General features: G+C 39.9%; 5 protein-coding genes across 8 annotated transcripts; 2 read left to right on the top strand and 3 right to left on the bottom strand.

The window, feature by feature from the left end:
* The first annotated feature begins 5,487 nt into the window (after window positions 1-5,487).
* Window positions 5,488-44,672, top strand: enpp1 (ectonucleotide pyrophosphatase/phosphodiesterase 1). 2 transcript variants are annotated; one of them, XR_004571526.1, is made up of 24 exons: window positions 5,488-5,781; window positions 10,475-10,547; window positions 15,025-15,091; window positions 16,613-16,710; window positions 16,787-16,866; window positions 17,854-17,973; window positions 20,414-20,523; window positions 20,610-20,675; window positions 20,761-20,833; window positions 21,648-21,756; window positions 29,256-29,387; window positions 29,504-29,535; window positions 29,673-29,800; window positions 31,373-31,442; window positions 31,986-32,073; window positions 34,504-34,685; window positions 35,270-35,309; window positions 35,393-35,553; window positions 38,068-38,203; window positions 39,254-39,328; window positions 41,239-41,371; window positions 41,847-41,991; window positions 43,039-43,851; window positions 44,446-44,672. XR_004571526.1 is itself a non-coding variant. In XM_034240157.1 (23 exons), the coding sequence occupies exons 1-23, from the start codon at window positions 5,617-5,619 to the stop codon at window positions 43,189-43,191; spliced, it is 2,436 nt and encodes an 811-aa protein (XP_034096048.1). In that variant the 5' UTR covers window positions 5,488-5,616; the 3' UTR covers window positions 43,192-44,672. The 2 variants fall into 2 exon arrangements, 1 of the variants encoding a protein (XP_034096048.1); XM_034240157.1 differs by having other exon boundaries at window positions 43,039-44,672.
* A 225-nt stretch (window positions 44,673-44,897) lies between these two features.
* Window positions 44,898-60,496, top strand: sytl3 (synaptotagmin-like 3). The gene is made up of 13 exons (XM_034240142.1): window positions 44,898-44,925; window positions 48,800-49,061; window positions 49,741-49,950; window positions 54,599-54,666; window positions 54,785-54,836; window positions 54,952-55,024; window positions 55,116-55,188; window positions 56,070-56,191; window positions 56,886-57,008; window positions 57,683-57,852; window positions 58,440-58,536; window positions 58,626-58,796; window positions 60,090-60,496. Exons 2-13 carry the CDS (start codon window positions 48,937-48,939, stop codon window positions 60,231-60,233), a joined length of 1,428 nt encoding a protein of 475 aa, XP_034096033.1. The 5' UTR covers window positions 44,898-44,925; window positions 48,800-48,936; the 3' UTR covers window positions 60,234-60,496.
* Window positions 60,497-64,434: 3,938 nt separating this feature from the next.
* ezrb (ezrin b) lies at window positions 64,435-103,962 on the bottom strand. 3 transcript variants are annotated; one of them, XM_034240139.1, is made up of 14 exons: window positions 103,909-103,962; window positions 101,791-101,876; window positions 93,468-93,551; window positions 84,849-84,944; window positions 82,335-82,609; window positions 81,220-81,303; window positions 80,989-81,135; window positions 76,726-76,840; window positions 76,066-76,229; window positions 74,189-74,319; window positions 71,525-71,685; window positions 69,975-70,067; window positions 67,217-67,471; window positions 64,435-65,900 (listed from the first exon to the last, which is right to left on the bottom strand). In XM_034240139.1, exons 2-14 carry the CDS (start codon window positions 101,800-101,802, stop codon window positions 65,736-65,738), a joined length of 1,782 nt encoding a protein of 593 aa, XP_034096030.1. In that variant the 5' UTR covers window positions 101,803-101,876; window positions 103,909-103,962; the 3' UTR covers window positions 64,435-65,735. The 3 variants fall into 3 exon arrangements, with proteins under 3 accessions (XP_034096030.1, XP_034096031.1, XP_034096029.1); XM_034240140.1 differs by lacking the exon at window positions 103,909-103,962 and having other exon boundaries at window positions 76,744-76,840; window positions 101,791-101,983; XM_034240138.1 differs by lacking the exon at window positions 103,909-103,962 and having other exon boundaries at window positions 101,791-101,982.
* A 3,173-nt stretch (window positions 103,963-107,135) lies between these two features.
* On the bottom strand, window positions 107,136-112,613 carry rsph3 (radial spoke head 3). Its single transcript, XM_034240158.1, has 8 exons — window positions 112,424-112,613; window positions 111,010-111,091; window positions 110,765-110,906; window positions 110,525-110,670; window positions 110,057-110,260; window positions 108,201-108,363; window positions 107,923-108,009; window positions 107,136-107,254 (listed from the first exon to the last, which is right to left on the bottom strand). The coding sequence occupies exons 1-8, from the start codon at window positions 112,531-112,533 to the stop codon at window positions 107,199-107,201; spliced, it is 990 nt and encodes a 329-aa protein (XP_034096049.1). The 5' UTR covers window positions 112,534-112,613; the 3' UTR covers window positions 107,136-107,198.
* Window positions 112,614-117,250: 4,637 nt separating this feature from the next.
* Window positions 117,251-119,827, bottom strand: tagapb (T cell activation RhoGTPase activating protein b; the record flags this gene model as incomplete). Its single annotated transcript, XM_034240155.1, has 2 exons — window positions 117,251-119,080; window positions 119,734-119,827. Coding segments are annotated over 2 exons (1,191 nt in total), but the record flags the coding sequence as incomplete, so codon positions are not given.
* Between the last annotated feature and the right edge of the window lie 173 nt (window positions 119,828-120,000).

The following is a 120,000-nucleotide window of genomic DNA, read 5'->3' as shown; positions in this document are numbered from 1 at the left end:
AATTGATTGCACCTCTGTCCTGTTACCCCCTCATGGCAAACAAGTTCAACACGTTGCTTTTTTGAAAACCATCACCAAATGTGTGGAGGTCACACCACTTTATTTCAGCAATAAACGCTGTCAGGCTTGTTCCTTGTTCCTGGCAGTTAAATCCTCATGTGACCTGAAGGCCACTGCTGTTTTCACAAAAGCTGATTGCGTGGAAAAAGTTGCCCTTAACCCAGATGCAGGTTCACAAGAAAGAAACCTGAAGGAGCAGTACAAAGAAACATAACACTGAGTATGACTGCAAGGTGTAAAAAAAACAAAGGTTACATGCTACCCCTGATGAGGGTTGGCAGACCGCATGATTGAATTTAATCCTGAAAATGTTTGCAGCTGCAGCGGTGACCAGAACTCCTCCGCAGAGACATCCATGTGTGGAGAAATGTGTCATTGCACTGTAGGGAAGAGGTGTCCTGCTGTTCCCTCTGCACCGGGGTGCTTGTCCTGAAATAGAAAGATAAATAAATAAATATACTTATTTTCCCCAATGGACAAGAGTTTTATTTTAATTGGTTATAAAGCAGTGTATACTGTATGTAATATACTTACTATATGAAAAATACACACTACTGTATATGCAACACAAAAAACAGAAAATAGTTATAAAATTATGAATATTAATAGCAATAATAATACACTTTATTTGTTTATACCATTGTTTATACATGAAACGCAGCAATTGAACTGTCAATTATTTAATTTAGAACAAGGTAAAATAGACATAAAACAAACAGGATGGAATAACGAGGTTATGCGGAAAAAGATGGCACTACATTAATGAGGATTATAATAATAATAATAATACAAATTCTGAATAATAATAACAGAAATATAACTACACAGAATAGCAAGTAGGCAGAGTTATAGAGGACATCTGGTGAATTCTCAGTTATAAAAAGACCAACTTTGGCAACATCCACAGCCTGTCAAATGCCACCTCAGCATATTCACGGCATCGTTAGCAGGAAAAAAGTTTTATTGTGAAGCTGTAAACTGCACCAGATGTCACTCCCCCGTCATGTTCTTGAACAGACTGATGTAGGCGTGAAAAAGCTTTTTTGGGACTCTGTTTCCCATTATACAGAACAGAATCTGTGTGAAATATATTTATAAAACATACAGGTCAGAGAAGTGATTATCTTAAATATAACAGATCTAAAACAACTTTGCACATGTACTGTCACATGCTGTGAATAGATATATCAAGAGCTCACTAAGTGTCAAAAACAGTGAAAACAATTAATTTATATATATATCCAAAGTCAGTAGGTGGGCAGAGCTAGTTTATGTTCCAGTTGTGGGTGAGTGCATATCAAACTTTTTGAAAGGTGCTCATTATTTCTGGACAAAAACAACAGCAGACAGAGCAAAGACTTTCAGCTAAACCCTGGTTGACAGGTGACAGATATGTCTGAGAAAGACAGAAGCTTTCAATGTTCTGTGCTGAGGATTGTGTCATGATGAATGAATAATTCATGAGAAATGTGCAGGCGCCTACAGTAAATCTCATGGGGAAGATGTGCCTATAACTGTCAGCTGATGAATTCTTTAAGCATACCTGCTGCCCTTCCTCAATGTGTTATTCATAAAGCCTGGCTTAGTCTGTACTTCACTTCATGTGTTGAAGATGAGAATTGTTCCAACAGCGATGTCTAGTTGATTTTACATTACTTGTCTCAGACAGAAGACTATAAAACTGCTTTTAAAGCTACATCACTTGTTGCTGTGACTTGTTGCCGAGATATAAGAAATGTTCAACATTGTTATTCATCTCTCGTTGTATTGTTGTCTTCTTCCTAAATTATGTTCTTCTTTTGATCCCTTTATTTTATTGTTTTATTTATTGTTTTGAATCCTTAGTACAGGGGAGCTCAATGTGTGTCCTCTTGACCTCTCTGACACATTTCTTATTTTTTCTTGATTTATTATATAATATTATTGTGTGCAGATACATTACAAAAAATGATACAGCACAACCCTGTGAACCTTTATTGTTTTAAAATGTTCCAACATATAATCAATACAATAATCTCCAAGAACAAACATAATGTTTAGCTTAAAATTGTTCAATGCCATAGCTTAAACTACATTTAAGGTACTTTATGCAAGGACAAAATGTCTCCTTGCATACACATTTCAGCAAGGCTTTACACATTGTTTCACTAGCAGGAACCACGCCACAACAGTGTGATGTTTGTAAGTTTATTGAAGTAACATGTGAATGATATGAGGGGGGTGAAGGGATGATCTGGGAGGACGAGCTGTGGTCCGTGCAGTGGGAGACTCAGAGTGGGGGTTCCGTCTCCGGCATGATCTGCGTGGGCTGATTACGGGCCCCCAGACAATACCTGGAATTAAAATGTTAGTATATGCATTATATAAATATGCACAGTTTAAATATAAATGTTGACGGGCAGAGGATGTTGGGATGGAGGGATGAAGGGATGAGGGATGTAGGGATGAGGGATTTTGGGGATTTTGGGATGAGGGATGAAGGGATGAGGGATGGAGGGATGGAGGGATGTAGGGATGAGGGATGTAGAGATGAGGGATGTAGGGATGAGGGATGTAGGGATGAGGGATGAAGGGATGTAGGGATGAGGGATGTAGGGATGAGGGATGAAGGGATGTATGGATGAGGGATGTAGGGATGAGGGATGTAGGGATGAGGGATGTAGGGATGTAGGGATGAGGGATGTAGGGATGAGGGGATGAAGGGATGAGGGATGTAGGATGAGGGATGAAGGGATGTAGGGATGAGGGATGTAGGGATGAGGGATGAAGGGATGTAGGGATGTAGGGATGAGGGATGTAGGGATGAAGGGATGTAGGGATGAGGGATGTAGAGATGAGGGATGTAGGGATGAGGGATGAAGGGATGTAGGGATGAGGGATGTAAGACGTGGAGAAAGGATGGAGACAAGCAGTGGCCGGAAGTTTTGCCGGATATAAATAGGGGTGGTCGTGGTTCGAGGCGGAGTTTTAGGCGTGGCCATGCTCCTGAACCTATGTTAACAATTTAACCTCATTTAATGCAGAAATGCAACCATTAAAATTGCATTATTATAGGATATGCATGGGAGCATGATGTACTAGCTTACATGGAGTGGTGGAACAAGCAGATGCAGAATATGATGTATGTGTATGACACGGTTCCTTAAGGGGAAAATGTGTTGGGGCAACCAGAGGTCAAGGCAAATACAGCTGTATGTTGATTTGACTTGGAAACTAAAAAACCTGAAAACATGAAAATTGATTTTTTATTCTGTGTCAGGATTTTGACTACATTTTAATGTTAACTTCTCTAGGTCTGAAATATTTATGATTTTGAAGCTCAACATGCTTTTGGTGCATTTGGCAATGTTTCCAGGCCATGGATTAGTGACACACTCGTGTTTCCCAAGAAGACTTTAAGAAGTCAGGAGGACAGTAAGTGCTACATGTGTAAGGTCACCAATAAAGGTCATATTGTGAAGTCCAGCTGGGTTGGGAACAGCTGTAGGGAGACACTCTGCTGAGAGATATGCAGTTCACTGAGCAGGACACACACACACAAATACACACACATGCACTGTGTCCCGCAGTCACTGCATCCACAACCAGACACGAAAACACACGCACAGACATGCACAAATCCTTGATGATTGAAACACGAAACCAGGTTTATTTTCATATCCAGGCACGCACACAAACAGAGACAGTATGGTATACATACACACACAGACACACACACACACACACACACACACACCCTCGGCTGTTTATGAGTGCAGAGCAGAGGTCAGAGGTCAGGAGCTCCAGCCACATGTGATCTCCATTATCACACTACATGACACAACTGCATCCAAAGGGGACCTGGACCTCACAGACCTGAAATATGTCTGTGTTAAAGCTGTCAGGGATCAGGAGAAGTGTTATATAATGATTTCTACTACAGGGAAGGAACTCTAGTGTTACTTTAAAGGTGTTGCAGCACCATCTTGTGGAGGCTTTTAGACAGTATACTTTTATACTACTTTTATCACTACCAAATGAACAGATTTTAAATGTGTGAATTAACCGGTAGGCTATCTTTTACAATAATGCATTTTTTCTGATTGATGCAGATGATTGAATGGATACATACAAAATATAAGTATTCAGATACAATACTTAAATGCTCTATTACAAGTGAAGTTCCATTAGGCCTACTCAAAAATCATAGCAAAATCACAAAAGTAACATCAAAAAAGTAGTGCTAGACGAAAGATGACCAGTTACAGAATCACATGTATAGTTCTGAATTATTAGTGATAACGTGTTCATACCTAATATTTTTGTATTAATCTTATTCTTCAGAGTATGACTAGTGCAAAATAGTAAGGAGCCACCACAGCTACCATTACATGTAGTGAAGTAAAAAGCACGATATTCAATACAATAAGAGACGGTTTAGAATGTTATTATGTGGTAGTTATATAGCATTGTTGATAACATTTCCTAAATGTTTTGGGTTCTGGGGAAAGTTGGTCAGGCCAACAAAAGAAAAGGTGGCAAGCAGAGTTTCTGTTCCCCAGCATATGTGCTCGCCTGTCAGTGGTCATGTTTTATAACTGTTTTATACTAAGACTGATTTAAAATTGGACAGGCACTTAGGAGAAAACCTTTTAACCTTTTTGTCACATAGTTTGATAAGAAGATAGATACCACGTTGAGCTAAACTGGCTTCAACTTTAGCCCTAGCATTTGTTACATATAAATTAACTGTCACTGTGAAACCAGCCAAAACGCTTATTACTGTGAACATTCTCTGTTGAAGACTTATATGGTTAATTCTGTAAATTCCAACAGTTAAAATGTAAACATCAGAGCTATCTCAGATTGGGTTTTATTCGTATTTTCTTGACAAACTGTCAAACTGTAATGGTAGCACAACGCTCCGTTTCTGCCACAAGATGGCGGCAGCAGCGCTCATTCATTTCACAGGACGTTTTTAAAGGAGTTCCTCAACAGCTGTTTGACTCAGCCGCTGCTAAGAAATTAGACGTGAAATTTGAGTAGCGTATATAAACCTATATATCTTTAATGAGTTTATCTATGTTTTTGCATTTATAACAGTTATTTTCTAGAAGCTGCCAGGCATCAGCATAGCCGTGGAGACATGTTTCAAATGGGGGGTGCTGTGGGGATGACACCAGGACAGGTTCTGACCAATTTGCTGCCGTAGGCAATATTTTAGCTGGCAATGAAAAACCTCTACAATAGACCAATACACTACAAAAAGAGAAACTTATTGACATGGTGGACAGCTTATATAAAAAGGCTTCAAATGTATTTATCAGCTTTACCAGTGAACGGACCTCGCTGGAAAATGACACTTGAGCCAAAACAACCGTCTGCTGTGGTCAGCCCTGATTCCTTTAATCAGAACCACAGCCTCCAACCCTCTCTTAAGATCAATCACATGCTGCTTTGTAAACTTGGCAGACGTCAAGAAACAAGGCGGTGCTCGTGCTCCACTTCAGGAGAGAGGGGTCATATCCCACAAAACAGCAGCATTACCTCCTCCACCAGGGTGAAGCTCTGTCCGCCATGTACACTGCAGTTTGCGCGATCAGCAGCATGGAGGTAACCAAAAGAGAGGACCGCTTCGCCGAGCATGCTGTCTCTTTGACTGGGGCACCAGAGCTGGAGAGTCAAGGGAGAAACAATGAACGGAGAAGGGAGAGGAATTACCACTGTAAAGTTATTACTGGGGTACGTTCAAAAGAGTTAATACCTACCTGCCTACTTCCATGTCTGACTTACTCTTCTCGTACTCTACACTTCAAACAATAACTGAATGCAAATTTGATTTACTTTCACACTCTTTTCAAAAAGTGCTTAAAATAACATTGAAACCTTTTTTATTTCTACAATAGTACAGTGCATCTTTGTGCTACTTATTACACTTTGAATGTAATCTACTGTTTCATATGGCTCAATATAGGTACTTTAGGTCCCAAAAAGCTGTCTATAAAATGTAATTGTGTCCCAGGCTATGTGTTCATAGTAACTGACTGTAGTAACTTCTGGAATGATACGCTAAAGTTCCAAACGTATTTATGTTTCCAGCTTCTCAAATTTGAGAAATGTATGCTTTTCTTGGGATATTAGAATGTAAATGGCATACTTTGGGTTTTGGACTTTTGGTCAGACAAAATAAGTCGTTTGAAGACCTCACTGTGGTCTTGATGGGAGGCTTTTCCATAACTCTTTGACATTTAACAGACCAAGTGATTTATCAATGAATGATACATGTAAGGAGCAGATGAATTGATAATGAAAGTCAGTTGCAACTAAAGTGACTGTATCTGATTTAATCACAAGGTAAAGTCAATAATTCAGAGGAAATTAAAACACACAGACGTTAGGTCTATATTCACATTGTTTACTCTGTGTCATTAATCCACAGCTGTCAAACAGACAAGACTTGTCAGTGCTGCCAGTACGAATGTGTAAATGTTTACACTTCAGTGCAAAAGGACAGTGACCAGGAAAATCTCTGCAGGTGGAGAGTTGGCTATTGAGCAGGACCAGACGTTAAAGTCCATAGGGCTGATTGTGATCCAAAAGAGAAAATAAATCAATTACTGTAAGTTAGAGAAAGGAATGCAAGGAGCTTTTACAGATAGTCTGGATGTATAATAATTATTTGAATGGTCAACTAATCTATTGATTTATTGCTTTATCGTTTAGTTTATAAAAGGCCAACACAATGAAAAATGGCTTTCCATATTTTAGAGCACAAGGCTTTAGTCTCAAACCGCTTTTTGTGCAAGCATCAGTTCAAAACCCTCAAAATATTCAATTTGATATCATCCAAGATCAAGAAACTGCTATACCGATACACTGAAACTGCTGCTTTTATATTAAAATCAGCTGAAAGTCAAATCTTTATATATCTTATAACCAAGAATGGAATCTGCTTGGACATTAGTCTGACTATTTTGTTTGTCTTACCAATAATTGTATTCTTGTCAGAGAGGAAAAGCCTCAGAAACAACAGCAGCCTTTATCGTCCACAGCTCCTTAAGGCATTGAGACAAACCACACAAATTCTACAGAGAAACTAAATCTGGAATACATTTGGGGATTTACTTGAAGACTAAACCATAATTGAAGGAATTGCAAAGACTAACGTAACTTTATGTTTAAGATACTGCCTTTATGTAGCTTTGGTCTGGAAACAAAATGCTTTTACGCTAAAATAATAACATACTTTAATATAAAAAGGCCATATTTGAAGTTTATTGCTGTATGCTGCTTTATAATCTACCTCATCACTGAAATATAACCTACAGTCAATAATCATCTGACAGTAAACACACCTTTGAAACATTTTACTAGCAAAGCAACTAAACCCACAGTGTTTTTAGCTGCCGTCTGCCTGGTTTAATTAAATACACATGTGGCTGAGTTTAGACAATAATATACTCCGTCCTGTCATACATCCGCCTCTGTACAGCTGTGGGTAATTGTGATATAGTTACACTGAAGTGCCATTTAAGGTCTTGTTGCAGGATGATTGCAACATCTTGATATGAGCATTTCAAATTAGTTTTCAGACTTAAAGGGACATTTTTTAAACTTGTGTCCTAATGTGGACTTTTTGCAGTTTGATTTTGACTCCAAAAGTATTTTCAGGTATTTTACTGGGTAGACAAAAGTGAGGGTAGTTGTGTATTTCTGTGTCAGCCAAGTTTGTTTCCACCAGACAGACTGTTTACTTTTACAGCCCACAGAGACCACGTCTAATCCAGGTTCCTTCTCTTTCTCCCACTCCATTCACCTATAGCTGGAGAAAACAAGTGCACACCAGACATGGCAGCATATTTTCATACCCGTCTAGGAATGCTTGTGTGTGTGAATGACACAAAATGGATTACTCATGGGTGATGATTCCCCCAATCCTGCTTTTACTACGCACTACTACAGCTTTAAGAATGATTCAATTAAAGGGCATGAGTGCAGCATGAAAAAGTATTATGTAGTGTTGATTTAGAGGGTTTTACACATAGTGCACATATTGGTTTTAAATTTAAACCTTTGTCCTACAATTGAGCTTCTCTTCCATGTATGTTTTTTATTATAGCTTTATTTCAGTTTAAAACAGAACAGATCAAGTTTGGCTGCTTTAGAAATAAGGGGATTTATATTCCCCCCCTTCACATTTTTAAACGCTTTTCAAGTGAAAACAGATATATTTCGACAGAGGTGATAAGATAAGGACAGAAAAGATAAATACACTTAAAAACACTTGACTTGAATGATCCCTGTGACATTGAAATACAATTAGATAAGATTAACATGTTATTACTACCGTGAGAAAAGGTTCTCTAAGAAAATAAATAATGCAATCGTTTTTTTTGCCAAGTAAGTTCTTAGCTTTGTGAAGAGTGAGATGAGAGAAGGGCAATGTCATGTGACGCAGCAACATGTATTGTTCTGAGAGTAGCCCCCAGCTGTCCGGCCCCTAGATCAATCTGAGAGGTCACTAGATGGTTAAAGGGATAAAGACTCAGACCAAGGAAATGTTGTTATTTTTTTATATTGACATTTTAAGATATCACAACACAAGCCAAATCATTTAATCCACTGATTTACAGTACAGGATTAAAGAGATGTTTACAACTGGCAGGATACTTCTGTTAAAAACTTGCTTTTAGACACTAATTACACAACACTCACAACAGGCGTGTCGGGGGTGTTGCAGGGGCTTCAAAATAAGCAGCGTTGATAAGACTGGTGTAATTACCAACTATCTAAATCTACTATCTTAATAAACCGGTTTACACTACTTTGAAATGCCCCTCTTATTACAAACGCCTCTCCCTATCCAACTCTGGGCAGATATGAGCCGAGCAGCTGACACAAAAGCAGCTTTGCCTACACCCTCCTTTTGAGTTTTCAATTACAGACGGCCAAGACCAACATTTGGACAGTTGGAGATGGTGTATGAGGGAGGGCGGAGATGATAGAGTTACACTGGGCAGGGTTAAATAAATAAATAAGCCCACCTTCCTCAGCACTGCAAGACCTTTATCCCATTTTGTATAAAGATTGAAGAACCTCAAAGAAAAACTAATACAGCTATAAATGAGTCAAAGACTGGACAAATAAACTAAAGATAAGACTAAAGGTTTACAGCTTCAGTGGTGCTTTGAGCTAAATGCTAATGTCAGCATGCTAAGCTGCTCATAATGCCAATGCTAACATGGGGATGCTTAGCAATACAATGATTGGAATCACATTAGCTTTTTGGTATTTTGTCAAAAAGAAAATGAAATATGACTTGATGATGGATCTCGAGGACAAAAACATTTTTCTAAAAAAGATAAAAATCTAGCACAAAGACACAATAATATCTCGCATAAATCCCATGGCAATCTGTCCAATAGTTGTTTACACATTTAGCGTAGAATCCAAATTGTCTGGCTCATTGTGTCACGAGAGGAGGGTCAGCAGGAGTCATCCTATGGAGAAAATGAGTGTCAGTACACACATTTCATAGCAGTCTGTGCAACATGTGTTGAGATATTTCAGTCAGGACCACAGACAGTGGTGGACCCAACAAGCAACTTCCATTTCTAGAGCCAACACTGCTAGCGTGGATAACAAATCACTCTCTGTTTTTGTTTATAATTCTTCACAACGTCCTGATTTATGGCTTCCCTCACGGGGCCAGAAGATGGTTAAAGTGTGTTTTATATTATGGTCACAAGGCATGTAGCTGACACTAGAGCGTAGGGCTGCTCGATTATGGCAAAAATCATAATCTCGATTATTTGGGTCAATAATTGTAATTGCGATTATTAAATGCGATTATTCATTGACTTTGAAAACATCCATTTATTGGAAAAAAAAAATGTAACAGTATGTTTTTAACAGTTGATTACCCTGAACTCTACGTATAATTCAACTGGAAAAAATAAATAAAAATAATAATATTAATAATTTTAAAAAATGTCGTTTTATTTCGATTACGTTGTTTTCGTAATCGTTGCAAGCCATAATCGTAATCGCGATTTAAAATACGTTTAATTGAGCAGCCATACTAGAGCGTGTCTACGATTCCAGAAGCTTTTAACCAGGGCAATTCTAGCCACAGTATTATTCATAATAATGTGTTGTTTTCACCTACATTGAGTTTATTTGAGCCAAAAGCCATCAGGTAAAATGGTGGTCAGTCATCGCTGTAAAATAGCTAATAATTTGAAAAATATTGTTGATCATTATTCAATACAGAGTGTTTGAATTTGTTGTTTTTTACCTCTTTTACCTTCCACTCACCAAAACCAAGAGGAGGTCAATCTAAACATCCTCCGCCATGTTTGTTGTCATGTGATTTATGACCTGTAATCTTCAGTAAGGTCAACAAACATCCTGACATTTGTTCTCTGTATTTAAGGTTCTGCTGCTGTGCTTACTGGTGGTCATCCTGGCCGTGGCGTTGTCTCTGAGGAAGAGCAGTGATGCCAAAGGTAGGCGATGATGACCATTTCTCCGTGTTGTTGAATGCGGTTTCAGCAAAAGCTAAGTTGAGGAACTGCAAGCCATCGAGGTTTCCATAAACATGGAATGGTTAAGCAAATGTGCTTACAAGTTAAGAAACAATTCACCTTTTTTTTGGATCTCAAGGACACACAAAAATATGTTTGGTTGGAAATACTCATCATAAAGAGAGCTATTCTTTACTTCAACAAAACAAGAAAAAAACATTGCACCTTCTACATTTTAAAGGAAATTATCACATTAAGACACTATGTTTTGAAGTCAAGTTCTCTAAATGAATGTCCCCTGTATCATTTTGAAGGCATTGAGTAACTTACATGTAGTTGTGTTTAATCCCCAGTTGTTTTGGATACTATTGTGGAGCTCTGTGTTTTTAAAAGTCTGTTGTTGTGGTTGTATTTGCCACAGACAGAGAAGGAATTTCCGGAAGGGATGAAACTGGATCTGATCAGGGGGACACTAAAATACACTTTTCCATTGGGATAATCTTTTTTTTTCAAGACAAAAGCAAATGACATCAACATAATAGGAAACGGTCACTAAAAGCTACAAATATGGTTTTTGATTTTGAAAATATGTGCACTTTTTCGAGGAAATGGGAAACGCACAGTTGAACCAATGCCAATGTATGCCTTTTTTTAAAAATGCTACTCGATTTCAGACCAAAATGTCAGATCTGCTATACTTTCACTCTCATGTAAATATCCCTGATGTCATATTGTATTTTCTGAATGAGCTTACTGTGAACTATGGGCTGTACAACGCAGAGACGGGATGAAGATACGTTGGCTGCAAACAGACAGAAATAACCATCTCAAGCTATATTTTGAAGCACTGTTGGCTCCTCAGAAACTCTAAGGCTCAGGTTACGCACCAGTCAGATACAGACAGAGAAGGATATGTGTCTGTCAGGGTGGTGCGATCCAACACGTCGTAAACACACATTTAAGTGAGACAGGAATGTGCACTGGAGGTTGGCATGTTTTCTGACGCTGTAGATTCCCTCTGGTTAGACGTGGGCAGAGGCGTCAGTATGCTCTTTGTTGCAAACCACTGTGCCAAAACACTCCTCTTCCATTTCAGGGCAGCCGTGGTGACTGTGGGTCCCCAGCCCTGGGCGGGGTGCTCTCTCTGCTGTGGCATTTTCTTTTAACTTATATTTCCCACCCAGTTTACATGAAAGCCATATGGGAAGAATACATCTTTGCACTCACTTTATTTAATTTTTACATTCAATTCAATTCAAAACCTTTATTTATCCAGGTAAAATCCCATTGAGATCAATGATCTCTTTTTCAAGGGAGACCTGCAGCAGTAGGTTCCACAAGAAGACATAAAAACATAAACAACAGAACAACAAAAGGACATCATACAGAAAAATGTACAGGGATTACAATTTACATATTTAACCACAAGTACAGGTACCAACAGCATCTGATTTTGTAGCATCCAACCGAGCTTTAAAAACATGTAGTGGTACTAGCTTGGTAATTTTCCATTCTTTTTGCAGACTGTTCCATGTTAGTGGAGCTGCACATCTAAAAGCTTTCTTCCCTAAGACAGACCTAGCACTTGGCACATTTAATAAAACCACAGCATGTGATCTCAGGCAATAAGTACTTTCAATTCGCAGAGAGATCAGGGAGCAGATATAAGATGGTAGTTTATCCAACATGACTTTGTAAATGAAAAAGTACCAGTGACTGAGCCTCCGTACAGTAAGTGATGGCAAAACCGCCTTGGTATACAGGGTACAGTGATGCGTAAGTGCTTTACAATTTGTCAAAAATCTCAGTGCACTGTGATACGCAGCATCTAACTTGCTCAGGTAATTGGCAGGTGCATTCATAACAAATCACCATAATCCAGCACAGGTAAAAAGGTCACAGTGACTAGCCTTTTCCTGGCCTCAAGCGAGAAACAGGACTTATTTCTGAAAAAGAAACCTAGCCTAACCCTCAGCTTTTTAAGCAGGTTATTGACATGAAGTTTAAAAGTGAGACAGTCATCAAGCCAGATACCCAAGTATTTGTAACAGGTAACCACTTCAAGTTGTATTCCTTGCGTAGTTACAATATCCAAAGCAGTCTCTGGTGTATAAACATGCAGCTTTGTTGGATCCTTTACATCTTCCGTAACGCTGCTTGGTAAGGCCTTTGGAAACAGATTAAAATAAATAAAAATAACCCAGGACTCCACTTCTTCTGGGATGTAGTATGAAGTGCTGAGAGCCGGGTTTTCCCGTAGATTACAGACCGCAGAAACTTGTCTTCTGAGACAGAGCATCACGGTCCAAACCACAGCGCTGGCCTCGAGACTCATGAGGGGGGGGGGGGGGGGGGGGAGGCTTTCTCACCGACGTGCTAAGACTCCTCTGTCATGTGTCCAGTCAGCAGCAGCACACTTGACAGATTGTTTCGGGAGGACAGTTGCCTGAAAAGTGAACGAGTTGGCCAAAGGTTTCCTGCTTAGAGTCTCCATGTCCGTGGGAATGCCCTTCAGCAAGTTCAATTGTTTCCAAATGCTCTGGAGTAAACAAAAGAGGATACGTTAGATTTGTCCTAGGTTTGTTTTACAAGGGCTTGACAAACTCTTGAGGATTAACGTTACTTAAATCACATTGTATTGCAAAACCAAAATGAGACACACTTCTTCCGGCCTTGTATGTATGGGACTCTTAGGCTCAGCATTTTCCTCTGTAGTCATCACATCTTTTTGTAAACTTAACTGTACATTTTGTGGTTGCATGAGTTCCCTTGTTAAATGTTGTAAGATTGTCTATGGCTGAAATATCTATCGTTACATGAGCATGTATGACCTCAAATGTTATACATTTATTTTGGTCATTAATTGAATGAAAAAAAGTTGTGGAAAAAGTGTTTCCTCTCTGTTTTGTTTCCATGACAACAAAGTCCAGATGTGTTCTATGGTACATGAGAACATATCCTGTCCAGCACAACATCTGAGTCTCTGCTGTTCTCCATTTGTGCTTTATACAACATATTCATGTGGTTCACAAAGTGGTGCTCTCCGCTAGCTCCCAAAAACTTTGGAAAGACTGAAAGAAGAACAAAGGGCATTACGTTTCTTTCCATCTTCAGTCATGTCATGCAGATGTGAATGATAATGCAGCATTTCTGCACTTTCACTTCCTCTGGTTATGCTCACATGGCTTCTTAATCCAATTCAATTTCACATTAAAAGTCCTAAAATGATTTTTCTCAATTATCTTCTCATGACGGGATGCTTCACGTAGACAAGATCTCCTGCTAAAGTTGGTTATTTAGTTTCTCTGTTTTTGTATTTGCTTGATGCATTTGGCAGTGCTCTGTTTAAAAAGGGGATGCTGTGTACAGTATTTTTCACAGCTTCTTCTTGTTTGCTTCAGTTGGTTAAATGTCTCTCCAAATGACTTAAACCACACCCACGCATGGTGTCATGGTGGATGAGATTAAACTGATTAAATGATTGAATGAAGGGATGTTGGTTATCTTGAAAGAGGAACAACACACTAATGTTGTTGTTTTGTTTTGACCTGCACACATCACTAATATGTGGAGTTAATGCAGAAGCACATTATGGGTAAAAAAAACATATATACGATAACAACGGCTTTTTAACTAAGAAAATAGACGTAAGCCTCACACACACTGTGAACAAGCCATGCACAGTTCAAACCGGAGAGACGTGATGTAAGAATTACATATTTATTGTTTACACGTCATATGAATGAAATGATTGCCATGATAATACAACAGGAGAATGTAATGGTGTTTGGCGATTAGGCCCCGGTTTGCAGGATAATCATTCAGGAGGGAAAGAACCGCTCCGATGAAATCCCCGGGGTCTAGACACTGGTGGTGGTGATGAGTAGGTGAGACCGGACTGAAGGAGGAAGGTTTAGCTTTGTCCTGAAGGAGACAGGAGGCGAGAGGGGTGGAGGCGGGTTGCGTGTGATCATCTGCAATGACAACTGACAGGGAGGAAGAGCAGGCATTTAAGGAATTTAGCATGTGCAGCGATTGGCTGCTGAGGGGTGACGCCCTCGTATTTAATGAGGGGGGAAGGGTGCCATAGAGTGACGTGTAAGTGACTCGTGTTAGGTCTTCCTTATTGAACTTGCGCTAAAGCTTTCATTAAGCATCCGTAGAAAAATAACATTGTTCATGAAGAGATTGTTTTCCTTTGCAAAGGATTGTTATATAATATTGCCATATTCAGTCATGAATATTAAATGGTACAACTATATATTTAAGAAGTCAAACTAGTTTCCAGGTGCTTCCAAAATGGGTGTCTTTGCGCAGCTATCATTCAGTAGTTCTATATTCTTATTATTGGTGTGTGGTGATTATTGGAATAAGTGTTTTATTTTACTGTGTAGGACATAATATACTGTATGCATTTTGAAACATGCTTTCTTTTGCTGACATCATTCCTCTTTTCCAGCTGAAAATGAGTTCTGGCTGTCCACCCCCCTGGAACGAGACATCCAAGAGCCAAAGTGTCCCCCTGGGTAACGATACACTCTTGTTCTGTTGCTGTAATGAGAGAACTGATGTGAATTCAATAGAAAACAAAACCTCAAGTCTCAGATGGCCTAGTTTGAGTAACAGTGGCTCCTCCTCTCCTCTCTACGATATCTTTCTGCATGTTTTGGTGCTGAGAATGAAGTTTCTCAGCTGTAACTCCTACAGTTTTCCTGAAGGGAGTTTATTGTTCCCAGTTGGCAGTTCTGTAGTGGAAAATGAACTGTGGCCACAGAAAGATAGAAAGGCTTTTCAGTCACTGTCAGTTACAGTTTTTTTATGTGTTAATAACCCAAACACATCATTCTTGGTTTTTATGATTGTGTTGAATTTGCGGAAAAAAGTATCGGTCTCTATAGGAACTAATGTCTTTGAGTAATCAGGCGTGTGTTGATGAGTGGTGTTAGTGTGCGTATATGAGTGTGTGTGGTCACATGTGTGTGTGTTTCTGCTTTGGAAAGGGAGTAACCCCAGACAGAGCATGGAAAATTAAAAACCTGTGTCTCCAAATGAAGCTATTTTCGCTTTGGAAATAACTTCAATTCAATAACAAATTAATGTTGTCTGTATTTTTTAAATGAGAGTCCCTTATTCTCTTGGGTTTGTTTGTTTCTGTTGACAAACCACACTTTCATTTTAATGTGTGATTTAGAATTTACACGAAAGGAGGAAGCGCTTCTGGTAAGAGCTGATTGCATGACCATGTTTTTAAGTGGTCATGGTAAATGTTAAAGAAAATGATTTTGATTAAAACTTAAAACTTAAAACAATTAAATTATCATTTTATCACTACATTTTCAATTTTCAATTTAAATTCAATTATTTAAGTGTTTAATAATCTATATTTTTAAATTACGTATTTTTTCCATGTCATTTTTTGTGTTTTTCTTTTCTTCAGTTTCTCCAATTTATTTTCTTTATTTTTATTACAACATTTATTCATATATGCCATTAATTATTCCTTGTTTTTGAGAGAAACTCCCTCTGGAGGGATTATAGCCATTGCAGCCCATGTACATGCACAAAAACCTATATAACCCACTACAGGAAAGGGAAAACCAAAACAGCGTAGTAAGGCCCCTTTAATATCTGTAAACTAAACACAAGTAATGACGGAATAACCTGTAACTTATTCCAATAATAAAATGGTGTTAAGCTGTCTGTGGCTCTTTCCTGCTGTAACGATGCGAATGTCCCCTCTGCGGGACTAATAAAGGAATTCTGATTCTGACAAAGGAACAAAGGATACAGACCAACAGAAGTCGTTTAGTCTTTGATTTATCAACTCTTGAGTCACCTTTCTCTTCCTGTTCTGCTATTCACTCTGTGATTTCTCTCTTTTTTCTCCTCTTGCTCAGTCAAAGAGCTTCATTGTACTCCCTCCACACAGACCTACTGTACAGCATTGCTGCTGCCAAAGGATAAAGTTGTCTCCTGCTGAGTAATTATTCCATTTCCCCTTCACAAACCCATTTAGCATCTTACTTCCTCTCTGTCTTCCCACACAGCTTCTCCCGGCCTCCTCTCATCCTGGTATCCTTGGACGGGTTCAGGGCAGAGTACCTGAAAGATCACGGCAGCCACCTTCCTGTCATCAACAAGTTACGTAAGTCACCATCATGTTGAGTGCACAGCGCTTCATGGTTCACTCTGCATTGTGTGACTGAATCCTTCTGTTGCAGGAAACAGCGGGACAACACCTCCCTACATGAGGCCTGTTTATCCCACAAAGACCTTCCCCAACCACTACAGCATTGTGACTGTGAGTCCCTCCTGGTCCACAGGCTGATTTATTGGATAGATTGTTTTTTCAGTGGTAGTAGAAGAATTCATAAAAGTAATACATTCAAACAAGTGGTGAAAGAAGTAAAAACAAAGCAACAATACTACAGTGAGGAAATACGCTGATACAAGTCCGAGTCCTACATGTCATACTCGGGTAAAAGCACAAATATAGAAGCGTCAAAATACTCAAGTTAATTACAAGTGCCCTAAAATTGTACTTAAATAGGATACCAAAGTACATTTATTTATCCCATCTCTGTCCAAAACGGAAGCATGTTTAATTGTACTCAAAGCTAAGTATCAGAGATATCCTTTTTTAATTTATATGATTATATATTACATTATTAGATTGATATTTTGTATTTCTAATATCCAAAGGTCTTTGTACGGTCCAGCTCATTCAAAAACGTTATGAGTTTTATATTCTTGAATCTTAAACAATTATTTAAACGAAACCATCTGAGAAGTTTAGAGAAGTTTTGTAGTTAAACTAACAACTCATAGATAAGAGATCCAGAGTGAACACTGTTTATTTGTAAAGGGTCAAACTGTTTGGAAACCAATAGTAAAGAAAATATGAACCAAAGAAATTCCAACAAGTTTCCCTTTGAGAAATGCATCAAAGCAAATCTCCTAACTTACTTTCTATCACTGCTGTTGGTGTTCCAAAGTTTAACAAAAATATGGGTCTTTTCCTGCAATTTGAGAGCCAGTGTCTCTTCACAGACGTATAGAGTTACCATGGAGGCGTAATGTCTTACATGTGCTTGTTGAGAGGAGCAACAGCAGGAGAGCGGCTTACAGAGTGGCCTTCACCTCTTTTATTTACAGACCCTGTAATTAAAATAAACTGCTTTGGTGACCAGTAATATTTAAGTTAGAAAGAAAAACCATAAAAGGTCATGAAAACCCTTTCAGCCACATCATCCAAACAGCTCACCCTGACTGTATGTTTCACCTGCAGGGTCTTTATCCCGAGTCCCATGGGATAGTGGACAACAAGATGTACGATGTGAAACTAGATGCTTTCTTCAGCTTGAAAACTGACGAGAAACTCAACCCAAAATGGTACCAAGGAGAGCCAGTAAGTGAATCTCAGCAACCATGATATTTTGTACAAAGGTGTAAATTCATTTTTCAGTAAAGACTGGGATCTAAAAACAACCATGTGAGGAGATTTCGTTTTCCTTGAGTGCAGGACAGCTCTGAGCTTTTGTAATTTCCTTCTCACATTGTCTGAGTCAGACACTGTTCTGTAACATGTGAAAGTGAACACACCCTGACTTTTGGGAAACTCAGAAACAGTTCTAGCATCAGCACATGTCTTTTGAGAAGTATGAATCATTGTGTTCTGAACAGCCTGTAATTTGCTCAGAATCAGCTTCCCCTGTAATGAGCTCCTTGACGAGATACGAGATGACGTCTTATTTAAGGATGTGAGTTGAGCTTGTTTGTGGTTCCTGTTGAAAACGCAGGTCTCTTAAATCTCATTCCTTAACAGTGTGACAGGCTGCTCCTCGTGAAAATGCACCATGCAGCAGCCGTATCACTTTCCAGGAGCGAAGGGGAAATAAATTATCGATGACTCCTGGAATAAATAATATTGTAATGAGCCAATCTCATTTTAGAGCATCGGCCAGAACATGCTTACAAGCCTGCTGCACAACTATAACAGAATTTCCAGCTGCACATCAGTGTAATAGGTATTGATTTAACATGAAGAACATGCAGTTAGATGTCCATCAGTCGTCTGGGCTGTGAGGGATTACACTTTCACTCTAATGGACTAAACCCTGCTGCTGTGATATACTGATATTAATGAATGAGTCTAATATAGTTTAGGCCCCGGCCACACGAGGACGAAAACGGCTAAACGCATATGGGATTAACGCAAACGCAATCGCAAAAAAGCTTCCGTCCACATGCAATATTCACCGGATAGTGTCTGTCCAAACGAGACAGCTCCGTTTAGCTCCAACCGCTGGAGAAGCTGCAGTACATATACAGGAGCCTGTACGTGGCGCTGTAACTTCCTCCACAAAAGCAGCGAAGAAGCATGGTTGTCATGGTTGCCCTTCTGTTTATTCTCTGCGGTGGGGGCCGAGGGAACCGGGCAGAGTTTTTCGCCAGTCAACGTGTATTAAAGTTTAAATCTTCCGGACACAATTATAAAAGTGCCGGTCAAAGGTCTTCTTTGTTATTTATTGAGCTTTAAAACAAATGAATAACGAATCTATATAATATAATAATAAAATACATGGAGCCTCTCTTTTTCCTCCCTCTCTTCGGACAGCGCCAGTGTCTGTCTCATGCAGCAGCTGATCCAGTAATGAGTGACCCGGCCGACAGTAAAACTAGTTTAGGTAGTTTGAGAGGTGTCTCCGTCCTGTCAGATTAGACTTCACTCGCGTTTATGTCCATATCGAGATAAAGATAAATAATCTGAATTCAGTGTGCAGTTTACTTTGACGCGGGGGTGAGCAGCAGAGGTGGGGAGAGGCGGGGCTATTGCCTCATCATTATCAGAAAATGATCGTATAGGGCGTACACACGGAGCCGTTGGACCCCCCAGAGCGTTGCGTATGCCGTTCTATCCACCTTGGGACCCGTTATCGTTTCCGCAGTCGTTTAGTGCCGTATTCGGTCGTCCTCGTGTGGCCGAACGGTCTATATGACACTAAACAGTAACGCAAACGACCGTTTTCGTCCTCGTGTGGCCGGGGCCTCAGTGTGTCAAAATGAATCTAGATGACACTCTCATTTTGTCTCCTTTTCTCACCTTTCGCCTCCTTTCCTCTCCTTCTGTTTCCTCTTCTCCCCCCTCTCCTTTTCTCTCTCTCTCACGTCTCCTCTCCCCTAATTTCATTATTTTCTTTCCTTTCATCCTCTCTCATCTACTTACTTCTCTTAATTTCCTCTCATCTTTTTCCATGCCCTGATCTCCTCTTCTTTCAACTCCTCCACCTTTTATATTTTCCTTATCTCATGTGTTTTTGTATCTACTTTATTCTCATCTAATCCCCTTTTTTCATTCTTCTTTTTATGTACTTTTCTTTCTTCGTTTTTATCTTCTATTCTTCTTGTCTCCATTCCATTCCTTACCTCTTCTCACCTTTCCTATTTCCTCTCCTCTCCTCCCAAAAACTCTCCTTGCCTCCCTTCTCCTCCTCTCCTTGCCTCCCCTCTCCTCTCCTCCTTTCCCCCCTTCTCCTCCTCTCCTTGCCTCCCTTCTCCTCCTCTCCTTGCCCCCCTTCTCCTCCTCTCCTTGCCTCCCTTCTCCTCCTCTCCTTGCCTCCCTTCTCCTCCTCTCCTTGCCTCCCTTCTCCTCCTCTCCTTGCCTCCCCTCCCCTCTCCTCCTCTCCTTGCCTCCCTTCTCCTCCTCTCCTTGCCTCCCTTCTCCTCCTCTCCTTGCCCCCCTTCTCCTCCTCTCCTTGCCTCCCCTCTCCTCCTCTCCTTGCCTCCCCTCTCCTCCTCTCATTGCCTCCCTTCTCCTCCTCTCCTTGCCTCCCTTCTCCTCCACTCAGGTCTGGATCACTGCCATGCGTCAGAAGTTAAAAGCAGGAACCTTCTTCTGGCCTGGCTCAGATGTAAAAATAAATGGCACCTACCCAAACTTGTACAAGTCCTATGATAAGTAAGAGTTACATGATATTCTTTTGAATTAATGACAAGAACATTAATGGTATATTATGGGGCTGAATTAATGAATTTTCTTCACAGGAGAATTACATTCGAGCAGAGAGTGTCAACACTGTTTGAATGGCTCAGTTTACCTGAAGGGGACAGGTATTACTTTCTCTTTTATATCATTCAAAATATGTTGTGAGGGAACACAGAACATCACACTGACCTGTTGGCTTACTGATTTCAGACCTGACTTCTACACTTTGTATCTGGAGGAGCCTGACTCGGCTGGACATCGATACGGACCAGGGAGCAGCGAGGTTAGTCTGTCACTAAAAATAAACCTTAAAATATAAGCTGGTTGCTGATTACCTAAAAAAAGAACAGACCAGTGCAAATAATGAGGAACTTTGTTCTCGATCCTTGGGGGATCCTGGGTCATGTGATGGTCTTATTGTACATGTGAGGGAAGGGTGGTGGAAAGACTCCACCCACTGAAGAATATCATGAGATTGGTTGAAAGCTCTGAACAAAAATGCTTGTTAATATACATTTTTCAAAGGGTTTTGGAGCTTTTTGACTAGGGGTGCAATACATTATTGATTAGTCTAAAAAGAGTCAGAAAATGTTAAAATGGTTTGTTATATAATTTCTTATTCCTATTTTAGATCTTGCAATTTCGACAATTTGCTGGCATTTCTGCTTGAAACATTTGTTACATTTATTATCAGAATGATTGCTAATGAATGTTCTTCTTTTGAAATTAATAGATTAAGCTATTAAATAGTTCCACGTGCATATAACGTATAGTATCTAACAATTCAAACTAAAACTAAGTCTAACCTATTGTGTAATCTGTAAAAAATCATATGAATAATATATTGGGTTAAAAATTATAATTATTATCTAAAATGTAACCTTTAAATAAAAATAATTGAACACATTTTCCATGACAGATGTTTAACTAAACTCCATTTAATAAAGCCCATGCTGACAGCTTCATTTTACCCATTATATTTGTTAATCATTTCTTTGCTGAATCAAGTTGTCCTTGAAGTGTCCACACTCACAGTTTTCCTGAACGTTGTTTTGTGTTACACGTTAACTAAAGCTTTTTGTTTTGTTTCCCTTCAGGTTGTTCAGGCCTTGAAAAATGTGGACAGGATTGTGGGGCTGATGATGGACGGCCTGTTACAGAAAAACTTGCACCACTGTGCCAACATTATAATCGTATCAGACCACGGTGAGATTCTGTTAATGTTTGACTTGATCGAGTCACTATATCTGTTAAAGGAGAAAATCCAGCTCCATGTTTGGAAGAAATCTAAAGAAAAATGAGTCTGTAATCTGGGAGAAAACTGGGAAAAACTCTCAGCAGTATGTTTTATGGCGAGAATGTTCCTTTGCATCTGGAAACCATCTGTTAAGTCTTGTAATTAGGTATTGTAATGGAAACTTCTGTGTAGCTATGCAGTGGGAGTCACCGACTCAGGAAGGAGACACGGGAAGAGCAGTAGCTTTGATGTCAAACACATGATGGTTTATTTGGAGTTAACGGCCGGAGGATTCACATCACAAGTCCAAGAGTCAGAGGTTCTGACTTCACGGTAGAGTTGCCACGTCAATTCTGGAGAGCCTCTCTCTTGCCAGCCCATCTAACTGGTTTCGCAGAGAGTAAACAACATATTTGAGGAGATAGCCTAAACAGTGTGGGAACACAGAGCTACTTGCCTCGGACACTTATGACCTCGAAGATTTTACCTTGGAGTCCACAAATACAGAGAAGGAAGTGTCCCAGTGTACCCACAACACAGACCATCTGTATCCCAGTATTGACCGGTCACAGAATGGGAACAATAACATTATTGGCTAAGCCGCCTGTGTCCTTAAAGAAGGTAAACAGACATCAAGGTTTGTCCTGTATGTTACTAATTGGCGTCTTATGATAATTATTTCCACAACAGTCCTCTCTTTTTATCATTTATGATAACCTAAAAACATTAGTCTAATAATAATTTGGTCAATAATTAACTCAATAGGCGTCTCCAGGTTCGAGTGTGGTCTCACCTTCCATCAATTATATCACAAAGTGGAATAAGATTGAAACATTCAATCACAATGATTGATACAGCCAATCATAATAGGAAAAATCATCTCTCATCAGTGTTTGATCATCTTTTGTCAAAAGCATAATAATGAACACACATAAAACACAGGTGCACAATGGCTAAATATTTGTTTTTAAACTAATATATTTGATCATTTACCATTAGTTAATTTCATTCATCAAACTATAAAATCAAAACCAGCTTGCCGCTTTAAAGATTTACTTCAAGGCAATCACTAGTCAAAAGCTTTTTAAAACTCAGGATCGTAAGAGATCCAGATAAACATTCACAGTTAGAGTATAGAATTCACACTGGTGATTTGATCAATCTGTAATCTGCAAAAGTGCAGTGTCCTCAATTTTAGGATTACTTTTACCGTTTACTCAAATACGCTTTAGTCAAGAGTAAGGCACTTAGTGAAATCAATACATTCATTTTAGTCAAGTACATTGTTCAAAATCTGAAAAGGAAAAGTTAGGCAAATATTCAAAGACTTTTGTAAAAACCTGGAAAGGAAGGATTAAACATTTTTAAACCTTGAATTATTACATTTGTAAATGCTACCACTGATCTGTACCAAATTAAGTCTATCAAGTATTCCTATTAGCCATACTTACCTGAGCATCTACTTATGGTACTTGGAAAGGATTCTTCTGTGTTTATCTAATGTTGAGAATATCAATTTCTTTAAATTATACTTCTCTAATTTGAGGATCAAATATGCTACATAATTGTTATATGAAATATTATAAATATTTGTTTTGGGCCAAAACTGAAATTAATCCAGTACTTGAAACATCATTGTAGGTCTTTCTATGCATGGATAATGTTACATTAAAGAGTAGTGTTGTTAAGCCTGATTGCTGGATTCAAATCCACTAGAGTGCATGTACCTATCCAGAGGGGAGCCAGAACTTGATAGAGCTTGTCGCCGCACAACCAAACGTAATCTTGTGGCGAGCTAAACCCCACATCACTGGGCCAGGCCAGTTGTATTGCTCACGGTTGCGTTGTCGTTTTCCCAGGCGAGCCGTCATCACGAGGTGGGAATGCTCCATGGGGTGTGTGTGTGTATTCCTTCGGTCGATTTTGTGACACGGACAGTCAGACTCCGCACACCGGTAACACAAACGAGGAACCAGAGAGCATTTGGAACCGCTCAGCTGGCACTCGCTCGTGATACCTTGTGTGTAGTGTGTTTTGGTGCATGTAGTGCAAGTGTGGTGCAAGTTGGTGATTAGGACACATCACTTGTTGTCATCTACTTTTGTTGGTGATTAGGACACATCACTTGTTGTCATCTACTTCTGTTGGTGATTAGGACACATCACTTGTTGTCATCTACTTTTGTTGGTGACTAGGACACATCACTTGTTGTCATCTACTTTTGTTGGTGACTAGGACCTTGCAGTGGCTGGCGTGGACCCACGTAGCTCTCTCTCTGACCCTTGGCCTTCAGAGCTGTCCTACTGTAGTTATTGGGTTAACACTTGATAGGGATGTTTTCCTGAGTGCAGACAACTCAAGGTAATGGATTAGCACATTATCATTTAAATACAAAAATAGGATCGGCCCCTCAGAATTATTTGGGAGCCTTCCTGAGACATGCACATGCATAAATGTAAGGTTTGTGTTAGTCATTTAACATGCAAGAATCATATACTCATCAGTCCAAAGTAGAGAAATGTTATTGTAATTTAAAGGTGAGCTAGTCCCTGCGGATATCACCCCTTCTCAATGATTCTAAATGTTATATTAATTCACCATTTACCGTTTGATAACATATTAGTTTATCAGAAATATTTTCCTCTTCCATAAAACAGGTTTGAGAAATAAATGTTCCAATATAAAATCAATTACTCAATATAATTGACTCTTCCCTCCCTTTTCTTACATATGTCTCATATGAAATAATAACTTAGGAGTCTATTTAAGCATGGTGTAGTTTATAATCTATTACTCGAGAAGACTCAGTCTCACCTGTGTGCAGCTTACAAAAAAACAAACAATTGTGAGAAACATATATTATGCAGGAACTGTATACCTTTGTTGAAAAACAACAAAGCATATCTGATTTGGGAGGAAAAGCTTCATCCCCCTTAACATCTGAGTCACTACTGATGGCATAGCATGAATGATAGTGGGTGTCTGAGGGTGTTTTTACTGAGAAATGTCAAACACATTCAAAACCTTACATTTGAAAACAGGTTTGCATTCCTTCTCTTAAAATGACGTTATCATTGGAAACAATAAAAGCTAATTGTTTTGATGTAGAATCTATCAATTGAATTGTTAGAGCAGAACAGAATGGTCGTATTGTAGCCTGAGTACCGTGCAGCCTTCAGTTTCACCAGGTGGAAACATTGTCCATATAATGTGAATACATGTAGAACTAGACATTCAGAGGCCCCTGACATTTAGGCCTATTTTAAAAAATAGTAGGGGCTTTTAACAGCTTGCCAACCTACAGGCATCCTCTGCATAGCAGTATGAATAGCCTTAAAAAAACAACCCACTCTGCGGTAACGAGAGTCATATTTCTGAACCAAATGCCCTAAGTTAAGCCGTTAGTCCCATCTGACTGACCCAAGGGTTGGTGCTGGTGTGACCGGGAGGCTTCCAGGTGTTCTTTCAGTTCATGGCTTGGTGGGGGGAGTGGCCCACGTTAGACAGTATTGTTCAGTCTGAGGAGCTGCATTGTCTCTGGAAGCAGGTAATGGTGTCCATTCTCAGACCAGACCATTAATGTCATTTCATGTAGAGCAGCCATAGCATCTCTGTGACTGCACTCAGAACTGTCAGAACTGGGTGATTCTTAGTGAAGCCGTCCAAGGCCATAGACAGAATGGAACCACGTACCAACAAAAGGGACACAAGGTCATCAATGTCTCTCTTTACCATTGGCCTAATTGCACAACAAATTAGTGGGAAAAATGTGGAGCACTAATCCATCATCATGTGAAATGTTGAGTTCATCTAAATAATTCCTTATGGGTTGAAATCAAATTAACATTAGAACTAAAGTCAGTCAAAATTGGACTTTGCACGGGTCAGAATCTAAGCAATACACCATTTCCCCAGCTCTGTAATGAAAAGGATAAGAAGATTAGGTTCTAGTAGAGATTAGAGGACAAGGTCTAATGTTGTGAACAAAATGATCAAGTCAAAGTTATTTTGTTTATTGTTATGTACCTAATTTAATTTAATAATTAATCTTGAATTACTAATAACTTTAAAGAAGGCAACAATTTACAATTTGGATAAAGTGATTACTCATCCAAAGTGTGTGTGTGTGTTTATCTGCCCAAGGTTTAAAACATTTGGGACAGTACAGCAGTGAGAATGTTATGAGAACCAATCTGTTGTTTATATTAAACTCGAAGGAAGCTAGACTGGAACATTTTAAATAAATCAAAACACTTGCACATTAATTAAATACATTTGACATTTAGCTCGAGCTGGGTTCAATACTTTTCTTTATGGTATTTAAAATTGGGCTCGAGTAGAACCCCTGGATTTGGCTTGCAACATAAAGTGATACTGATCTCTGTAGGACTTGGAAGTGTTATGATTCAAAGTGCCTGTGAAAGAGAGGCCCTTGAAAACAACACCTATTTTGTAACTGTAATTACTTATTTTAAAGAAATTGCAACATTATACTTTTAAAGAATTGCTCAATTAATTTAACACATTTATTATGCACACAATAAAAACTTCAACAAATATATTGATCCTGGCTTAACCAGCAACCTTTACTCTGTTGTTCATAAGCTCGGTTTCAGAAAACTTGTCAGTAGTTTAACAACTATTTTAATTTTAGCATCCTCTATGGAGACCAATTGGTTGATACTAGAAATATTTTCAAGCAGTTTAATAAAGAATGGTTAAACTATTTTTAAAACTGTAATTGAACTTCAACTTATATTAATTACCTGATTCCAGTGGCCAGTTGGAACAGAATAATTAACACAGTTTCCATTTTGCTGCAACAGCGCAAAAGGTTTCAACAACAATTAGTATTATGTCTGAGTCTAGTTCTGTCTTATCTGCTTTGTTTCGGAATGTGTTCAATACATTACGTTTTTATTCATTATTACTATACAATACATAGATTAAGAATAAATGAAACAAATAATACAACATTGACCTAAAACCAGATTTTGCAACCCTGATCTCCTCAGGCAAGTCTCTGAGGGTCTCGGGGCGCAGGACGGGCATAGGGTTTATACAAGGTCACAAAGATATCTTAACATACCAGCAATACCATTTAAGAATGGATTCTTAAAGCAATATAATCTTATTTTCTTCTTACACCTACAGCGCACACCCTGCACAGTGGGCTTCTTGTTTACATTTTCCCCTGCACACTCAGAGGCGGGACATAAAAACACTTTTTATTTTTCTCAGGTCATTTACTTTTGGTGAGACAATTAAAGTTTAGTTCATTTTACCCTGTCTATGGACTGATTCATTATTGTTACAAAACATACACAAGACGGCGGGACAAACCAATATAGACCCCCATACAAACAATCAGACAAACAAAACATGAACTCTTAATAAACACCAGCGCGACAGCAAAGCTCTTCAGCTCAATTTAGTCCGGATTTTAGAGATCTTAGAGGAGGTGGGGAATTATCTCCAGTGCGGCGTCTTCTCACGCCTCACCCTTGCATACAAGTGATTTATCGGTGCCTGAAAGCCGTCCAAGAACGATAACTAGCTTATCCTCTTGCGACAACCACTAGGCTATTTGTTTCTAGTGGCGCTGTGCCCCCCCGATCGGAGCCCACAGACTTTTTCCCTGCCCTTTCTCTCCAAACAACAGCTCAGTTGACTGTAGTCCGTACGACCAGCCTATATCTACTTGCTATCGAGTTCACCTCAAGGTGAAACACAGTTTGCCTATGCTTGCTTGCCACTACACACCTCTGATCAATTAGCCTACAATTTTATGTATGCACTCCTGACCGCCACCTGCTCCAGAGAGCCGTAGCGCATCGGGTGATGCACGCACTTCGCGCTGGCCCGTCTAACCATGAGAAAAGCGGTCCTAAACAACGAGTGCTTTTAGACCGTCCCGTTTGAAGGACGGCGGTGCCGTGAGTTAAAGCCTATACGCAATAAGCTGTGACTTTCTCCCTCTCAGCCTGCACTGCTCCAGCCCCACACACACGCAGTGAGGTTTCTTTTACACACACACACGCAAGGCTGCAGCTGGAGCCGTGTTTTTACAGAGAGGTGATAGCAGCAAATATCTTTGGCTGCTTATTTTCAACTGCTGTGCTTAGCCACTAAGACCCCCAAAATCCGGCGATTTGTCCAATACAAATCTTTTACATTGCTTTCAATTCACACAGAAGCTCCACTTCACTGATGCTCTTTCTTTAAGGTATCTCTAAACATGAGCTGTGTATGCCTGTATGGCACTTCCGTCCCGAGCAGCACACACAGAGGAAATAAGCCAGGACTGAGTCCCCAGACACTGATTCCCTGGGTTTATCATCCCCAAATGTTCATTAACCAAAAGGAAACGCAGCCGATCAGTTTCACAGGTAATTTTAGGATACCGTCAATCACAGATTCTGATAAGGCAATGTCCAAAGTAGATTTGAAAATCACACTTACCACAATCTGAAGATCTGTTGGCATCCTGCCGACAACGCCAATTTGTAGAGATAACTTCTGTGTAGCTATGCAGTGGGAGTCACCGACTCAGGAAGGAGACACGGGAAGAGCAGTAGCTTTGATGTCAAACACATGATGGTTTATTTGGAGTTAACGGCCGGAGGATTCACATCACAAGTCCAAGAGTCAGAGGTTCTGACTTCACGGTAGAGTTGCCACGTCAATTCTGGAGAGCCTCTCTCTTGCCAGCCCATCTAACTGGTTTCGCAGAGAGTAAACAACATATTTGAGGAGATAGCCTAAACAGTGTGGGAACACAGAGCTACTTGCCTCGGACACTTATGACCTCGAAGATTTTACCTTGGAGTCCACAAATACAGAGAAGGAAGTGTCCCAGTGTACCCACAACACAGACCATCTGTATCCCAGTATTGACCGGTCACAGAATGGGAACAATAACATTATTGGCTAAGCCGCCTGTGTCCTTAAAGAAGGTAAACAGACATCAAGGTTTGTCCTGTATGTTACTAATTGGCGTCTTATGATAATTATTTCCACAACAGGTATATTAGAGATCAATGTGTGGGAGTCACTGTGGCTGCCCAGCTATCCTCATCAAAGACACCATTTCAAAGAGAAGATCTTCATGTTAGCGAGCTGAGCTAGTGATTCTTCTGCAGGGATCCGTCAAGGACCAGAGAGAAATTGTTGTTCATATGTCACACAAACAAAAATCTTCAAATGTGTTTGGAATTTAAAGGGCTGTTAAACCGTGGAAATGACCAAGAAAGTGCATTTTAAACAAGATCAACCTTTGTGCCCATACAGCAGAATAACATTTCAATGTTTTTACAAAAAATCATACAGGGGTGGATTTTTGTTCTAACAGTGCACAAACCTGGCAACTTCCATGCAATCATAGCTACATTCATCAATAATTCAAACACCCATCTTTACATTTTATAAACAAAAACTGAAGACAGATTGATATTTCCCTTTGTTTCAGGAATGGAGGAGGCTTCGTGTGAAAAGGCATTCTATGTGTCAAACTACCTGGACAATACAGAGGACTTTTCTGTCATCCAAGGCCCTGCTGCTCGCATCAGACCCACCCGCCTGCCAGAGGACTTCCTTATTTGTGAGTTCCTGCTGAAAACACCCAAACCTCCCCTTGTTCCCAGCCTTTCCGTATCACTCAGTGTCCGTTTGTTTGTGCGTAATGTCGCTGACCTTGTCCTCTGTTTCTCTCCTCAGTCGACTATGAGGGCGTGATGACGAACCTGTCGGTATGCCAAGTATTCCAAATGTGACTTTTGTGTTGATATGAAGAATGAAAGATTATCTGCTTGCTTGGTTTCACGTCAAACAAAGCCATTCTACCAGGGCTGCGTGTTGATTCTCCTCTGCTGTGTCTGTCCTGAAGTGCAGGACCGATGACCAGCCAATGAGGCCCTTCCTCAAAGAAAACCTCCCCAAGAGGATGCACTTTGCCAAAAACGAACGCATCGAGAGAGGACACCTCTACATGGAGCAAGGGTGGCAGGCTGCGCTGTAAGTCTCCGATCAGGCCACTGTCTTTATGTTCTCACTGATTGAGGTCATTCAACTGTGTTGAGAATGGAGGTCAGAAGCTTGATAAAGAACCACTTATTGAGAGCAGCTGTGTTGGGGAGAAAACATAAAAAAGGCATTGATAAACCCAACTTTACATTTGAATTAAACACTCTGGCAATCAAACTCCAATGTTTTTTTTAAACCACTAAACATCTTGACCTTTTATGAGCTTTTTGATATATAAAACCTGTTTGACCCAAAGTTACACGCTTAGGACGTCAAAGTCTCTTCAAACCTAGAATTAGGAAAGAACATTTTGTCACGCAGCTCCAAAATCTCAACAATGCTTCATGCAGCCCTACTTCATGCAAGCTGAGTTGGTGATCTAACGCCTGGCAGGAGGCCGGTTAGATAAGGGAGAGGGTGAAAAAACATTAATGTTGCACAAGTTGTATCAACAAGTTTGAAATGAAACAGCCACACCAATCTCTACAAACAACAATTGTGTATTTTCGCCTACTCACAGCCTGGAAAAGCATGTTTTAGCCACGAGCAATCTCTATAGAGAGGAAGAAGGTTAGTGGTGGTTAATATTCTTTATATAAATTATCCATTTAGTCTTAGATTGTTTTGTACGATGCAGACTGTTTGCCTTCTTTCACTTTTAAACGATCAATAAAAGTCAAACTGCTAACTTTGGCATAAAATGACTGATCCAGCTTATAAAAAAACTATTACTTTACTACTTTCTAAAAACAAATTACTGCATGGAAAAAGAAAACTAAATTAGCCACTTTTGGGATTTTTCGCTGATCAAACTGTGGCAAAAGGCAATTATTTGAATTATAGTAAAGCAAATTATTTGAAATAAGTGTTTATTTTGTGTTCCATGATTTGAATTGATTGGAGAATTGGAAGTGCAGGAGCGTTATAAACCCATCTGCATTGCCCATTTAATCTCGAAATGTAAGGACAAAGTTAGAAAACAAATTATAACCTGAAAATGTCTTTGATTATAGACTAAAAGGTTCTCAAATGTTGACCTTATATAGCCAGAGTACCAAATGTTTTCCGGTGATGACAGTCACAATAGCAATTCCACGGATAGAGAATAATTAAGATGTAGTTTCTACGCAGCGGAATATACTAGAGATCTTACAGTGATTGGTGTTGGCCAGTCTTACTGTGTGTAAATTATAGTTCAGTCAAACCAAAGTGAATGTCTGGTGATAAATACAAATGTTTATTTTGGCCACACAGAAGTTAAAGCACTTAAAGTCATCTGTGTTAGCAGCCATTTAATGAATAAGGCTTGGTATGCTGGAGAGAAGCTGTACAACTTCTTTGAAGGAAAGCAACCATGTAATCACGGAAAATTGTTTCAGGCTGAAGAATGTAAGCTTTAATGTAGTTGCAGTGTGCAGTAAATCACTCTTAAGGGAATATAGACTTACTGTAAACTTGCCTGACCCTGGGTTTGAGATTGAAAGTCAGATGAAAACTGTTTTCTTTGCATGACTTCCATCCTTAATTCCCCTCATTGTGGTTATTTTGACTCTGTCTTGACAGTAATCAGAAGGAGCTGAAGTATTGCACCGGTGGATTCCACGGCTCAGACAACATCTTCACCAACATGCAGGTCAGAGGAAAGAAAGATGTGTGATAGTACATTAGATAAATGTTTAACACGGTATCCTGTTTAGGTTTCTTTTAAACAGGAAGTGTGATAACTCATTGACACATTGAGAGAGAAAAGAAGTCGGGGGGCCTGATAACTACTGAAGGTTTACGGGAAAATCCTAATTACTGGCCTCCCGAAAACAGAGATACATTAAAGAGTGTGAATATAATTTTCTCAACAATTAGTGTATGCTTACTTTCGAATTAGATTAGAGGAAGAAGTAGTAGTTACGTCCCCAAACACATCTGTGATTGGACAAAATCTGTCTTCATATAAATCAATCAAAATCAAAACTCTCCTATTCAGATCTGCTTTTCATTTTTAATTCATTTTATGCATTTGGTTGTTGTTTTTATAATTTATTTAAGATTGTAATCTATCTGTAAAGTGACTTTGAGTCCCTTTTCAAAGCACACTATAAATCAAATGTAATATTATTAAGTACGATCTTCATCCCCCTTCCCAAACGTCATTATATTAACGTGTATCTATTTTATCCAGGCGATCTTCATTGGCTACGGTCCAGGATTCAAAGAAAATGCTGTTGTGCCCCCCTTTGAAAACATTGAGTTGTATAACCTCATGTGTGGTAAGTGTTCTTTATTTAACTCTCCTGAACTGCAGCTATACTGTAGCATTACCTTATTAGTTTTTCGTTTTTAAAAGAGTTATTTTATATTTTGGGACATAGGCTTATTGAATTTCTTGACTAAAGTTAGACAAACTTAACATTTTGAGATCATGTTGAAATGACGGTGAAAACATTCGGTATTTAATTCCATTCTTCTTTTTTAAGAGGTCTAAATAAGTATTATATTTAACCTGTTGAAAGTACAGAACCCGGCTCCTGTAGATTTCATTTCTCTTAGTTTACTTTACTCAGCAGGTCCATTGTAAAAGATGCAGTAACACAGTATGACACAGCTCAGAGGAAACAGGTGCACTTCTCAACTGAATTTAGAGGAAGTAAATAATGAGAAGTTACATCAACCACATTTCAGGGAAAAGGAACTTAAACAAACAGATAACGACCCCCACCTGGCTGTGATAGAGACACTTGTTTAAGACATGCATGACATTAGTATTGCAGTGGAAAACTAAATCTGCTCACTATTAAAGGAAGTATGGTACTCTGGGTCAAGAAGATCCATACACAACAAATCAACAGAATCTATCCAATAGCACATGTTATTTACAGACAGTTTTCACCTCTTTACTTCCAAGTTATGGTCGGAGCAATGTGATTTAAATATGGACTGTGACTTACTTATTAAAAAAAATCCGGGACATCATGTCCTGCTTAAAACTTCAGGCAGGCGAAAATCCCATTAAAGCATGGGGCCGTTTTAATGCATTCCAGACCCTGTGAAAGCTTTATTATTAGGTGCAGCTTAACTACATCACACACTGTTCACTCTTTCACTGCGAGGCACCAGCCTGTCAGGTAGAATTCAATATGTGTAACTTGCTGGGCAGGAATTTTTTAATTATTCGTATGAATATTTGTTTGGTTAATACGTTGCTATTGTATACTCATGCTCATCAGCACTGTAGATTTGTTTTGTTTAAAAATCGATGAAAGATTTTTATGTTGAATAAAAACGCCTTTTATATAGATTACATTTGTCAAAAACTGTTTTGCTTAAATACAGTACTTTAAAATCTGTATCACCCTTATGTTACATTATAGGGATGTCACTGATGCCCCTTTCACACCGGCGCTTTTTCAGCTCCGGCTCGGAGCTGGAGCCTGAAAAGCGCCGGTTTTTCCTGTTCACACCGCAGCGGCGCCGGCTCTTAGCTCCGGAATCGGGTTCACTTCCAGCTCCAAAAAATTGTCGGTCTAGAGGCAAGAGCTTCGGAGCTAAGAGGTGGCGTCGCTTACGTCTCTCTTCGTCGAGGCGTGCAGGAAACTAAACCCTCCTCCCCTGAACATGGGTCGACTGTCATGCCTGCCTACAAGCAGTAGTGCTTATAAACACACTTTATAAAGTCAGGCAGCACTAACCAGGCTTCGTGTGATTCTGTTTATTTGTACCTTACTTTGACCATCCGTTCATTGTTATTGATCATTGTGGAGAGAGGCAGACGTTTTGTTTTGTATTATAGCAGCTATCGGATGGAATCAATACATGGGCTGCACAGGTTGTCGTGTCCGACTATCACAAGTAGAATCATTATAAAAATACGCCGGTAAAATGTGCCTGTAGAAAACGGTTTATGCCACAATAGGATAGCAATAGCAAGTAGTCAGTTTAGCTTCGGTTGCTATGCTAACATCACCCATTTTATACCAGAGAAACTTTCATAACAGCGTTGTGATACCAAACAGCGTCAATTCAGACTGACACACATTCACTTAGGCTAAGGGGAACTGGGGATATGTATTAGCTGCTTGTGTGAGTCGGACAGTGAATACTTTAGAGTGAGCTAACCGGGAGCTAACGGAGGAGAATAAACTCCCGTGGAAGAGCAGCCAACACTGCAGTGGTCGGTAAATGCTGCAGAAACACATTAATAAACAATGAACCACGGCACTCTGGAGCAAAGTATAAGGTTGGAGAAGTCGTTATTCAATTTATTCTGGCTTCGTGTGATTAAAAGCAACACGATCATCGACCCGACGCAGTTCCCCGTTGTTGTTGTTGTGAGCGCCGTAATGCCGTTGGGGAGCAAATCAGCGATGTAAACGGTGACGTCATGACGCAGCAGCGGCAGCACCAGTCGGGTGCTGGGCGGTGTGAACAGAGCGGGAGCAGAAAAGGGAAACCGGAGCTGAACCAGAAAAGCTCTAGCTCGGAGCTAGACAGGGAAAAGCGCTGGTGTGAAAGCCGCATGAGTCCTTCTGTGTGGTACCTCATTGTATAAGATGTGTTTTGACTGTCCGTATTGATGGCTGAATTAACTAAATAATAGTTAAAAAACATGTATTTTCTTATGGCATTACCTGTTGTGACCCTGCTGTGTTACATCCAGTCTGTGTGATACAGATTTACACTTTTTCTCTCTTCCTCCTCAGACCTCCTGGGTATTCGTCCCTCTCCGAACAACGGGACTCATGGCAGCCTGAACCACCTTCTGAAGCGTCCCGTCCACCTGTTGGTTCACCCAGCGCAGCTCTCACACGACACCCCCTGTGAGACCTCTGACCCCGCCCCCACCGACCTGCAGTGCTCCTGTGCGTCCCAAGACACAGCCACGGTACGTGAGAACCATAGAGTTAATATATAAGGTGCTAACAAGTTCTTGAGGTCATGGTATCGTCTGTCTGTCGGTTAGTCCACCACTTTAGTCATGGTTGAAATATCAAAAAAAATATTGGATGGATAACCAGGCAATATGTTGCAGACATTCATGTTCGCAGAGGATAAATGCCACTGACTTTGGTGATCCTATAAAGGTCCATCTTCTTCCTCATGCTTTTTCATACCAATGTATCATTTAAGGCTTGGGTATTTAAGAGAGGGAAAAGGAGGATATCAGATTGGTATCGGCATCAACTGATACTCATCCTTTCGGTATAGGATAGGAAATGAACAAGTGGTTTTGAACTATCCCTACAAATTAGCAAATGTTAGCACGTTGATGTGTTGAACTAAGATATTGAATATGGTTAACATGGCCTTCTTAACATCATCATGTTAGAAATGTAATTCTGAGCATGTTAGCTGACGTTAGCATTTAGCTCAAAACCCAGAGTGCCGATACAGCCTACATGACTGTGGAATTGTTAACTTGGATATCATTTATTAAACACAAGCATACTAAAAATACTTGATTTATAGGAGACGGACCTCAACAGAAATCTCATAGCAACTAATTCCAGTGAGTATTATTTAATTTTTCTTTGCATTTTAATTGTTCTTGAAGGAAAGCACGATGCAACTTGTATACATCTTGCCTTTTAGGTGTTAAAGCCATCTTACGCCACCTCCACCATCCCTTTGGCATCCCCAGTGTCGTCCAATCAGGCGCCAGCTTTTGTCTCCTCCACCAATCCAACTACCTCAGTGGATACAGCAGAGACCGCCTGATGCCCCTGTGGGTGTCGTACACCCTCCAGCCTCTGGTGAGTCGTCTTTTATCTCCAAACATAGCCCGTGCAGTCGAGGGGACCCGGCTGTTTTTCTGCTGCGGTTAGGGCACGGCAGGAGAGGTTGTTTAGTATCTCGAATCCCTTCTCCAAGCAGCTGTTACTCATCTTCTGTGCTCATGTTAGCGCAAACTCTTCTTGTCTTTCTCATTATGCGGTTTAGGTTAAGTGTAAATCATGACTTCAGGCAGAGTGATGCATTCCTGGGAGAGTTTACACTGTTGTACTATTCTGTCTGCATGATGGAGCGTGTGAGGGTTTGTTTTCATTCCGAAATTATCCAAATACAGTGAAGGCTGAGTATGGTTGTACTCTATCCTCTGTTCATGTTGCCCTGGATAAAAACCATGGTTTAGTTATTTTGTTGATGTATTTGTTATAAAATACGCTATTATAATCAACCAAGAGAAAACTTCCAATTCCACAGCTTGTCAAAGTTAACAACTCCATATGAAGCTTAACATATTTAAAGTTTAAACACATGTTTCTTGAACTGTAAATGGCTATAAGAACTGGTAATTATATAGGAAATAGGATTGTATTATAATACATATATCCATCCATCCATCCATCTTCTCCCGCTTATCCGTGGTCGGGTCGCGGGGAAAGCAGTTCCAGCAGAGAGCCCCAAACTTCCTTTTCCCTGGCCACATCAACCAGCTCTGACTGGGGGATCCCAAGGCGCTCCCAGGCCAGCGAAGAGATATAATCCCTCCACCTGGTCCTAGGTCTACCCCTTGGTCTCTTCCCAGCTGGACGTGCCTGGAACACCTCCCTAGGGAGGCGCCCAGGTGGCATCCTAACTAGGTGCCCGAACCACCTCAACTGGCTCCTTTCGAGGTGAAGGAGGAGCGGTTCAACTCCGAGTCCCTCACGGATGACTGAACTTTTCACCTTATCCCTAAGGGAGACACCAGCCACCCTGCGGAGAAAACCCATCTCGGCCGCTTGTACCCGCGATCTCGTTCTTTCGGTCATGACCCATCCTTCATGACCATAGGTGAGGGTAGGAACGAAAATGGCCCGGTAGACAGAGAGCTTTGCCTTCTGGCTCAGCTCCCTTTTCGTCACAACGGTGCGGTAAAGCGACTGCAGTACCGCTCCCGCTGCTCCGATTCTCCGGCCCATCTCACGCTCCATTGTTCCCTCACTCGAGAACAAGACCCAGAGATACTTGAACTCCTTCACTTGGGGTAAGGACTCATTCCCTACCTGGAGTGGACAGTCCATCGGTTTCCTGCTGAGAACCATGGCCTCAGATTTGGAGGTACTGATCCTCATCCCAGCCGCTTCACACTCGATTGCGAACCGATCCAGTGAGTGCTGAAGGTCGCAGACCGATGAAGCCATTAGAACCACATCATCTGCCAAAAGCAGTGGTGCAATCCTTAGTCCACCGAACTGCAGACCCCCTCCCCCACGACTACGCCTCGAAATCCGATCCATGTATATTACAAACAGGATTGGTGACAAAGCGCAGCCCTGGCGGAGGCCAACCCTCACCGGAAATGGGTCCGACTTACTGCCGAGGACCCGGACACAGCTCTCGCTTTGGGAGTACAGAGATTGGATGGCCCTGAGTAGAGACCCCCTCACCCCATACTCCCGCAGCACCTCCCACAGTAACTCCCTGGGAACTCGGTCATACGCCTTCTCCAAGTCTACAAAACACATGTAGACCGGATAAGCGTACTCCCAGGCCCCCTCCAGGATCCTTGCGAGAGTAAAAAGCTGATCCGTCGTTCCACGACCAGGACGGAATCCGCATTGTTCCTCCTCAATCTGAGGTTCGACAATCGGCCTGACCCTCCTTTCGAGTACCTTAGAGTAAACTTTCCCTATAATACATATAGTATGTAAATATTCATTCATTAATCAACAAAGTCTCAAAATTCCACTGACACAGACTCTTATCCTCTCTACAGACACTGTGTTTCACATTAATGTACCATGTATCATGTGAACTTGTTAATTGAAATTAATTTTAGTGAAATGTGCACATTCCTCTGTATATGTATTACATTTGTGTACAATGCTACCTCCTTTTAAAAAAACGTTTCATCTCTAAACTTTAAATTCTGGTATACTAGACATATTTTAGTAATTTATTAGTAAATTATTTTCATTGTACTTTCAATATTGATATTTCTTGTAAACATTTCCCCTTTTTTTATGTAATACAATAGGTCTATATTGCTCCTTTTTTCAACTGAATTTTCCCTACTGTATGCAGCATTATACTCCAAAGCTAATTCCTTGAATCCCTCTGTCCTCTGATTTAGATATGTATGATTGCTTGCCCATTTTATCCATACTAGCAGTGTGGCTCAATCAATGGTTATATCTGACCGTCATCTGCTTACATAGATTATTATTTTAAGGGAGAGCTTTGCAGAAACGTTGCAGTGCCCTCAGTGACTCTCTAAGACGGAGCAGTCACAGAGAACGATCTTACACAACACACACTCACACTAACCGCTCCTCTCTCAGACCACAGTCCGACCCCTGAGCCCAGAGTTCGAGGAGTGTGTTCGTGCTGACGTCCGCACCCCTCCAGCCGCCAGCCAGCTGTGTCCGCGCCACAGAAACAACCCAAGCCTGTCCTTCGGCCTGCTGCATCCCCCCAGTGAGTGTGTGTGTGTGTGTGTGTGTGTGTGTGTGTGTGTGTGTGTGTGTGTGTGTGTGTGTGTGTGTGTGTGTGTGTGTGTGGTGTGTGTGTGTGTGTGTGTGTGTGGTGTGTGTGTGTGTGTGTGTGTGTGTGTGTGCGTGTGTGTGTTGTGTGTGTGTGGTGTGTGTGTGTGTGTGTGTGTGTGTGTGTGTGTGTGTGTGTGTGTGTGTGTGTGTGTGTGTGTGTGTGTGTGTGTGTGTGTGTGTGTGTGTGTGTGTGATAACACGGCGTCCCCAGCCAGGTGTTGAATTCAAGTTGATGTGTTTCAGAGCCACAATCTCATGTAAAAATGCTCCCATGCTTTTGGTTTGCAACACTAAAGAGACTCCCACCCCCCTCCTTTTATTCAGACGCTGCAGATTCAGTGTATGCTAATGAAATTCAGGTTTCAGGTAGACCCTCAAAAGAAAAGGACAGAGTGAAAGAGAGAAGTTAAATCTCCTCAACAGCTGTGTGAAAGCTGTACTCACTAAAATTAGACATTTTATTTTCCGGTCATAATTTGTCCTGCAGGCTTAGATTTGTGCAGTTTCGTGATTTTACATCTGCAACAATTGTGCATTTATTTATTTGCATAATTTTAAGCATTTATTTGAACAGTTAAATAATAGTTTAAGCCTTTCTTAAAGCAAAGTTGCCAAAGGTTTGCTCCATGCAGCCTCTCTGTTGTAAATATTTTTAGATTTTCAAAATGTTAAATGATTGTAAATTACATTTCTTTGTGGTTTGTCAAACCAGACATTTGGTAAAATTAACTAGAATATTTTTAAATGTTTTGCGTATTTGAGGCAAAATGATTCATATATTTAAAAAAAGTTATGAAGGCAGTATGATTAATAATGAAAGCAGCAGTTGGTTGCTGCCATACATCACTAGACTAAGACAATCTTAATTCCTTCTTATAACAGGACACACATCAGACTTTTACAACATGCAGTTAATGTTTTAAATCCAAACCCAATCTGCAAACACATACATTTTTTTTTCTCACTAATTTTCTCTCTATAGATCTGGGTGCCAACGGAGCAGAGACAGACTCTCTAATTACGAGCAACATGGCACCAATGTTCCCTGCATTCAAAGGTGAGTCAGTCTTCAAAATATGTATCGACTCCTGGTTTCCTAGCTGCACCTAAATGTGGAATCAATCAATCAATCAATCAATGTTTATTTATATAGCCCAATATCACAAATGTTACATTTGTCTCAGTGGACTTCACAGTTTGTACAGAATATCAGTATGACAATACGACACCCTCTGTCCTTTGACCCTCACATCGTACAAGGAAACACTTCCAGAGAAAACCCACAGTTTAAAGGGAAACATGGGAGAAACCTCAGGGAGAGCAACAGAGGAGGGATCCCTCTCCCAGGACGGAGAGACGTGCAATAGATGCCGTGTGTAAATCGAAGATATAATACATTTTACAGCGTAGGTAGACCAAATGTTTGGAAATGCATGTGTCTGTAATAAGAAGATGAATCCACAAGGATTTCAACAATCCTGTGGGAGCCATCAGGGAAGTAGTATGATGAGAGTCAGGCAGGACCACAGTGATAGGTTCAGCCACGACTCGAAATCCAGGACTCAGGATCCAGGACTCAAGATCCAGGATCCAGGACTCAGGATGCAGGACTCAGGATCCAGGACCACAGCAACAGGATCAGCCACGACTCAGGATCCCGGCGTAGACGGACACCAAAAATAAATTTGGGGGAAACTGAGTTATTCGGAGCATGACAGTACACAGGTATAGACAGAGAGAAGAAGAAGTAAGGTGTCCCCCGACAGTCTAAGCCTATACTGTAGCAGCAAAACTAGGGGCTGAATGGAAATGGGATTCATGGTGATGCACGAGTTAAAAATGTAATTTCAGAAATGTCAGATAGGGTTCATTTGCACACTGAGTGAAAGCTGAACTATTTAATTAACCCGTGAACTGAAGAGACACCGGATCACAACTAGTCATTATGTCATGCTCTGTTTTCTGTGTTAAACAATATCGTCTCTATATTTTTCTCAAAACAGGCTATACTTTTGGTTCTCAAATACACATATAATAAGAGCCCAAAATCTAACTGCTGTGATTACACAGGATTACTGTACTTGCATTTAGTCAAGCTCTTTCTGTAAAGCACAATTAAAGGTTTGGTAAGATTTTCCAGTTAATCCTCCTGCCATCCTACTGCAGACCCACAGTTTATCTCACGATAAGATTAACTTTTAAGGTGGTCATTATTCACCATGTGCTCACCAATGACAGAAAACATGACTACACAGGAAATCATTCCTTGTGTTGCAAATTATACAAGAAATAGTATGAGTGTGTGTCTTGATTCATAGATTTGTGACGTATTTCTCACAAAAGCATGTTGCTTAATTCTGCTGAAGAGTAAGTCTGTGCCTGCCCTCACATTTCCACTGTACAAAACTACCTGTGAAATATGTGATATCCTGTTAGGGTACAGAAAGATGTTATAACGCAACACTGCTATGTGCTCAGAAGCACTGATGAGTTTAAACTTGTTACCTTTCGTTAGCTGATATATCAAATCAAGCGTTTCAGACGACTCGGCTCTGGTCTGTTTCCACTGGGCCACCCACACTATGATGGAAACTCTGGCTCAGTAGCATGAGGTCTCATTGGAAGGAAAACCCCTTCTCCATGCTTCAGTTTGTGCATGCTAGAGGCTTTCAAACTAATCAGCTAGCAGATGCTGCCCCCTGCTGGCACATTGCTGTATATGCTGTACACTGTCAAATTGTGAGTTTATTAACTTAAATCTGAAACTAAAACAAAAAGCTCCACACGCTATATCCTGTTTAACTATTTATATATAATAAACAAACAACATATTGTTGATTAGTGAACTTTAGAGGTTATGGTAGGTTCATTATTCCTTCAAAGATTGTACTTGTAATTATGTTATCACTTTCTTTAAAAATAATTTAAATGTAAAAAGGTTTCGGTGTGTCTTCTCCCTTATTGCAGATGTTTGGACCCATCTCCATGATGTCCTGCTTCCAAAATATTCCAAAGAGCTGAACGGAGTCAACGTCATGAGCGGGCCGATATTTGATGAAGACTACGATGGAAACGTTGATGCACTCAAAGCCATCTCAGGGTAAGTCAGCAACGCACACTCCACCAGATTCACATGGGCTGAACATTTTTTATTATGTGAGCAAATAATGTGCCTAATATTCCTACTGGGATTTGCTGTCAGAAAAAGTGGAAAAAGCACATTACATCCTCAGAGAGCCCAAAGTGACATTTTGATTTAGCTTATAATTCATTGTTATTATATATGACAAAATTAAGCTGGAGGAGCGTGTGGGAGAGAAACCCCCTTTGGAGGGAACTTTGGGATTTAAGCCTTTTTAGACCATTTACATGCACTCAAACCTACACACTGAAAGAAAGGGAAATCCCCCAAAAGCCTCATAGGACTTCTAAGTAACTATTTTGTATGAAAGGATTGAACATTACCAGCTTGTATAGTATGTAGTTATTTTTCCTGCACAAATGATTGATTAAAAGAGGCTTTCTATCGAGTGGTGCATCAGTTTCTTGAACCCTGTGATCTCGTGTCTCTCCAGGAATGAGGCTCCTGTCCCGACGCATTTCTTCGTGATCCTGACCAGCTGCAGGAACTCGACCTTCAGCCCTGTTGGCTGCAAGGGTCCTCTGAGGGTCAAGTCCTTCATCCTGCCCCACAGACCTGACCACACGGAGAGCTGCGCTGTGAGTAACACCGCTCACTCCTTTCTGCACCTCACCTCAGTGGAAACAAACGCCTTAAAGGTCACCTATTATGCAAAATCCACTTTTTCCTGTCTTTTATACATAAACATGTGTCTCCTCTGTGTAAAGAGGTTCTGAACGTTTCAGGAAAAAAAGATTCGCTTACTTTTTGTCCTGAAAAAAATAAACCTGTCTGAAAATGAGCTGATCAGATTTTGGCCACTTTATGATTGTTGCAGCCAATTTGATGTATTTTAATATTTGTATATGAAGGTGCTGTGATACTACTGAATTGACCTGGGCATAGGCGGGGACTCAGCCAATTTCAGGGTACAGCCTACTATTTGGGGAGGATACAAGTGCACAGCATTAGGGATTGGGAATCACCAGAGGGAAGCCACACAGTTTTTCAACCGTGCGTGTTTTCGCTTATTTTCTGTTTGTTTTGAGTTAATTTCAGTTTATTTCTTTATCACAGTTAGTTGTTTTTATCAGTTAAACACCCGGCTCTTGTTTTGCTGTCATCATCCTGCAATCCAAATAAACATCTTAAATGCACTCAAAGAGAAGACCTGATTTGCTGTCAACACCACGCGTCTGGAAAAGCTTCACACCATATCCCTCACTGGCAAATATTTGTTGTTCGGTTGCCTTTACAATGATGTCATAACAATGTTTTTGGCTTGTGTAACCATTAGCCAATCAGCAACCAAGGTACCCCCCCCCCCACCTTATCACCTGAATCTCCTCCTAGTGCACCATTGTGTTCTTTTTAACCAAATATCTCGCAGAGGGGCGTGGGGAGGGGCTCCTTATTTTCATCTAAAGTAACAGACAGAGAATCAGCACTTTTGAAACAGGGCTGAAACAGAGGGGATTATGGGTAATGCTGCAATTATCTGTCTGGTATTTGGAGCCAAACACTTCGGAGACATGTTTTATATATATCTGAGACCTATAATATATTGATGAAAAACAGTATAATAGGAGACCTTTAATACATTTTCTTTGCTCCTCTTTTCCCTTTCCTTTCTGCTCCCCCCTCAGAACGGGTCAGACTTGTCGTGGGCGGAGGATTGGCTGCAGTTTCACACGGCGAGAGTCCGAGACATCGAGATGCTGGCCGGACTCAGCTTCTACCACGACAGGTTATCAGTGGAGGAGACGCTTCAGCTGAAAACGTTGCTACAGACTGCTTAAAATCTGAGACTTTATCAAAATTAAGATTTAATTTCCAAAGGAAGCCATATTGTTCTGCACACCAGGCCTCAGTCCACATGGACACAGTTAACGGGTGCATTCGTGTTCTGTGTTAAAACCAAATTGATCTGACTTAAGCTCCATCCAGGTTTTTTTTCATATGTTTGATTTCATTGTAAACATTTCAGATAAGTCCATGTGTGGAAATTGTATTTTGTTTTTGATAATGTTTTTATAAAATGAATCAAAAAGCTCTGAACCAAAGACGCCGTCACATCTGCTGAGTGGCTCCAAAGTATTGCCTCGTATGGGAACAAAATGAAAGGGAAACGTTTATTGATGAAAGAAGAATTTATTTATAGAACACTTGCTTTTATTGGCAGGGGCTCTTCAGGAAACACATGACAATCTGGAAATTATTTATGTCTGCTTCCACACATCTGGAGAGCTGCCTGCAGACAGAAAACAAAAAACATGAAGTTTTACTGTTAAAAGAAAACTAAATATTTTACCTGCCAGATGTTGCCATTGTTTGTTCATGCTTGTTATTTTTCTATTTTCTTCATTCTTCATACATACATTGCTGTTTTTTGTCAAATTGTCAAAGTAGATTTGTGTGTGTGTGTGTGTGTGTGTGTGTGTGTGTGTGTGTGTGTGTGTGTGTGTGTGTGTGTGTGTGTGTGTGTGTGTGTGTGTGTGTGTGTGTGTGTGTGTGTGTGTGTGTGTGTGTGTGTGTGTGTGTGTGTGTGTGTGTGTGTGTGTGTGTGTGTGTGTGTGTGTGTGTATTGATGGATAATGAGTCACATTTCCCCTCTTTGTTTGTCTTTGTGGTTAATTTACATATTTGTAAAGCTATGTTTGCCTTTGTAGTAGTTTTCAAATCATTTTTGTGTAGCTATTTATGTTTTTCTGTTCATGTTGTGTCTTCATTGCAATGATGTGTCTCTTTGATATAGTTGTGCATCTCTTCATGGTTGTTTTGCCTCTTTATTGTTGTTTTGCGTCTCTATACTTTGCATCTCCTGATCATTTGTACTTTCGAATCATTTACGTTTAGTTTTTTATCTGGTAATTGTGCATCTCTTCATGGTCATTTTGCTTTTATTGACATTCTGCAGGTAAACCATAACTGTTGGATGTGGCTGTTCGTTGAGAAACTTTAGCTGAACTCAGTATTTAGTTTACGCTTGACATGAGAAGCTTTCTGCTTTTTCATTTGTGTACGCAAAAACAGAATGAGAACTTAATTTACAGCTGTGTGTGTGTGTGTGTGTGTGTGTGTGTGTGTGTGTGTGTGTGTGCGTGTGTGTGCGCACGCTTGTAGCTGAAATAATTTCCTGGGATCAACACACTTTCTGTCTAGTCTTAAATTTGCTCTTCCCAGTGACTGTCTGGAAGTTATTGTTTGTAAGAAAAAAATAAGGTTCAACAGATTTTTCCATCATCTATAGCAACTCATATAAAAACTCTTCTACACTGAATTTGTCACTTGTATATTTTTTTCTTCACCCATGACACCTTGAGATCAGGGCTGCAGAGAAACACTTTCTGCACACATGCATCATATCCGAAACAAAAAGTGTGATCAAACCACCCAGCCGTTTCTCTATTGGCAGTCTCAAGATTGCAAAAGTCTGACTTCACAAAGAAAGGAAACAGAGCTCTGTATGTTTCCCTCAGTGTATACAAGATCTGCCACTTCCTCAGGCTGACCACTCTGCTGCAAGACTGAAGGTAAGATGTTGCAGCTTTTTGCTCTGCAATGCTGTGACCCAGTTATCATTTCAAAAACCTGAGTGTGCTTTCCTTTTGAGGTTGTACTTGTCAAAGTGATACCAAGATGAGAATTAGCAAAAAAGAGCTGGTGTTGAGTATCTGTTTTCAAAGCTAACAATTGAGTAATCATAAAAGCAGAAATGACTGAAATGAAGTGATTGTTGCTTTTAGTTGTATAACATGTCTGTGACTGCTCTATAAGTGGAGGTCTCCTGTTCTCTATGCAGTGACGCAGTATCTTGTCTCCTGGCTGCATGCTGTGTATTGATTATGCCTTTTTGAGTCACATGTTGACAAAGCCATGTACAAATCTGCATTTTTTTATGTGTAACGCTTTCCTCTTGCCCTTAAGCCTGATTTACATGTTGGAGTGCTGTCAGCACATCAGTGAAAAGGAAATACAGAAATGTTCTATTTTGGTAACAAGTGCTTTTCCTTTTACCTTGTAACTATGCTTATTTTTAGCAACCAGGCACTTTTGTGACTGTGAAGAACTGCAGAAAAAATATTGAAACCAGTGCATGGTTTTGTAAATACTTATATGTATGTCGACACCATGCAGCTTAAGTAGGTGTGAGGTATTTTGAGATATTTTCATTAGGGTTTGTGTGACTCCTTCACGTTTTGGACCCTCAGTCACTGTCAGAGCTCATGGCGTGTGAGCGTGACCATGACAGACGTTTTTTATTTGGAATCGGTTTCTGGTGATGAGTCTTAGTGCAGAGCTGCCAGAGCTGACTCGAGATATGCATCTTGTGGGAAACTGAACTGAGACCTTGTGACCGGTTCAGTCTTTCTCATGACATTCAGACTCTGTATTTGGGTCCCAGTGTAACCAGTCAGGTGTCCCTTCCTATCAGAGCTGTGGGCTGATGTGAGTTCCCACCATAGACTGTATATATAGGTTCCCACCCTTTCTTCTCGGATGTGAACTCAGACCACCAAACCACAGCCTGAATCATTATGGTCCTTTGCATAGTAGAGGCGAGTTCTGAAATGACTTGCATAGACATGATGATCATCATACTAAAAGCCTACTGTCAAAGTGAGAGCACTTGTTTCTACAAATAAGGAATCCAAATATAGTGGGACATGGAGAAATGTCTGTTGCATCACAAACTTCCTCTAGAAGCCACAACATGCATTTCAGTTAACAAATAAGACATACTGTGGTATTTTATCACAGTTAAAGGTGTTTGTTGATCTTGTTGCCTGAAGACAGAGCCAGGGGGTGTAACAATATACAACACGTTCTCACTCCCAACCAAGAGTTTGTAACGGACAACGGCACGTCCATTAATTCCACAACCACAGACATGGATTAACATAGATTGAATACATTAATGTAGCCTTTGTTTCTGCTAAAAGAGGTGTCGACCAGCTGGGGCAGCAAAAAAATCGGCGAAATCGAGTGTGACTATTAAAAAATAAATAATTATTATATTAATATTGACAATAACCGTCGGGGAGCGTTCTCATGGCGTCTATTATCAACGCTATGGGAGGTCTATGGGACGCCCTGCACGTGGAAAACTGACTCTCAAGGGGTACCCTGTCCGTAATAGAGTGACGGGGAGGGGCCCTGACCGTCCGTCAACATGTGACGGGTTGGGAGTGAGAACGTGTTGCAATATACTGTATAAAGGCTGTAACTAACAATCATTTTCATTATCGATTAATCTGCCAATCATTCTCAAGATGAATAATTGAATACTCACAAATTACAGGTGAGCATGGAGAAATGTCTGTTGCATCACAAACCCACATTTTCTTTTAAATGAAAGTTCTTGTACGAATTTAACACATAAGACTTAACGTGTTATTTTGCTAGCTTTCAAAGTGTGTTTTTATCTTGTTACCTTAATCAATACATAGGCAAGCTAGCTGTTTCCCTCTGCTTCCATTCTTTATGCTAAGCTAAGCTAAGGCTGCAACAAATACTGTAATACATTTCATTATCAATTCACCTGTCGATTAGATGAATTAACATTAACATTAACAAATTACAAGCATAGAGAAATGTTTGCTGCATCACAACCTTTCTAGCAGCACATTTCCCTTCTTGCCTCATTTATATTTACAACATGAGAGAATCCCTGTGGCCGGTGCACGTCAGCAGAGGACAGATAGCAGCTGTGTGTCTCTGTGAGACGTGAGGCCTGATTACAGCCTACGCTGATGTTTTCTACAGCTTCCTGGCCGCTCTGGACCTATACATCCATGCTCTGGACAGTAACAAGCACAGGCTCTTATCTCCCAACACAGGCTGGCATCAGGCTATTACTCTCTCACCATGCTTCACTTGTCGACTAGAGTAAAGTGGTTATGTTCCAGATTGAAATGTCTTTAAATGAGACCCTCTTATGAGATGAATAAGAGCTGAAATAAATAATTTGACATGTGGCCATTTATTCATTATTTTGTTAAGAGCTAGATAATTTATACCATTTGGTTTTGTATATTAAACTTGATGCTAAAGCCATGAGCTTAGCTTACGACTGAAAACAAAAACGGTCTCTCTTGGACTGGTGTGCTACTAGCTTGCTTGCTAGTCTGGGACATAAGCTAACCCCAAAACAACATTTCTTTTTAAAACTTCAGTTTTACTAAAGATTATACAACCACACGCTAACATTGTTTAGTGAGATTTAAAGGTATCCGATTTGTCTACCTTCAGACAAAGCCTTTGTGTTTGCTTCCAATCTTTATGCTAAGCTAAGCTAACAAGCTCTTCATCTCCATTATAGATTTATCTGTCTGTCAATAGTGAAATATGTCCATCCAAGAGGATGTCTTTTAATGTGATGTTTTGTCAGTCCAAAATCCAAAGACTTAATATGATGAAAAGCAGAGACATAGCACTAGATGGACTAGTGGATACGCTGATTGATAATTACAGCAAAGCTATCATTTGACCAATCCAACAATGGTAAGAAAGCACATGAGCCTATTTCCCAAAGTATCAAACTCTAAAATAAAGCATTTAAGTCTGAATTGACATTATACAAACAACTACCTCTAATATTTATTAACAACATGTTAAGCTTCAAGTCATGATATTGAAGTAAGATTGAAATAAGTTTACTGGTCCGCAAAAAAAAAATCTAGTACACAGACGCACGTCAATCATCAATAATGCAAAGGTTGGCATTTGGTTTGTTTTGCAGCTCTGACATCAGTGAAGCCTCACTGCTCTTCCTGCACTTGAGGAAGCTTTTGGTTTGCCAGGAGACGGCTTTAATAGATACAAGATAGTTACTGACCTAATTATCATTGCCTTACAACCTTTATAAAGTCTATGCTTGCAACAGAGTTGGTGGTAATGGATTGATATAGCTTTGTAACTCAGTTCCAGTGCAAAGAAAAAGCAAGTAGACGGCATTGACCACAGACCAGAAGGAAATTCATGGAGGTGAAAATATGTATAGTGAAATTAAATTAAATGTACGGATCATGTGCAGTGGGGTGATGCTTTGTAATGCTGATTGGATGGGAAGATGAAGACATGAGCTGTCTAAAACAATGTAGGATTTTGCTCAGAAGTAGTCTGTTGTTACATCAGCTCCTGTGTGGTAGAGGTTACCCTAGATTACTAACCCTCTGCGTCATCAGGTCGCAGACTTGTACCCAGTCACTTTTCATGAGAACAATTATATTAAAATAGGGTTTTACAGTTAAATCATCCAAGTGGAAACAAACCCTCTGCTCAGGAGGTCCAGATATATCTGGCTCTGACGTGGACGGGGACACTGTGGAGATGACAATCAGGAGAAGGGGCATCTTACCGGAACGTACTAGAATAACCTTTACTCTCTCACTTTTACTCTTTCAGCTGTGGGGACTGAAGAGGAGGTCTGCGTTCAGTAAAGAGGGAGGGTTCAAGAGACGAAGAGAAGGAGGAGGAGGAGACAGGAACAAAAAGAAGCCAGTGAAGCAGAGAGAGACAGAGAGAAGGAAGTAGTGATACAGATGATCACAGACTGCTGCCGTTTAAAGATGGATTTAACATTTCTTCAAACTCTGGAGAGAGAAAGAGTCCTGGAGGTTCTTCGGAGAGACCAACAGCTGCGTACTATTGAAGAGGACAGGATAAGGTGAGTCATTTTGACTACTTTCATAATGACTACTGCATGGGAAATACTTCTTAATGATGCTGGAGGCATCATTAAGAAGTACTACCATCTCTCATGAATCATTATGAGACCAGCAACAAACAGTCATAATGGAAATAAGATTTTGTGGGTTTGTTGTGACAAGAAGCTTATAAAGAATTGATGTTTGTCATTCACATTTAAGTTTGCATTTGCTGACAGAAGATAATTCTTCTTTGTCTAACAGCTTAAATACATACTGTATCTTCAAAATGAACAGTTGTATATCAATTACTCCATTGAATTAATGAATTATTGCAGGAAACGTTTTTCATATTAATCCATAGAGAACAAAGAATACAATTAAAATAAAGTCTTGATGAATTTATTTTAATAAGGGCCCAATTTAAAAACAGCAAAACTACATCAACACATCAGTTTACAAACTCTTACCCTGTCACCCAACCCATTAATTATATCCAGTCTTATGTTAAATACCTCCTAAACACATACTATGATATTGAATCCTTAGCTGGTGAAAAATCCTGTTAACCCCTTTTGTTGACTATCTTTCCTTTAACAATTCAAGGTAACACCAGTTGAGTATAAGTGATATGTAAATGGTCATTTTGTGGGTGGAGTATTCATTTAAAGTTTGTGTTTTCCTCCATCTTCATCTCAGGAGGATGAAACATGACCTCCAGGAGCTTCGGAGGAGAGGTGCGAAGAGTTTCTCCCGGCAGTACGGTGAGCGGACCTGCGCTCGCTGCCAGAGGCCTCTGGGAAAACTGTGGAACTCCGGAGCGGTGTGCCGCGGCTGCAGCCACCGCATCTGCAGCCGGTGCCGCGTGGGAGCGGAGGACTGGAAGTGCACGGTCTGCCACGCTTACAGGTGCACATGCTTACTACAACTATTAAAGGGGACCTATCATGCAAAATGCACTTTTTCATGTCTTTTATACATAAATATGTGTCCCCGGTGTGTCGGGGAACTCACAAAGTGTCAGAAACAAAACCATCTCTCTTTTCCTCCGTGCCCAAATCTCTAAAAACGGGGGTACAACGGAGCTGATCCAGATTTGCTGCTAATATGAGGTAATATCGGAAATGTGGGCTGGCTTTACACCCACGGCCCTATCAGAAAGTTGCTATCAGAAACAATGCCCGACTGTTTTGGACATAATAGCCTACAGTCTTTGTTTACATTAGCAAGCATCGCTAACACTCAGAGCTAAGCTGTAGAGTAGTGTAAGAAGCAGGATATAAAAAGGAACTCACCTTGTGGTAAACCGGCAAGAGAAAAAGCCTTTGAGCTGCATACTCATATTAGCAGCAAATCTTCATCACCGTGCCTACGTCAACCACCTCCCCCCCCTGGCAGCATGTCCTCTACCCCCGCACCATCTCCCCCGTCTCCATCACCGTGCCTACGTCAACCACCTCCCCTCCATTCAAGAAAGCATCTGCAGTCTCCGAAGCCTGATAAGGATGTGTGTGTACAAAATGCAACAAACTCTTACTGATATGTGCTGGGTCAAGGCTCAAGGGCGTATGGCACTCTCAACTCTTTCCAGAACATGCCGGGGCCCTGCCTGCCTATAGTTTTGCCGATATCTGTGTTGATAGGTAATAGATTAAGAGCGGTGAATCATCTTAGATACAGGAAGCGCTCAAACGTTTGTGTGAGTTTATCTAATTTAGCAGTGATTCCATGTCAGCCACAGCTTGTTACAAAAAACATGACTGATACTGTGTTTAACAAACTTAAACTAGCTTTATTAAATGTCAGGTCTTTGGCAGGAAAAACATTTTTAATCAATGATTTTATCACTGAGCACAATCTAGATTTTATGTTTTTAACAGAAACTTGGATTGAACAAAATAACAGTGCAGCTGTTCTTATCGAATCAACCCCTCCCAACTTTAGTTTTATGAGTCAGGAAAGAATGCATAAGAAAGGGGGTGGAGTTGCTATTCTGTTCAATGATTCCCTTCAATGCAAGAAGACATCTTATGGGAACTTTGCTTCTTTTGAATATGTGGCCCTTCAGCTGAAATGCTCCCCTCGAGCTCTGTTCCTCTATAGACCACCCAAATACTGTGCAAGCTTTTTTGATGACTTTACTGAACTGCTGTCTATAGTGTGTATTGACTTTGACCGTCTAGTCATTGTTGGTGATTTTAACATCCATGTTGACAACCCCAGGACAGAGGGGCAAAATAACTGTTTTGTGTTCTTGATAGCTATGGACCCACTCAGCATGTGACGGAGCCCACGCACAATAAGGGGCACATTCTGGACTTAATTATCTCAAAGGGTCTGAATATCTCTAAGGTTGTGGTGACTGATGTTGCACTCTCTGATAATTCCTGTGTTTTCTTTGAGAGCTCTATTTCTGTTCACAAAAATGTTCAAAAAGAGGTAACCACAAAGCGATATTTAACTGAAAATACTAGGGAAATGTTTACTCAGAATTTTTCTTCCACACTTGCCCCTGCTAACATCTCAGTAAATGAGCTAGTAGATCATTTTAATTAAAAAATTAAAAATGTTATAGATGCCATTGCTCCAACTAAGGTAAAGGAAGTGTCTGGCAAGAAATTATCTCCATGGAGAAAGGCCATGACCGTGAAAACAGAAAAAAGAGAATGTCGAAAAGCTGAACGCAGGTGGCGAAAAACAAATCTCCAGGTTCACTTTGAAATCTATAAAGAGAGACTTGGCCTTTATAATTTGGAATTGAAAAACGCACGACAATCGTTCTTCTCTGACATCATTACCAAAAACAAAAACAACGCACGTGCCTTGTTTGGTACCATTTACAGACTAACTAACCCCCCAGTGTCAGTAGCCTCTGAATTTCTATCCACCAGGGCGTGCAATGATTTTGCCTCCTTCTTCACTGACAAAATTCAGAAAATCAGACAAGCAGTCAGTGCCTCTGCATCAGGAACAGCAAATGTGTTGTCTCTGTGTCCACCTAATATCAATTCAAACACCATGACACAATTCCATCAGATTAATGATAAAAACCTAGAGGACATTATACAACTTCTGAAATCCTCCTCCTGCTGCCTTGATATTATTCCAACGGGATTTTTCAAAGATGTTTTGCCTCAGATCTACTTCATATAGTAAACAAATCTCTTCACTCAGGTATTTTTCCACAGGCCCTGAAAACTAAACCTAAACCGCTCTTAAAAAAGAATAATCTAGATGCTTCAGTAATGAACAATTACAGGCCCATATCAAACCTCCCATTTCTAGGTAAAATCATTGAAAAAGTTGTTTTTCAACAGTTGAGTAATTTCTTGCATTTAAATAACTGTTTCGATGTGTTCCAGTCAGGCTTTCGTCCAAACCACAGCACTGAGACTGCTCTTGTAAAGGTCTTTAATGACATCCACTTAAACACAGACAGTGGCAGAACTTCAGTGTTAGTATTATTAGATCTCAGTGCTGCGTTTGACACTGTTGACCACAGCATATTACTAGACCGACTAGAAAACTGGGTGGGACTTTCAGAAACAGTTCTAAATTGGTTTGAATCCTACTTAAAGGACAGAAACAACTTTGTTTCTATAGGTAAATACACATCTGAGTTGACAAATATGACATGTGGGGTTCCTCAAGGCTCCATCTTGGGGCCTCTTCTCTTTAACATCTACATGCTACCACTGGCTCAGATAATGAAAAACAACAAAATAAATTACCATAGCTATGCGGATGACACACACATTTACGTAACCATTTCACCAGGAGACTATTCTCCAATTCAAACACTGAGTAAGTGCATTGAACAAATCAATGACTGGATGTGTCAGAACTTTCTCCAATTAAACAAAGATAAAACTGAGGTAATGGTTTTTGGAGCCAAGGCAGAACGTATAAAAGTTAGCGCTGAGCTTCAGTCTGCAATGTTCAAAACAACAGATAAAGCCAGAAATCTAGGTGTAGTCATGGACTCTGACCTGAGTTTCAACAGTCACATTAAAACAGTTACTAAATCAGTTTACTATCAGCTAAAGAATATATCTAGGATTAAAAGACTAATGTCACAGCAGGATTTGGAAAAACTTGTCCATGCTTTTATCTTAGGATTGATTTTTAAATACTTTTACTCACATACAAAGCACTAAATGGTCAGGGACCATCCTACCTACAGGATTTTTTAATCTCCTATTGCCCCTCTAGGGCATTACGATCACAGAGTGTAGGTCTGTTGGTGGTTCCCAGAGTCCACAAAAAAGGTCAGGTGCTAGAGCTTTCGGCTACCAAGCCCCGTTCCTCTGGAATCAACTTCCAGTGACGATTAGGGAGGCAGACAGTGTCCACACATTTAAGAGTAGGTTAAAGACTTTCCTTTTTAGTACAGCGTGCAGTTAAGACTGGTTTTAAACCCCCTTTTATACATCCTCATGGACCCTTCGTTTTATGGAATTGTATTTGTTGTACTCTAACTGTATTTGTGTCATTGTGTTATGTTTCTTTTTAAATTGGTATTTTCACATTGATCTTATGAGATACGTTTGTTGTTTTTACATTGTTTTACATTGCCAATTGTGTTTGTTGACTTGTGAAGCCCTCTGAGACAAATAGGATTTGTGATTTTGGGCTATATAAATAAACTGGAATTGAATTGAATCGTCAGTAGACTCGACTACTGCAATGGTGTCTTCACAGGTCTCACTAAAAAATCTATTAGAAAGCTGCAGCTGATTCAGAACGCCGCTGCTCGAGTCCTCACTAACACTAAGAAAGTGGATCACATCACTCCTGTTCTGAAGTCTTTACACTGGCTTCCTGTGTGTCAAAGAATAGATTTCAAAATACTGCTGCTGGTTTATAAAGATTTGAATGGTGTTAGGCCCAAAATACATTTCTGATCTACTGCTAAATTATGAACCATCCAGATCTCTCAGGTCTTCAGGGACTGGTCAGCTTTCTGTCCCCAGAGTCAGAACTAAACATGGAGAAGCAGCGTTCAGTTATTATGCTCCAAATATCTGGAACAAACTCCCAGAAACCTGCAGGTCCGCTGCAACTCTTTAAATCCAGGCTGAAGACTTTTCTTTTTGTCGCTGCTTTTAATTGAACTATTCATATCTTAGACTGCACTGTAACTTTTATCCATGTATTTTTTCTTTTAAAGTTTATTTTATTAGCTTTTCTTTTTAATGACTGATTTTAAATGCCTTTTTCTTAATGTCTTTCATTTTTTGTAAAGCACTTTGAATTGCCTTGTGTTGAAAAGTGCTATATAAATAAACTTGCCTTGCCTTGCCTTGCCTTACTGTTTAAGAAATAATCCTTGATGTGGTTTGATACTGAGTTGCAACTCAGCTCAAGTATTTCTAACCACTTTTACCTTGTTTTTCTCCACATTTAGCAGTTTTCTTTGGCGATAAAAACGTTTAAATCCTACTTTACAGCAACTGCTCATTTCCAAATGGACAGACATGGATGAGAGACTCTAGTACGTTAATAACTACGTGTGAGTGCTAATAATGTGATTTTGTTTTGTTTTTATTCCTCACAGAGATGTCAAGTTCAGGTCTGGAGAGTGGTTCTTAGAGGAGAGGGCTAAGAAGTTTCCTTGCACCACAGGTGTGTTTACTATACTCATTCATATTTATAACCTGAATAAAATGCTCACATTTGTATTAAGTGTCACTGTCCTCTTTTGATAGTGTGTAAATGTTTATCTTTTTGTCGATCCTTACAGACAAATATGAGATGGTTGGAGACAAACTATTAACGACCTACAGTGTGTTCAGGTACGAGGAGTTCTAACATATGTGTTCTTGAACATTATATGATTATATATATTTTATGAGAAACTTGAAAATAAAAGCCAAAGTAACATGTTTTTTGTTCTGATATTTTTTACAGTCACATATCAGTAGTGCCTCCGACTCCTCCGCCCTACTTATTATCAGATTATGCGTTTCTGAGCAGACATGGGGTAAAACACTGACATATTTCCATCTTTATTCCACATTTATCAAGTGTATGTATGGACTGAGTGCCAATTAACGATGTGTTTTGATCTGCAGGATTTAAAAAACTCAAAACCTTTTACCAAATCTATGGAGGATCTGATGGATTCCTTCACCAGTCATATTAAAAGTAAGTTTATGCATCTTTGAAACACTTCTTCTCATCGGTTTAATGGTCAACATTGATGAGCAATTATTTATGCAACACCAAAAAAAGTCAAGTATTTCCAGTGCGCATGGAGAGAACTTTTCAGAATTGGCAGCATCACTTCCTCTAGATGTTATTGCATATTAATCTGATGAGCAATGATTACCACAAAGGAAGTGTGCCATGAATAATATGATGCAAACACAATCCTGAGTTAATCAACTGGAGCAGAAGTTGCATAAAATAAGGGTCACAGAAAGTAACGACATAATGTATTGCATTGTTAAAAGAAAAAAGCAGTTTGAAATGTGTATCCGGCTTTAACTAGTTTTAGTTTTTCTCTGCAAGTTAACATTTATTCAGTTATTTCCTGAGATTTGAAGAGTCTAACTCAGAGGTGTGCAAACTACGGCCCGGGGGCCAAATGCGGCACGCGGACCATTTTGAATCGGCCCTCAGCAAATTAAAAAAGTATAATGAAATATGGCCCACAAATCAAACTTGTGCTTGTCTTATATTGTACTTCTTAAATAGAAGTGTAAAAATATATTACACAGTAGTATTCATGTGTTAAGTCAATTAAACGTGGAAACATTTTCTAACATATCTTAGTTGATAAGAAAAAAGCCCACTGACTTGAAATACACCCTTCCTATTTCTCATTATTATAATCAATCTTCTGTTTTAAGAGATGAGCTGCCAACACTCACAAGCATCATTTACCTACATTTGATTGATTTTGCTAACTTATAACTGAACTTATGAGGCAATATACCTCTAGTGAGTGGCCCAGCCCTTCATATATTTTTTTCTGTATGTGGCCGTTTGGACACCATGGTCTAACTTCTTGTTTCTCGATGCAGAGATTTCCACCTCTCAGAACGATGTGCGAGGAGACCTGCTGAGTGTGGACAACGACCAGAGAGACTCCAAATTGAGCACCCAGAAGAGCCTCTCTGAAACTGACATCAGCAAATCTAGCAGGGTACATGAGCTGCAACAAATCCACATATTCAGCTTTAGTGCCTTAAAATGCCAGTACACCTATACTGACTTTATGGGGTTTTCCCTTTTCCTGTACTGTGTTGTACTGTATAGGTTTTTGTGCATGTAAATGGTCTGCAAAGTTTTATTCCACAGGCTATAAGAATGTTAAATACCTGAACTTTTGAAAGGACATACATAACATTCATCTGTTTGCAACTCACATATATCATATATATATCAATATTCCAATTACCGTATATAGACTATTCTGCACAGTTTCTATCATATTCTGTTTCTATTATATTCTATTTTACTTTATTTACTTGTACTATTTTATCTGTTGTATTGTGTTGCACTGTTGGAGGAGCCTGTGACCTAAGATTTTCATTGTCATAACACACATGACAATAAAAGCCTTGAAACTTGAAACAAATGCTAAAATCCCAAAGTTCATTCCAGAGGCCTGAAACGCCTCGATCTGACTTTTTGTTTACTGCTGTTACACGGTGACATCACTATGTAACACTCGGACTCCAATTGGCTATCAAATGTACAAAATGATTTGGATCAGTATATAGGCCTACTTAAAGTACCAAAAGTGAAAGTCAACTCAATTTCAGAATCATCTCATCTTGCTAAGAAGGAATAACTGTTATTAAATATTAAATAAATGACCCTGCGTCTTTCTCCAGCTCTTTAAAGGCCCCAGTCTTCCAAACCTGTTCAAGAAAAGCAAAGACAGCGACCAGGAGGGCTCGTCCACCGGGGCGGAGGAAGAAACTTCCTGTGGTTCTGAGTACTCCGGAGGAAAGAGAGTAAGTAGAAACTGATAATCAGAGAAAAAAATCCCCCAGTGACATCCTGTGACGTTAGAAATATCACACTCTTATGATTTCAGCCCTCTAGCTCATATAAAAAATACTCTTATTGGCCTGTTCTCTAGTCTCAGTTAGTACAACTAGACATATCTTATATATTTTGTTGAGTTGGTCATTTACATTATCCAAAATGTTTCTTTCAATTATTTAAACCCGGAGAAATCTGTCATTATTTTCTGTAATCTTCATGCCATGTATTCGCTTTGAGCATGTGTCTGCTTTGTAGTTGTTTACCAGAAGCAGAATAACGATTACAAAGAATAAATTAATTCCCACATATTGATTGCCTTGTTTCATTAAACGGGTTGCTGTTTCCTGAAGCCAGAAGCTGTCAGAAATTAAATGTTTTAAACTGAACAAAGTGGACATTTTATCAGATTAACAAGTTGAGCAAACACAAATGCCAACTCCAATCACAGCCCCTTCTGGACGTTCATTTTCAGTCAAGCTACCAAGCTAAGCAACCAGAAAACACAGATGTTTTAACATGAAACTGCTATATTCAGTGTATCATGAAGTCCGGAGACCCTCAGTGGCAGAATACTAAATGTTGTGTATTTAAATGTTCTCAGTGGCAGAATACTACATGTTGTGTATTTGAATGTTCTCAGGGCAGCAGCTGCAGCATCCTCAGCACAGACTGCCTGTTGGAGAGCGTCAGCATGGACGGAGAGCTGGAGCTGGCTCTGTCCTACAGCAGCGACTCGTCCTGTCTGGAGATCACCGTCGGGTGCTGCAGAAATCTCTCCCACGGAGATGCCAAGAAGAAGAAGTGCCACCCGTAAGGATAATAAATATCACTCTCACTACAAAAACTTGAAATCTTGCCATGTATATTTGTCTAATATCTACTCAGAATATGTCTTTACACCTGATATAAGACACAATAACTTCAGAAATTAACACTGCAGTGAGATATCAGGTCTTGTTTTTAGACAATGCATCATCTTGTTAAGTCAAAAAATCTTATTTTGAGTTATATCTCAGATGAAACACATTCTGTTTTTACATATTTATTAGAAAATCACCAACTAATATCAGAAAACAGAAAACTTTGAGCATTTGCGGCTTTTATTGTAACACAACATTTCCTGATTCTGGTCAAATATAGTTAAAAAAAATTCTCCCAGCTAATTACAAGATCTGATTTATCTAAATATCCCTTCTCATTTCAAGAAATATTATCAAGCAAATTTTCACTTGTTCTATTGGCAGATTTTTGTACTTATTTCAAGTGAAAACAGCATGTTTTCAATATTGTTTAACTTGTTTTTGGAGCAGCAATTTTTCCAGTAATCTGAATGCTTGTTCATGTTTAGGCCTTATTTCATATCGGGTTAGTCAGCATCTTGATATTTATTTGTGTAGGTACGTCAAACTCTGCATGCTGCCGGGAAAGAGCGGCAAAATGAAGACGACAGTCAAGAAAAACATGACGAATCCGGTTTATAATGAAGTATTCAAGGTACAAACATGATTTTACCTCAGTTGTCTGGACAATAAATGTGCCACTTATCTCAAATTAAACAAAGTTCTTGGTCTGGTGTTTGACAGTTTCCCATAGAGCGCCACCTGCTGCTTGGAAAGAGACTGCAGGCCTCTGTGTGGCATTCAGGGACCCTGAGAAGGAAAGTGTTTCTCGGTGAGGCCCTCTTCCCGCTGGATGGCTGGAGGTTTGAGGACAAGACTTCCCAGAGCTTCAACTGGTACCCACTTTGTCACAAGGTAAAACTGAAAGGCACTGTGTTCAATATTAAATGAAGAGTACATCCCCAAATGCTAGTTGTTCCCACTTTGTAAGGTTATAATCTTACAAGAGATATTGATCTAACAATATAGCTTTAGATTTGGTTTTGGTAGGTGAATTTTATTACATTTTGGACTGAGACAAGGCAGAAGTTTCCCCCTGTTTCCAATTGTTATGCTAAGCTAAGCTAATTGACTGTTGGCTCAGGCCAACAGCATACAGTAGTTCTGAGGCGCTGTTTACACGGGAACGAAACGGGTTGTATCTGCTACTTTTCTCTTTCGTATAGCCTGTTAGTTCACACGGAACCGCGGAAACGGAACCGCGGAAACGGACCCCTCAAACGATAACGGGTCCCAAGGTGGATAGATCTGCGGACGGAACGCTCTGGGGGGCCAAACGGCTCCGTGTGTACGTGCTAAACGATAATTTCCTGATAACGGTGAAGCCATAGCCCCGCCTCTCCACACCTCTGCTGCTCACTGCTGTAGCATGGTTAGTAGCTACTGTCAGTAGATACTGCTACTGCTACTGACCATGCTACAGATGTTAGTGCAACATCTACAGCTCCTCTACCACAACCATCAGCAACAAGTGGACATGGAGAACTACATGAACTACATGTTGCTAAATCCACCGCGGAGAATAAACAGAAGGGCAACCAGGCAACCATGGCAACCATGCTCGGGGGTCTTCATCGTTGCTTTTGGTGTATTTTGTTGCGGAAGTACAGCGCCACTTACAGGCCCGGCATATGTACTACAGCGTCTCCAGCGGGTCGAGCGGTCTCGTGTGAAGGGACACGTTTATTGAGCCGTATCCGTGTGAACGGAAGACTTTTTTGATATCGAATTTGGTTCGTTTGCGTTCCTGTGTAAATAGGGCCAGATACAGACATGACAGTAATATCTCATCAAGCTCTCAAAAGAATGAACAAAAAAAATATTTTCTGAAATGCCTTACTATCCACTTAAGTGAAAACATTTCAACATAAATAATAGTATGACTAATACAGAAAAAAATCTGCTCATCTATGAAAAATATATTAATATTCTATCCTTCCTCTTATCTCAGAATTTATTGCAGGCCGCTTATATTTTTATTCTGGTAGTTTTTATATGAAAAAAGTTATTTATCAAAGATTTGGTTTTCCATTTGAACTCAATAATTTTAAACATTTCTGAATAATGCAGTTCTTCATCACATATTCTGGGATTGTTTTTGAGGCTGCATGTGAGTTTATTCCCTCTCCTTCTTGTGTTTCTGCGCAGGCTTCAGAGGGAAGCGCTGTGGAGCGACACGGAGGAGAAGTGCTGCTCAGAGTCAAGTTCTCCTCCTCCGAGCAGAGGGAGGTCATGCAGCTCAGCTCCTTCAAGAGTCTGCAGGAGAAAGACACACGTCGGCAGATAATATAACATGTGATCATAGTTTAATAACAACATATATCCACTTGATTAAAGCCTTAAATATTGAGAAAGATATGATATGATAGTTGTCCGTTTTGCACAAAAGTTGTTTAACTTCCATTTTTGTTAATTTATTAATTAATTTATTGTTCTTTCTTTTATTTCGTCCCTTACTTTCTGAAACCACAGAACGCATTGTACATCTTTTTGTAATGTTTGTGATATTGGGCTTAATAAATTAACTTGATTAAAGCTGCCTTGATTTAACACCAGCAACGTCATTTTTTATTTTAATGTCATGAATTATTTTATATTGTGTATTAATATTATATTAGAACATTTATCCATCATACACCTATTTATATAAATAAAGGAATTTTCTGTCATGAATTCTACAGCTAATAATACATATTTACTAATAAATAAAATAAGTATACTGTAGTTTCTGATATGATTACATGACTTATAACATCCCAAATCATGCAGTAGATTATAATGTGTTTTATGATGTAGTAGTTATCATGTGATGTCATTTATTAAATTAAACAATTCAATACTCCCAAACTTTTTAGAAAAATAGAGAAAACAATTAAGAACACATTTCCAGCATTACTTTACAGTACATTAATGAAGAAGTACTTGTGTAAAAGTAACAACACTGCCCTGCAAAAACAATAACTCTGTTACAAGTCCTACATTACAAATGACATGTTATAAAAGTAAACAGCAAAAGTACTTAAGTAAGTAAGTATTGAAGTAAAAGTAACTTCTGGGTTTGGAGTTATCCTATTAACGGAATATAATTACTGATTACCGTACATTTTGACTACTTCCTATAAACTTTGGAATAGTTTATTCTAAAGATCCATTGTAGAGTATCAGATTTTATAAAGTGATCAAGTGTTTTGTCTTTTCGTCATCTGAAAAACAACTCAAGCTTTCAGATACATGCAGAGAAGACAAAGGTATAACGCAGGATACAAATGTAACACTTGTTTGTGTGTAGAATAATTTAGTTTAAGGGGAATAAAATGCCCAGGTTCCATCACTAGAGGTCAGAAGAGCATCTCCTTCAGACTCCATGACTTCCTGCAGACTGAGTTTTAACTCTGCGCCACATGGCCATGGCCTTATCAGAGGTGCCTAACACCTTCCCTTTTATGCAAACACAGAGCAGAACACATGCGTCAGAGTGTAAGCACACCTCATTGTGGCCTTGCATGTCTCTTTGTGCGTGTGTGTGTGTGTGTGTGTGTGTGTGTGTGTGTGTGTGTGTGTGTGTGTGTGTGTGTGTGTGTGTGTGTGTGTGTGTGTGTGTGTGTGTGTGTGTGTGTGTGTGTGTGTGTGTGTGTGTGTGTGTGTGTGTCAGTGTCCGTAGGCCTTTGAGGTGTGTTGTGTGTGTTCTGGTGTGTGTGTTTATGAATGCATCAGAGTGCAAGTGTATAATAAGCGTGAGGGTGTGTTTGTATAGATATGTGTTTGTGTGTGTGTCTGACGGCGGGTGAGACCAGAAAGGAAAACTATTGTTAAATGCCATTCAGATTCCAAGACACTATGGTGTGATCCATAGACGTGCGGTGAGGTTCATGGCTGGTGAGGCACTGACTCTTTCAGAGTCAGATTTACAAATATTATATTTTGACCTTAATCGAAATATTCGGTTATTTTCAAAAGCTTTTTTAGTCTGATGCTTCAATTCATTTTAAACAGACCGTTCAACAAAAGGATAGGCCTACCCACAATTTAAATATTGGATTGTTCTTTCTTAGTAAGATACATTTGCATTACAATTGTGGTCTTACCTTGACTTGAAGATGAAGTCCATGCTATCCTTCTGGACAACAATCTCTATTACTTTTTTGTAAAAGTCCTCCTTATCTTCCTCTAGTTTCAAAAGTCTAGTTTGTTGTTTGCGTCTATACCGTCTCTGCGTAGAATAACAGTAGCAACAAGAACCTGTGGGCTCACTTGCGCCCCCTTCAGTGCGGCAGAGGTTATGGCTGCCTCTCCTGGTGCTTTTTTCATTGCCGTTGTATGATGAGACCAGCGAGCCTAAATATCATATATACGTGAAATAAGTTATTTAGAGACTATGGATGGCGAGGATAAATGTAATAAAGGGATCTACAAACATTACATTGGTGACATACAGTGAGATGGTGCAGGCATGCGCTTAGGGCTCGCTTTCCAGCCAGTTTATGTGGGGTGACGCATTCTGAGGTGAGGCAGAGCTCATCTGTGCCTCACCTCACCACACAGTAACTGGCTTGAACGCGCTCACAAAATAAGTGCCCGCGCTAAATTAGTGCCCGCGCTCCAGCCAGTTGCTGTGGGTTTACGAGAGGCAGAGCTCGTCCCTGCCTCACTCCTCATCGCTCCCCGTAGTTGTAGCGGAGCTCGGCCAATTTGCTGATTTTGACTATAAAAAGCGATTGGAATCAAACAGAAATCACATTTACAACACAGATCAGTGGAGACATTTTATTATTATTACTATTTAGTTTTTCTTTTGTTGTTTTTCCGTTACATTGGAGTATGACAGGTGAGGCTCTGCCTCCCCTGCCTCCCCTGACTGCACGTCGCTGGTGTGATCCCTTCTAAAGATTATTTGTGTTTGTTTATTGTCTGTAAACATGTATTAGGAATAATTCAACCTTTTGGGAAATATAATGATTCAACCCAACAGTGAGCAGTTAGCCGCTAACTGTTAGCATGATATCCATCTTATTATCTGGTTCTTGTCAAGTGTTCCCCAGAAGATCAAAATGTTCATTTAAATATGATAAAAGGCACAATATTAACAAAAGTGGTGTTAAAGTGTGCTAGAAGCTTCTTTGCAGCATTAAAGGCATCGTTCAAATTCAATTTCCTCCTGAAAGTGATGTTCAGCTAAACATCCATGAAATGAAATCACTGGAAATGAAACTGATCTGATTTTCCTAAACTAAACTCTCTCTTCACAGGAAGTGGTTTGACTCTCTCCCTCTGGACAATGAAGCCTTTCTTGTCTGGGTCTGTGTGCAAGACATTCTCTGGTTTCATTTGAAGAAGAAGAAGAAGAAGAAGAAGAAGAAGAAGAAGAAGAAGAAGAAGAAGAAGATAGAGAAAGAGAAGAAGAAGAAGAATAAGAGAAGAAGAAAAGAAGAAGAAGAAGAAGAGAAAAGAAGAAGAAGAAGAAAGAAGAAGAGAAGAAAAGAAGAAGAAGAAGAAGAAGACGAAGAAGCCTCATCCTCCTCCTACCTCCCCTCCTCTCCTCCTGCCGCCTCCTCCTCCTCCTCCTCCGCATCCTCCTCCTCCTCGCCCTCTCCTCCTCCGTCCTCCTCCTCCATCCTCCTCCTCCTCTCCTCCTCCTCCTCATCCTCCTCCCCTCCTCCTCCTCCTCCTCCTCCTCCTCCTCCTCCCCTCCTCCTCCTACCTCCTCCTCCTCCTCCTCCTCCTCCTCGCTCATCATCCACTCCTCCTCTCCTCCTCCCTCCTCCTGATAACACCTCCTCCCTCCTCCTCCTCCGCATCCTCTAAGAAGAAGAAGAAGAAGAAGAAGAAGAAGAAGGTCACCGGGCTGGAATTCTCTGTAAACTCGGGGTCACCATGGCAACAGTTGTTAGGACGCCAAACAGGTTGAGTGATGTCACCGTCCCTGTCACTCGGCAACGTCAGGCAGGCAAACATGTCATTCAGAAACACACTCGGTACTATAACATGGTCACAGTGCGTTATTACTGTAAGAGAGTCACCATGGCAACAGTTAACGAGCGCTGTGCCTTCCTTAATTGGCATTTAGCCCTCACAACTTTGAGAGTTTTTTGTATTGTACGCCAGTTTAGTATTTTAAAGGGCTTAAAATAGCATGCCAATATAAAATGCTATAACAATTGCTTTTTATTTTTTAAAAAGCCGTAGTGAAGTTTTGGTCAAAAAAGGTCATAGTATTGTACATGCTCAAAAAAGTAGTTCAAATACAATTTTATTTATGAAAATTCATAATACAGTATGTGATAACATGTGTAAAAAGTTGTAGTATGTAAACAAAAAGTAATAATATAGTTTCTTAAAAAATAAGTCATACTGTAGTATAGTATGTCGAAACATTTGAAAACATTTCACATTATACAACAGTAGTATGTCCAAAAAGTGCTCTTCATAAGTTCATGTGTGTGTGCATAAAGACAGGGACGTTTTGGTCAAAAAGTGTAGAAACAAAGAAACGCTGATGTGTAATCATAGATTTTTCTTTATTGCCAATATGTTGAACACCTCATTATAAAATCCTGTTCATATACAAAGGAGTGTTTTCTTACAGTAGAGGCTACTCTGGTCCAGAGAGAGATGTTCACTGTCTGTCCATAGTGTCCTGCGAAATGAAAACTCTTTGTAACATTCACCTCAACCCTCATTAGGTTTAACACTAAAATAACTAACGTTTGTGTGACTGAGCACCTTGGCTACGAAGTGAGGGCCGACCGTCTGTCACTGACCCTGCAGAGGGACAGCCAGAGAAGGCCACATCGGGGGGGAGAGCACAACACATGCTCGTCTCTCACTCAACAGCAACATGACGCAGAACAGAGAAATAAAATATATCAAACCTAAAGTGTCCCAGTCCACGCAGCGCTGCGAGGATAAAGACATTCCTCTGCATGCTGCGAACTGCATGGCAACAAACAAATCAAAAGTACCTCCATAGATAGCATTGTCCTTTACTGATTTAATGGCATGCAGCTGGATATTTCCTACAGTAAAAAATAATAATAACTTACAGTTAAATCTCTTTAATTTAGTGATCTGAAGGAAAACGTATGGAACATAAGACTATTTTGGTCAATATATAAAACATAATAAATGTTTTCATTGTCATTAGTAGATAGCAAAAATATACAAACCAAGATGAAATACCCTTTTTAATGTCCCATATACAGTATAAATATCAAGCTAGGGATGATTTTAAACTACTGTATAGCAATATTAAACATAAATGGAAGTGTTCAAATATAAAGGAAAATAAAAACAAATATTTTCCTGCTTATACTTTCCCCCTTTCTGAGTGGTCGCTTTCAACGACAAGCTGTCCTTTTCTTCCAACACGACAAACATGAAAAAGAAACGAGGCTTTGATTACATATCATATGTGCACATCATGAAACAATAAGAAATTTGGCTAGTCCCACTACTTCATCACACCGCTGGATTAAAACAATAATGATTAGGTCTGAAGTCGAACCAATTACACACAAATCAAACACAAGGTCTCAGACACTAAGAGGAGGAAAGGATTTGGCACTAAGTTTTCTTCTGAGGGTTTGCAAAGCTCTGCACACTCCCAACAGGAGTGTGTCTCTCTGTTTATACTGCTCCAGGTTAGTCAGCGACTGGTGTGTGTGTTATACATGAGCGTGTTTGTGTGTGTGTGTGTGTGTGTGTGTGTGTGTGTGTGTGTGTGTGTGTGTGTGTGTGTGTGTCCACGTGCCGAGACGTAGGGACCAATCAGAAAGGGCGAGGGGCCGAGGGACCCTTCTATAAGGCCTCGAACTCGTCGATCCTCTGCTTGGTGTTGCCCGATCGGATCTGTCTCAGCGTCTTGTATTTGTCTCGGCCGGCCCGGACGTTCTCGCTGTGAAGAAGGTCGTTCGAGGTGTTCTTGGACTCGTCACGCGCCTGAGCGAGCTCTGAGGTCAGGGCCTGGGGGGAGAGGGGGGAGGAGGGGTGAGAAACAAATCCAACAACTTACAATATTCAACCACTGATGTGCAATCTATTAAGGTAACAATGATCTGTAAATATATCATTTTACTACTCAACCAGTCTTCATTCTATAATGTTGCAATTATTTTATTTATAATACTGCTGCTACTTAGTTATCTACCTGAATGTGTACTTCTGTAAATTGCAAATATTTTAACTATATAATGTGGATGCCTTTGTCTAAGAGGGTTTTATTTTTGTAATGTATACTTTGCTGTAACAATGTAATGCCCCCCCCCCCCCTCACCGGGTCGAATAAAGGAATTTTTGATTTAGATTATTCTGTAAAGAGGTACATGTACTCATAGTGTCGTACATAAGAGCAATTTGTAACTACTCATTTTTTTCGTTTTATGCTACGTTATACTCATACGGCACTACATTTTGGAAGCCAATGTTGAACTTCTATCTCCACTAAATGTGTCTGACTGCTTCAGTAACTTTAAAGATTTGGATGATTAGCTACAATTAAATATAAATCAACTAATAAATAAACATTGATATATAATTATGGGTTGAGATATTCAGCAGCAATATATTAAGTAATTTAAAGTAGCTCGTCCAAGTACTTTTACTCTTGGTACTTACAATATTTTGATGTCAATACTTTTGTACATTTACTCAACTAAGATTTCTCAATTCAGGATTTGTAAAAGCTCATTTTGACAATTTAATATTTGTTCTTTGACTGTTCAGGTAATGCCTACTTCCTGTATCACTGACACTCAGTACTCTATAGTAAGGAATTACTCCTGGACACTTTTATTGTTGAAGATATATAATCCTTTTCCATCACGTTGTTATTACAGGAAGTCGTGCACATGCAAATGCAACAGCACTTCACTAGATCTATAGATCTATAGAAAAGCTGTCAGAAATAGTTTCACTGTATTTGTTTGTTTTGAATGAGTATTTGTTGTTTGTGTTTCTTGTCAGTTGTTTGTTACTGTGGATTTACTAATAACTCAATGATGTTCTGTGTCTATATGTGTTTACACTGACTCACCGATGTTGTAGGGACTTTTTATTGTGTACTATTTATATCAGTCTTTATCTTTTCCTTTCCCTTTATCTCTTATCTAGTCATTTCATGTGGTTTTATTTATATATTATATTTTCTCTTGTAGTTTTTTCACTCCCTATGTGCTTGGTTTGTCTACAATTCTACATTGCATTATCTTAATACCAAATTACAAAGAAACAGTTGTTGTCATAATAACATGAAATAAATACTATTGACAGCGTTTGTTTACCCTCAGCTGTTTCTGCACACGCTCGTTCTTCTCGGCCTCCGTCAGGCGGTCCTCCTCGTAGCGGTGGTCGTTGATGCCGTCGTTCTGCAGGTCGGCGCTGTTCGTGCTGACGTTCTCCTCGCTGACGTTCTCCTCGCTGTCGCTGTTGTAGTCCATGTTATCGAACATGGGGGGGGGAGGCGGCGGGGGGGGCGCCGTCATCACCATGTGCAGCTCCTCCCGGGTCTTTATCAGGTCGTCCTGCGCCTCCTGGGCCTGAGAGGAGAAGCAATAAAACACAGTCAGTTTAAACTCTATGTGGATGGGAAAATCCTTTGTTTTCAAGTTTCAAAGTCAACAAAATGAAAGTCAACAGTCTGATAGAAACTGCCTCCCTGGCCCAATCACGTTTTAAAAAAATATATATATATATATAAGATAAGGTAAGATGGAGCTTCATTGTTTGTTTGTTTGTTCACCATGTAAAGCGGCCTTGGGTCCCTTGAAAGGCGCTATACACATTTCCTCTATTATTATTATTATTGATCCCTGTGTTAGAGCAGCAACAGAATAAGACAGGAACACAGATACTACACATGGGATGATAAGAATACAAATAAAATGGCACATAATAATAAACATGAAGTAATAGTATGAATAGAATATATTATATTTATAATTTTGATTTGGTTTGGATTTAAGATCACAAGCTTTCAGGTTCAGGCTATTTATTTGTACCCGTAGGTAGATTTTGTTTGCAGAGAAAAAGACAAGGGATCCATCCTGACACAAGAACAAACACAAACATCTCTAATAAAAGGACTAGTAAAAAGTACAAGTATACCCTGCTCAACCAAATCTCTAAATATTTCAGAAACATTTTAAGAAGGAAAACACTAGTACAAACATGGACATTCAAAATTCATAATTCAATAAATACAAATATGCATCTGTGTGACGCTCCTATGATGTGTTGATGTGTGCAATAGCTGCTGGGATAAAACTGTTTTTATACCGCCTCGTTCTACTCTTTGGGACAAGTAACCAGCCGAAGGAAAAAGCTTGAATTCTGAGTGCAGAGGGTGGGAGCATTACTCTTTAACAATTCTGTGGAATAACTGTAATGATGCACTGACATATTGTACAAGTCTATCTAAACTGAAAGTATTATTTAGGAGCCAAATCATTAATGGTTATGAACAGGACCTGTAAAATCCCATTTGTTATTTCTTGTAATTGTAAAAGTAATTTCTTTCTGATTGTTTTGTAAAAAAACAAACAAATTAACAAGACAAACATGTCGCTGATGACGATGACCTAATATTTTATTTATAAGAAAAATGTATGCTAGAGGGGGGAGGACCAGAAACGTTTTCTTTAAGCTTCTTCTTGCCCCTGTTGAACATGGCAGAGACTATTTGAGAATTCTTTTATTTTTTTTTGTATTATTTTATTTTTGTACTTTGTTATAATTATTATTTTGAGTGAGAAAAAACAAGAATATATATATATATTATTATTATTGTTGTATGTTTTGTTTCTGACATGTTCAATAAATTGACTAAAAAAATGTAAATAAAAAATGAATCACAACTGCCTCGTTTCTTGAACAGTTTTGTCTATAGTAGAGAGAATGTATAATCGCAGAGAAAGAGTCTAAACCAGGGGTCACCAACCTTTTTTAGGATGAGAGCTACTTTCAAAAAAATAAAACAAGTCGGGGGCTAATTTTTTTTTGTTTTTTTGCAGTGTATATATTTAGCACATTTTAACATTATTATATGCTTTCCTTTAACCTTTGTGTGCTGTTTGGGTCTGCGGGACCCGTTTTCAGTGTTTACTCAAATAACATGTATTCAATTCAATTATTTGAACCTGCTTTATTTGGGGGTGGACCTCACATCCTCTAGGGTAATATTTTTGAAAGTGAAATGCATCAATCTTTGAGCACAACATGAATTGATGGATACAGCTCTCAACACTCAGATGAAAGAGAGCTGTATACTTTTCAATAATCCAAACATCTTTAGAATATGATCACAACCAATAACAAATCATTTAAACTTGTTTATTCTAATTGTATGTTACCTAGTTAGCATTCTATCTTTTTCTTTATGCATATTTTACTAATCACTCCCCTTTTAAACAGTTTTTTGTGGAAATTACGCCATGCGTGTGTGTGCGTCAAGTGCAATAAATATATATGCAAGTTACAACACACACAGTAAAACTCTGCCCCTCATGTGCTGTATAGGCTGGCATGATAGGCTGTTCAATGGGGCTGATGTGTAGATTCTGCCAGAAGGAAAATCAGCGGGGAGGTGCCACATTGCTTTTCTTCCCGACTGCAACGCTGGTACCGCAAATCAAGCAAGAACGTGATTGGTCGATATTCATTGTGGGGGGTGGGGGGAGGAGGGGTGTTAGATAGATATAGGGTTGTAGTAAGTAAATAGAGTTCGCTATGATTGAGGTTTTGTTTATGCATGGGGTAGATTCTTTTAATTACATTTCCTTTTTTGTTTTGTGTATTTTATACATTTTGGATTTGCTTGGCGAGCTATTTTTAGAACATGCCCGGCGGGCGACTCACGTTGCCCCTGCGTCGCCCCTGCGGGCGACTCACGTTGCCCCTGCGGGCGACTAAGTGCCCGCGGGCACCGTGTTGGCTACCCCTGGTCTAAACTAATTGAATTGTATCTAACATACTGTAACTGCCTGCTGTAAATGACAGGAGTGTCTGAATGAGCCTCAGTGTGCTCTCAGGTAAAGCTCTCACCCTGAGCTGCCAGGAGTTGGCCTCCTCCTCTTTGCGCCTCTTGGCGTCCTCCAGCAGGCTGATCTTAGCCGTGTGCTCTGCCAGCTCTGCAGCCTGTGAAGAAAACAATAAGAGAAACACTTATTAAAGAGTCCAGGTTTAAAACATGTAGCTGGATCATGGAATAACACGTTTATTTAATCAGGTGGTCCCATCGAGAGAACAGTACAGCAAAAAGAATAAACAAAGCTGTACTTGAAGACACAGAAGGACTGACGCACTAAAAGTAGGTCAAGGTTTGAACACTAGTTTATTCATGTTATTCAAAAGCATTCGGAGTCTCAGTCCTATCAAAACGAAGCCTGAGCGTCCTGATGAAACGTGACCAGTCTGTGGTACATTCCTCCGGACCCCCGAACAATGTGAGCAGCTCGTCTTTCACCAGCCTCACTAACCGGAGGCTGAGTATTAAATGGGACACCTGCTTCGGTTGTAAAGTGACTGAACCGACTCTCGGGCCGTGAAATGTTGATTTAAAAAGGTGTTCAGCCCTCAGTGAAAACACGGGGAACAAAGTGAACTATAATGCATTCTGTGCTTTGATTCAACAGCTACAGATTGTCTTCTCAGTGGCATTCAGCGCACGGACACTAAATCCTTTGCAGAAGCTTCTTAATAAGGTTTAAGTATAAAGGTCTCGTAGCAGCAGGTGTCTGTGTGATTGTGGGAAAAGGAACCACAGCTTTACTGTCCGGACTGTTAAAGTGAGAGGGAGCAGCACGGTCCTGTGGGTGGTCTGCAGAGAGGGTGGGGGGGGGGAGAAGTCTGCAGTAATGGGGTGTGGTCCAGCTGGACGCTACAAAGTTGTTTTGTCTGGAGCTACTGTAGCCAGGCACTGCTGAACACTCCACCCTGCTATGTGCCTGGTACAGAGGTGGACAAAGTCTCCGCTGAACGTGGAGAGCAAAGACTTTGATTTGTCTTATCTCACAAACATGCAGCCAAACCTTTTTTGTTGTTGTCCAGTTTGGCTCAACCTTTTTTTAATCTTGGTGGTATTTGCCAATTTACTGACACAATGACTTGGTTTTGGAGCATGAATGAGGTCGTTTCAAAGCAAACATGCAATAGAGGTGTGATGTGTTATTGTTGTTATTATTATTATTATGATTATGTGTTTCTCTTAGTATCCTAAGACACTGTTATGTTATGTTTGGCAGTGAACAAAAAAAGAAAATGTATTATGAAGGGCAGACCATCTATTTCTATTTATTTTGTTGTTTTTTTAGAAAGGGGCACGTCATATAAGATGTGTTTCTTCTCCCTGCTCCTTTTCGCTCAATGGTGTGTTGTAGAGACATGTTTTGTTGGCAATTATTGTACATTGAGTTTTGCGTACCATGAGCGGGACGAATAAAAATGAAATGAAATGTCAGATGAAACAGATGCTAGTTAACCGGAGTGTCTCTTTTGTATATCTGTTGTTCTACAAACTATACAGATAACCATAGAGGATTGGAAACCTGGTTGAAGGTTAATAAAGAGTTGCTCGGTGTGAGTGCAGCACTGACCAGCTGCTCCTGGCTCTTCAGCTGGTCCTCAGCTTGGCGGGCCAGCTCCTCTTTGGCCAGCAGGGCGGCCTGGCGCTCGGCCTCCAGACGGGCCGCATCGTCCTCGGCTCTCCTCCGCTCCTGCTCCAGGATCATGGCTCTCTGCATCTGTTCCTGCATGTCTACGATGCAGAAAGGTAAGCAGCATTAATAAAAACAAGCCCATGAAAAGAAAGATTGCTGACAAGTTAAATCAGAACCAGTTTGACCTTTTGAAGGACAAAGCTGGCATTTTTCAATATCTCTCTTGATCATGCTTTTCAATATGAATTTGCTCATTGCCTTCTACTTTAAAAAGAGGCTAAGTGATTTCCTATTCAGGGTATATGCAGGAATCCTGAAGTCGAATGTAAAACCTTTTAAGACCTTTTTTAAGACCCTTTCCATACATTTTAAGACCTCATCGCCACTTTGAGTTTTAACCGGTTACCTTTGGCGACACACTTTACCTCACATTGACTATATACAGTATTGATTGTCCTTCCTCCTTATCTTCCAACCATTTGGACGCAAACTTGCATTTCCCCATAACGATGTTGTTTAACAACCGGCGTAAACGGACCTTCGCGCGCTATCAAGCAGTGAGCGTGCGATGTCCTGTTCAGATGACGTCAACTCCAACGTGATGCCATCAATAAACTACAGAGAATCACACTACACACCTACGCCATGATTACATTCAGGCAGACTGTAGAATACAACCTCTTTGGACAATTCATAGACTTATTGAAAACAAGATACAAAATGTAATACCTTGGAAAATGCCGTTTAATACTTTTTAATAGCCTTAATTTTCGCTAAATGAATTGATCAACTTTGAATACTTTTTAAGACCCCGCGGACCCCCTGCTATAGCATCTGAGTACTGCATGTTTTAGCACACTTGTATAATTGCAGTTGATCATTAATACACATTAATGCCTATAAAGAGTAGCATAGAGCAGTGGTTCTCAAATGGGGGTACGCGGACCCCTAGGGGTACGTTGGAGTACTGCAGGGGGTACGTGAGATTTATTTTATGTTAATGAAAAAAAAAACGTAATTAATGCATTTAAACAAACTACTAATAGTAGATTAACTACTTTCTTCAAAAGTTTACAGTAATTCTGGATAATAAAATGGGAACAATAAACGGGGTGCTCTCTTTTCCTCTCCCTCTCCTGACAGCCCGTCAGTCTCGTGCAGCTTGCTGAACCTGTAATAAGTGACCCGACGGTAAAGAATAAATATATGTATAACTAGTTTAGCTAGTTCCAGAGTAGATGAAATAGCTAAGTGTGTTAGGTCTAACTCTTAGTGTGTTTTGCTCCACTCAACGGTCCGTCACAGCGGCGGAGCTGTGATCATCCAGAGCTGCATGTTCTCCGTCAGCAGCAGCTGATCTGATCTCTGATCTCTCTCTCGCGTCCGGTTATACTTCACTCGTGTTTATGTCCAAATCTATCGGATCTAGCTAGTTCTAGTTAATGATATGACTGCCTGCTTATCAAAGGACACCTAAACAATAAGCGTTGCTTGGCAACGGCGTGTGGCCGCAAAGTATAGCGCAGCATTATGCATATGTTTATATGAGGCGTCAAAATCCCATGCTCATAAAATGCTTATATATATTTTTCTCTTCAATCCCCACGCCCCAAAATAAATATATAAATACCAATTTTAGGAAAAGTAAGGAAGTTTGAGCAGTGTGGGTTTTACATTAACAGAGTTACACATATTTCAAAACGCAAAGTGTAATAACTGCAGTTTGCCTCCCTGTCAGAATGACAAAGATCCTCAGTGAAGCACAAGCCCATGTTTCTCTACATTCTAACTACAACTTATTAAAAAGATCAGTTCAATGCAACTAATGTCGTCTTAGTGTTATTGCATGATGTTAAAATTGGTTTGCCATGAATTTAGTGATGGAATGTAAACATTTGAAATGTAGCATTTAAGTGTTTCTCAGTTACAATGTTGTTGTTTTAATAAATCAGACTCTGATGGTGCAGCGCTGTACCTCTTTATATAGACATGTTTTCCCTAACAATTTGTTTTGCGCTGATCAGGGGGTACTTGGCTGAATTTTTTTTTCAAAGGGGGTACATGAGTGAAAAAAGTTTGAGAACCACTGGCATAGAGGATAGACACAAATATGTAGTTATCACAAAAGCACTGGGCACCCAGACTCTTTCCCATGACTGTGTCAACTTGTGTTTTTCCAGCTGTGAAACCACAGTCAGCTGGAATTTGAAGTATTTAAAAACAAACACTTCAAATAATCTGGAACTAATTTATGAGCTGTTAAAGTGTTAATCATTACTAATGAGGAAACCCCGGAGTCACTTTAGAGACTGTCACAAAAATAAACAGGTTTCTGGTTTGGACACTAAACAAAGTCAAATCAAAACACAAAGAAAAAAACGAACCAGAATGCTTCATACTGTAAACACAGATCACATCAGTGCTTGAGTCAATAACAGATGCTTCACTGTTTCTGCTTACACTCGTCACAAACGTTGTTGATAAAACAAACCTGCTTACATAACCTCACGTTTCCCTCCCCCCACCTCACACACATGCTAACTATGTACACACACACTCAATGCCTCACAAAGGGTGATATATAAGCCCCCCCCGCCTCACCTTTCTCTGCCTTCTTGGTCTTCTCCTCAAACTGGCACAGCCTCAACATCAGATCCTGCTTCTCTCGCTCCATCTGCTCCTTCTCCTTCTCGATGGCCTCCCTCTTCTTCTTCTCGTTATCCAGCTGGGCCCTGCAGATAACACACAGCCGCCGTGAGCTGACATGCTGGACGCATAGTAACGGCTGACAAACGACAGGGTCTGCCCCCCCCCCCACACACACACACACACACACACACATAAGCCCCAGATTCACAGTGTGATTGCACAAGCTGCTCCATCACTGCTGTTACTGCTACATCAGGCATGGTCACATACAGTAAATGCAACGTGTAAATAGTATTCTCTCTCAGTTTGACCGTGTGGGGCCATTTAACTGCTTCAATGCGATTCTGTATTGAAAACAGCTGCTAGAGAGCTGAAGGATGTCAGTGTAGTCATCAGTAACAGGAATTATTTAATGGTTTTACATTAGGGCTGCGACTAACAATTCTTATAACAAAAAGATTATTTGACTCATTGTTTAGTAGTCCATCAAATGTCTGAAAATAGAGAGAAATACCTGCCAAAATCCCCTTAGGCCCAACTTCAAATCTCAAACAGATTGATTAAAAAACTAACAACCAAAACCAGGAAGTAATCCCATTTGAGAAAAAACTTTCAAGGAATATTTGGAATTTTTGCTTAAATGATTACTACTATCATAATGGTAGCAGCAATGTTTTCAGCTGAGGAGAAAAGCTGCATATTCTTAAATGTTAACTAAGATAATTAAGAGTGTTTTTTTGCCAATAAACGACTTAGATGATAAGTGGATTATCAAACTTTTTCATTGAAGCATCAAAGCCTATTCAGAAGTAAAAGTAGAGCTGCAGCAAGTTACTGATTAATCATTCACTCTTCAATTAGCATTGTATTTACATTGATATCTACAGTGGATTTAAAAATGTAAAGATTTAAACATATATGAAAAACTTCAACGGGTTAATAATTGTTATAGGAGAGCTAGATTGTCCTTTTAGTACTTTTTGTTCTTCAGCTTTGTTGTTAATTATTGCATAACAACAACCTGAGATCTTCCTCAGGGGTTAATTATGATTACATTGGACACCTTAAGGGACTTGCAACCAACCATCTAGAAACATATTTAGGACCCCAGTGTGTGTGTGTGTGTGTGTGTGTGTGTGTGTGTGTGTGTGTGTGTGTGTGTGTGTGTGTGTGTGTGGTGTGTGTGTGTGTGTGTGTGTGTGTTTGTGTGTGTGTGTGTGTGTGTGTGTGGTGTGTGTGTGTATCCTAACTGTCTGCTGGGGATGAAATGGTCCACTCGCTGGTATTTACGGTGTTGTCTGCTCCGTGTTACATCACTGTGTTTGAACAGCTGTACGAGGCAGACAGTGAGCAGAGACTCCATTCACTTTCACTTCAGCCAATTCAAGCTGATTTCCCATACTTGAGAAGGAATGCTGCTTTATTGGCCAGTGAATGGACGTCTCAATTTAGCATGGATTGAAAGTGTCTGGGAGAATGACATCTGCAAGAGGTGGGATCATCTCATGGTTTTGCAACTCACGGGAATGTTTAAAATGTTTGCACTCAAATCCTCAACAAGTCATACTGCCCTCTTATATATTAAGTAATATATAATATTAATGAAGTGTCCTTTCTGACCCCCGGGTTTTGCATATGGCAACATGTCAGTTTGTTTTGTATTGACTAAGTAAGAGTCCACACTTTTCAAACTACCTGCCACTCGTAAAGCTGCTTCAGAAAGAGGTTAAACTACCACTTTCAAGTCATTTGTTACGCAAAAGATGACAATATTTGAAAGTCCCAGCTTCTCAAATGTTCTCTCTACACGTTTCAGGGCGTTTGCGTACTTCTCCATCTGTTTGTGCTGCTTCTCCTCTCGGGCCTGGGCCTTCATCTGCTGCACCTCGATGGTGTCGGGCTTGCGGCGGCGCATGTACAGCTCGTGGTTCCCCATGCACAGCTGCAGGATGCGCTTGTTGATGCGCAGCCTCGGTGCGTAGAACACAAAGTCCTGACATTTAGAGAAGAAGAAGCAGACAGGAGGAGGGAGAGGGAGATCAAAAGTTAAACAGCTGCCTGATGAAAGACTGAAGTAGAAACTCTGAGAAGTTTAGGGAAACGTTAAAACAGATTCCTGCTACTAACAGTAAAGACTGCTTCACTTATTAAGGGAGTGAGCTACACAGGTAAGGCATAGACTTTAGTGTGTTGGGGTCCATCACTAATAGCATTGCCTGTAAGTAGCAGTGGCTTTTCTGTATGCTAGATCACACTGAAGATATGTTTTCTCCTCGCTACAGAGACACACGATGCTTCAGGTAAAACAAGCTTAAGTAGAAGCATATACTGCAACGTAATAGGCTCTAAAAGTTGGTTATATCTAAAGAGAAACAAGAACTTTTAAATTGGAAAAGATGGTAAAGTAGAAGAGAGATTTTAAAAGAAGGATTTTGGGATTAGAAATGTCAGCATGCTTGAGATTTTAGGTCGGCTGATACTGTACTCACTGGAGATTTTTTACTCACTGGAGATTTTTTATCGATCGGTTTGATGATGAACTTCTTATCGTTGAAGGAAATGTTCCTGATCTCACTCCAGGGGAAGCCAATCTTTGGGGTCAATCTGAGGAAGAGAGCACATGAACACAAACGTTACACTCTCATACTATACTAAGGGCAAACAGAGGGTTTATTTATTGATTGTGATTCTAAAAAGAGACAAAATATACATACATTCATTTTAAAAAGGCCAAAAGCTTTGGTATCTTTACAGGCCAATGTTAGACCAAATTAAAAACATTCTGATCCAAAGCCATGTATTTATGCTTTGGCTTCTTATCTCTGGACTTTTATTCTTCAATAAAAATACCAAAAAAGATTCTCTGGTTTTCTTGTCTTCTCTGTCATATATGTCAGCTAATTTAATATCTTTGGGTTTTGCACAATCAAAACAATGCCCAGGTTAATTAATAATGATATTAATTACATGTTGCAGCCCTATTTATTACAGTAACACGGATAGTTCAAGTGTAATGTAGACATAACCAGACACAAAGTAAATCCTTTATTTTGATCAATGCTGCATACTGTCATTTTAAAATAAATCTCTCGATGAATCTGGGGTGTGGCTCTCTCTCTATTGTGCCAGACAAAGTGAACAGATGCCAATCTCGCACTGTAAATCCAGAAAGGATCGCAGCGAAACTCAGCTGTGAAACCGCACCGCCTGAACAGGAATTTCTCTCAATTACTTCCTGACACAAACAATGTGGAAGTTATCTCAGCGAGTGAATATTTCTATAAGAATTTGGTGTTTATTCAAGCTCTGCTGGTTTCATCAATGGATTCATGTTAGTAGAACATATTTTTGTATCGATGCGGGGTATAAAATCTAAGACACTGATTGGTGAACATGTTGCTGGAGTTCATTAGAAAGTCTTATAATGATGGCTCTATATATATATAAATTGTAATATGTATACAAAAATATACCAATAAATTACCACCAACTATTTTCACAAGTGATTTAGTTTGAAATTTGGCAGAAAAGGATGTTTATATCATAAAAGCGGATATCTTTTGGCTGTTGACTTACAAAACAAGACGTTTGAATGCATAAACTTGGATTTTGATGGAACATTTTTACTATTTTCTGAGTTTTTATAGACCGAACAAGACAATAAACTGAGATTTATCAATAATTGAGTTGTTTTCTTAATGAATCCATCGGTCAGTTGGTCTATATATTTTCCTAAATAGTGGGAAACGTCTCTAATAAATGTAAAAAATCCAAATATATAAAGTTAATTATAAAAAAAACAAATCCCAACATTTGAAAATCTGAAACCTATGAGTGTTTGCCTTTTTTTAATTGTCAAAAATCGCATATCTGGCACGTTTTGGGAGCTAGACACCAAAGTTACTTACAAGTAAAAAATATTGTTTCTATTATTTCCATTTCAGATTTAAAAAAACAGTTTTTTAAATGCAAATCCAAAATCAGAACAAGTGACTCTTCCCACTATGCCACAATCAAACATTGACACTTTTTTCTTTCAACTATTTTATGTCTTTTACTTTATGTTAAGTAAGTTGAATGTTTGAGGAGCTTGAGACTCAAGATTTCCATTGCAAAAACCTATGCTGTAGCAATTGTGCATTTAACAAATAAAGTGTTTAAATCCTTTAAAAAGCAGATAAATAAAAGAAAGAATAAGTTATTCTGATGTCTGGCATTGACAGTGAATTCAATTGAGAAGAAAGTGTGTCCTCTGAAGTGAGCAGCGCTGTGTGTAGCAGAGCAGGAGCGCCTAAGGAGTTAAACCGGCAGCAGACTGTGAGCCTCGGCTGCACTGTTGTATTGTGGGCCGGCCGCTCTCCGGTGTAGGTTAGCCTCACATTCTTAAGTGCGGCACAGCTTGAAAAACCAGTCTGCGTAGCCATGGTTACGGCAGAGGGCACTGTGGAGGAGAGGCCTTTCTTTGCTGATCCCAGGGAGCACATAAAGAGACAGACTCACACAGATCGCTTTGTTTAAAGGGGTTTCTAGCTCTTAAAACCACAGCGAAGATATAATGAGGCTAAATGAGAGACTGGATGAACTTTAAGACAATAGAAATTACAGTTATTAAATCATTCAGACTTCTGAAGCTCAAACACGGAAAGAATAAAAGGTTCAAATAAAGGTTAAGCAACTTCCTCTTTAATCTCTCCCACTAACAAAGTAGACCACACCGCTTTCACTGGGTGTTTCTCTATGTCGAGGAAGGCTGCTCCAGAGCCACTATTTCAAGGATACTACGTCATCGAGTGCCGCCGAAGGACTGTTCCAATGTCCAGGATCCTTGGAATTCTACCGAGGCCGGCGTAGTTCGTTGCGGGAAATTTCGAGGCTGCACATGTTGTAGACTCCGCGGTCTTAAAATCCCCACAATGCTTTGCGCACGGACCAATTTCCAAAATCTTTGGCGGAAATCGCGTTCCATTTAAGGCGGGGCCTCGCATATGACGCACACCTGCACACCTGTTAGCCTGTTCCACCATTCTTTCTTTTCCGAGTCAATGAGTCACTTTTCTTATTTTTCATTTCCTCGCTCCTCGGGCTCGGTATCACCGGAAGTTGATTTGTCTGCGCCATCTTGAGTAGCGTCCCAGTGGCCTTATTTGTGCCGGGGTACCGAGGATCGAGGAGCGATAACGGAGAAGCGATAATCGAGGAACTACCAGACCATGGTGAAATCCTCAGACACTCGCTCCGCCCCCCCTTACTGTGTATCGCTCACTGATTGGACGATGCAGCGCATGCACTGATCTGGCTGCTGTCAGACGATCAGCTGTGCGGCGTCATCACAAACAGACGTCGCTTCACGTGGCGCTCCGGAGGAAACGACGTCCCATTGCTCTTAAAACTCATTTCCCTGCTTCTCGCGGTTTCCTTGCGTCTCTCCATGCTTCCCTGGTGGGAGGGACTAGTCGCAGGGAAACGACGCAAGTGAGGGACGCAAGGAATCCATTTAACCGAAGTGAGATGCAGCTTAGGAAGGATTATTGCCTTGCTTCTGAAGCATCTGACTCTGAGGTACATGTGCTACCAAGCAAGCCTCCTCGACATTGAGAAACAGCCACAGAGCAGCCAGTTGAACATGGGAGAAGCCATGAACAATAAACCCAGCCAGAGCAGAACGGCTGGATGGATTTCCAGCTCAGGGTCAGTGCACCAGGGATGAAGTGCTCCTTTAACACACTTTACTGCAGTGACCCCCCTCAGATAAAGCCAGGACCCGGGAGACTCACTTCACCACAAAGACGGTGATTACCTCCCAAACTGTCTTACCCTACATACAAAGTGGCAATCACAACCAAGCACAGGCTGGATGGCACATGTCACAAGAAATGGGTTTCCAATCATGAAAATTACCAAAGAGAAATGTTTTCCTTTCATACGGCCTGTGGATGGACAGGAGAAGAACACTTAAGTACAGACATGGACAAGTTTGAGGTTAAAGCCACCATTTACTCACGGGGAAATAAAACAGGACACCTAAGACAAAATAGGAAAAATAAGGTCAGCAAGTGTACAGCGGGGATTTTATGTAAATAATCTTTAGTATAAATGGCACACAAACGTATACTCTGTGCTCCAGGGGTATGTAGAGGAATACATGTACCTTTATAAGTAGAGAAGTGTGAACAAAACACCTATTTATACGATGTAATTACATGAAACGGTGACACATGCACGATTATATGCAGCAACGGAAAAAATTGGATATCCCATATATGAATACGTAACTGGAAAAACTGCTCAAAAAGGCCTTTAGTTATACATTTTGTTGTCATTTCTAAAACAGTTTAAGCTTCTATTAAACAATATTTTTCATATAAATGCTTCTGTTTTAGGTTGTGTTTCTGCTTTAACCCTTTGAATTGTTTAACTGCTTATTAGGGAAGCTTTGCTCTAAATGGATTTCCCCTAAATAAAGGTAATCTATATCTCTACTTCACAACTTTAAGATAAAAAGAGGTCATCTCAGCTGAAATCTGCAAAAGAACAGACAATGAAGAGACACAAAAGCAACTGCTGAGTTATTTGTCCGTGTCTTTGGAGATACTCCTCCCTTAGACTGTATTCATTTGGCCCTCATTGCTATTCATGTCATACTGTCTGCAGAGGAACAGGAATAGTGATTAAGCTCAGACAGTTTAGCTCTGTGTCACAGTGACTGCAGGAGGAACAGACACCAACAGCAGAGTTTCAAACAAGGCGCTTACTTGTCGTCCTTCTCGTAAATGTTGAGTCCCAGAGCGTCCACTCCCAGCCACAGCTCGGTTCCCTTCTTGTTCTTGATGTCGAAGTAGTTGACTCCATACATCTCCAGGTCCTGGGCGATCTTCAGGTACTCCATTATAGCGTCCTCCCTGCAAGGATACACAGCATTCAGTTATCATCATTTAAATCCATACTTATTGACTCAGTGAGATTACATCAAAACACACACTCACTTCAGCATGCCGTGGTGCTCCTCGTGCCACACCTGAATCCTCTCCTCCCATTGTTCTCTGGAGAGTTTGTGCTGCTCCTGGACTCTGAAGGAAGACAGGAGAATACAGCAAAGGTCAGCTACATCACTAAACAGAGATCTACCATCTCTGGCTTTTGTTTAAAGAGGCCCTATTCATCTTTTGTGGATGTTCTCTTTCCTGTAGTTGATCATAAAGTCGTTTGTACCTGTAAATGCTTTGCAAAGGCTAAAATCCTGCCTGAAACGCCTCCATTGGACTCCTTTGTTTACCTCCATAACATAGTGACATCACTATGTTACACTCTCGCTTCTATTGGCTAGCGCTTCAACACATTGTACGTAATAGGCTAAGGGGCGGGACATCTCTAAGCGGTTAACCAATCACAACAGAGCCGGCCAGCTAACCAATCAGAGCAGACTAGGCTCTGGTTTCAAACAGGTTGCGAAAAGAGGTGCAGCACAGGCAGTGTGAGAAAGATCTGTGTGCTGCTGGCATTCCAGCCGCTTGAAGACTGACACCTACATAACCACATAACCCAATTTATTCATGTTAACTTTCTTCGTTATGCGTTCTTAAATTAGCATGTTTTTACTTTGATGATGGAAATAATCTTAGCAATGCAGACTTAATGTTAATATCTGATTTAAAAAAGCATTGTGTAACCATGACAGATACAATAAGACTATCTGAAGGCGTTGGAAAGTCTACAGCAACCTGTGTTTCCTACAGTTTTCTTTTTTTTGCAGCAACAATGCAGGAGATTGCGACAACCTCAGGACCGTCACGATACGCAGTGGATAACAGAAATACCTCTAGAAACTCAACATGTCAAGATACAGGAGATAAAAACAAACATCATGTACAGTACTTGACCGCATATTTGAACTGCGGTTTGTTTTCGCTTTCAGTTGTCACTGTTGAAGTAATTAGTCCCTTCCCGTAAAATGTTTTATTAAATAATGACATGGTGCAACAACCGTTATTCCTTCCAGTGCCAAAGCTAATAACATCAGTATAATACGCCAAATGTTTCACTTCATTACATCTTCCCTTGTGACGTGGGTGTTAACACAGCAGCAGAGCTTCTCTCTCACCTGTGTGGCAGCAGGCGCTCGGACAGCAGGTATCCGGGCTGGTGGACCTCTTTGTTGTAGTCTCCAAACTTGGCCTGAACGGAGTACGAGGCGAGCAGCACGGCCGTCTCCGGGGGACAGTACACCTCGTCGCTCAGGATGCCCTCCTTCACCTGCAGGAAGAACAGCTTCTGCGTGATGTCCTGGATCAGCTCCTCGGACACGTCCTCCGGGAAGAATTTGGCCCGAAACTTAAACTGCAGCGGGTTCTCCTTCTTCACGTCCTGGGACGACACCTGGGGAGGAATAACAACATATTTTAGGAACATTCAGTAACAAAACAATACAAAAACACAGGAAATAAAACAATTAATTCCCCATGTTACAGGCTGTTTTTGCCAGGGTATGTATTGGCTAGAAGTTAGGACAGCAAAAATAGAATTGTATTACAGATAACATTATAAAACCCTCACAAGACGTTGATTCTGGTGGTTTTCCATACGCACATGACTCTTAAGTTTGCTAACATGGTAAAGAAGTATATTAACAATCATGTAGGATTTATTCATCCAGAAATGATTGCGTGGCCTTTTGGTGAATATTTAATTGAAAGTGATTTTGATACATTTCAAAAAATGTATTTTACATTATTTTGTAGTGCTATGTTAAGAGTTGTATCCATATGTTGATGATCATCTGAATATTACTGTAAACTGTGATTATGTTTGCCAAGATAATCCTGTCATGAAATGTCCATATCCTCTCATGCCGAGCTGAGAGATGTCACTTTCAGTGTCCATTGGTTGCTTTGCAGCTGGTTCTGTTGGACAAACTTTAATAGTATAAATGTCTTTGAATACATGTGACTTTTGAACCCGTTTTTGCTACAAAATAATAAAAACCAAGGACACAATTAAGTAATTGGCTGTCTCACTGTTAATAAATATGGAAACAGCTTCCAGTTCCGCAGTTGAATGGCTGCTCTGCACTAACTGAAAGGGGATCTACCACAATCGGTTAGTGGAAATACACTTGAATTACTCTGGGCTACAGTAAGTGTTCACACGATGTGCCTCTTCCTCTTATTTAAAAACAGGAACCGATCGGTCTTGATGGAGAGAATGGGGGCTGGGAATATAACAGTTTGAGAGGCATTGTGCCGCGGCGCAGCGTCAGCACTCAGTGAACAGTTTACTGCAGCTGACTGAGGCTCCACCCTCTCTCAATTACCCTCGTTTATGTTTATAAAGCGGAAATAGACGACTTTTGAAGTGTCTTCTCATGTGTGTTTTCCAACATTTGTTTAATTTAGGAAATCATTATTAGATTAGAAACAGTCTTTATCTTATCCCTGTATGTTTAATAGTCTGTGTGGTCAATGCTGCACTATGAAGCATCTGAGCCAGTAGAGTCTGGTTTGTATTTGTAGGACTCCACGTGGTTATTGTAGTCATGTTTCTGCGGTCGTCATTTCAACTTTTGTTCTTACGAGTGAAGCACTTTGTGAATTCTATTTCTGTGAAAGTTGCTATAATAAATACACTTATTATTATTATTATTATTATTTTGTACTCCAACAATTAAGAATCTCACTCTTATAACATTGTCGAACACACAATGCAAAATTAAATCCATAACTTCTGACATTAAATCAATAGCTTTCATAACTTCTGACACTAAATCTAAATTGATGCATCAGAACCAACCCATGTTGACTCGGGTGACATCACTTGAGGTAGTTTATCAGTTCCCACAACTCCCTCTGAAGCCAAAACTTGTATTTGTATTTGACCATACAGTATGAAGTACGACTCTTTAAGATCTGAAAACATTCCAGAATATTCAAAATGCAGAACCAAAAGGTCTAAAATGCTGCAAGGGTTTGGACATCTTTTAGAAACTGTGATACAAAAATGGCAATTCTGCTCGTTTGCAGTCCTAACGTCATTGCTCTGGCTGATTTCCTTTTTGCACGACGTATTAAACATGTCTGGGATCAGCTTCATGACCAACAGCCAGTGAAGGTACTGTAACCTCTGTTTACTCAAGAGACAACAGAGAGGAGCCTGGTTCAAAAAGAGTTTGCTCTCTGGTCAAATAATAAATAAACCCTCTGGCTCATGAATCTTGTGGACACAGAAAACCACGAAAGCTACAGTATGTTGTAGTTGGACAAATATAAACACATTATAATACTGGGGCTAATGATTGACTGGAAAACAAACAGCAGAGCTCATCGCTTTGTTATTTAACCAGGGAGCATAACCATAACCCAGATGGTATCGTCATAGGTACAAAATTATTCAACCTATATTGTTTAATAAATGGCGTGAGAGCATGAATAACATTGTGTGGTCAAATTCTTCCCAGTATTTACAATTATAATGATTAAATGATGAAGTATTATATCACGCTGGACTTGTTTTCCCTCCTACCCTAATGACACTAATATAATAACTTGAGCATTCAAAAGATAGACGGGTTATTATGACACACAATTAAAACAAAAAAGCTATTTTTAGAGATAGATCTTACCTTTTTGTCCAGTTTTAGCCAAGTGTAGTAACCTTTGCTATCCATATACTGAAGTCCGAAGTACCAGACCTCACGCAGGCCGATGGTTTTCACCACCTGAACAGAGAAAAGATTGAACATTATTTTTATGTATAGTAGTGGTTTGGAAAACAACCAAAAATCCCACCAACAATCACAACTCCTCCGATCCCAAGTTGACATCTCCAAATGTAATGTAATATATAAACCCCTTTTGCAACACATTTGCTTTACAAAAGACTCATACAATGAATTGATGTTTAAAATTGTTGTTTTTTCTGTCAATCGTATAATCGTTTCTGCTCTAAACAGACACTGTGAGAACCTTAATGTCAGTTGTCCACACATCACCTGGATGAAAATGTTAGTTGCAAAAGTCAATCAACATACTCAAGAAATTATTCTCCATGATCTTAGATATATAAAAGGACATTTTCTTCTCAGAATTAACCGAGCATTAACTGCTCTTCTAGGAAAAGGGACTTCGAGATAAACGCAGTAGTAGTCAACACTTAGAGATCACACCTCAAAACTGAATGAGGGAGTTCAATGTTCCCAATACATTTGAATGAATCACTACCAGTTTTATCCCAGTGTAGCAGGGAGTTGTGAAACGATCTTTGACAGATTGCCAGACGTAGGCAAGTCCTGAAGGATCAACCTTAAGGTGACATACTCCGGTACCTAATCTGCTCTCTTCCCTCATAGTGTTATACGTTCACAGGCCTGAGGATGGACGTGGCTACAGTAATGATTTCAACGGTAAACTACTGCCAAAACAAATAAAATGACACTCTTAAAAAGCACCACACGATTGTTCTCCTCAGCCAGATTGTCTCATGGATGGTTACCACCATCACTGCGGGTGTTCTCAGACCTCTGTGTTATTTGCGTTGTTTGGACTCATTTGATATAATTGTTGCATTTACTCCTTGATTGCCGTTTAGGAGTTGTAAACAAATCCATGGGCAAACAAGCAAGCTGTCCTCTCATTGGTCAGAAATATCACGGTGGAATTCATCTCCAAACGTTCCTCCTCTTGCTTTTTGTCATTGCATTTATGTAGTTAATACACAATCACTTATTAAATAAACTAAATATCCAGTTCTAGCCGGCTATAGACTTTGACTAAAACAAGGTCTTGATGCATCTTATCAAGAGTCCACGATGGATCCTCAAATCAAATCAAGTTTTATTTATATAGCACATTTATAAACGATTTTTGGTCGAGCCAAAGTGCTGTACATATAGTACAAATAGCCTACAGTATCCTTAGAAGGCAAATCAGATAAGACTACGCTTATTTATCAAAGTCAGCTGTTTTTTTATCCATCATTTCAATTATTATATTCAAATTGCTTGATTCATCCGGCCAACATCTAAAATCCCAATTATATCTGGTTTTATTTCATTAATGTGAAGGAGTATTAACAATTCTATGTAAAATAGTCCCAGATTGGAGGCCTTGGTTTAAGATGAAGAGTTACATAAAGCTAAGCTAATGAGCCAACATCTAGAAAACCAAACTAACACGACATGAGCACAAATGTAACTTTGGGTAATACCGAGCTATGGTAAGATTTGTTAATAAAACTGCTACATTAAGACTCTTTTCTGTACTTGAAGTAACACTTAGCTCACATCTCTTTCTGGTGCAATATGCAACACAAGCCAACGAGGGCTGGTCTTCAACAGAGTGGCCCTATTGTTTGACCGCTGAGTGATACTGTATGAGGAGGGCGTGCTGCATGACCAGCATCCTGTCTCTGACTCAAGGAACAGACCGAGAGGGAGGCGGGGGGGCTGCTGTTACTTTCTGGCAAAACTGCAACCGCCAGAACTGCTGCTCATTATTAACGTCTGAAGGACAGATTATGAGCCTGGTTTAATTTCAACCGCACTGGAAACACTTTTTAAGATCAGCAAGATTTGAAGACTTTTGCAGCCCTTTTCTGACTGTGCAGCTGAGGCAAAAAGTCAAAAACGTACTTCTGAAATAATCACTTGTCCAGCAGAAGGATTTTCCACTGGGTTTCAGAGGAAAAACCTCAACGACCAGAGGCTCTTTATGGCCTTCAGAGAGGCAGAGCGATTTTTCCAACAGCAGCATCATCTCACGTGTTTGTGAGTGTGCTGTTAAGCGCGACAATATCTGAGCCGGGCCCTTTTTGAACAAATCACTGCTAACTTCCCCACCCAGTCTCCAGGGGCCTCATTTATAAAGGGATATACGCTCAAAAGATGGCGTACGCCAGTTTCTACGCAATGTTTGCGATTTATAAAATACTAACTTGACGGGAAAATGTGCGGTCCTCCACGCAAACTCTAACCCATGCGTACGCACTAAGCACAAACCGACACCGGTGGCAGAAGGAAGAATGGAGAGAAATATGTGGAAATAATACCATAAATAAAATGTTACCTCTCATTTATCATATATGAAGAATTCATTTTCAAACATTGATTAAAGCCAATCTTAAAATGATTAAACAAACGCCTGTTTGCGACTCCTCAGTGCACACAAAAACATAACTTGGATAAATAAATAAATATGGATATGTTATTTAAAACCACCTCGAATAGCCTATGTTGTGTTAATGTTATGAAATGTTTTCTCATAAATGATGCGGTAAAGAGGACAGAATTACGTCTAAACTGACGCCGTTTTGCATTTCTATAGGTTGTAGATACGAGCATGGTTTTATATACTATCACGTTTAATCGTGTTTTATGCCGTTTGCCAAGACTTGATAAGTCGCTCGTAAAACACAGGAGGTATGGAAGCTAAGAACACCATATGTGGTGGGGGGGGGGGGGGTGTTGAGACGCACAGGCTGCAGTGGAGACGCTGCGCACATCTGATCGACAGCTGGAACACAAACCACCAAATACAAAAACATAATTCAGATCCAGTCGTCATGACTCCACTCCGGAGGGATTCCCCGTTCACTTCTTACAGTCTCTCATCAAGGGGGTGTCTCCTATCCCCGGCACAAACACACTGCCTGAGGAAGGCTATGTGTATTCTTTTTGTCATTAACCTTTTTCGGGCCATTTATTTATTTATTTTGGTGACGATCCGACCTCCATGCTGATACTCTGGTTCAAACTGCATCCACCAAACAATATGATTTATCTCGACCTCCCCAAAATAACCAAAATCTGACACGGTGTGAGATGTCTTTTTTAACTGTTCTGTCGTCATTTCCTGCGATCTTCTTCATGCAGTCAGTCAGAATGAATGAATGAATGGGCGTTTCTTTGACTATTTATAGGCAAATATGGGCGTTACGTGAAGCCCGCAAAAGCTGCACCGCATTTCGAGTCGGTTGTGATTTATAAAAGGGAAACAGGCGTAGGAAGTGCCGTACGCACTTTCCTCACCGGTGCGCAATGTTTGGTGAATCGTAAAATGTCGGAAAATTTCTGTACCTATTTTTTGGATTTCTACTACGTAAGCAACGTGAATCCTACGCACGGCGTTATAAATGAGGCCCCAGGTGAGGTGTTAGGCTGCCTGGAAAAAGTATAAATCAACTAAATGGCACTCAAGCCAAGCAATCTTGCAATGACAAACTCCATCAAGGGTTAAAACTAAAATCAAACTGCCCCCGCTTCTAGTGGCCAATGCACGGCAGGCTGACCTGTGGGAGTGAAAATGAATGGTTTTGATTTAGGGGACTTTTCTGATGGATGTCGCTTGTTTTGTGCGACAACAACAAGCACTGGAGGGGGGAGGGGGGGAGGGGGGGTGAAACGAGAGTGCACTTCAGGCTGCATCTCACCTGTAATTAACTCATAAGGACTCAGAAGACAACCAGCCCTTTCATGGGGGTTTCGCTTCGGGGTCTACAGAGTGATACGTAGAAAAACAGAGTGGGCTAACATTCAGATAAATGCAGCATTTTCTCAGGGGTGCAGCTGCTGAACATTCTGACAAGGAGGTAACTATTTAACCTTTAGCAACATTGTAGTTCATCTCACAACATGCTGTACATGGTATGAGCAAAGGCTGGCAAAGGATACTGAAAATAGTACAGTTCATTAGAGGAGGATTACATCTGAATGTGGGGACGCAGGTTTAGTAAATTATCGCAGCAGGTTGCTTTGGCATGCTGCCTTGACTTTAATGTGTTGCTATGACGGCTGATGTACACTGATGCTAAAAGCTACTAACAACTGAGATATGCATTCAAAGTAAGATTAATTAAACAGAAAACCAAATAAAAAGGTGGGTTTCAGCAGGGTCACGTCAAGTTAAAGACTACAGTAATAAAGAAATGTATCATATCACATAAGAAACTATTTAATCAGTATCAATGATTGCGAGTATGATTGTCAGATATACAGAATAAGGAACAATAAAGCCTAAAGTGTATAAAGAATACACCATATGTGAATCGGAGCTTGCAAAGCAACCAAAGTTCAAAGCGAGATCCGTCTGGCAACTTTTACCTGCGAGTGTTAGAAATATGTACTAAAGGTTAGAATAATTAGCGGAAGGTATGAAGGTTAGTCACTTTATGGCAAACTGTGCTTTGATGTCAAGTAGAAAACAAGTCCCGGCACATTTTCCAAATTTTGACATATACTTTGTACCGCAGAATTAGTTCTTGTGACATCCTCAATAGATATGAAATCTAGGTGCAAAACTCATTCTACAAGCTCCTATAAGCAAAAGCAGAAGTCTAATTCATTCTGGCAATCATTATAACATCTGTGTAAACTCAGTTAAACATATAGTCATATCAAAGCATCTAAACCTCTCTCTACCCGCTTCTTCAGACTCGCTTCAGGTTGGAGTAGCACCAGTTGCAGTGCCACATAGGAAGAGTGTGCATGACTTCAGTCTGCAGCGTTACAGCGATCTGAAAGAGTGAGAGTTTCTCCTCCTGGTTTATGCGCTCGGGCTCTGTGGTGAAAGTGAGGAATGCCACTGGGCTGAAGGAGCAGTATTCACTACATCCTCTGGGCTGAATAACGTGGAGTACTCCAGCGACTCAGGACAGGAGCCAGCACAAAGGTTTTGAGGGGGCAACTGGCCCAAAGAAAAAGCGTGTATTACTGTCAGACCACACATTATTGCGTCTGAACAGTAAAAAGGAGTTTGACAAAGATTGTAATATTCAAAAACAGTTCTGCTACACTACTCCAGCACAGAATGATGCAATATGTTCCCTCTTTGTTTGAACAGGCAGATTTTGAATGTGGCTTTGACATGTGGGGTTGGGTTTATAAGAGAACTAGTTTCATATTTTGCTTCTGGCACCTGTCAACCAGATTATTCATGTTTTCAGATGTCAGCCATCGAGCCTTTTCCTGTTGTGAACGGATCTCAACCGGTCTGAGGCTGACAGCCTTTGTAACCACATTAACTTCGGAGAGATCACCAAAACAGACGGACAGAACTAACCAGAACATCGACTGTAAACGACACCTGTAATGGCGGCTGAAGTCAAAATGAAACCAGCAGCAGTGGAGTGTCTTATGGAAGTGAAACTGTGCGAGGGTGTGTAGGGGAATGGCAGGAGTTGTTCTTTAAGAGCAGCTTCACAGGGACGAGGGTTATAATCAGACCACACAGGCCTCTGGAAATGAGCTCAGTGCTGTTACTCAGCATTTCCACTTAAGCTGTCAAAAAAGGTGTGCTTGCGTCTTTGCAGCTGATTACTGCCAAAGCAACCGTTTAAAACTAAATCAAGCTGCTGACAGACACGACCGAAAAATGTCAGTTGAATTCAAAATGCAGACACTGAACAGCTGCTCAGATTTCATATATCGATCTTTCATTTAACTGGGAAATCTAAAAGCAGTCTGAAAAGTGAAGCCGATGCTAAAGTGCTTTTCACTTCCAGGAGGAGGCGACTCTACTAGTTGCAAAATGAATGAAGTCACGTTGTCTTAAAGGCAAGGCAAGGCAAGGCAAGTTTATTTATATAGCACTTTTCAACACAAGGCAATTCAAAGTGCTTTACAAAAAATGAAAGAGATTAAGAAAATGGCATTTAAAATCAGTCATTAAAAAGAAAAGCTAATAAAATAAACATTAAAAGAAAAAAATACATGGATAAAAGTTACAGTGCAGTCTAAGATATGAATAGTTCAATTAAAAGCAGCGACAAAAAGAAAAGTCTTCAGCCTGGATTTTAAAGTCTACGAAACTATTTCTCACTTGAATTATTACACCATAAAACATTTTTGACCCAAATGCTAGTTTCATGTTATCCTCAATATATGATGACGGTAATTTCGTAAATTGTGGCTTTATCTTGAATAAAATATCCAATTTAGCAGCAAACTTGTGATTGACAGGTCATTACCCTGGCGTTATTTGGTCTGTGCGATCTCCACGTTTCCATTTCTAATATGCTTTTAGTTGAATGTAAAATGTTGGTTCTCTAAAAATGTCTTTAGGTTGCAAAACAACAAGATGACGGAGGCCAAAATGTCATACTGAAGGCTTCCAAACCCTTGTCCAAAACGTTGAATATTATTTACAATATACCGTAGCAAAGGAAAAAGAAATACAAGGCACAGAGTAAGTAAGTATTCAAGTAATGAAAGATTAAGGCAATTAATCTACTAAAACAAGAACAACTTCACAGAATGAAATACAATTCTGAACTAAGGATTGAAGTGGAGAAAGCTTAAGATTGTTTTGTATTTGTCATTCCATGTTCTCATCAGGTGGGAAGTTTCCCTTGCCCCTAATTAGTCAATTGTATCTTGTTTGAACTCAAATAGAGCACTGAACTGTCCCTGGCACTATCACAGAGAGAGAGTGATCATCTGTGGCACGCCCTACTGAGAGCCATTCTAACAAGTAGGCGGGGGAATTCACCGTCCTCTATAAATAGGGAGATGTCAAAGGCGAAATCTGGGCCTTTCTAAAACTAATCAGCAGCTTTAACTGTCAACAAAACTAAGTATCCAAAGCTGATCTGTTCAAAACTAACCAAAGGGCATCCATTCACATCAATATCACATACAATACAAACCATTTTGAATGAAGATGTTTCTATTTATGGGATATTGTTCATGGCTATATTCAGATGTTTTAACCTGAAGTGTTCCCGACACAAAGGCTGAATCCCTTGACATGCGGGCACAATACACATAGTTGGCTACACTTGCTATTGAAAAACAAGTTGTACAGGAAGTGGCTTAAACAATGTGTTTCCTCCCCCGATGCTGTCATACAGCCTCAGAGGAGCTCACGCTAATTACATGTCATAAATTTGGATTTCAGCGACGGAGCTTCACAATACGATTTTTACAACTAGAGGAAACGAGCAAACTTAAATTCCTCAATTGAAGTATAAACGAGCTGATTGACAGGAGCCACACTTTTAGATATTACATAACCACATCCTCAACACACACCTAATCAAAGAGCTAACTATCGGTTTGAGTTCAAATGAGAGTGGGATAATTGGTAGATAAAAAAATAAGCAAGTTAAAAACACTTCTATTCTACAATATCAAATATGTTTCAACCTTTGATTTGATAACTTTATATAAGGTGGTATATGAGTGACCTTGCCTAAAAAAGGTGACAGGTACCATCTATAATTGTTTTATTTCCATTATATTGTGGCCACACCTTTTACTCTGTACTGCTTTCATTCAATAATGCCATTCATATTTAGTTTAATAAATGTCTGAAGTTATCTTTGTTCACTTTTGTTAAGCTGCAATTTTTCATTACAGGAGGAATCCATTTATAATAACCCCTGAACCTCAGGGTGAACAAAGAGACTGATAAGGACACTTGAAGCAGAAAGCTCCTGTAATCTCTGTCTGTAGGAGATAACTGTTCAGACCTGGATGTAATGAATGGAAAGAGCTTTGGAGGGATGATAACGAGAGCAGACACTTGCTCCTTTCCTACTGCTCGGATAAAACAACCAACATTGGTTAAAGGGAGTGATAGATACCGCTCTAATGTGTGTGCGTTAACTACTTAGCTGGTGCCAGATATTGGTTAGCTTAGATTAGCATAAGGACAGGGTCTTTTCTATCCAAGAGGTGAAAAATCCACTGTCAACCAGCACCTCCTAATATCACTGATTCACACAATACTTTTGTTTGAATAACCTACAGAAAACTATTAATTCTATCTCATTTTGAAATAATCCTTTCTTCCACAATAATATCCTGCATTATATTTGTTACTTGAAATTTGTATTTCCACTTGTATATTTTCCACATGTATAAATATTGTTTATTTTTTGTTTTATATTCTTAAACTTTTTAAATGTTTAACGCTATTTTATTTATATTTCTGAAATATTTTGGACTGTTCATTTCTTGTGTCTTAATTTCTCTTATGTACGTTGCCTTGTGTTTTTTATGCTGCTGCAATGCAAACATTTCACAAACTGGAATCAATAAAGTATCTATCTATCTATCTATCTATCAACCCATACCACTGGAACTCAATGGGCTTACTTGTATTGATATTTTTTATAAAAAATTGATCCATTAAAAAAACTGTTGGAATAAACTTTTTTTTTTTTTTTTTTAAACCCTATTGATAACATATTTATAGGTCAACACTGTGGCTTGAGGACGGTCAACACAGAGCTGGTGGGACTGTACCTGGTCGAACAGCTGCTTGCCGGTGGTGCTGGGCTGGATGGCAAACTCCAGCTCAGCGTCCATGGTGGTGACGCGAACATTGAGCTGTGGAGAAACATGAGAAAGAGAGAGTTGAGAAGCTGACCCAGAGCAACAGAGAGGTTCTCACAGGTAAAGGGCCCATACGAGGTAAACCAGAATACAGAACACTGCTGTGCTGTGGGGGTGTGTGTGTGTGTGTGTGTGTGTGTGTGTGTGTGTGTGTGTGTGTATGTATGTGTGTGTGTGTGTGTGTGTGTGTGTGTGTGTTTTGTAAGGGGGTGTATTTGCACAGTAAACACACAGGGCTCTGTGTTTATCTCTGCTTTCTCAGAGTCAGACGGGCCCATTGAAGGGAATTCTGCTGCCAAATCTGAGGTGTTCTTAGTACAAATATTCAGTGCCAACTTTTTAATTTGAAAGAACATACAAGTTTTAAGAAGTGGCCACCTCCCATTGTAATTACTGAACAAAGAACAGGTACTGTAGATGTTATTCTGGATGACTAAACTGAAGAGAGGAGGGATAAAATAAGTCAGTTACTTCACTCCCATTCACAGGAAAATCTCTTTCAGTTCTCTAGTTAATGTTTGATCAGAGTGGCCTGCACATACACAAAGAGGAGGTCCATCTAACTGAAACCTGCTTCAAGAGGAGAGAATTGAATATCCACTTACTCGGACAAACCCCAGTGATTAATGTCCAATTGAAAACCATTACAAAAAGCACGAGTGAATAATGACAACTGACGTCAGCTATGTGCCATGATGGAGGTTAACAATATTCTGCTTTGTAAGTTTGATTCGTTAGTAATCAGCAAATGGAATCTGCATTGCACACAAAGGCCATGCAACAGTGTACAAATATTTACAATAGCTGCTTTGAAGTAATGCACATACTGACTCTCTTCTCTGTGGGGATAATGTCAAATGTGTCTGGTATTTGCGGGGGTTATGAAAAGACCCTCAAAGTATTGACTGAACTTATTAATGCTCAGTGAAAATGACACAAAGAGGCTGTTGGACACAGGGTGAAGAGAGAGGAGTCACGCCAACAGAGACCTCCAGTGACATCTTTCATCTCCAGCCCATTGTGAGCGGGCGCTGGACAAATTCAATGACGCCCACTGGAAAAGGGATGTCTGAGCAGTGGCGGTGACTCGTCTGGTGATTCAGAGCTCCACTGATTCCTATGAGCAACTAACTGACAGGCTTAAATCCTGCAGAGCGGGCAAATCCAATCAGCGTTGGATGGAAAGAGCGTCAGCACAGTGGTGTCCAGGATACTGTAAGAACAGGGTAGTCTAGACGGCGGATTTTCAAGGAAGCCTTATTATTTTTCCTCCATGCGTCTGCTGCTTTCAAGCACAGTTAGCACAATCACAAACCAAGATCTGTGGCAGAGCTTCATTCACAAAAACTCCACATAAGAGTTTGTAATTATGAATAAAGTATGAATACATATATTAAGGATCTGTCAGCATGTGTTGCTTTAGAAACACTTTCATACATTACTTCATGGAGTTTTGAAAAAGAATGTTGGTAATGATCAATAAAGCCAAAGACCGGGGCGTGGAGGGGGGCAACGGGAATAAGATTATAAAGTGTAGGAGCCCACGTCATATTCTTTCAGATGTCTGTACTTTGTTATCCATGTATCATCTGTATACTGACCTGTGTTTATTTACATGCCTATTCATTTAATTGTACACTGTATCTGCCACCTAGACTGACCGTTTTATGTATGTGTAATGTTCGTTATAGTTGAAAACTTCAATACAAATATTGTAAAAAGAAAAAAGCTCTGTCCCAAAGTACCACAAGTGTGTACAATTTGAAAACTGAGTCCAAAAAGGGCAGCTTATACTAGCTTCAAGTCACGGCTTAAAAGCAGAGGAAGGAGGGGAAGCCCTGCATTTAGTTTACAAGGCCAAACAAAGGTCCCCTTTCAGCTGCAGAGCACCAACAGCCCCACGCGTCCATCATCTACACCCTAGGGGAGCCAGATTACCAAAAACGACCACGTAATTGCAGCAGAAGTGATCAGAAACTGCCCTAAGCGATATTTTCGAACTTGCCTTGTTTATAAAGGATGATATGATCTGGTAGCAGCGGCTCTGACACATATGGGATGCTTCTCTCAACATCACAGTCTATATACAGCCGTTACAGTTGGAGAACCTAGAATAACACACCCTAACCGTCAGAGTGGAACATGTGAATATGTGGAGCAGACGAGCCAGCAGAAACCACTGAGTGAGTGATATCTGATCGCAAAGTAAGTCCATCAACGGTAACTCACAATAAACTGAGGCCATTCAGAGCGGTAAAGAAAATATGACACATAGGCTAAAAATATAACGGGCAAGGACCAAGAGTTCCACAATGAGCAACTTGGTCAGAGGAAAGTACAGACGCTCATATTAACCGTGTAAACCCCTGCTCCACGAGACATAACAGTTACAACTTTTTAAGCTACGGGAGCAGTGGTTCCCAAAGCAAAGCTATACACATGTTCACACTCTTGGTGCCAGATAGAACACTGTGGTAGCCAAGAAAGAATAACAAGTAACACAAGCTTGATGGAAACACAACGGTTCTTAATTCTTTCATTGAGAAACACTTGTTTGGCAAAATAAGCTTATTCGCCAATAGTCAGACCTAAAGATTGATACCGGTCTATTTGGTACTGTATGTCGCTAACACCAGAAGCCGTTTAGCTGAGCTTAGCATTAAAGGCTAAACGACATCTAACTTGTCTCTGTAAATTCATAAGAAGAATCCACCTACAATAAGGTGACCAGATTTTCAAAATTAAAACCGGGGACATTTTGAGTTTTGCGGTCAATATATCATTAACATATCCAATTTTCTTCACTGTTAAAGAAAAAAGGGGGACAATTCTGGTTCAATGTAATTCGAACATTTGAACTACAAACAGAAGGACGATAGCTCATAATGAGACTTCAGGTCTTTTATTTTGAAACTGTACATCAGATTGTCCAGATTCTCTCAGTGATTAGATGGGGTGTCCTGCTATCACCCTGAAGTGAAATAAGTCTTTGATACTGGATTGTTTTTTTCTTATCTAAAAACAGAGGGATGATAGCCCATATATGAGATTTCAAAAGTATTTTATTTTGAAATTCTACATCAGATTGTCCTCTGATTGACTAGATGGGGTCTCCTGCTATCACACTGAAGTGAAATAAGTATTTGATTGACTTCGAGTGACTCTTTGATTATGGACGCTTTCCATTAAATAATAATACAAATATAGATGGACAATAGATCTAATTTGAGATTTTGAACAGCATACATTTTAAATTGTGCTTCAGAAAGTAATGTGATTTTAGGAGTGTTGTGAGATGGTGTCAACATCAATTGAAATTAGTCACCCAGTGGAAATGCCAGATATGTCTTCATAACTGTTATTACATTTTGCATTCACTCAGTTATAATGTGGTAGTTATACATAGTTTGTTTTACATTATTATTGATCACATTATATAGTACATATTTCTTAATTTAAGCTCCAGTAGCCTATATATGAATATGTTTGGTATGTTTTTTTAGGTATATTTGTTATTGACCGAGTAAACGCTTTTATTTTGAAGGCAGTTTTTACAGGCCTCTACCGTAATGCATAGGATATTCACGCACCGCAATACAACGTGTGGGCTGGCTTGACTGTGTTTTCCGAAGTGGGGTCTGGCTTGACCGCAGTCTGTTTACCCAGTGTTTCCTGACATGAAACGTTTTATTTCACCTTGCTATGTGTTTTTAACGTATATTAAAAAACGGGGACATTTCCGGGGACAGTTTCAACCGGGGACAGGCCAATACAAACGGGGACTGTCCCCGGAAAACGGGGACGTCTGGTCACCCTAACCTACAAGGACATTTAAAGCTCAATAATGACCGTGTTTATCTCTCGTTTCATTTGTGCAAAGATGATACTTTGTCCTGTAAGGAGGGATTATATGTAATGTGTCAAATAGTAAGCTTTAGAGCTCACCTTGCTGAAGCTAAGCTAACGGTCTCGTGGCAATAGCAACGTATTCATTTGTGAGTGGAATCAATCTTTATAATGCTAGAAAAACAAGATCACAGAATCCCATTCAAAAGATAATAGTGTATCATGTTAACCCTTTTGCCTTAAATATCAAGGTCCGACATTACATTGTAATATATATCCAAGATCTACAGCCCTGAGATCATCCATTAAGCAACTACAGAGGTAACGTTGAGCTCACAGCTCGAGCTGATACCATACATCAATTCCCAACTCAATGCACTGCTAAAGGCACTGTTCTGTAAATGAATCAATCAAGTCATTCCTCAAGAATGTCAAATATTCTCTAGATCCAGCTCGGCCTTCACATGTGATCCTAACTTGTAAACCATTCCTTCAGACTTCTCAATGGGGAGGTTAAGGAGCTTCTCCGGGTCACGTTAAAGAAATGAGGCGGTCAAAAAGTGTGAATAGGTTGCACTGCATTCTTCAGTGAAGACCATTCAATATTTAACCCTCTGCATAGTTTGCATGGCTTTGCGTGCCTCTTGCAATGAGTCACCATGGGGACTCGTCTGAAATGGCCTGAGAGTAATATAACCATTAACGACGGCTGTTATTGAGAGGGAACAAGCTCATTGTGTCCTTCATTTAGGTCTTAGGAAGTGACATATCGTGTAGGTGTACTTCCGCAGGAGAATGAGAGCTCAAGGACTCGTAAGCACTTTTGGATTTGTGAATCAGGTCTCCAGGGCGTTCCAGACATGATTGAGTTATAAATGATTTAAAAAAAGAACAGATACTAACAATAGGGAATGGACGTGAAAAAGGAAACACCCATCCATGTTGATCATGACCGCGCCTTGTATGTTTGTGTGACTGGGCTGTGACCGTGAGGAAACAGGATTCTGGGAGAGCCAAGGAGCGCGATCCTTTACTTCTGACAATGTGTCATTCAGATAACTGAAACATGAGTCACGCAGGTAGAAATAGAGGAGCCTCAACTGCTCCTCAACACTGGTCAAACGTCTTGCCGCTGGCCCGCTCTCGGTCATAAATGTCTCCCTTATTCAAAAAATGTTGGAATGTTTGATTTCATGCCAGGTATCTGAGCTGTAATAATCAGACTGCCGGGAGGTTTCTGTGCCAGTCTGCTTCAAACGTAAGGCACTTTGATTCTGTTTGATATTTGCTTTTCATGGCCTACAGCTTCTTGACAAACTAATACAAATACCTTCCTTTGGTAATAACCTTTTACTGGTTTTCAAGACGTCATTTGATGTACGGCAAACATTATGACCATGAAATGAATACAGATAGTCTTGGAAGCTAAAAAGTACATTTATGTATTTAACATCTCCATTTCACAAATGTATATTTAATGTTTGAAATGATACTATAGATATGGGTAGGGAATTAAAATAAGGGTTCAATTTGAATAGTTGTTCAACTTATTGGATAATCAATTTATCTCTTTTGGGTTTTTTTAAACCAAAATGCCGAACAAATTAAGAATGTGCTTATTTGTATTGTAATAAAAGACAGTCAATTTAATATCTTTGAACAAATTAAGTACATTTAAGGCATTGCTGTGCGCTTGGAGAAATTGCAAATGCAAAATATATTCAAACAAAGTAAAGATTAAACGATTAATGGAGTCATCGAGGAAATGATCAGCAGATTAAATCAATCTTAAAGTACTCCCAAAACGCGGCTCCAAAGTACCACAAGGTGTATCTGACTGTAGTTTGGGGTTTCTTTTCACCATCATGGCACCATCCCCTGCCTCCCACACTAACATGTTTCAGCTACAGCCTGGAGCCACTGAAGCTGGTTAGACTAGTAATCCAATTTAACACTTCTCACAGAACTCAAAATATGAACCCGTATGTACAACCAGGCTCAAAGTGAAACTCAGCATTTGCTGAATTACTTTGAGAGGAAGCTTTCGGGTGGAAACCAGATCAAAGGAGCAACTTTCATTAAAACAGACTTAGTGTCCTATTGATATTACGTTGCAAAAGCTGCTTCAGTCATGAGGTCACATATTGAACACTCAGTAAACCAGAGGGTAAGATTTAAAAAGCATGGCCTGTAGTCTTCTCTGGATATCATGGACAGGGAAACGGTGTTGAAAAAGACGGCTATTTTGTGGTAGCTGGACCCGGCCGCTATCAGACAGTAATGATGTAATTTCCACGGCAACGCTCATGACAACCATGAGGCCTTTTCTAAACAAACCGACAACACACTTTATGACACTGACCAACCGGTGCTTGAGTTTATGTCACCACAAAGATGCTGCTTCTTTCTGTGATGGTCTGAGCCGTGTTCAAGCAGCTATTTATGCTTCTGGTTTTAGTGTTTTCACTCAAATGTCTCCCATTGTAATTCTCTCTGACATGTTTTACTGAGCAACTGTCTGTTTAAGCATCTTAAGACTTAAAGGGGCCCCATAATGATCATTTTCAGGTTTCATTATAAGATGTTGTGCCTCTACTGTGACATGTTTACATGCTGTAATGTTCAAAGAGTCCATTTTTGTCTCATGCTGCAGCACCTCTTTTCACCCTGTCTGAAACCAGAGCCCAGTCTGCTCTGATTGGTTAGCTGGCCGGCTCTGTTGCGATTGGCCAACCGCTTAGAGATATCCCGCCCCTTAGCCCATCACGTACAATGTGTTGGTGCGCTAGCCAATAGAAGCCTGAGTGTGACATAGTGATGTCACTTTGTTATGGAGGTAAACAAAGGAGTACAATGGAGGCGTTTCAGGTGGGGGGGGGGGGGGGGGGGGGGGGGGGGGGGGGGGGGGGAGTGTGTGGGAGAGAAACCCCAAAAAGCATAATCTCTGTATTCTAGTTTTTAAATAAAGAAGGATAGAGATTTTTACTTTTAAGGCAGTAAGTTTTATTCATATCCAACTATAACACATTTGTCTCATATTTTCCTCAATACTGTGGAACACATCGGCTGTTATTCTAGAAATGTCCACACAGCGAGCTGACTGAGTGACATGCTGCACGTGTGACAGAAAGTCATACTCAGGGGTGGGGCAAAACGAGTCCGGAATAATTGAGGGCCAAAAACCTGTTCAAATAAAACAGTTTCTTCAAATATCTCCTTTTGTTTTGCTTTTGTACAAAGATGAAACTCATTGATACCGTGAACTGTAAGTCAATGTTTTTCCAAGTTTCCAAGATTTCAAGTTGACTATGTGAACCCAATATTTAAGTGAGGAGTAACCTCAAATTTCAGCCTAGAAAATAACTTCAAGAGACGAAGGGAGAACCCGGTATTCATCACGAAATCCTGAGGATATAAACATGACATTTTCCACCCCCGCTGTTTATCATGTTGTACATCATTACAGAGAATGAGGTCAAAGATACAGATCCTGTGATTATGATCGCCTACAGTGTTTAACATTGAAACAGTGCTTAACTGTCCATGTCTAGATTATAAGTTTCACAATCACTGTTCCTAGCACAAGTGGATGATGTGCACTGAAACATATGGGACACCCCCAGGATATAACAAGCATGTGATTTGAGTTTCCCCCTCAGACCCTACTTATATACGTTTCTAAGAAAAAGAATGCACATGAAGACCAGGAAAAATGACATGTTTCTGGTTTTCATATAGCCCCAATAAATATTCATGTTAAATGTAAAGCCTGTACTTTGTTTCTGGCTTTAGACTTTAAAAGCAGTGACAAGTTAAATACATGACAAATGCTTCACAGTGATTATTACTCAGCGTGAAAGTACTCTGACAGCATCACTTTTACATCTGTCACTCCCAGGAAGTGATTTATGATATATTTTTTCCCAAATAAGACAAAAGGTTTATAACCAAACATAGGCTTTGACCTTTCAGACCTGAACAAATGAATCCTGATTCAATGACTCACTCATTTCATACTAAATAGAATATTCTTCATCAGTATCAATATGCTGCCATTGACTGTTTCACATTACCAAAACCTAAGTTGTCTTACAATAAGTTAAATTAGTCAGAGGGAGAAATACTCAGAAGTACTAGAGTAGAGGAATATTCTGTTACAAGAAAAGTACAGAAGTATTAGCATTAAAATATATACTTAAAGTACCAAAAGTAGCCTAAAAGTACTCATACAAATTGGCCAATTTCTAAATATATTCCATGTTACAAATCCTACCGCAAACAGAATATTTTAGGAAAGTTTCATCACCTGTCAAGTTTCAGTTAAGCATAAAAGGCAGCGATGCGAAGAGCATTGAGTGAAACATCAATAATGAAAAGTGTAACTCACCGCTTTAGGCATTTTTCTGTCTTTTTCCTCGCTCTGTTAAATAAAAAAGTGTTTCCAAAGGAGAGACCAGAGCTCCGTGTGCCTTCCTGAAAAGAGAGAAAGAAGAGAAACGAGTTTGAGTCTCTTCGGCGATACTTAAACCCGGCTGAGAGCGGCACTCCTGCGGCGACAGTCATCAGATGAATCACCGATAGCCACCAGCACAACACCGGAAGCGCACCCGACTGAACTTCAAAATAAGAGCTGATAACTTCTGATAAATCTCTAATTCTTTCACTTTACAAATTCTGAGATTATTTGTCCAATTTTGACTACATCAAACTTGATCTAATCCTATTCTTGTATTCCAACCATAAACATTGTTTTACTTGATCAGGACTTTGAAATCACTTTTTTTTAAATCCACTTTTTTTAGAATAGTTTATGTGATTTTATGTTTTATTACTTGTAGTTTGCTTTACTCTGTGATTTATAATGTGTTGTGTTTTTTTTAAATAATTTCATTCATTATTCTTTGTGTTTATGTATCTGTTCTAGTGTTCTTATGTGAAAACCCTTTGTAACTCTGTTTGATAGGTATTATATGAATACTTTTTAGTGAATGCAATTTAGTATAAGCCTAATATTGATGTTAACTGTTGTTGATTGAGCCCCATTTGTTATAATGACAAAGAAAAATGTGTTTACAGCTGCAACATCAGTTGTACCTGCATCAAGAAGCACCATTTGAAGAGACAACAAAATATACTAGGAAGAACTTTAGGCTATGTCAGTTTGTTTTTCTATTCTCTGCCTCTGGGTAACCATGATCTATAACACATCTTCCTTGTTCTCCTCACATGCATTGAAAACTAGCTCAGTTTCCAGTAAAATGGCGTACCAAAATAGACATTTTTCAAACCAGAGTATACGACCAAAGAAAACCAGCAGAGGAAGGCAGAGGAATCAATAGCTGTACAAGAGGATATGTTCGGCAGAGACCCTGGGCCTCAGCAGCTTGCACGCAATGCATGCTGGTACATGTAGGGAACTGCTTGTCGATCAATAGAAAATGCATTAGGGAATTAACAACTTGAAGTGACTTAATTTAACATGAACACTGATCCACACAAAAATTTGAAATGTTACCTTTAACAACTTCAATGCTATAAAAGAAATCCTTTGATCATGAACTGTGCCACATTGTAAAACGTTTTCAAAGTCCTTGTCCAAAACTAAGATTGATTTAATATCACATTTAATGTATACTATTTAATGTGCATTGACATACACATTAAACAATATTTTTGTAATTGTTTGCAGTCATTTAAGACTTATTCTATATATCAAACATCATCTAATTCATAGTGTTAATTCCAGCCCAACACTTTATTCTGAAATATAACACCGGAAGTGCTGATGTTGTGTTCTACCTTGACACTGTTGAATCATCTACGGCAGGTTAAATGTGGTACTCAAAGTGCCTCACCCACAAGCTATGATAAAGTTATTTCCCCACCCTGCCCGCTTTTAATCCTTTAATTTGACGCTTTGGGTTGTTAACAAACCCACAACCCAATTATCCGAGTTACACCTCTGTTTCGAGTACAACAATCGCTTTAAGAGTAAAAAATAAACAATGTTCCTACACGAAAGATAACATTAACGGTAGGGGCTTCTGTCCTAGTCACAAATAACCTTTTGAGGTGATAATAATGCCCATAAATATAATAATGTGATGATTTTCAGGGCATTTTTCCACGGTAAAGTGACGTCTATGTTGTGGGTACACACCCACAGCGACAGGGAAACGAGTAATTCCAGCTCTTTGCATAGACGACATATGTTTGACAATAAAAAAACTCATCGTAAAACTGTTCACAGATTCATTGTGTTTAATGTCAGACTGTAATCGTTATATTGCTCTTTGTGTGGGAGTTTCCTCAACGATGCAGTCATCCTTACTGACTGTAATCCCACAGACACCTGTTGTGAGATTTAGGCTACAGTATGTCTTTGTGCAGAGCCAGCAGAAAGTGCGCCGGGAAAATAGTGTGTTGAGTGTATTTGTGCACAGCTTTTGCCTCGCTTTTCTGCATGCTGCAGTCGGGAACAGAGATGGGATACCCAAAGTCTTACCGGAGCTGGTGAGGTGTGGAGAGGAGATGATTGTCCGAAGCTCACAGGCAGATTTCCCCTTCCTCAGTGCAACCCGGCGCAATATGGCGCTCATCATCGCGCTGCGGTTCCTGCTGCCACCGGCAGGCTGAGGAGCTCCGGTACCTGAGGGGGACCTGCAGGGGGCTATTTTAGAAAAAATACATATTATATTGCTCCAGTCTAATTTGTGACAGTCTTAATTTTGCAGCTGGTAAAGGTGGATTTTATCTTTAATTGTTGTACTCCTAGGTCTACTCAATTAAAGTATGAATACCTCCAAAATCTACTCAAGTATACAGTACTTGACTAAATGTAGGCTACTTCATTAATTTCCACCCTTGCTTTTTAACAGGGATTTTCCCCGTATAGTGCAGGGGATTTTGTAGACTTAAATATAGATCATAAATCAGTCAGTTATTTTTGGGGTCCTGCTGTCATGGAAACTGAAAAGATTTCATCATTAAAATTCCAAAGATTGCAACCTAAATTGTGAACCCTGGTACTGTAACATAAGAAACAACGGTAATAAAGTGTTTGGCTCTCTGAGGCCGTAAATGTGCACTCTTAATTGTGAAATTGTTTTTTTTTTACATCAATAATAATTACAAGATCCATTCATTCCCTCATTGTAACGTTAATGACCAACATATGTGCCAATCATATCAATCATGTAGCCTACTTTTACTGTGTATAAATCCCATACTAACTGCTACACTGCTATATTACAATTTATGTTTCCTTTATTTGTTTTTTAAGCCTTTCTAGATATCATTGTTTGAACCAAGTTTATTTTCTTTAAACATATTTTCAAACTCTTCAGAGACATATTGTAGATTAGTATGTCCTTTTCCTCCAAGTCATATCATATACAGTAGGCTATTATATGTGTGTATGAATCACTGAGTTAAACTTGAATTGTTGACAGGATCAGGGAGTCTATTGCTCAGTAAGAAACATGGCTCGTATCTGTGTAAGTCAAGATAGCTGAGATAACTACATTAATAAGAAAACAATTATGTGAGTAATAACTATAAATACCATCTATGACTCTGGATAAATAAATGAAAACCTCGTGTGTCTGCTATGTATAGATAGGTGTGTCACCTCCTGTCCTGCACGCTGATGCATTACGGCTCAAACTTTTTTTAGTTGAGCACATGAGGGAAGCGCGCGTCTGAGAGAGTGACGTCATTGGTGTGCCGCCCAATCAGGTGACGGGATTAAAATAGAGCCGTATATATCAGAGGTTGAACCTACTTCTCACCATAATACGAAACCAGAGAGATGTGAAAGTCCTGCCTACCACTTTGTACTACTTAACCGGCCATTGTCAACATAACCCCTCCTTAGTTACTTTTGGAGCTTATTGAATAAGAAGTACAAAAGTACCTAATGTCACTATATGAATTTAAAAGAGAGGAAGGGAGAAGAGAAAAACAAGGAAGTAGAAGGAAGGGAAACCAAACTGAAGTGTGTTTTCTGTTCTTACATTGCATGTTACCTGTGCTTTAAAATGATTAGTTTTAAAACATTTAAGGGATGTTATAGTGTTTAGTCGAAGTTAACTTTATTGTCTTTTTAATTTAGGACTGGTATGGTTATTTTATGTTGTGTTAATTGTGTTTGTTGTTTTTTCACACAATATTCCAGCACTGATCAGTAGCACATTTTGATGACAACTTACTTGTTTATCAAAATGTAGTTGACAAGAAGTTGTGATGGGTTCCTCCAATATTTACTTCTTTTTTCCCCCTTTTCCTGTTCTACATTTTTTACACGGTATGTTCGCTATGCTGTAAGGAATGTTGCACTGCTTTGGACTGGTGACACGTGTTTAGATACAAATAAAAATGGTATTGTTCTGTGTGTAGTTCTTTCACATAACTAAGACAGAAGTGTAGAAACTAGGTTTAGTTTGTTTTTGCTGGTGAGCTAAATATAGCTGAATAAGCAGTCTTTCTGAGCAATGCAAAACAGCGCTGATTTGCCTGTTACGGCACCAGAATGAGCCGCTGTTTGCAGAGTGATGCCAGATGCAAAATAGATACAATTCACAGGAAGGCACTTTGAATGGTTTACTAAAAATGTGGAGTTCCTTTTTTTAACCCGTCCCTCCTCTGGGACCTTGTTCTTCTTCTTGTATTAATAGTAATACTAACATTATTTGTCTGATCTGCTGTGTTTGGTGTTTGCAGAACATTTCTTCTGATAAGTGAAATGGAAAAATACACAGCCTGGTTGTTATGACTGAAAGAAAAATGACGTCAGTGATAAAAGACTAAGATAAAAAAAAGCTGAAGCAGAAAACAACAGGAACATTGTTGTGTTTAGGGACTTCAGATCTTCCATTTGCTGTAACATGTAAATATACAGGAAATCCCTGCAAGCAATGCTAACTACATCTTTTCATACCACTTTGTTGAAGCTCTACACTGCTGTAACATGTCATGTTTAGTATAAAATAAATGAGTGTGTTCATTTCCAAACATTTGGTCTACCTACGCTGTAAAATGTATTATCTCTTCAATTTACACACGGCATCTATTGCACGTCTGTCCGTCCTGGGAGAGGGATCCCTCCTCTGTTGCTCTCCCTGAGGTTTCTCCCATGTTCCCCTTTAAACTGTGGGTTTTCTCTGGAAGTGTGTCCTTGTACGATGTGAGGGTCTAAGGACAGAGGGTGTCGTATTGATACTGATATTCTGTACAAACTGTGAAGACCACTGAGACAAATGTAACATTTGTGATATTGGGCTATATAAATAAACATTGATTGATGATTGATTGATTCTCTGTAAGACAATATGTTTCCACCTGCCTGGCCACAGTATTAACACACAGACAACACAGATAACATTGTCAAGAAAAACTATTGTGCACCTGACATTAGTGTTACTGATGATTTAGAACAACCTTTTGGATTACAAAATATTTTAATCCTTAAACAGGTTACCCGCTAAAAACCAACTAAATTTTTTTTTGTATAATTATTTTTCAAAAATAACCCAACTTCAAACACTGATGGTCAAGGTTTTAAAAATATCTTCTTGCCGTACAGAAATCCTTTGATTTATACTGTAATATGCAGCAATAAGTCCAAAGATTTTTTTAAATAATAATAAAATACAGCATTAGGATTTTTCACCACCCTACTACAACTACAATTATAATTGTAATTTTGTTAACAAATGCCTCGTGGAAGTTTAGTCAAAGAAAAAACATTTTATTTTTGAGAATGCACTCATGCCCTTGACCTTTCTCAGTTAGATATCACTGTGTGTCCTTGAACGCCTCCTGTCTCTTCTGAGCGACATCATCGATGATTGCTGAAAGAGAGAGAGGAGAGAGAGAGAGAGAGAGAGAGGAGAGAGAGAGAGAGAGAGAGAGAGAGAGAGAGAGAGAGAGAGAGAGAGAGAGAGAGAGAGAGACAGGATGAAGTCATTTCTGTGGAAATATGTTTGACACGAATTACCTGTAATGTTTAATAACAGCCACTAGATGGCGCTGCAACCGTGAATATGCACAAGTGACCCCTGGAGGAGAACCTGTGAACATTAATACATCATCTGTTAAATTCGTAAAGAAATGTGAAATAGTGAGAAATACCATAACAGTTCATCAGTGTCCAAAGTGACACCTTTATAATGTTCATGTATCCAACCAGTAGTTCAAACATCAACATTATTGCAAATAAATGAAAAAAAGTCAAAAGAAATCATGGAAGGTTTTACATGAAGAATGTATTAAATATTCATTAAAAAAAATTACGAAATAATTTAGCCAAAAGATGAAACCTGGAAAATTCAAACATCCTAAAATAGGCATGAAACATTGAGACAGCAGGTTTGAAAACTAGAGCAGAGGGAAGTCTTCTGCACAACAGGAAAAATAGATAGTGTATTGTTATTTTTGTCTTTGCTTTTGCTTTGTACAGCCTTTGAGGCATCTTTGGGGCTATAATACATTTGGATTATATTTGTTAATATTTCCTTACTGTCCAGCAGCGCCCTTGCCGTGTATCTCTTCTCCAAACTGTTGTTCACCTCAGCCATCAGCCAGGGGAAGAAATTAGTTTCAATATCTAGAAAATCAAGCACAAATATGGTAAAAGATGAAATCATCACAGTGATCTCATCTGCTGCTGGTCACAGATCAGCCTGCAGGTTTTAACAGATGCTGCTGTGTGCAGGGCGGTGCGCTGGCGCCCTCATGTGTCAAAAGGGTAGAATGGTTGGTTTTAATGGAAGCAGGTGATGGAGAAGAAAGACGGACCTTTCTCCACGGGGTCATAAAAGTAGCCGTGGCTTCTCAGCGAGGTGAAGACAGCGGGGAGGAGGTCAGCCAGGTACTGCTGGGTGAACGCCCGCGCAGCAATCTTCTCTGCAACCTCTCTCTCTTTCCTCAGCACCTCCTTCTGCTGGGCAACTCTCCGCTCCTGAGGCCAGACGGAAAAACAAGCACAAATAATATGTCAACGTTTATCCGAGCTCCCTCCTCTGCTGTCCCAATCCTTTGATGTATTTTCCTTCGGGTGGAAAAAGCACACAGCCTCAGATGTTTTCTGGAACTATGGAAACATGATCTTTGCTTGAAATAATTAAAATAACTGGAGGTGTATTTTCTCACAGACAAAGAAGACACCAAAACATACAGAAACTCAAATTAGAAAAACACACTCAGTTATAGTATGGTCACACTAATTGATTGACAAGTGGAAACGTTCTGCTTCATAGAGAGTGTGCTGGCATATTGCCTAACCACGTGGTGTGTCAGCTGCTCAGAAAAGCCCTTCGGAGGGTCATCAACACAGCCCAGAAGGCCATCGGCTGCTCACTGCCTTCTCTGGAGGAACTCTTCAGCCAACGTTGCCTCAACAGAGCAGGCAAAAATAATTGTAGACTCTTCACACCCTGGACCCTGGACCCTGGACCCTGGACCCTGGACCCTGGACCCTGGACCCTGGACCCTGGACCCTGGACCCTGGACCCTGGACCCTGGACCCTGGACCCTGGACCCTGGACCCTGGACCCTGGACCCTGGACCCTGGACCCTGGACCCTGGACCCTGGACCCTGGACCCTGGACCCTGGACCCTGGACACTTCCTGTTTGCTCTTCTGCCCTCCGGTAGAGGTCAATTCAATCAAGGACAAACCGACTGAAAAACTGTTTCTACCCCAGAGCCATGCGAGAACTGAACACCGTCAAATGCTGAACTACAGTAGCACACACACAGTAACAATTTGCAACTGCACTACTTTTTAATAGTTTTATTAATTTATTAACTGATCGACATCAGAGATGCCAAATATCATCCCTGTGTTTTTTATATTGTAAACTGTATTTAAATTATGTGCGGGCATGTATGCATGTTGGTATGGATGTGTGAGCATATGTTTATATGTGTATATGTTTATATAGATATTTATTTTTTCATATTATGTGGAAATGCACTGCGAGGATTGCTTTTTTAAATGTCGTTGTACCTGGTGCGATGACAATAAAGGAATTATATTCTATTCTCTAAGCAATGCACACACAAAAAACAGCAATGAGCGCTTAGCAAAACAGAGAGGGACAAGATTTCAAAAACCGATAACTTCATAGATTACAATTCTCCAAAATGTTCCGAATCAGTCCATAAAGGGCACTCTATATTATTATATATTATCACTCTAATATCATTTTACTGAGTAAAAGCACCCAAAAAATAGTTAAACTAAGTATATTATGAAACTAATTGCGTCTAATAATTACATTTGGAGTTAGGAAAGTTATAAACAATAACAGTTTAACAGAAAAAAAAGTAGTCATTTGCTTCATCTGGCTGTAAGGTTATGGTTTGATCAGATTTGACTGACAGCGTTCCCATGGCAACATTACCAAACAGGAAGTCTGATTCTCAAATAGTGATTGTTGCACCGGATATTACCTTTCTGGAACACCAACCCTCTTGTGAAAGCGGACTCTGCTGATGTACGGCCACATTGACTGTAGTTTAAATGAAAGGAAAAAGCCCGACTCCATCTGAATGTTCCGTAAATGAGTCCCTGGTTCCTCCTGATATTCAAGCTTTGGGATAGACTTCCTCCTATTTAATGATTTAAAAAGTGAATTTCCATTGCCATACCTTCTCTTTACTGCGGCGCCTCTCCTGCTCCTTGAGCCGCAGCACCTCCTCCAGCTCGTTGTTCCTCAGCTCTCTGAAGGCCCTCTGCTGTGCCCTCAGACCGGCCAGCTCCTCCTCCTCCATCACCTCCTCCAGGGACTGCTCCACCGTCTTCCCCACCAGCAGCTCCAGCAGCGCCTGCACCTCCCTGTCGAAGTCAAACAACTGCAGAGCATACTCAGAGTAAGTGATTAGACATTTTGAAACACAAGGGTTATTTGTTATCCTGCAAGCATTTCATTTGAAATATTGTCTGAAATGTGTTGTTCTAGAACTATGAAGTGTCTATGGAGTGACTGTGAAGATGAAACACCAGATTATGCTGACACGTTCATTTTTATTCAAGCAATTTCCAAACCGTGAACAACTTAGGGTAATGTTTTCCAAATTCAAGACTTTTCTGAATCCCGTTTTAAAGCTATTTCCTACCTCTCCCTCCTCTATCTGGGTTTCAACATCTTTTCCAGATGTGGCAGGTATGAACAGCGGGGTGGCTGGTTTGTCCAGGAAAGCATCAGTCTGGCACTCGATATCTGAAGCCACGATAACATCACTTAATTCTTCCAGATAAAGGTCTAAAGGGCAAGAGAATTACAAAACAACTTTCAAACAGCACGTTTGAGAAACTCATAATGAATAAATGATAGTCGGAATGTTTTGAAGCCTTGCCTGTTTGAACGTCGATGTGTTTTCTGCCCTGCAGCGCTTCAGGAGTCCTGGTTCTGCACTGCTCCCTGGCTCGCTTTGCGGCAACGGTTCTCCTCCGAATCTCCTGTTGTCTCTGAACTTCTACAGGGTCTGGCAGAGCTGTCTGTCAAAGGAGGAAGATAATGCACATGATTTAGATATAATGTCAGATAGAGAAGCAAACCTACAAGGGGTCATGCTCAATGATATGAGTGTTTCATACTTACAGTTGGTATGATTTGTTGGGCGTAAGTGTTTCCTCTGACAACTCGGCGGTCATACATAATGTTCCCATAATTACTCTGGGTCCTACATCATCAGGAAAAACACAGTGCAGTCATGTAGTCAGATTATTAGTGGCTGACCTTTACACGTGAAAAGGGTGATTTCCTGATCCATGTTAAGCTGGTATTTTCCAACCAGCATTAGATATAAATTATTTAAGGTTTTCTTTCTGTGGTAAAGGAAGTATTGGGAATAATACTTAAAGGATTATATCTCTTCGCTGGCCTGGGAGCGCCTTGGGATCCCCCAGTCAGAGCTGGTTGATGTGGCCAGGGAAAAGAAAGTTTGGGGCTCTCTGCTGGAACTGCTACCCCCGCGACCCGACCACGGATAAGCGGGAGAAGATGGATGGATGGATGGATTACTTCAATAAAATGACAACATTTTGTATACCAAATCTTCCTCCTGTGTTACCTTGATTTCTCGCCTGCCTCAAAGGGCGAACAAAGCACAATTCTGTGTATTGTAAAACACTGCAATAATTATTTGTTCACAATGGATGCATGCCGGAAAAACAACGTTTACCTCGAGAATACAAGGTAACTAGGGCTGGGTACTAGATAAGCAAAAGTTCATTTTGGGGACTGAGTATTCCTTTAAGTAAAAAAGTTGATACTACAGCATTAAATGCAAAAATATGAGTAAAAGTACTGTACATAAAAATCCTAAAACGTCTTCAGCAAAATGTATACAAAAGTAGAAGTAGTTATTCCGAAGAATTGACGTTTTCATGAAGTATTACATCATTATATGTTATATTCAGGAACTCCATGTATTTTTTAACAAATAAAACGCATTTATTGTAATGGCATAGTCATGTTAAAGTTAGATCTGTTTGACTTTTAGAGTACTTTTAAGGTTTAACATTACTATGACAAATAATGTACATGTTTTAATTACAGAGTTACTATGTGTTTTCTTGGTATTTTGGTCCATCCAAAGAGCAAACTCCATTTAAGTCGATGAAGCATTCCTACAGAAATATTACACTTTATCTAGTTCTTGTGAGTATGTCGTGTTGTTAAGGTCAAACCTAATTATTCTGAATTCGCAATGTAGGCCTACTGATTAGTAGTATCCACTCAATGCATCATATTTTACAAGCTGATTTGATATTTCTGTTTTTTTAAATCTTATTCAGTGGATTCACCTAGAAACTAACTAAAGCTGTCGATTGAGTGTAGTGTAAAAAAAATAGTACAATATTTGTCTCTGAACTGTAGTTTGTGAAAGTGAGTGAATATTATGATGTGTTAGCTACAGTATGCTAGCTAGTTCCACCTGCCTTAATTCAATGCTGGTAGCACTGAAGCAACGTTAGCACCTAGCTTAGCATAAATCAATCAACTAACTCACTGTTCGGACGGAGGCTCTCTGTACTTGGACCTGTCCTCCACAGGTCTGGGCCGGCTGGAGAAAGTGTAACTTCCGTTTTGATCCCTCTTGGTGGGTGAAACAAAAGCCATTATCTGTCAGAAACTAGTAGACAAAACATCAGGTAACGTTAAGTGGTAGAGTGACAGTTGGCAACGAACTGTTGTAGCAACCGTCTCCAGGAAGTCTAGTAGAACGGCCCTTACGTCACTTCCTTTATAATTAAGCGGTAAAAAAAGTTTGTCATGGTTTTAAACCCTTTTTATATTGATTTAATTCAATATTAAAATACAAAAACAATAAATAAATAAAACACAACGTTTTTTAGAATATTGCAGGAGTTTGCACTGTTATGGAAGTATAGATGTGTATTATATTGGTATTGAGCTCTGTTTACTTTGAAAAGCTTACTGACTTTGGAATAGTTAGGTACAATCAAAAGCAACATGGACCTTTTGCCTTTTGTTAGAATGAACTTCCAATGTAAAAGACTAAATCAATATCATACAAGCAACCTTTTTCCAACTAAAACCAAATTAGAGGGTCAACAGATGCACTATTTTTTGCGTTCATTTCATTTCATTTCAAACCTTTATTTATCCAGATAAATCCCATTGAGATCATTGAACTCTTTTACAAGGGAGACCTGCTCAAGTAGGTTCCACATGAAACATAAAAACATTAACAGAACAACAAAAGGACATCTTACATCATCATCACAGGGATTACAATTTACATAACTATCCACATGTACAGGTACCAACAGCTTCCGATTGAGTAGCATCCAACCGAGCTTTAAAAACATTTAGTGGCACCAGATTGCTCAGTTTCCATTTCAGTTGCAGACTATTCCAAGACAGTGGCGCTGCACATCTAAAAGCTGTCTTCCCTAAGACAGTCCTAGCAGTTTTCACATTTAATAAAACTACAGCATGCGATCTCAGGCAGTAGCCACTTACAATTCGCCGTGAGATCAGGGAGCAGATATAGGATGGAAGTTTCCCTAATATGGCTTTGTAAATAAAAATGTACCAGTGACTGAGCCTCCGTACAGTTAGTGAAAGCAAACCAGCCCTTGCATACAGGGTACAGTGATGCGTTAATGCTTTACAATTTGTCATAAATCTTAGCGCGCTGTGATACGCAGCATCTAACTTGATCAGGCAATTGGCAGGTGCATTCATATACATCAAATCACCATAGTCCAGCACAAGTAAAAAGGTCACAGTGACTAGCCTTTTCCTGGCCTCAAGCGAGAAACAGGACTTGTTCCTGTAGAAACCTAGTCTAACCCTCAGCTTTTTAAGCAGGTTATTGACATGAAGTTTAAAAGTGAGACAATCATCAAGCCAGATACCAAGGTATTTGTAACAGGCAACAACTTCAAGTTTTGTTCCTTGTGTAGTTACAATATCTAAAACATGCTCTGGTGTCTTTTTAGCTTTAGAAAAGAGCATTACCTTGGTTTTCTCAATATTTAAAAGAAGCTTTAATTCAGAGAGCTGAGTCTGAATAATGTTAAAAACAGTCTGTAATTTAACACCAGCCTCCTTAATGGAGGGACCTGCACAGTACATCACCTTAGTGGCTTTTCTTGTTATGTTTCAACACTTTTCAGTTCTTAGCATGAGTCAGTGACGTAAGGCCCATTTCCTGTACAGAAGACAATAGGTGACAAACAAAGTAAATGCTATACTACACCTATTTATTAACTTTATAGAAGGATTCAAACCAATGTCCTGTATATTTTTCTGCTAATATCACAGAGAAAGTATTTAAATGTTTAAACTGTGCCCTTGAAAACTGACTTGTTATGCTCATGACACTGTAATGTGGGCATCACATAGGCATTTGGGAGAGGAAAGCAGAAACTCTGCTCAACAAGTTCTTAACCACAGAGAGCATTTTCAGCTGTACAAAATGTCTGAAAGTTTCAGAACAAAATAGGGCACCGCAATACAACCCTAATCTGTATTTGTGAGTACAAAGGTGAGAGTTCTGCGGTCAGAGTGACGACTGAACGGCACATTTGCTTTCCATATCAGAGATGTCATGATCGTGCCCCAGTTCTTGCAAGTATGATTAGTTACATAACACACGACAATAGATCACAAAGGATCATTACAACTTTATTCACAACAAAACAATCAAACATGCTGAGTACTTCTTATGACTTCTTAGAATTTGAGTTATATCTTAAGAAACAATTGGGAAAACGGTATGTAAATAACAAAACAAAGGGGCATTACATAACATTTCCACAAAAACGATACTGTATTCACAACACAGTCAAATATAGCAGCTGCTGGAGGAGAAGACTACTTTGGACCTACATCATGCGTTTATAATAATTATGTTCATTATATTATAAATAATGAACGTCTGTTCAAATGAGTGAGTTGTGAAGGACTGGGATTTGCTTTCCCCTGCATGTTATATTGTTTATGTTGGGCTGTCACAAATCATGAAGCGTAATGAAAGGGTAGACTGTTGGGCTCTTCTCATTAGTGTTGACTGTAAACCATGAGATTACGCAACCAGGGCACACACTCATTTCTATTCAGTGCAGTAATGTATTCACAACATCATTCTTTGATGTAAAAAAAGAGAAAGTTTTTCCAGAATGTATTAAACCTTTTAAATCCAGAAACATAAATAACTATAGAACAAGCACTTCCTCAGTGTGTGCTCCTACTTGGTCCACTCTTTTGAAACAGTACGTGATGACTCAAGTCCCCGGGAGTCTGGGTGTTTATTAAAGATAATTGGCATCCAAGTGGAGGAAGGATCTATTAGTGAGTATACTGCACAGTGAGGACAGGAGGTCAACATGTGTTAGTGGGAGCAGTTTGGAGCAGTGAGGTTAGACGAGAGGCAATAAGTGAACGCTAAGTGATATTTTAAAATGCACAATGTGAATGGGCTGAACATATGCAGCGGCAATGTAATGCAGTCCAATGCTTTACGATTAAAAATAATACTTGTGTGAAAGATTTGTTCAATTAAAATGTTAATTTAAGTCTATGATTGTGCAATGTGTGGTGAGTGGTGCATTGAGAGCACGTTGACTGCTGCAGGTTTATTCCCATGTGTGATGGTTTTCAGGGCTGCAGCCTGAAAGTAATACCCTCAAGAGTCAATTACAGCTAATATTCTCCTCTCAGATGCCTCAACATAAATCATATATATAAATATAAAAAAGTACAGAGCTGTAAAAAAGCAAACATATTATTATCTATCATCTCTGTTGCGGAAATTAACATATTCTTTAGAATGGTAAGGTAAAAATACAACAAATATTTCCTTTTGTATGACCTACTTCATCATAATTCTGTTACAAATGCGATGCTTTGTGCCGCTCCGCCTTTCATATACAATGAGCAATCACACTGAGCTAAGCATTAACAATGTTCATTGATGAGAGGGGCACATTAGGTTTATTGTGAAAATCAGAGTGAAAGAGCAGCTTGAAATGAACTCTTATTGTAAGGCGTATAGGTACTTAAATGGAAGTTATTTCGCAATTGTTTGACCGATGCATGGGATTGATTGTTTATCATAAGCTCTGAAGTGTTTATTACATTACATTACATTACATTTAGCTGACGCTTTTATCCAAAGCGACTTACAATAAGTACATTCGACCAGGAAGACACAACCTTGAAGAAAACAGAATCATATAAGTACATCAGGTTTCATAGAGCCAAAACATTTCAAGTGCTACTCAACTGGCTTTAGATAAGCCCGTCCTTTATTAGTATATAAGTGCTTTGTTAATAGTTCTATCGCTCGAAGTGGAGTCGAAAGAGATGAGTTTTCAGTCTGCGCCGGAAGATGTGCAAGCTATCTGCTGTCCTGATGTCAATGGGGAGCTATTACAAGTCAGTTAGTAGCCTCATCATTCATAAAGCCGCTAATTAAACTTGTGTTGCGTCAGCTATGAAGTTACCTGCAACACAACCACTGTATTTCGGCAAAGGTATTTCAACAGATACCTGAAGACTCAAGTTCCCTCACTGGCTTTTAGTTTTTTTTTGCATTAAATAAGATCAACTTGCAGCTTAAGATGAGCCGTCTTCAACCAGAAGTGGAATCAGAGCAGACAAATTCTGCTGCCTTGCTGTTAATTCAAGCGCTGAAGTGATTCACAATATCACTTATTACATTTTTTATGTGACAACATCAATGAGACATGATCAAATAAATATGTCAAAGAAAACAAAATTGAACAAGCAGTAAAAGTACTTTTAAAGATCTTTGGCTGATTGTGTAGGCTTGTAATGTTGTTGGGCTGCATTATGTTACAAGATCTTCCTGTTTTTTAATCCCCACACAAATCAAAAAACCTAATGTAGAATAACAGAAATTCCCATTTGAGTATTCAGGTGTAATAACTTGTTAACATATTAACGTGGATTTCGGGAAGTTTCTCTGACTTGTGTAACTCACTGTTTAAACTTAGGTATGAATTGTATCAGCTAGTCGAGGAAGGAAACAGAGTGTTAGACAACCTAAGAAAGGAAGGAAGAGAGGTGGCATCAGATCAGTCAAGAGACAAGAACTGCAATTCAGAGAAAAACCAAATCCGCCCATGTGACCTCGTCTGGTTTCCTTCTGTGTTAGCGCATGTGCCTGAACATGCTGTTCTCTCAATGAGGCATGTTTGCTTCTTTTATGAAACACATCAGGCAAACAAACTCTCACAGAGTCTCTGTGGTCCATTGTATCATAAAATGCTGCTGCGATTCAGGTGGGCCTCGATTTCTAGCATGAACCTTTTATAAAGTCTCACAGAAACAGAAAAGGACATTTTTTCTTTTGTTATTTTCTTTTATTGCGTTATTTTCTTCCATTAGAACTCAAACCATCTGGAAAACCGCTTGACAAAGATTACATCTATCTTATTTTATTTACAATTTAGCATACAAAGCATAGTCTATCACAAGAAAAAGTGCTTTAGTGTAGTGGAAGAAAAATACAATGCATTAGAAGAGGATTTACAAAAAGCAAAAATATCATTAGCAATACTGTAGACATCACAACTACAACATAGAAAATGAAAACTCATAGCATATTTGATCCACGGTCAACTGTGTTTTCATAGCTTCATCGTGATAGACTACCTGTCATACGTATAATACATCTCTTTTAAGTGGTGTACTCTTAATGGTACTACTGAGAAAGTGCAACCACAGAGGCGGCACATATGACATTCATTTAAAGTGAAACAGTGATAAAATAAAGATTGGAATATCTGGACATATACAAGCAATTCTGCTCAGTGGGCAGAGCCTTAAATCACATTTCCTCTGTCTCAACAACCCAAGAACAGTGAAAAGGGGAGTAGCTGCTATTATGAAGCAAAGTACTCACAATATTATGTTCTCTAAATCAGCAAAGATCACAAATGCTTTTCTCTGAATGAGTTAAAAATAAAATAAGTTTGCAGGGTTGCTGTAGTGAAGTTTGAAAACCAGATCTTCGGCTATGCCCACTGATAAATGTTTGTATATATCTAAAATTCCAATCTGTGTAAAGTCATTCAAACATAAGACTCCTTGGCGTAACAAAATTCCTCAAACACAGGCTGGCTGCATCTCCGGGACACGGCCTCTCGGCGACCTGCGGACACGGACTCCGACATCGCTCTCTGACGGAAAGGCTGCCGCTGCTGGACGTTAGCCTTGTCCTGCGCCTCCTGAGGGAAAGAGTCTCTGTACTGACAGACTGAGCTGGTGCCTGGGAAGTCATAATTTACAGAGGAAGGCCGGGACCTTCTCCCCTGCTCGATGGCGTCGTGTACAGTCATCGATCCGTACCGTGGAGGAGGACCGGCGTTCTGCACCGCCTGCACGTACGACGGGGGTCTGCAGGGGATCTTGCTGTCCACCTGCTTGAACACTTCAAAGGCGGACAAAGGGCGAGGTTTGGGCTTAGCCGGTTGATCTGCTTCACTCTGAGAGTCCTCCTGCAGAGTTTCACAGGGGAAGGAGTTTTCCTTCTGAGAGTCCTTCTTCAAGCTGCTCCTGCTGAAGGCTCCTAAGCTCCTGGTCCTCATGAGGACTTTAACAACTCTCATGGACTGTGAACGTTTTTTCTCATCTGGAATCGGCCTTGGAATGTCCTGCTCAATGGTTTTGTTTTCTCTCCGGGTGCAGGCTGGCGACCCCACGGGAGAGCTGGTGAAAACAGAGCCTTCTGACTGATTAGAGGCGGCGCTCTCCAGAGAGGAGCAGGAGCAGTTCGCTGCCATGTAGGGCAGGTGATCCATGTTGGAGCTGCTGCTCAGTTTTGGAAAGGACAACACCTGTTTTGCTCCACCTCGTTCTCTGAGCAGGAAGGAGTCGTCTGAGATCTGCTTTCTGAGTGGCTGCTCCTCAAAGTGCGTCCTCTCCAGCGAGCAGTCGTCGTGGCTCCTGGAGTGGCTGCAGTAGCTCTGCAGGTCAGCTGAGAGCAGGATGATGGGCTCGGAGCAGCGGCGGCTGAATGGTGGTTTTGAGTTGAACTCGGCCTCAGCGGGCCAGGAGGAGGTGGTGGAGATGGGACGACCCTCCCTGGAGGAGGACGACCCGCTCTCTGCATCTCCATCCAGGTCAGTGCTGTCGTACGCTGAGTCATGGTGCTGGGAGCACAGCGAGTCTGCAGAGCAAGAGCAGGAGGACATGGTTAGGATCTCAAAATGTGTTCCTAAGTGTGTATGCAATTCAATTTCACTTGAGTTATGGACTGTACGAAAATGTTTAGGGTGAAGGTGGGGTCAGTAAAGATATGGAGGGTTCTTTTTTGTAGCTATTTAAAAAGCGAGGCTGGTCTGACATTTTTGAGAGAATGTCAGAAAGCCAGAAAAATTATAAAATGTTCTAAATTCAAACATTTATATATTTTCTTAATCAATTTCTTGCATGATTCATTGAATATATTGAATGGTGAATAGGTCAGCCTTTTGTGTGTGTCCTGCATCATAGAGGGCAACAATCTTACCTCAGTAAATTGTGTTTGTGTTGCTACTGTAGTGGAGCAATGTCTAAGCTTTGATGAACCTTGAATGTTTAAAGAGTGCACATTTTCTGTCAATAGCCACAGCTACTTTATTGCATTTAAATCAAAGTGCAATGCACCATTTGTTATGGCCGAGTTTTTGTAATTTCCCTCCAAGTGCAGCATGTACAAATGATTATTTCCTAAATATATTAATGTTCAAATCTGAGTTAAATTGAGAATTTTTTTCAAAATAACAAAAAGGTACAGTCCCTAAGAGTAATAAACAAAGCATTGATTGAGGTGTAATGTACCTTCATCAGTGTCCAGCAGATTTGGGATATTCTCCCCAACGATCTCACAATGCTCAATCAGGTACTTGGTTAGCTTTGTGACCTGCAACAAATAAGAACATAAGCAACAATTAGCAAAGTTACCATATAGAAATCAGATAAAAAACAAACAGTTTGTTTAGGTAAGATAAGCGGTTAACTAAACAAACAGCTTCCAAAACTCTGTGCAAGAGTCATCTTATCTTGTGAAACCTTTTGAGGTTTTCTGCACCAAGAAACCACGAAGCT

This window comes from Gymnodraco acuticeps, unplaced genomic scaffold, assembly GCF_902827175.1.
Source record: "Gymnodraco acuticeps unplaced genomic scaffold, fGymAcu1.1, whole genome shotgun sequence".
Taxonomy (NCBI): domain Eukaryota; kingdom Metazoa; phylum Chordata; class Actinopteri; order Perciformes; family Bathydraconidae; genus Gymnodraco; species Gymnodraco acuticeps.
The sequence above is the reverse complement of the archived record's forward strand: the minus strand, read 5'-3'. Positions and strand labels throughout refer to the sequence as shown.

Excerpts from the sequence above, each read along its gene's own strand:
- enpp1 (XM_034240157.1), top strand. The coding sequence starts at position 5,617 with ATGTACACTGCAGTTTGCGCGATCAGCAGCATGGAGGTAACCAAAAGA. Across the intron at positions 17,974-20,413 it reads AATGGTACCAAGGAGAGCCA|GTCTGGATCACTGCCATGCG; the intron begins GTAAGTGAATCT and ends TCCTCCACTCAG. Across the intron at positions 21,757-29,255 it reads TATAATCGTATCAGACCACG|GAATGGAGGAGGCTTCGTGT; the intron begins GTGAGATTCTGT and ends CCTTTGTTTCAG.
- sytl3 (XM_034240142.1), top strand. The coding sequence starts at position 48,937 with ATGATCACAGACTGCTGCCGTTTAAAGATGGATTTAACATTTCTTCAA. Across the intron at positions 55,189-56,069 it reads CTTCACCAGTCATATTAAAA|AGATTTCCACCTCTCAGAAC; the intron begins GTAAGTTTATGC and ends TTCTCGATGCAG. Across the intron at positions 56,192-56,885 it reads ACATCAGCAAATCTAGCAGG|CTCTTTAAAGGCCCCAGTCT; the intron begins GTACATGAGCTG and ends GTCTTTCTCCAG.
- ezrb (XM_034240139.1), bottom strand. Across the intron at positions 84,945-93,467 it reads GCAAGCAGCTGTTCGACCAG|GTGGTGAAAACCATCGGCCT; the intron begins GTACAGTCCCAC and ends TTCTCTGTTCAG. Across the intron at positions 71,686-74,188 it reads GACCAAGAAGGCAGAGAAAG|ACATGCAGGAACAGATGCAG; the intron begins GTGAGGCGGGGG and ends TCTGCATCGTAG.
- rsph3 (XM_034240158.1), bottom strand. The coding sequence starts at position 112,533 with ATGGCTTTTGTTTCACCCACCAAGAGGGATCAAAACGGAAGTTACACT. Across the intron at positions 110,671-110,764 it reads ACACATCGACGTTCAAACAG|ACCTTTATCTGGAAGAATTA; the intron begins GCAAGGCTTCAA and ends CTTGCCCTTTAG. Across the intron at positions 107,255-107,922 it reads GGCAAGGGCGCTGCTGGACA|CAATCATCGATGATGTCGCT; the intron begins GTAAGGAAATAT and ends TCTCTCTTTCAG.